General features: G+C 38.4%; 21 protein-coding genes and 3 pseudogenes across 27 annotated transcripts in view; 11 read left to right on the top strand and 13 right to left on the bottom strand.

Moving 5' to 3' along the window:
- Positions 1–429: 429 nt before the first annotated feature.
- On the bottom strand, positions 430–3,206 carry LOC141824563 (protein RTF1 homolog). Its single transcript, XM_074711871.1, has 2 exons — positions 1,104–3,206; positions 430–571 (listed from the first exon to the last, which is right to left on the bottom strand). Exon 1 carries the CDS (start codon positions 3,125–3,127, stop codon positions 1,133–1,135), a length of 1,995 nt encoding a protein of 664 aa, XP_074567972.1. The 5' UTR covers positions 3,128–3,206; the 3' UTR covers positions 430–571; positions 1,104–1,132.
- A 1,404-nt stretch (positions 3,207–4,610) lies between these two features.
- On the bottom strand, positions 4,611–9,409 carry LOC141823706 (THO complex subunit 3). The gene is made up of 10 exons (XM_074710963.1): positions 9,242–9,409; positions 8,833–8,928; positions 8,343–8,472; positions 7,771–7,862; positions 6,583–6,651; positions 5,929–5,986; positions 5,665–5,764; positions 5,247–5,333; positions 4,969–5,047; positions 4,611–4,862 (listed from the first exon to the last, which is right to left on the bottom strand). The coding sequence occupies exons 1-10, from the start codon at positions 9,305–9,307 to the stop codon at positions 4,611–4,613; spliced, it is 1,029 nt and encodes a 342-aa protein (XP_074567064.1). The 5' UTR covers positions 9,308–9,409.
- A 1,439-nt stretch (positions 9,410–10,848) lies between these two features.
- Positions 10,849–15,539, top strand: LOC141824357 (KH domain-containing protein At5g56140-like). The gene is made up of 7 exons (XM_074711628.1): positions 10,849–11,095; positions 11,798–11,883; positions 12,687–12,835; positions 13,488–13,607; positions 13,686–13,802; positions 14,733–14,876; positions 14,960–15,539. The coding sequence occupies exons 1-7, from the start codon at positions 10,986–10,988 to the stop codon at positions 15,107–15,109; spliced, it is 876 nt and encodes a 291-aa protein (XP_074567729.1). The 5' UTR covers positions 10,849–10,985; the 3' UTR covers positions 15,110–15,539.
- Positions 15,540–18,926: 3,387 nt separating this feature from the next.
- On the top strand, positions 18,927–23,374 carry LOC141823988 (putative galacturonosyltransferase 4). Its single transcript, XM_074711204.1, has 9 exons — positions 18,927–19,259; positions 19,406–19,440; positions 19,580–19,633; positions 19,761–19,875; positions 20,041–20,270; positions 20,977–21,248; positions 21,430–21,787; positions 21,880–22,461; positions 22,838–23,374. The coding sequence occupies exons 1-9, from the start codon at positions 19,157–19,159 to the stop codon at positions 23,111–23,113; spliced, it is 2,025 nt and encodes a 674-aa protein (XP_074567305.1). The 5' UTR covers positions 18,927–19,156; the 3' UTR covers positions 23,114–23,374.
- Positions 23,375–24,659: 1,285 nt separating this feature from the next.
- LOC141822678 (glucan endo-1,3-beta-glucosidase 6-like) lies at positions 24,660–27,834 on the bottom strand. The gene is made up of 2 exons (XM_074710011.1): positions 27,491–27,834; positions 24,660–25,767 (listed from the first exon to the last, which is right to left on the bottom strand). The coding sequence occupies exons 1-2, from the start codon at positions 27,832–27,834 to the stop codon at positions 24,660–24,662; spliced, it is 1,452 nt and encodes a 483-aa protein (XP_074566112.1).
- A 1,182-nt stretch (positions 27,835–29,016) lies between these two features.
- Positions 29,017–32,704, top strand: LOC141824808 (uncharacterized). Its single transcript, XM_074712141.1, has 9 exons — positions 29,017–29,188; positions 29,469–29,654; positions 29,850–29,979; positions 30,055–30,135; positions 30,482–30,669; positions 31,221–31,316; positions 31,392–31,485; positions 32,242–32,355; positions 32,455–32,704. Exons 1-9 carry the CDS (start codon positions 29,075–29,077, stop codon positions 32,556–32,558), a joined length of 1,107 nt encoding a protein of 368 aa, XP_074568242.1. The 5' UTR covers positions 29,017–29,074; the 3' UTR covers positions 32,559–32,704.
- Positions 32,705–33,077: 373 nt separating this feature from the next.
- LOC141823704 (early nodulin-like protein 15) lies at positions 33,078–37,341 on the top strand (annotated as a pseudogene).
- Positions 37,342–37,410: 69 nt separating this feature from the next.
- On the top strand, positions 37,411–41,202 carry LOC141824103 (DEAD-box ATP-dependent RNA helicase 7). Its single transcript, XM_074711337.1, has 14 exons — positions 37,411–37,734; positions 37,951–38,085; positions 38,190–38,330; positions 38,411–38,522; positions 38,751–38,821; positions 39,070–39,224; positions 39,314–39,425; positions 39,519–39,620; positions 39,715–39,775; positions 39,856–40,027; positions 40,119–40,215; positions 40,301–40,395; positions 40,589–40,722; positions 40,820–41,202. The coding sequence occupies exons 1-14, from the start codon at positions 37,426–37,428 to the stop codon at positions 41,059–41,061; spliced, it is 1,938 nt and encodes a 645-aa protein (XP_074567438.1). The 5' UTR covers positions 37,411–37,425; the 3' UTR covers positions 41,062–41,202.
- Positions 41,203–42,109: 907 nt separating this feature from the next.
- LOC141824307 (uncharacterized) lies at positions 42,110–47,912 on the top strand. The gene is made up of 16 exons (XM_074711569.1): positions 42,110–42,213; positions 42,301–42,394; positions 42,468–42,642; positions 42,845–42,950; positions 43,069–43,151; positions 43,902–43,934; positions 44,023–44,200; positions 44,287–44,407; positions 44,764–44,844; positions 45,119–45,183; positions 45,568–45,624; positions 45,786–45,857; positions 46,315–46,554; positions 46,847–46,962; positions 47,220–47,309; positions 47,586–47,912. Exons 1-16 carry the CDS (start codon positions 42,130–42,132, stop codon positions 47,740–47,742), a joined length of 1,752 nt encoding a protein of 583 aa, XP_074567670.1. The 5' UTR covers positions 42,110–42,129; the 3' UTR covers positions 47,743–47,912.
- A 277-nt stretch (positions 47,913–48,189) lies between these two features.
- Positions 48,190–54,691, top strand: LOC141824356 (ribosomal RNA small subunit methyltransferase, chloroplastic). 3 transcript variants are annotated; one of them, XR_012601430.1, is made up of 11 exons: positions 48,190–48,423; positions 48,518–48,667; positions 49,309–49,365; positions 50,167–50,262; positions 50,370–50,465; positions 50,868–50,952; positions 51,574–51,626; positions 52,757–52,840; positions 53,892–54,002; positions 54,112–54,286; positions 54,403–54,691. XR_012601430.1 is itself a non-coding variant. In XM_074711627.1 (10 exons), the coding sequence occupies exons 1-10, from the start codon at positions 48,190–48,192 to the stop codon at positions 54,175–54,177; spliced, it is 1,032 nt and encodes a 343-aa protein (XP_074567728.1). In that variant the 3' UTR covers positions 54,178–54,691. The 3 variants fall into 3 exon arrangements, 1 of the variants encoding a protein (XP_074567728.1); XR_012601429.1 differs by having other exon boundaries at positions 54,112–54,326; XM_074711627.1 differs by having other exon boundaries at positions 54,112–54,691.
- A 1,435-nt stretch (positions 54,692–56,126) lies between these two features.
- On the bottom strand, positions 56,127–57,363 carry LOC141823703 (early nodulin-like protein 5). Its single transcript, XM_074710962.1, has 2 exons — positions 57,177–57,363; positions 56,127–56,512 (listed from the first exon to the last, which is right to left on the bottom strand). Exons 1-2 carry the CDS (start codon positions 57,361–57,363, stop codon positions 56,127–56,129), a joined length of 573 nt encoding a protein of 190 aa, XP_074567063.1.
- Positions 57,364–61,369: 4,006 nt separating this feature from the next.
- On the top strand, positions 61,370–63,022 carry LOC141824520 (protein CANDIDATE G-PROTEIN COUPLED RECEPTOR 7-like). The gene has a single exon (XM_074711829.1). It carries the CDS (start codon positions 61,466–61,468, stop codon positions 62,831–62,833), a length of 1,368 nt encoding a protein of 455 aa, XP_074567930.1. The 5' UTR covers positions 61,370–61,465; the 3' UTR covers positions 62,834–63,022.
- Positions 63,023–63,249: 227 nt separating this feature from the next.
- On the bottom strand, positions 63,250–66,008 carry LOC141825503 (protein LEAD-SENSITIVE 1-like). The gene is made up of 2 exons (XM_074712886.1): positions 65,799–66,008; positions 63,250–64,103 (listed from the first exon to the last, which is right to left on the bottom strand). Exons 1-2 carry the CDS (start codon positions 65,890–65,892, stop codon positions 63,448–63,450), a joined length of 750 nt encoding a protein of 249 aa, XP_074568987.1. The 5' UTR covers positions 65,893–66,008; the 3' UTR covers positions 63,250–63,447.
- Positions 66,009–70,393: 4,385 nt separating this feature from the next.
- On the top strand, positions 70,394–72,801 carry LOC141823281 (putative pentatricopeptide repeat-containing protein At1g68930). The gene has a single exon (XM_074710547.1). The coding sequence runs from the start codon at positions 70,394–70,396 to the stop codon at positions 72,623–72,625; it is 2,232 nt and encodes a 743-aa protein (XP_074566648.1). The 3' UTR covers positions 72,626–72,801.
- A 94-nt stretch (positions 72,802–72,895) lies between these two features.
- On the bottom strand, positions 72,896–76,997 carry LOC141823280 (phosphatidylinositol 4-kinase gamma 5-like). The gene is made up of 2 exons (XM_074710546.1): positions 76,763–76,997; positions 72,896–76,093 (listed from the first exon to the last, which is right to left on the bottom strand). Exon 2 carries the CDS (start codon positions 75,826–75,828, stop codon positions 73,882–73,884), a length of 1,947 nt encoding a protein of 648 aa, XP_074566647.1. The 5' UTR covers positions 75,829–76,093; positions 76,763–76,997; the 3' UTR covers positions 72,896–73,881.
- A 997-nt stretch (positions 76,998–77,994) lies between these two features.
- Positions 77,995–84,263, bottom strand: LOC141825154 (uncharacterized). Its single transcript, XM_074712541.1, has 8 exons — positions 83,929–84,263; positions 82,666–82,828; positions 80,813–81,017; positions 80,413–80,477; positions 80,286–80,330; positions 79,026–79,147; positions 78,606–78,711; positions 77,995–78,274 (listed from the first exon to the last, which is right to left on the bottom strand). The coding sequence occupies exons 2-8, from the start codon at positions 82,792–82,794 to the stop codon at positions 78,239–78,241; spliced, it is 708 nt and encodes a 235-aa protein (XP_074568642.1). The 5' UTR covers positions 82,795–82,828; positions 83,929–84,263; the 3' UTR covers positions 77,995–78,238.
- A 2,278-nt stretch (positions 84,264–86,541) lies between these two features.
- On the top strand, positions 86,542–90,099 carry LOC141823349 (RNA-binding protein 1-like). Its single transcript, XM_074710621.1, has 7 exons — positions 86,542–86,710; positions 88,152–88,273; positions 88,351–88,564; positions 88,636–88,697; positions 88,786–88,867; positions 89,586–89,707; positions 89,818–90,099. Exons 1-6 carry the CDS (start codon positions 86,602–86,604, stop codon positions 89,684–89,686), a joined length of 690 nt encoding a protein of 229 aa, XP_074566722.1. The 5' UTR covers positions 86,542–86,601; the 3' UTR covers positions 89,687–89,707; positions 89,818–90,099.
- A 1,150-nt stretch (positions 90,100–91,249) lies between these two features.
- On the bottom strand, positions 91,250–95,742 carry LOC141823347 (protein TILLER ANGLE CONTROL 1-like). 4 transcript variants are annotated; one of them, XM_074710620.1, is made up of 5 exons: positions 93,224–95,742; positions 93,034–93,100; positions 92,359–92,957; positions 92,140–92,260; positions 91,250–91,533 (listed from the first exon to the last, which is right to left on the bottom strand). In XM_074710620.1, exons 1-5 carry the CDS (start codon positions 93,227–93,229, stop codon positions 91,529–91,531), a joined length of 798 nt encoding a protein of 265 aa, XP_074566721.1. In that variant the 5' UTR covers positions 93,230–95,742; the 3' UTR covers positions 91,250–91,528. The 4 variants fall into 4 exon arrangements, with proteins under 4 accessions (XP_074566721.1, XP_074566718.1, XP_074566719.1 ...); XM_074710617.1 differs by lacking the exon at positions 91,250–91,533 and having other exon boundaries at positions 91,545–92,260; positions 93,224–93,912; positions 95,564–95,742; XM_074710618.1 differs by lacking the exon at positions 91,250–91,533 and having other exon boundaries at positions 91,545–92,260; positions 93,224–93,599; positions 95,564–95,581.
- Positions 95,743–96,669: 927 nt separating this feature from the next.
- On the bottom strand, positions 96,670–102,856 carry LOC141823992 (CDPK-related kinase 3-like). 2 transcript variants are annotated; one of them, XM_074711207.1, is made up of 11 exons: positions 102,232–102,856; positions 100,362–100,492; positions 100,051–100,092; positions 99,860–99,968; positions 99,654–99,732; positions 98,803–99,099; positions 98,548–98,657; positions 98,018–98,125; positions 97,803–97,865; positions 97,138–97,305; positions 96,670–97,065 (listed from the first exon to the last, which is right to left on the bottom strand). In XM_074711207.1, the coding sequence occupies exons 1-11, from the start codon at positions 102,790–102,792 to the stop codon at positions 96,928–96,930; spliced, it is 1,806 nt and encodes a 601-aa protein (XP_074567308.1). In that variant the 5' UTR covers positions 102,793–102,856; the 3' UTR covers positions 96,670–96,927. The 2 variants fall into 2 exon arrangements, with proteins under 2 accessions (XP_074567308.1, XP_074567309.1); XM_074711208.1 differs by having other exon boundaries at positions 102,224–102,289.
- Positions 102,857–105,129: 2,273 nt separating this feature from the next.
- Positions 105,130–109,562, bottom strand: LOC141823990 (kinesin-like protein KIN-7J; annotated as a pseudogene).
- A 2,355-nt stretch (positions 109,563–111,917) lies between these two features.
- On the bottom strand, positions 111,918–113,917 carry LOC141823991 (uncharacterized). The gene has a single exon (XM_074711206.1). The coding sequence runs from the start codon at positions 113,793–113,795 to the stop codon at positions 111,918–111,920; it is 1,878 nt and encodes a 625-aa protein (XP_074567307.1). The 5' UTR covers positions 113,796–113,917.
- A 5,385-nt stretch (positions 113,918–119,302) lies between these two features.
- On the bottom strand, positions 119,303–120,378 carry LOC141822685 (protein SHORT INTERNODES-like; annotated as a pseudogene).
- Positions 120,379–122,695: 2,317 nt separating this feature from the next.
- On the bottom strand, positions 122,696–126,017 carry LOC141823244 (uncharacterized). The gene is made up of 2 exons (XM_074710505.1): positions 125,036–126,017; positions 122,696–122,985 (listed from the first exon to the last, which is right to left on the bottom strand). Exons 1-2 carry the CDS (start codon positions 125,951–125,953, stop codon positions 122,914–122,916), a joined length of 990 nt encoding a protein of 329 aa, XP_074566606.1. The 5' UTR covers positions 125,954–126,017; the 3' UTR covers positions 122,696–122,913.
- Positions 126,018–134,728: 8,711 nt separating this feature from the next.
- LOC141823242 (uncharacterized) overlaps positions 134,729–136,605 on the top strand; it is an 11,679-nt gene continuing 9,802 nt past the window's right edge. The window contains 4 exon segments of the mRNA XM_074710504.1: positions 134,729–134,988; positions 135,461–135,640; positions 136,250–136,324; positions 136,326–136,383. Coding sequence (XP_074566605.1) covers positions 134,738–134,988; positions 135,461–135,640; positions 136,250–136,324; positions 136,326–136,383 — 564 coding nt within the window. The 5' untranslated portion in view covers positions 134,729–134,737.

Below are 136,605 nucleotides of genomic sequence, written 5' to 3'. Positions count from 1 at the left end.
GAATTTGTATCAAGAAATCTCATGAGGAACATGTTTTTATCTCTCATGAGGAATATGAATTATAACTGGTCATATCATGTCCTTCCATCAAAAATAGTCCTCTTCACGAGTGATATAATAGCTTGCACACGCATCATTTGACACACACACTTAAGAAAAAGCAAAAATGTAGCATATTATGAAGAAATGGCTCATAGGATTTGCATCAGCAAACATGGAGTTGAAACAACAGCTCAAAGAGTATAAACAACCACATTGTAGATCTTATTGGCATAAGAATTCGGACGTGGAGCTACCACATGATAAATGGCTATAGAAATCATGTACGTTCCGTCGCAAAATTGAAATTGCATAAAAAGAATTACTTGGGTACCAAAAGGTCTATTGGAGGAACTATGCGAAATAGCCTTGCGGATGTCAAATAAAATTGAACTTGCATAAAAAGAATTACTTGGGTACCAAAAGGTCTATAGGAGGAACTATGCGAAATAGCCTTGCGGATGTCAAATTAGTTCCGCTGTGGTAACAGGCCAAAGTTGCATTGGTTCCACACAGCATCCAAGTAAGAAACCTGCAAGAATTGGAAAGCAAACATAAGTCGATATTGACAATTGTATTTTTGAAGTTGACAATGATGGTTTCTGAACTAGAAATTGTTATTTTTAGTTATATTTAAGTTTAAGGTCTCCCCAATCAGTTCATCCATTTGTCACAACTAAATGAGTATCTCCAATGGTCCGGCCAGCATGTTTAATTAGCTCTACAAGCCATACAAGATTGAACTCTTTGGAAAGACTACTACGATGCAAGGATCTTTACGGCTGCATGATTGGAATAATCACTAAAGTAGGGGCATTGCTTTCTATTGCTTAAAACAATCAGGATCGTATGAAATATAAACGGTTGAAGTGTGAAATCTTACTAACCAGTGACAAAACTAGATTAAACAAACAACTAGCAACTGCACTACATGAACTAAATTCTCATTTTCAAAGGTTATCCTTATATAACTAGTAGAACCAAAGATGAGCAATTGATGATTAGAAGCAAAAATTTAAGCACCTTTAATATATTGACGAAATACTTGATATGTATCCACTTACGAAGGAAATTGCTTGAAATAGGTGAAGGTTTACAGCAAGCCCCTTCGACGTTTATAATCACTGACTGTCAAAATCAAAGGATGTCTCCGCCCATCGCTATCGGGTACCTTGTACCCATAAGTGGATTCTATTTTCTGTTTCCTTGCCATAAAGCCCTGATGCACACCCTGAGGACCTCCAAATTTCTGCAGCACAGCTAATGAGATTGGCAGTTCAAAATCATGCAGGGAATTTGAGGCTGTGCCGCGGTCTACAGGTGCGCTTGTATCTACCAGCTTACCAGCACCAGCTGCAGCTTTCAATGCAGCAGCAGTTGCAGCCTCACCAGTCTCCACTGCATTCATTTGTATCGCTTCATTTGCATCTCCGTCCACCCCAGATTTGCTTTGCTTGATATCCACAGTTGTTGAATTGTCATCTCCCTCAGGTTTTGAGATATAATAATTTGTCGATCTTGTCCATCTCCTTGAAAATGGATCATAGCCAGCCTCCCCAGCCTTCAAGGCAGTGTTTACTGGTTTCAAGGCTGAGGCATTCTTGAAGTTCTCAGCCCGGTTTTTTCTGTTCATCTCTGCCAACCTAACAGCCTTTTCATCAATCTTCTTTGTCCGTTGAGACATGTTTTCCAGCTCTTTCAACCTTGCCTTAATCCTCCCCATCTCTGTTGTATCACGACGATTTTGGGCAATTTCCATTTTCTCCCTTAGTCGGTCCTTCTCAGCAGCAATATTGACTGGTCTCAATGAGGCTGACTTCTTCTCTAGCAGCATCTGTTTCACAGTAGCTGCTGAATACACAAAGTTACTGATCTTCTGAATTTCAGCCTTCTTATCGAGCACCTCCTGACGGGTTGGCATCCGACCATTGCCCTTCTCCACCTCCCATTTCCACTCATTGAATTCATCTATCAGTGGTGGAGAATCTGAGACCATAGCCATCTGCCATCTAGCAGCTGAGGAATCACTACCCCATATGCAATTCAACCATTTATAAGTGGTATAATGTTCCAGTTTGTAGTGTTTTTCAGGGTCAGTCGCATCCACATTTCGGACTAAGCATAGCTTGTATTTGGGCTTCCCCGTGCGCGTCTTCCCAATACCAAGACGTACAAAGCATCCTGCAACAAGCTCTTCAAAAAAGGGTTCCATGAACCACTTCACCAGCTTTGACCTCCTGATTGTTATCTCTTTAACATCCTCAAACTTTGGTGCATCCAATCTTGAGGGGGATAGATCATCCAAATCATCGTCCCTTTTATTGTCATCACGGTACCTTTCATTGTCACTGTCAGCTCTGCCTCCACTCTCACCTTCATTGCTATTATCACTGGGAGGGCTTGCAGCTATACCAAGAGTTCTATGTTTAGGGGGAGAAGAATCACGTAGACGAAAGCCACCACTTCCTTCCCCGGTCAAATCCCCCAGCCGGTTGCGGTAACCATCAGGATCTTGTTGTCTCATTCTTTTAGCTCTCAGCTCATTCAAAGCACTCTTTGCTGCAGTTTTGTCATTCCGGGCAGACGAGCGACCGTGAGGTGGAACAGGAGGAGAGCTCTCCTTCCGACTTCTCTCCATCTTTGAAGACGATGCTCTTGCCATCTTTTTTAGCTTGTAATCATCTATCTTTGTACTCCTTTCCGCCAAAATCATCTCCCTGTCCAGTTCAGACATCTTGCCAAGTTCTTCTTTATCTGCGTCATCCTTATAAAGATCACTCCCGACAGAGGGTGCACTATCCGAATCTTCATCACTATGTCTGCCTCCTTCACCGCCGTTCTCATCCCTCCAGCCACTCCTCGTGCCTGACTCCGGTAGGTCAAATCTCTTCTTCACCGGAATCTGGGAGCCCGATGACTTTCGTGTTTTGTACTTCAGATTGTCCAAATCATCATCCTTGGAATCGCTTCCATCAGAATAAGAGTTGTCCCGCCTCCACCTCGATTGTGAACGTGAATTGTTGTTGTGCCTCCGGCCAGACCCCGTCCTCCCTGCCGCCTGCAATAGCAAGTTCTCCAAATCGGCCATTGTGTCCTATCCCCGCTGAAATATATGCCAAAACATCAACACATTAACACCCTTGCTCTCTTGAATGAGATCGACCAAAAAACAAACTACAAAACAACAAGGTTCCGAAAAACTCTAAATTGATTCAACATTCCATCGAACGAACATGACGATCTTGAAAACTTGGATCCAAACGACGATCATCCGAAGAAACCAATTCCCCCATACGAAATCGATGCCCACGCAAAAATCAGAGAGAAACACAAAACGCGATCCTTATGATCATAAAACCACACGACGACACGCATACCGATGAATGAATAAAATAATTAGAGGAATTTTTCATAAATTAAATAATGATAAGAATTTCATCTATTTGGATGTATATGCATAGGAAAAAGAATAAATAAAGATTTTTTTTTTATTCATTCGAATATTATATTCCATTTCTTTTATTTTATTCCTGTTCTTCTATCTCAGAGGCGGGTACTTTGAAAAAATAAATAAAGGATTAATTCGTTCTGAATAGTTATTTTTTTTTAATCAGTGAATAGGAGTATTACTCTAGATCGGAATCATAGGAAAGTACTGCTTGATCATTTCTACCAATTTAAAGTCTCTATTATGATTCATTTTATGCAGAAATATCTTTATTTTTTTTTTTTTGATACCTTACCTTATATTATCTCCATTACTAATCTTTTGTGTACTTTTGTGTTCCTAATTGTCCACTGATTTTTGATTGATCTACGGCATGTTAATAACGGAGAGAACTATTGATTTCAACAGAGGGGGAAAAACATGTAGAGAAGCTAGTTATAGAGACATGAGTTGCATGTAAAAGGGAAAAAAAAACACAAGTAGTGTGTATCTGACTCTTAGTTTAGTGCCAAAGAACCAAAGGAGCATAGTTCCAGGATAATTTTAGTGACTCAAGTTGTAGGAACAAGCAAGGGCACTCAGGGTTTCAATTCTCGGCTGGAATGGTACTGTGTCGGTGTTGTACTGGGCATGCTGACATATGATACCGGAGGCACAATGAGTAAGAAGGCGAGTCACCTGCAGAAGCCTGACCTTCGTAGTCACCCACGGAAACTCTGTCATGGATGCTCATGGGAGCTCCATCACAAAAGCCTAGCCCCCTCTTCATATTGAGGTCTTGAACTTGTTTGTGTGCTGGTTAGCAATATGGAAAGACAAGTTCTGTCCATGCCGGCCAACATGGAACAATTTTTTAAATCATGTGAACAAGTCTACTGGAAGTTAATGTTAACCATTGACCAGTCCCCAAGTGTCAACAATTTGCCCTCAGTTTCCTGTTTTTAAGGTTGAAATGGAACAAAATCCAATTCACCATATTTTTGTACTAATTGCATCAGAGTGGTCATGCTTTCGCTCCTTGTCCAGCAATCCAGTACCATTTTCAAAACATTTATCCAACAGCTTTTTTATTCCTAAATGTGTTGTGCAGCAGGATAAAAGAACATGAGTGAGAAAAATAGAACTAGAACATGCATCGACGAAGGCAAAAAACATTGCCATAATTTCTCTTATTTGGTGCATCAGATGAACAAAAATAATAGCTAATGGGAAGAGGGCAAGGAAGGCATTGAAGAAGAATACCATCGTCGGTCTGATACTTGTTCTTATCATCTCCTGCATAAGCCAGAAGGTTGTATTTTGGGTTCCACTCCACACTATTCATCGGTGCCTTGCAGGGAATTTGATGAACTGACCTCCCAGTTTGGACATTGGACTGAAGAATCCAGAAAGGAAACAATTAACTATGTGCATAACAAATTTTGGATCTAATTGAAATTAATGTATAGTGTAGAAAGATGAGTCTCATGAGAACTACATACGATATCGACAAACAGATCTTCACTCGCAGATGCAATGTATTCTCCTGTATAATTAAAGCTTATAGTTCTGACAGGCCATCTGAAGTAGAATCATAGTTTAAATTTTAAGAAACTCAAAATTACAAAAGATAAATCCAGCCTCACATTCTAGCATTTTTCATTCATTCAGAGATAAATTAATTTACCAAAGATATTAATTGTTAGTTATAATGCAGATGTTCCATAACCAGTGGGTAACTTATGAAATGTTAAGAACATGAAGTTGACTCGATGCTTACTCCAGTTTGGTGAATGTTCGAATGCACAGAATATCTGAGACACCCCAGAGGCTGACAAGTGAATCTGCACTTCCTACAGCAAAGTATCTGCAATTGAGTAGAAGTTTAATGGCTTAGTTCTGCAGTGTAGTTTTAATGATCAGAATGGATTCTACAAAAGCGGGATAAAATTATTATTTAGTTAAATTTAAACCATCTACATGTCAATATCTGAACAAAATGTAGCAAACAATTAATTCTATTGCTAATTTGCTCATAAAGATAGAAGCTCAAGACTCAAATAATCCATGAGTTCGTTCTTTTCATTAGCTCACAAGGTCCTCAGAATATAGGAAATAAGAACCAGAACAGTGACGGTAGCTTTAGTACCAATAAATTTAAGATGAGAATTTATTTGAACAAGAATCAGCTAGATCACCTTCCAATTGGATCAATAGCAATACAATAGCATCCTGCAGTGTGAGCCATAAGGGTGTGAAGCACCTTAAGGGATGGGTATGACAGCACTTCAACGGTACCTACATAAACAAAAAAAAAAAAAAAAAACTCTCAGCTCCTCATGATCATCATACATATTGGCTTCCCTCAGAAGATATCAAGATTGCTTCTCACATCATGTATTCGTCCAAGTAGTGAATCAGCATATTAGCACAATTAAAAGGAATATTTATGTGATTCTAACCATTCCCAGTAGTGAGGAAAAACAGCTCTCCAGTTGTATTCCATGCTATCTCATTTACCTGATGTGCAAATCATATGGCATTAAAGCAAGTGTATTATGACAAAAAAAATTAAGAAAAAAAAGGGCTTTTGAAACACAAAGCAATAGAAGTCATTAAATTTACAAGCAAAGTTAACCAAATACACTAAAAAAGCCTTCTTCATTTATGATTGCATATGAAAACTACAACATAGATTTGAAGTACCTTTTAAAGCAGATAGATGTGTTTAGAGATGAAAGCACTATGATCTCAAAACATTAATGAAACAACTTCCAACTTAATATTAACTAGGCAAAAGCTATAAGATAGACAAACTCATGTGTAAAACTTCCTGAAAAGATACATGATACTATGATGTACAATCTATGATGTAGAACTCAATATTTTGGAACTTATATGGAAAGCACAATATATGGTAGAAATTTATATGAAAAGCACACCTTAAAAGATCATATTTTGGAATTTATTTATCAATATGCCAACTCAATATTTGGTACATTAAGTACTTTGATTGAAACAAGAGAACACAAATCTGGTGTCATACGAGTGTGTGAATGTTCACAAAGAAACTTCAGGAAATCTTTAAAGAATCAGAAATATCTTCAGCATGTGACCTCATAGTTAAATTTGCGTCTATGTATTGGTTTATATTTCCGAACATCCAATATAGTTAATTCATCCTCCTGCAATCAAAGAAAAAACTGAATCAATGATTTGCACTTGTGAATTTAACCAAAAGGCAGCAAGGACTAAAGAACAAAAGCTGATCTTGCTGAACGTTCTCAAATGCAAATTGCAGAAGCTATGTGAAGTTTTGAAAAAAAATGTCATAAACCAGCATAAATTTAAAAATGGAGTTCACAGAAAATAATGTTCATGATAAGTGTCTGCCCCATGGTGAAGCATTGACTGCACTAGAGTCAAGCAGGTAGAACTGAACAGACATGATGAGACAATGCCAACCGTGCACACTGCGATCCCAACAATCAGTATGTGCCGTTTAATTATAGACAAAGTTATCTGTCTATCACTCATTAAATGTATGCATCATCATTCGCTGATAATAGTGATGCAACCACATCAATGATGCCCACCCGAGTTGATGGCCTGCCTCCACATTATTGGCATTGATGAACACATTTTGTTGGAGACACAATTGTTCATCCTATAAATGCGACCAACCCTGGTCCTTCAATTACTCTTGTTCTCACTTCAACTCTATTTTGCATGCAATCAATTTCTCAAGTTCTTTTGTTAGGCATCGCGACCCATTCCCAGCTTACTCATCCTTCTATGCAGGTTGAGTACATACAAGCTTCGTGTAACTGGACTCCTCATCAGTTGCATAAGGAAAAGAAACAGACCCAACTAGTTTAAAACAAATGACTTTTGCATTAGAAAAAAAAAACTGAAATAAGGAAATGAAAGGCAAAATGACCAAAGAGGTAAAAGCAAGGGTCTAAATCCTGGTGTGCTTTTTGATTAAAACAACAAAAAATTTCAGTGCTGATAGCAGCAAGTCACAACTCACAACATGACAAAAAAAGGTAACAACCAATTTATCAAACACAAAACAATTGTACTGCAGTAAACTCTACTTAGGTTGAAGAGATAGGGATATGTGCAGCTTATAATTGTGACACTTTTCTAGCCAATGAGCAAAGAAGTGGAGTAGAAAAAGGAGAAACATGATTTTAAAGTCTAAACGCTTGTTCCTATTATTTCACTTATGTCCAATTTGGCAAACAAAGTTTCAAATATCAACCTACAGAAAAATGCAGAAATAAGCTCTTCTTTTGTACCTTATTTCCAACAGCTATGTGAGTCCCATCAGGTTTGTAAGTAATATTGATGTTTTCTCCACTTAGCTCAACATTTTGAGTGCACTTTCCACCTATAAAACACATTTAACAAATTTAAAGATGTCAAAAGAATCTTCCAACTAGGATAAAGCATAAAGTTTGTGCATCTAATTCACAGAAGTGAGATATTACTGAAAATAGCAACCTCCAAACTGGAAAATTGATAGGCATCATTCCTCTCTTAAAAAAATGAGTTTCATGCCAGAAACATATTATATCGTTAATGATCTATCCTCTAAACAAAATTTGGCATTCCAGTATAACCAAGATTTGTATTCACCAAACAAGAAACATAAGATTTCTACACAATCAGCTATTGCTCATTAATCATGTGCATACCCATAGACACATCTCAATGGCCGAAGCAAACCATATTAACCAAAAAATTATTATACATTAATACAAATGAGAAGTCCTAAGCTTACACTTCTATTTCTTTTTGTCCTGTTTTTTAACATTATTATTAATAGATAATTTAAGAAAGTGAAACTATCAAAGAAAGAGTAATTTACTCCGAGCATCCCAAAAGCGAACAGTCTTGTCCCCTGCTGCAGTTGCTACAACATCAGGATGCTTAGGGTCCCAGCATAGCTGATCTACACTGTCAGCATGACCTTTCAACTCAATGTCTTTGACTTTTCCCTGCACATGCAGTAATGGAATATGAAAATGACAAATCTGTATCCATAAATTTGTTTCTTAGATAAATAGGCATACTTGCATTACATGGCTTCACAAATTCAAACTAATCCCAATGAAAGCTCTGAAACAAAAAGAAAAAAAAAACTATTCAAGTCTGATTGGCAATGCTTCTCCTCTCGGATTGACAAGGTTTCAGATACCAGGGCATAAATCACTCATTTCCCACTATCCAGAATTGACATGCAAAGATAAGAATAAGACAGGTAAAACGTAAATGAGATTTATTAACATATTCCAACAGTTTATCTTCTCAATCGTTTAGTGCAAAGAATAACAAACAGAAGGAGGCAGTAAGATTACATGACCATGAGAATCGATATTCCAAACACGAGCAGTATGATCAACAGACCCGGACGCAAGCTTCGTTCCCAGACAATTCCAGGCCACCGAATGAACCTGGCATCATAACCTCAGTCAGATTAGTCCTCGAACGCTAGAATGAAAATTTTTAGGGTTTGCGAGCGTCCCAGAGAAAAACAAAACAAAATCTCCAATCCATGATCAGCAAACACATGAAATGAAACTTCATACACCATTCTGGCAAACGAAAAGGAGAGAATAAGACTTTTTTTTAGGTCTTTTATCCATCTTAAGCAATAAGTGGTCGAGAAATAGACTGGCAAAACCCTAGATGAAACTCCATAACGAACTGAGTAAAAGGAAAGGAAACAAAAACTAAAAAAAGATTAATGTAATCCCGTGCAGTCACCTTCTTTTTGTGGCCTTGGTACTCCCTGGAGCTTAAATTTTTGAAATTGATGGCTTTCTCCTCCATTGCCGGCTCCAAGATGACCTGACGAGGTCACTGCAACTCGAGAATACAAGCGAGCCAATAGAAAACAAGGGCTTCCCAAACAGGAAGGAGAAAATAAATAGATTTCACATTGGCCCTCCGAGTTTGTTTCGCGTCTCAGATATATATTAGTTAATTATATTTTCCCCCTTCACTGTTACGAAATCATATCATTTTCCTTCTAAAATGGAACGATTTCATAAATACTGGAAGGTACAATGTAATTCATTAAATTACATGGAGAAAAATGAAAAGATTGGATGATTAAAGTGAAGTTCATTTCTGTTTTTTTTTTCTAAAGTTAAAATATGAGGATTAATATTTGTTAATTATACTTTATCCCTTAGTGTTACGAAATCATATCATTTTCCTTCTAAATGGTATGATTTCATAAATGCTGGAAGGTACAATGTAATTCATTAAATTACATGGAGAAAAATGAAAAGATTGGACGATTAAAGTGAAGTTGTTTTCTGTTTTTTTCTAAAAGTTAAAATGTGAGGATTAATATTTGTTTATTTTATGACCCTAAAGTCTTGAAGAATTGTAATAAAGAGAATATTGGAACTGAAATGGAAATAATTTCGGTTTAAAATAAGCTAAAGATAATTTCACTCACTCATGCACTCGATCCTTTACCATCGTTCATAAGGTTTCTTTACCTTTCATTGTTGTAGGGTTGTTCACATACCACTTCATCATTACTCAAAAACCCCTTCACTATTTACTCTCCCCCCTCTCATACACCCACATTGATGAAGGCTTCATCCATTGTTCGTCATCAATCATGAATCCTTCTTTGCCTTTCATCGCTATCCATGAGTTTTTCTTCGTCTTTCTATTGCCATTTGTCCTTGGATGTGAAGCTTCATTGGCCCTAAGTCATAATCAACATGCCTCCTCCGTTCTCTACGATACGAGCTCCTCTTCGCCTCTATTATTGACTATGAAATCTTCTTCACCTTTCATTATCAATTTGCAAGCCTCTCTCTCATTATTTTTGATTTCACTTGTTTTTTTCTTTGACCTTAAAACCTTTGTTGTATTTTATCAATAGTAACAAGCTTGCTTACTTTGTCATCAACTATGAGCCCTCCTTCACATTCAATCATTAGCTAAAATTTATATTGTTGATAAGATGTTTAAGTTAAGTCTAAAATTAACCAACGTAATGACTTTAAATTTGACTATAAATATTATTCATGAATAAATAATAACAATTTATTTAAAGGATTGAAGTGCCCTTTATTTATGCATCAGAGACCAATTAATATATTTATTTTATATATTTTAGAAACAATAATTTATAATAAATAAACGTATCTTAATAATTATTATATTTTATTAATTATTTGTTTTAAAATGGAAATGAGTTGTTTTTTTTTCTCTCCTTTTGTTTTCCTCATTTTCCCAGCCTTCCTCCAGTGGCATGCAGTGAATGGTGTTTTACTGTTTCCAGTTTAGTCCTGCGCCATAAATAAAACCCAACCCCCTCTTTGGCTTCGTCTCCCATTCATCGCCGCCTCCTCTCGCCTTCTTCGTCCGTGCCCAGGCGTTGCGAAATCGAGGCCGCTCTGCTGTTGGGGGATCGAGATCCTTCCACAATCCGCCGCCCGATCGCCGCGTCCTGCAGGAATCCGGAGCCGATCTCTCCGGAACGATGGATTCCGGCAGATACATGGCCTATTCGCCCTCTCCCTCCACCGCCCCTCACTCGCCTCACATCTCTGGCATGCGCACGGCTGGCGGCGCCCTTGGCGAGCAGGAGAAGTAAGATTTTGCTCTTCCCGATACTTTCCGTATCGTTGGAAAGCCAAAAATAAAATCTTTTTTTTTTTTGCCTTTATGGTTCTTCGTTTATTTAGGTTGTTTTCATTTGTCTCTGTTGATTAATACAAGGACCATGCACTGGTAATTTGCTGGGTCTTTAAAACTCTTGTTGGCAATCGATTTTCGAATTTGTTTTATTCAGGAATTGCGTGATGGAGTCAGTAATTTTTAGTATAATATCTTCGTTTTTTTTGCCGGATCTTTTGGACTTTATTTTAAGATCTAGATCTTGCTTCGATTGCGATGAACTGTTTTTTATTTTTTTCAGATAATGATGATTTTATTTATGATGTGCAATTTGTGCAAGCCTTCATTTTGGGAATCCATATTGTATTTTAGAGGTAATCAATAGACGTTTCTAGAAAGAAGATGCTAACTAGCTTAGTTGATAAGGGCCTTGGATGTTGGAAGTTGTAGCAAAGTGTTTGAGTTAGTAGTCTGCCTTGCCAACTTGGGTGGGGGTTTATTCCTAAAACATGTCCTTTTGGAAGATCTGTCACATCTGGATGCAAACATTTATCCCAGGAAACTTGTTTTCTGTATCTTGGGACAGTTTGGAACCTCTTCATTTCAATTTCCTGAGGATGTTGGTTATTTGACAAATATTCTTGTGAAAGTACTGAGACGTGCATTGTTTGTCAGGTATCTAGCGGAATTGTTTGCGGAGCGACAGAAGCTTAACCCATTTGTGCAAGTGCTGCCTCACAGTTACCACTTGCTTAGCCAGGGTGAGTTCTCAAATCTTTTAAGGACATCAGATTTTCTGCTCGAGATTTGCAGTTGTCTGCCATGAAATTGGTAGTGTATGTGAGATATGAGTAGTTAACTATAGGATTGTTGATGTCTACTTGTTAGAAGCATGATTCTGAAATTTAAGATTTTTGTGCCTATTTATTCCATAATGATATTGACAGGAATGAGAAATGCACTATTTTAAATTATTTGAATCACTTTACTAACTTAACTTGAATGTGATGCATTTGATAATTGATTGCCAAACTATTGTCTGGATTGAGTGAATCACTTGATCTTCAATTAATTCAAACATGCCAAATTATGAATTCCTAGTGATAGCAATTGACTTCTGTAGGGGGAGAAAACTGTGCATGTACTCACAAAATGAGAAGTCTGAGCTTTCTTTTCTAATGCCAAATATGTGTTTGGCGGTATTAGTTTAATGAACATCAATCTTCTGAGCACAATGAATCTCAGATCTGCTACTTTTTTTAACCTGTTCAAATGTGGGAGCCGAAAAGTTCTTATTTTGCCAAGCCGAGTACACCAAGATAATGGCTTGCTAGAGGATGGTTATATTACTTTCCATTGGCTCTGTATTTTTGCAGACAATATTACTTTAATTGGTTACCTTGTAGGAGTAGAATAAGCTAATTCAAGTTTTCTTAATATTTCTTGTCTGTTACCATGGTTCTAATTATCCAATCATTAACCCATGACTGTCCATTTACTGCTAACTAATTCAATTAACAAAGCTAACTGGTAGTTCTTGTGCTTGAAATTGAATGTGGAGCAGAAATTTTGCGTGTAACCACACTGTTGGAGAATGCATCTCTTTTAGATCAATCTGGTTTTGAACATGGTAGCCCACTGATCACTGGAGGATTATTTCCAAATGGAGGCGTTGCTGACATGAATAGCTGGGCATCAGCATTTCAATCTGAAGTACGGATACTGACTATTAACATGACTTCCTTTTTATCTAGTATACTGCTCAGTAAATTTTATCCTGCATATTTTTTTACTAGGTGAAACTAACAGATGATTTTCTGTTTAGTGCATTGTTTGTATATGTTTATAATTGACGTAACACTAGATGTGGTGTCTACATCCTTGCAGCATGCTTGATTACTAGCATAGTTGTGTAGATCCATTTTTAGTTCCGACCTTGTCGTCTTGAATGGCTTCCAAGTTTCCACATACTGTCCTGCTTTATAATTTCCTTCTTAGAAGGGGTAAAATTCACATTGTTTTCATGAGATACATGTGCCAGGTAACCTTTATATACAGAACGACTTAATGATCTGGACAATGTCTGCTTGAACGATTGTAATGTTCGTCTTAACTGCATCAACAAATCAGTTAATCATGCAAGTCATAGATGACACAGTTGTTTAAGCATTTTTTGCTTAAACATATAATATAAATAACCTTGGACGCAGGTGTTTGATTTTGAGTATTGTATGCAACAATATTTTTGTTTTAGTTTTCGGTTTCTACTTATTGTGTAGAAAACTTACTGCTGTTCTTGTCTCAGCAAGAATTCTTTTCTGTTGATGTTTGTATTTACCTCTGCTGGGTTTTAATTGTTCTGTAGAGATTGGGAACTTTGCAACCTTCAACTAGGAGTGGTTGGGTTGGGCAACAAGGCAACTCTTCTGGTCTTGTTGTAAAGAAAACAATTAGGGTGGATATTCCTGTGGATCAGTACCCCAATGTGAGCAGCACAATTTAGCTTTTCAATTTTTGTTTCACGAAGGCATTCTCTCTAATATGTTTCCCTTTGATTTTGTAGTATAACTTTGTTGGTCGACTCCTTGGTCCTAGAGGAAACTCTCTTAAGAGGCTTGAGGCTCTCACTGCTTGTCGTGTTCTAATACGGGGGCGAGGCAGTATTAAAGATCCTGCTCGGGTACAAATTCCTTTCAACTATTACTCTTTCTTCTGAAATCCATGCATGGCATTGTAATTACAACTCTTAGAGAAAACCAATAGATGCAGACTATGAGAACAGTATAGTTGCTTTGTTATGTAGGTTAATCAGTTGCATTACCTTTTACATGTAGACAGATGTTAATGCATAACATAAAAACTAATATTTACCAACTAGTGTTCTCTGGTTGAATAAAAAATTACAAAGTAAATAAACACACTTCGGATGTGCTTCTCTCGCATTCAATCTGTATCTTTCAATTAACTCTCTTTTATACACAATATTTTAGTGTGACTTCTCTAGTGCTTCCTAGACAGCAGCTAACCTGTTTTGATTTTGTTGTTGCCTTCTCCTAATGTAAATGTGAGTTTAACCTGCATTTGAAGTGAATACATTTTAACAATAAATCCCTTTTTGTCTGCAACAGGCTAACTGTTTGTTGGGTTGTAGCTTGTTTGTCTTTGGTCGATTCTGTGTCATACTGGTATTAGCGCATTGATAATTAAGTGCAAAAATAGGGTTAAAGGTTTATGGTAATATCTAGACTCTAGAGGTATGAATGTCAATTCACGAAATATCAAAATAATTTAATTACATTTATCATCTACTAGCTGCAGTAGCACCCAGACATTAATATATATTCAAGTGGAAAATGTATTATTGATACAATATTTAATTTATTTGCCCTATTCATGATGCTATTCTTAGATCTCAATTCACTTGAATGTATATTCACACGAACAAGTGCTGTTCATACTTTGTTCTAATTCTTCCTTTTTCTCTACCATCTATTCTGTTTTGTATCATATTCCTGGTTCTCTTTACTTTATGAAAATCAAAATGCATATTTTCATCTCCCATGCATATTTCTGTTTTCATAATAATAGCTGAAATTGGTTTTATTTGTAGGAGGAAATGATGCGAGGGAAACCAGGTTATGAACATCTCAATGAGCCTCTTCACATTCTCGTAGAAGCAGACTTGCCTGTCGAAATTGTGGATACCCGCCTAATGCAAGCCCGTGAAGCCCTCGAGGAGATGCTGAAACCCGTGGTATACTTTCCTCCAGCATCAAAACCAGTCACCATTCTCTTTATAGATTCAATTACTAAAGCTTCCATCATTCATTTGTGCAGGATGAATCAGTCGACTTCCTAAAGAAACAGCAGCTCCGAGAGCTTGCCATACTCAACGGTACCCTCCGTGATGACGGCTCTCACACATCGGGGTCGGTCTCCCCCTTCCATGACAGCCTTGGCATGAAGAGAGCAAAGACAAGAGGTTGAACTTTGAGATGGACATTAGCTCTTCCTGCTGCCAAGGATTGTGTCTTTGGTGGCCATTGCAGCCAAATTATCCATGAAGAATCAAGTCAAAGTTGAAGTAATTAAGCATATGAGCTTGCTGTGGACTACTAAGGAATGCTGTGGCTCTAACTAGGGTTGTCTCAGAGTGTCGTAGTGCCGGAAAAGGGTGGCGGTATTGTTTGGCTATGCCGCCTAGTCAAGTTTGTGCGTGCCCTATTTTAAGTGAAGTTTTGTGTGATTACAGTTTTGATAGTATGTGGGTATGTGAGGTATGTGTAGGGGAATCAAAAGTGCCTTCTTAACATTACTCATTCAGAGTCGGAAGGTTACTCTAGCACTATTTGTTGGACATAGATCTTATGAGTCTCCCTCTGTGAGTGATCTTATGGAGGATACTTCATCAGTAAAATATGGATCTTGAAGTAGTGGATTGCATTGATATTGAGCAGTGGGTGCCTCATCTTGCTATGGTTTGTATGTCATGAATCATTCCCGTATCTCCATTTTTCTCATAGTTGATTATGGATCGATCGTACGAGGCCGATCATATGAGGAGTTTACTTTTTGCTGCAGTTGCAATATGTTATGTATAATTCTCTTGCGGCATGGTAGAGTTGATTATTATGGGGATAGATTTGTTACAGTGGACAAGGATTGAATCTTGATGAAACTAATATAATGTCTTTCCTAGTAATGATTAACTATAATTTTCTGATTTATTTCCTCATAGATGATCGTAAGATCGATCATGTGGTAACGGTTGGAATGGTGAATTTTACTTTTTATGTTACACTATCTCATATTAGTAACATATATCATGGCTATGAGCTTTGAAATGTTATGGTTTCGAATAGAACCCTAGAAATTAATATTGAGGGAGACGAAGGCGAGAGAGATGAAGGCGCTTGTTACGTCGGGTATCGAATCGAATTTGTAAAGTTTTTTTTTTATTTATGTGCACATGGCTGAGTTGGCTACAATGATTATGGTAGCTATGATAGAACAGAATTACAGAAAAAGAATAAAAAAATATTTTTAAAAAAAAAACATCAACACCATTCGCTTCTAATTATCCTGAAAAAATATTGAAGAAAATTTGTTATAATAACCTTTTCATTAAAAATAAAATAAAATCTGATTTATTTTTGCTCTTGTTACTTTCTGATTCAGTGTAACTTATTATTTGTTTTTATAATTTTAAAACAAATCTATGAACTGAATTTATTTAATTGGGCCTGGTCTGGCAGGCTATAATGGGCTTTATTTGGAGGCCCAAAATAGCCCTAATGTACCTTGAACAAACGCCCATGTCTATCTATTCAAGATTTTTTTTTAACAAGGAAAAAAAATAAAGTTACTATCATTCATTTGTTTACATTATTGCTTGATGAAACTATTTTTATTTAAATGGTGTTTGATTTTCTACAAAAATATAAAAAAAAGTATTACAGAATACAAAACGAAAAAAAAAAGAAGGTATGAGAGTGTCGTTTTAAATAGAATAATTAGCTTGTCGGCAAATTAAAACTGTGGGCCCATTTTAGTAGGCAAAATATTTGAACAATTATAACTTGGAGACAAATTCAGGACTGTTTTCTTCAACAGAAAATTGAAACGACGAATTGACAGCGAGGAATAAATCAAATGATGATGAAGAGGAAATTTGTAGTTTTAAAGACATTAATTTGATGATTTAACTTACTTAGAAGTTTGGTGCTTCGCCTAATTAATTCTTAGACTTTCATCGAATCCACCTATTAGATAAATTAGAAGTACAACTTATACACAATTAGAGATCATTTTTTAGATGATCGTGAGCAACTGTAGTTTCTTGATTTACTTCCTCGTAAATGATCGTGGGACCGACCGTATGAGCCCGCTAGGATGATAGATTCCACCTTTTTGCAGAATAAGAGATCAACTTTTAGAATAGAGATGATCGACTTTGTCCTACGAAAATTTTTCATCAGCTATCAAGATAAATTCAAAAAGTGAATCTTGTCGAACAGTTCAATATCATGATGTCGAACAGTTCAATATCATGAATAATTTAAGCATCACAGATATATGAGATATCTTACCTTTGGTAGGAATTAAATTCTCATTGTATATTGTATAGGAATTTGTTTTATGCCCCCGAAGTATAGCTGAGTTGGTTACGACGTAGCAGACTTGTAAAAGATGACAAAGGTTCGAATCCTGGCGAAGCCAGACAATATCCTCCTGCGTCATGATCAATTGCAGTTTCTCGATTTACCTCTTCACAAATGGTTGTGGGACCGATCGTGTGGGACCGCTGAAGTGACGAATTCCACCTTTTTACAGAAGAGGAGTTTGTTTTATCTTTTATTATCGCGCCGTACTCTAAGGCAAGAAGAATTGGCACTTCAGAGATTTTTCAACTTATTTTCTTACTGATTGGCGATTGCCAACCTATTCAATACTAGAATGCACTTGCCATTAATATTAGTATTTATGTTTCTAGGTGAGATTCACAATTCAAATTAAAAGTCATGTGAAGTTAGAAGCTTTTGCACAATTTTCTTAGCAAAGACTTTATAAATTGGACACTCAATTATGTCGTTTTAGGGATGATGTAGTTAGGCGTGAAATTATTGTGCTTGATGATTCTCATTTTATATATTTATCGTGTTTGACGGTCCTACTATTTTATCTTTAATCTCACATGACTATTCATACTTAGTCATTACTTAAATAATAAATAAAATTTGTTACTTTAACGGTTTTACACGATCGATCTCATGATTATCTGTGAAAAAGTAAATCAAAAAATTACAGTTAACCATTATATGAGAAGGTATGATTCAACTCTTATCTATTTCAATAAATCTATCACATAATAACTAACTCAATCATAATCCAAAACATCCTTAGCCATTACAATTATGAACTATTATTAAATTTGGATTTCATTTATTTTAATGAGCTGGCTCATGCCGCTCTTCAACATAATTGGATAGAATTATGATGCCATAGCGGCATTGAGCTTATCACGTGGGAGGATGGACCCCACTACAACTTAATTGGGCCGGGACCCGCTAAAATAATTAAACAAGAGTTTTTTTAAAATAATAATAAAATAAAGTTTCTCAAATAACTCCTGCATGAAAAAATATACTTAATTCCAAAAATAAAATTACATTATTTTAAAAACTTGGTCAATAAGGGCGTTGGCCAGCAAATTTCTAGATAAAGTTTGTAACTATTTTCCCTTTTAAAATTTCTAATTTCTAGATAAATCCAAAATAAATCCTTTCTTTTAAAATTTTATTATAAAAATAAATATAATTAAATGGAATTTTAGTAGAACTTGCTAGATTTAGCATAATTTAATTTGCCTATTTAACAAAACATATTTGATTTAAGTGAAAATAAGATTATGTTTATAAAATTTTAAAAAGTAAAAAAATCGAGATTAGTGAAAATATTTCATAAACACAGACAACTTTCCTTTTGGGTGGTTGAAATGATCAAATGAAATCAATCTCTTTTAATTTTTTATCCATTATTTTAAAAAAATATATATATTTTAAATCTTTGTCGGTGGGATTTTAATTTAATGGTCGGAAAATACAAAATTATAACGCTAAAATTCACAAAATAGGCGGATATATAATGAACGGCTGGGATCTCCGATCCGTAAACGATAAATACACCCCAGTGTTTAGCATAAACTACGACCCTTTCTTCACATTGTCTTTATAGGTTAGGCAGCCTGCTTCAGGAGTGAGCGTGGAATATAAAACTTGAAGGGTATGTTTATCTCGTGATTGCATTTTTCGCTCCGTGACTGCTTCATCACGAAGGAGAGGCCTTCAGTTTCGGTGCGGTTTTCTGGCGATCGACGGAGATTTCGTGGATCTGCTCCAGGGTAACACCTCAAGACGCGGTGGAGACTGGAGTTGACTGTGCTTGGTCTTCTGTTGAGGCGGCGCAGGAAGACTGGTGAGGAGGGCGTAGCTTTTTGCGGGAGGATTTCTGGCGGAGAATGTGCGACAGCCGAAGATGACGAGGAAGAGGAAGCTTGTTCTAGCCTTGCTCTGCGTCACAGTTCTCTCTCCTATTGTTCTCTACACGGATCGGCTCTCCTTGGTCTCGAATCCTAGCTGTGAGTGCCCTGGATTTATGAGATGGGGGAAATATCGAGTTTTTGGGAGGGATATGTGGCTCTGATGAAATATTTCTTAGAAAGTTTCGTCATTTTTATGGTATTGTTGTTCTCATTGTTTCATTACTTATCTTCTCTCTTTACAGCGAATATCGAGGTTGGTGACGAGGGTTCTAATCTGGTAATTTTTGCATCTTTGGAAGAACTTCCCTTGTTCATTCCTATTTTTACTAGATATGCCGGCCTGGAATTCTTCGTCTTTTTGGCTATATTTTTTTCTTTCCCCCTTTTCACTTGAGTAACGCCCGTTGTTTCGGCAGAGATTTGGGACGAGCGAGGCTGAGCCTGGGGAACTACTACATGCACTTTCGCAGGTAGTAACTACTAAACAAATCGCAGCTTAATTTTCTGCAATTCACTCGTTGTGATTGAATATTTTAACGAAAGATTTGTTCTTTCACGTATCTTGATTTTGGTCCTAAAAAAACTGTTTTGCTGCAGGAGTTGACGGATCCTATAAAAGAGCCAATAGGAGTTGTATATTTTGATAATTCAAACAGTTCTAATCAGGTTTCAGCAACTCCGGAAGATGGATTGATTTCACCAAAGGTTGAAGGTAGATCTTCCTTGATACGTGAAAAAATTAAGTGTTTTTCCTTTCAATCAGTGGAATTCTTCTTTTTATGAATATTAATTAGCTGGAGAATCTAAATCCCTGATTTTGTGTTTCTTATCCTCAAGAAAGGTATGTTGATGGTGACTGTTATTTTCCTATCTACAGAAATGCCATCGAGGAAGTCTGAGGAGCACAAGAGCAGAGTTCTGTCAGCCGCTGTTGATGGGGGTTTACCAGAGACAGAGTCTGTGATCAAGAAAGTTACTGATGAGGCAATTGAGAAAGTAGATGCTTTTGGAAAAGTTGACGCTGAGAAACCTGAATCAGTGGAAGACAGCAAGGTGAACAAGAGCAAGGATTCAACTATCATGCCTACCTCCATCTCACAGATAGAGGTACATATCTTTGCTAATTTGTGCATAAAGTTAGGCAAAAGTTGTAATGTTGATTTGTTTAGTCTTGTTCTGTACTAATTTGTAATTGTTTTTTCTGGAACTGATGAGGAACTACTTAGAAGTTCATGCTTCTAGTCTGCATCCTTCGTTGATGACAACCCATGTCCTTTTTTTTCTTTCTATTTTATCATATGGGCTAATAAAATTTGTGTCTGACCACAAATAGTTAGGATAAACACTGTTTTATGACAATGTTAATGATATCATAATTATTTTTTTGTTGTTTTTATTTAATAATAGTTTAAGAGTATGATGTCTGAAAAAATTAGATTGACTTACTCAAGTCGCTTGAGAGAAGAGGATCATACGTCTTGTTGGTGGAATGAGAAAACATTTTGTTGATTAAGTATATTGGAACAAATTAAATAAATCACTTTATCTTTTACAAGTTCACATACTCTAGTTGTGAAATATTATCACACTGACCATATGGTTTCATCTGCCAATCATCACTAAGAAAAGTCGGACTATGTTTGTTAAAAGTGGGATATTGGGATGGGGTTCTGAATTTTTTCACTTGGAAGCCTCCTCCATCTCAAGGCAATTATTTCCTTATTTTTCTCTTTTATTTGCCTCTTGATGTTTTTTGTTATTCTTTTATTATAACCATCTCACTTGCAAACTTGTATTGTTTGGATCCTGTTAGCAAAGGAAATCTGAAAACAATGGTCAGCAGATACCTGACAGGATCGATGTACCAGAACACCAAACGGTTCCTAGTCAACAAAAGAGCATCAGCACACCAATTCCAGATGCTAGGGTCAGGCAACTCAAAGATCAATTGATTCGTGCAAAGGTCTATCTTGGAATTGGGTCAATTCGATCCAATCCTCATTATGTAAGGGAGTTGCGCCTGCGAATAAAGGAAATTCAGCATACACTTGGAGAAGCAACAAAGGATTCACATTTACCAAAGCAGTAAGTGATTGTTTTTTATCAATAACTTCTATATAAAAGGATTTCATTCAATTACTTACCTGTTCCTGTTACTTTTGATATATAAAGCTTTTGCTTGCTTCAACCACAATCTTAACATTTCCTCTTTGTCGACCAATTTAGTGCATATGCTAAACTATTTCCTCTTTGTTGACCAATTTAGTGCATATGATAAACTTAAAGCAATGGAGCTAACTTTGGCAAAGGGCAATCAAATTCTAGATGACTGTTCTTCTATTGTAAAAAAGCTCCGCGCCATGATTCATTCCAGTGAGGAACAGTTGCGAGTTCATAAGAAACAAGCATTGTTTCTTACACAACTTGCTGCTAAAACCATCCCCAAAGGTCTACACTGTCTTCCCCTAAGGCTTTCCAATGAATACTTCTCTTTGAACTCCAGTCAGCAGCAATTTGCAAACCAAGAAAAGCTCGACGATCCTGGTCTCCATCACTATGCTGTATTTTCAGACAACATGTTGGCTACCGCAGTGGTGGTGAACTCCACGATATCAAATGCTAAGGTCAGTGGTTGACTACCTCCACTACTGCCTTTCTATCTAGCCAGTTGGATATTTACATGCTTGCATGAGTTTAATTAAAATCTCTCTTGTAGAACCCTGCAGATCATGTTTTCCACATTGTGACTGACAGACTGAACTACGCAGCAATGAGGATGTGGTTTTTAGCTAACCCACCAGGAAAAGCCACGATTCAAGTCCAGTACATTGAGGAGTTTACATGGCTAAATGAGAGCTATAGTCCGGTACTGAAGCAACTTAGATCTCGGTCCATGATTGACTTTTACTTTAGGACTCATCGTGGATCTGCAAACTCTGATTCAAATCTGAAGTATAGAAATCCAAAGTACCTATCCATCTTGAATCATCTGAGATTTTACCTTCCTGAGATCTTTCCAAAGCTCAGCAAAGTGGTGTTTCTGGATGATGATGTGGTTGTACAGAAGGACCTCACTGGCCTTTGGAAGATCAATATGAATGGGAAGGTCAATGGTGCAATTGAGACTTGTGGCGAAAGCTTTCACCGCTTTGATAGATATCTCAATTTCTCGAACCCACTTATTGCCAAGAACTTCAATCCTCGTGCCTGTGGTTGGGCATACGGAATGAATGTGTTTGATTTGGATGAATGGAGGAAGCAGCAGATCACAGGAGTTTATCACTATTGGCAAAATATGGTTAGATATGATCACATTATCTTTTTAAATTATCGGTTGATTGAGTCATGCACCTCCCCTTTTTTTAGATTTAGTCAATTTATAGTCTTTTTTTTAAAAAAAAAAAGATTATCATTAGCATGAATCCCATTTCATATTAAATCTTCATAAAGACAAAAAAAGAGTTTCAGAGTATAATGATCTTCGAAAAGGTTGATCAACCTTTTGAGCCTTGATGCTAAGTTACTGATGCTGTATTGCATCGAATAATTACTATGCTGCAATGTGGTTGTAGTTGCTTGCTTGCTTGCAAATTCTTGTTTTGACAGGGGAAGTGTCTCGATTAGGTTCACTGTCTACTTCTTCAGTCTCATATGTTATTTTCCTTTTCCCGCAGAATGTAGATAGGCAGCTATGGAAATTGGGAAGTCTTCCTCCTGGTTTGTTAACCTTCTACAACCGCACACTCCCTATCGATCGCTGGTGGCACATTTTGGGCCTCGGCTACAACCCTCAGATCGACCAGAAAGAGATTGAGAAGGCAGCAGTCATCCACTACAACGGAAACATGAAGCCTTGGTTGGATATCGGCATCTCTCAATATCGTCGTTATTGGTCCAAGTACTTAGACTATGATCACCCCATCCTACGGGACTGCAACATCAACCCATAAAGAGTGCCTTTCATGCTTAAATGTGTTGTTCCTTAGCAACATTGGAGTAATCTCTTCAGCTAATTTTGGCCAGTTTTTTCGACAACCTCTAATTCATTTGTAGCTTGTAGTTTCTTATTCTCGTGGGGCACTGATTATCTGCACAAATCAGGTCTACTGTACATGTAGGATTTTTTTCCCCTTTTGTTTTAAGCCTATGGCATTATATTCTTATGTTGTAGCTTTTCCATGGAAAATTATTGCAAAATCTATTGTTTCTTTTCCTGTTTGTCTCTTTTTATTGATGATAAAATGATTACAAATTGTGGTGATTTCTTTACCACCTGATGACTGATGTTGAATTGGGTGTGGAAAATAGATTTAATCAAGTTTCTTCAACAAATAACTTGATTAACTGAAATCCATTGATCTTGTTTTACTAAGAAAAATGGAGCATTAGGAGCTGAGAAAGGATTTCACAATATCGAAATCTAAACTATCTGACTAAACTAATAGTGCCAACAGCTCATCCTAAAAGAGACAGAAATTGGCATGTAGTTTCTGCTGAGTTCTGGGACTTTGTTTTCTTGAGGACAAACAATAAATCTATGAAAAGAATTTGTTACTTTTCTCACAAGTCAAACATTTCTGCAAAATCAGATGAGTTCATCAAAGAGGCGATGAGAGAATTAGACTTCTTCATAAAAATCCAAGTTTAAGTCACATGAACAGCTAGACTGAAAGCCTCAAGGTAGTTGACCCGTCAACAATTGAAGCTTATCTATTTATTTATTTTTTGTATAAATAACTTGTTCTTGCAACTCTACATGATCCACTCAAGTTTAGCAAGTAGGAAATCATGAGGAGGATACATCTTCTTGCTCTTCTTACTTGGTTTATGATGTCGGGGTTCTTCGCGCACTCTACAACCACAACCATGAGAGTGGCACAACCAAAGTATCAGCTACATTCACTCCGTGAGATTCTACTCTCCAACCAACAAACTCGATGCCATTTTTTCAGTAATTTGTACATGCATATAAACTACCACCATGTTTCCTTTTATGCTGATCCACTGAATAGTTATTGATTGACTTACAACCATAGTGTTCTTCCATTAATCTAGCTTGCAGTTGCTGCTGGCTCACTCAAGGCCCTAAACCAACCTGTGGCCATGTTTGCTGTGGAGAAAATTGCTGCAAACAAGTCCATCCAGAAGCAAAGCCATCTCCCTGACAAAAATTCTCAATGTTCAGATACACAATCAAAGATAATATAACTAGAAGGCGACAACCCACTGAAGAATATAGTTTTCTTCTGTTTATTCTATCAAAAAAAAATTGTCAGGTTAGTAATCTCACTTTGAATGTCATGGCAACAGTTGAAGACCCTTTCTTCATCGTCTACTATAATGTATGTCGCAAAGGAATAAAAATGCTTGTTTGTTGTAACACTCATGTGTTAGATTGCCGAGCAATAAAGAACTACATCAATGCTTCAGTGTCTAGATTTGCGAGCAAGGGCTAATTGGATATGACTACATTCATATCTTTCTACACAAAAAGCATTACAAGGAACTCATAACTCTAAGATAAATGACTACCCACAATGCCATGATCCACAAGCCGCAAAAGATTCCACATCCGATACATGAACAGTTACTGTCGTTGATTCCAACAAGAAAGCGGCAGTTACCAACTGTTGGATTGAGAAATGTAATCATTCCAAGGCCATCAAAATCACAGCTTCCGGCATCCTGCTTCTGCATCTGATAGTAGCTGTTGAAGGCATAAGAAATGTTCCCCTTGTCGCCAATTGCATTGCAGGATCCTCCATAGTACAATGTCGTACAATCAGCGACACTGCAGGCAAGCTTCATATGGTTGGTGACTGCACCAGGATCCTGAGTCGGACTCATAATACACCACCTTGGTGGAAGGTATGGAACATTTTTTGCATTCTCAAGCCGACCATCGCCAAGGTTCAAGGGGTACTTAGCCTGACCGTCAAAGGAGTAAATCCCCCAGTGGCGCTCGAAGTTCCCTGGTAAGATGCTCTTTTGTTCTTCGTCAAGAAGGCTGAAGAGATATACATCAACTGGAGGAACCCCTGGCCTCAAAGGTGTCCCTTTGTTGCTCATAATATGAACAATAAGGCCTTGGTTAAAAGCCTCTGCGGCAGTTACAGTTGCGCTCGGTGCTCCCTCTGTCGGCCAACCCACCTCTCCGATCGCAATGGGCATTTGTCCATAGCCAATTCTGTTTAGTGCAGCAACTAAGGTATCATAATTACCATCGAAGGCGTTGTAGTAAACATTCTGACCATCAACAACAGGATGAGAAGAACCCTCGAAAAAAGCATAATCTTGTGGGAAATCTGCACTTTGGCATAAACTCAGAAAGGGATAGATGTTGACGACAAAAGGAGAACCATTCAAGTTAAGAAATGAGACGAGTTGTGTCATTATCTGTGTCAGCTCTGGTCGAAATGTTCCTTGAGAAGGAACTGATGCTGACTGATAAGCATCGGCATTGCAAGGAACTACTAGTTTAACATAGCCAGCAAGATTTACTTTGACTAATGATTGCTGTAAATTGAGCACCGCAGGAAGGACCAACGATTGATATTGTCCTTGGTAGCTAGTAAGGAAAGGCTCATTTCCTACTGCAATGTATCTGAAAGTAGAATAATCTTAGTCCAGAATGACATTGCATGATAATGTCGAGAAAACTTTGTAGCAGCCTATTTCATTTGATGATTAAGCTAACTACAACTCATACGTGCCTAAATAATCAGTAATTTGCAAATGTAAATGGAACAATTTGATGGAAATTCAGAATCAATACAATAATATTGCATAGTGAATTGTGAAAAAAAAAGGCAATTTACCATATATCACGCATTCATGCCCCCTTAAATCACTTAATTTTTACCAAATCACACCCCCAAAACAAAATTATTTATGTTCAGAATCATAATAATAGTTACTAATTGAGCATAGAAATGCATCTTGTTAAACAAGTGCCTAGCTAATCCAACAGTGAGATTAGGGGCTAAAAAAGGAATGGAAAACACATCACAGTTCTCTAGAAGAAAATTATAATAATTGTGATTGTAGTTACAGAACATTATGGAACACTACTTTAACTGAGAAGCAAAGTTGGCTAATCAATACTTTCTACTGCTGTGTACTATTGATATGTAATTAATGTTAAGCTTCAATACATCGTCTTATTTGTAGACTCAGATGATCTTGAGAATAAAGCTATGTATTGTTGCTTATGTGTTCAGCAGATAAAACCAACCATTATCTCATAAGTACAAGCTGATGACATCAAGCAAATAGCATCTATTTTAGAGCTAGTTTAATTTGCATATGAATGGCAGTAGGGTTGTAAAAGAGCCAAGCCAATTGCTTCACAATGGTAAAGTAATTTTGTTTATTTTATTAATCTTAAAACAAATTATTCAACCTTGTTTATTATAATGCTTATCGAGTTCGAGCTTTTACCAAGTTCAACTAGAGGCAAGATATATTGTTCTTATGATTCAGTTAGAACTAACGTTAACCTAGAAAATGAAACATATTATTTTTGACATATTCAACATATTATCAATAATTTGAACTTACACACAATTTTATTACCTATACAATTTGTACAATATTTAAAATAAGAGACATAAAATTAAATAATCACAAATGCACACGTACTGTATATTCGTTATATATTTGAATAAAAAGCAAAAGAAACATTGATAAGTTTGTAAATAAGGTTATTCATGATCAGTTCATGAGCTTTATTATTGAACACTATTGGGTCAAGCTTGCTAATGTTCAAACTTATTTATTTTGCTATCACATAGGCAACACAGTTGATATGTTGTTTTCTTGAACCTAACTAGATGAAATATATAATTATACACATGAATCATGCATATATCTAGTTAAAGAACACAAGGAATAGGTCATGCTAACTCGAAATAAACATTCACTCTCATGTTGCTCAAAGATAAAAGTTGAAGATATGTTTATATATATACATAAACATATGGTGAAGAAGTATCTAAGGTTGATCTATTATGATATACTCGATTAGACACACTCCTATCATTATTTTATACTACAACGACAATCATTGTGATCGATCTCCTACTATCTCCTACTGTATCATCATGAATTTTATCTTATTTTATTATTGGAAACCTTCTTTGTTTCCGTCTTTGTCCGTCAATATTTCATACACTTGTTCACTAAATTTTTTCCCCTGAAAATATTTCAGCCAAGCATAAAAACAAACAACTGGAAGACATGCTAACGAATGCGAAAACAATAAGCTCCATTCAGCAACTATAAAATTAAACATGCTCATCTTCATCCTCGGACTACCAACAACATACCTGATATCAACCCCGCCTTTAACCATGTACCTCGTCACATTCTGACTCACCCACAGGTCGGAGGCAGTGACCGAAGACGCCAAGACGGCCAGTAACTCGTTGGGGATCCCCACCATCACCTCGATGCCGCTCCCCCTCAGCGCCCGGAGGACATCGGGATCGGCATCGAACAGCTTCACCTTCCCGATCCTGTTCTCCTTCATCAGATCCACCACCACAGCCGGAGGAAGCTTATGGGAGGACACCGTCCCCCAGTTGACGCCGACGGCAGAATCCACCCAAAGTAGCCATCTGCGGAGGAGAAATCCCCAAAACAGGATGCTCGCCCAATGGAAAGCTTCCATTTCCGCCAAAGCTCCGATCTTTACCTCGACCGCGTGGATTCACCCAGCATTAGCATGTATTTGGAGCGACGGCTCCGACGAACTCTGGTGAAATCAGGACGTTGAAGAACTCCAAGGAAAAGAAGAGAGCGCAACGAAGTTGATGGGATACAATGATCCACAATAAAAACAAGGAATCTTGCAATTCCAGTGCGACATGGACACGTGTATAGATCATAAGGTCGAGGGCATTTGATAGAATTGGAGGTCATAAATTACATGATACCTTGTAGATAATTCAAATCGACCTTTCACAAAAAGGAGAAGGCTCATTAGTTCAAGTTGAGTCATAGAACGATGGAAAAGTGATCTGGATATATAAATAAATAGATAATTAATTAATTAATCTTGTGAGCTGGTAATTGTGAATAATTCATTGATATTGTTGATGCCTTCATTTTGTGTGACAAATAGAATCTTTAATTTAATTTTACATGCCACTTTTACTTTTCACTTTGAAACTTTTACTGTAGAAAACTTTTAAGTAGCAACTTTTCCTAGAAATCTACGACGGCCAAGTGCCTTCAAACATAACCACGGCAGTGCCAGACTAGGCCCGGCCCAATTCAGCTCCAACTAATCGTATTGGGCCAGGCTCCATTGACAATTTTACTTGCGAGGCCCAATGGTTTTCACGGATCGGATCGTGTCATATCCGAACCCGATATCTGGTTTTTCCTCTTTTTCTTGATCCAATATTAGGTTTGAGTATTCGATTAAAATTGAATTAATCAAAATCGAATCGAATGAATTTTTTTTAAACTAATTGAATCGATCAAATTTTCAAATAAAGATCGAATAAATCAAATCGATAAAATATTTATTAATTCAATTTTTAACTGAATTAGCTGAAATAATTAAATTATTTAAATATTATAAAATTTTATTAATTAATTAAAGATTTATAAATTTATTTATTTAAAAATATAAAAATTTAAAAATTATTTTTATTTTAGTTAATTCAATTTATTTGATTTAATCAAATAAAAATAAATTTTAAAACAGAACTGAATTAATCAATTTAAAAAAAATAATTAAAAGACCGATTTATTAGATTTAATAGATTTTTTTTTTTTTTGCTTACCAGGCTAAATAGATGAATTATAAAACCCTCATGGCCTGAACCTAAAACCCTAACAAGTTCACCGCCGTTCTCCCGTTCTCCGCCGTCTCCCTGCGTCGTGGTGGTCTGGTTGGAGAGATGTCGAAGAAGGTGTCGGCTCTGGATATGCCGGACGTCCCGATGGGGCAGCTCCCGGAGCACCTTAATCTCCAGCGGACTCACGTCTTTTGCAAGTCTGATGCCCCGATCCATGTAAGGCTTCCCCTAGCGTCTTCTTTTATTCCTTGCATTTTGCATTTACATGACGAAATCGTGCCGAGTTTTTCTTGCCTTGTACGTATATTTGAACGCTTAAGAAAACAATAATTGTGTAATCCTCGCAACTGATTCATCCTTTAAGAACAAATCTATCGAATAGATAATGGTTTTCTTGCTTAGGAGACAAAATTGGGATTTTTGTTTCCTGGGACATTTTTTTTGGTGATTTATTATGGCTGTACCGTTGACTTCCTTTTTTTTTTGAGACATGAAGACAGAAGGTATTCAGTACTCTGGTGCGTATGCATCGATGGGAGTGGACAACAGTAGGGGACCAGAAAAATTCTCCAGTAACTTTAAGATTGAAATTATCAGGCTGACTGAGGACGAGATTGAATTTGATATGATTGGCATTGACCCTTCATTGGCAAATGCATTCCGGAGGATTCTCATTGCTGAGGTATAGTGATATCTTGATCCCAATATTGTCGACACTTTCAAATTTATGAAGAAACTATATCCTTTTTTTTTTAAGATTCATTTCACTTTAGACATGCAACCATGTGTTATTTGCTTTCTCGTCTATATTTTTAGGTTGTACTAAAAGTAATGTTCATTCTGAAAGTTTAATGGTTGTTCCCAATTCTTTTTTAAGGTTCCTACTATGGCTATCGAGAAGGTACTCATGGTAAATAACACATCTGTAATAGCAGATGAGGTGCTATCCCACAGACTGGGCCTTATTCCACTTGATGCTGACCCGAGACTATTTGAGTACCAGTCAGGTCTGTAGATTTTTTTTTTAATTTTTCAGTGATATTTAAACTTGCTTAATGCTTTCGGATGCATTATATTTGCAGAAAATGATGTGCCAAATGAACGGAATACTATTGTCTATAAGCTGGAAGTATCATGCAAAAAGGATAGTCCGCGCAATACAGGTAAAGTTGTCTCATATCGTTGATCATATTGTAATTGAAGGATTTTTTTTCTCATATGAGTTTGCATTACATTGCAATAAATGCTCACAATCAAGCATTTTGTGGATACTTGCTGCTGAATCCCTGCTTGCATATTCTCTTTTCACAGATTAAGTTCAGTATGCTTTCATAGTCTGCTGTCAATATTTTTCTTTGGATTTCAATTCTGTTTGTTTCCTTGTCATCTTTCGTTTTGCACTGTGCTCTTATACTTTCACGACTGTTTGTGTCCGGGTGCTTAGGTGCTTTATTTATCTTGATGGTTATATTTAACTTACACCCTACATTCTTTGTCTTCATTTACCAGTTAAGACAGATCAATTGAAATGGCTACCAAATGGCAGTGAGCTTGAAATGGCTACTCTTGACAAATCTGCAAAAGTGAAAAGTTATACCTCATTCAGTTGCAGTCAAGATTCTTTGCCAGAGATATCAAAGAAACCACTAGGAATAAAGCATGATGATATCATTATTGCTAAACTAGGGGCAGGACAGGTACTGTTTCCATTTTGTGGGATGGCAGACAGCCTTCTTGTTTACAGTAAATTTTTACTTCTTTTAAACTCGTTACACCTATTGCCTTGTATTGTAAAAGGAATTACATGAAAATGTGATACTTTTTGACACTCATTATAATATCGTTATTTGATTTTGTGTTCTAAATTTGTCTGATTGCGGAACCAATAATTGCTTCTATCTCTTTTTACATTTGCATTTAATATAAGAGAATTTTTATGAATATGATATTATATGTTTCAAAATTTTATGAATATGATATATTGTATGTTTCAATTCGACAATTGGGTTATATAGTTAAACAAGTTCAATGAATTAATAACGATTAAATTTATGAATGGTAAGGAGAAACAAAAAAGAAAACTCTATTTATGAATGGAGTACTAAATGTTGTGGATATTAGTCTATTGTTTAACATTCATAAATGGTGAACAAATAGTTGGATGAAATGGCAAAGTAGCAAATAAGCAACAATTGCATTGCTTTATATAAATAATGTTTCCTCATTTATAATGACACTTCGCTGCCAGGCAATTGAGCTTGAAGCACATGCTGTCAAAGGCATTGGCAAAGTTCATGCTAAGTGGTCTCCTGTGGCTTCAGCATGGTTTCGGATGCTCCCCAAGGTGAAATTTGAAGTCTGTTGTTTTTAAGTTGCATTGGTGGTAAGGTCATGCTTATTAAGGTATATTTCCTATTAGGTTATACTATTGACAGAAGTAAAAGGCCAAGATGCTGAAAAACTTGTAAAGAAATGCCCTGTCAATGTTTTTGATATCGAAGACCTTGGAAACGGTTAGTAAATTTTTTCCCCTTTTCTTCTACATGTGTCACTCCTGTATGTTGATATGACTGGCATATTAATTCACCTTTGTCTATATGGATTGCTTTTATTGGTTTTAGTTTATCACCTTAAAGGATGCTCAAAAAGATTTTAGTTATTTTCATTTGTTGCTAAGCAATGCTAGAATTGTTGCATATGAAGAAAATATAGAAAAGGCTAAATTCCAGAACATCCATAGGCACCTCAATCTTGAATACTTTAAGAAACTCTTGTTTTTCTCATCTCCTTGGTTTTTTCAGCAGATAATCTTTTGTTGTTATTTTTTAATTTATTGCTGCAGCATTAAATTTAGACTCACTCATTAAAGCCATCTACTAACTAGCCATTTATTTGGTAATCAGCAATCTTCTTAGCAAGTAAGACTAAGGATGGATTGTGCTGGCATCTCTAGTGTAACGTAACACTGTTAAGGCCATTGGCCACCTTCAAATTGTTGTTAACAGTTTTCCAATGACCTTTGCAGTCAGCAAATTTATTGCTAAATCCCAAAATTGGATAACTTTTCTCACTTGAATACTTTATGTTACTTAAGTTGCTTGTGTTGTCTTGTTTTGCTCCCTGTTATTTTCACTTAAAAGGGTGACAGAACCATCTAATTTCTTTTGTTTTAATTATGCCTCTAGTTATTGCTCGGAGAAGAAGGTTTCAGTAGATCGCAATGCATTTCATATCACTCGATTCATGTCGCTTACCGTACTTGTGTGCAGGTGACAAGAAGGCAGTCGTAGCCAACCCTCGTGCTTGCACATTATGCAGAGAATGTATTCGCGGGGCAAAAGAAGAACTGGTGGAACTGAAACGTGTTAGAGATCACTGTATCTGTAAGTCTTTCTCTTAATTCTTCCATGAAAATGCCCTGTTTTCTGACCAACTTTTTATCAGTGTTTTCATCCAACTTATCATGTCTTTGCTTCGGGCAGTTACTATCGAATCTGCTGGAGGTTTGCCACCAGAAGAGTTATTCATTGAAGCTGTCAAAATCTTGGAAGAGAAATGTGACCGGCTGCTTTCTGAACTATCTTAATTTCTCTCTCTCTCTTTTTTTTTTTTTTAAATCTTGTGTCTGATGCGAAATCTAAGAATATGTGAGTAAATTATTTCCTGTGGGCACAGTAAATGTGATATCCAGCTTTGTGGTTAATCTTTGGAGAATTGTTTTTTCCCCATCAATTATTCAGTACCGTCTACGTCGCCCTGCTTCGCGAAGATGGAAAATGACCTCTCTATCTGGATTGATGCTCTCCTCTTCTCTCCGCCCAAGTAAACGCAAGTTACAGATCGAGACCGTACAATTTAGATCTTCATTTTACCCTTTCGAAAAAATAATTTCACATAAATTTAGGGCTTAACATAAAATTCGAAACACGATCTCTACAGCTGGCCATGTTTGCCTGCTCCAATATCAAGTCGCCACGTGGCTACGTAGCTGAAGCGGAAGCCGAAGCGCCCCGTAACGAACTCAACCGCCCACTCCCCTTCCCTCGCCTTTTTAAATTTCGAACCGTCTCTGCGAATTCCGATCTCGCTTCGGACGACGACCGCAATGGCAGATCTCGCTCGCCTCTCCTTCCTCCTCCTACTCTCGATTTCCTCCATTCTCTCAGTGGCCGGCCTCGAGTTCCACGTTGGGGGCCCCCGCGGCTGGGTCGTCCCTGCCGCCGTTGATGAGCCTGAGTACTACAATCGCTGGGCGATGCGAGAGCGCTTCCACGTCGGAGATTCCCTCTGTGAGTTTATTCATTTCTGGTTCCAAGGTGTCCCGATCCATCTCAGAGATTTTGTGATTAGATAGTTTGATGTCTTTTATTGTAGTTCCAAATGCGATGGTTTTCGTAATAGCTTCGATTGTTTGATCCAGAATTTTTAGTTCCAATCTTGGTTTATCATCAATTGGGATACGATTTGAGAGAAAGGGATCTCCTCATTCATTTCAGAGATCCAAATGATCTCTGTAGTTTGATTTTTTAAAATAATCTTGTAGATTTCAAACATGATGTTTCCTGTAATGGCTGAATTATTTGAATCCGGAAACTTTTACTTCCCTCTCCATTAATCACCAATTTGCACAAACTTTGAGCGAAAAGGTGAAGAAAATTCCCGATCCATGTCAGAGATCAAAATGATTCATTGTTTTATCTATTTTTCTGTTCCTTTTCAGATTGCGAGTACGATAAGTTCTGTAGGACAGGATTTTTTTTTTAATCCAGATATTTTTTTCCCATTCCAATTTATCCCATTTGAATACCATTTGATTGGAAAAAGCTTTACAACCCCTGCTTCATCTCAGAGATCCAAACGATTCGATAGCAATCTGTTTTTTTTTCCTTTGTCGTTCTAGTTCTAGATTTCAAAAACAAGAACGCGGTGGTCAACCGGCTGGCTTACGGTCGACCGGGAGGCCTACGGAGAGTGCAAAGCACTGATTCTGTTTGATCTGTTTTTCTTTTCCTTTCCAGATTTCGAGTACGATGAGTTCTGTAGGAACTGATTTTTTTTTTATATCCAGATATTTTTTTTTCCCTTCCCAATTCATTACCAATTTGAATACGCTATTTGATTGGAAAAGGGAAGACACCCCTGCTTCATCCCAGAGATCCAAACGATTCGATAACTCAATCTGTATTTTCTTCTTTATTGTTTTAGATTTCAAATACAAGAACGACTCGGTGGCGGTGGTCGACCGGGAGGCCTACGGCAAGTGCAGCGCGGCAGATCCGCTGGTCTTCTTCGATGATGGAAACACCACCTTCCTCTTCGACCGCTACGGCTTCTTCTACTTCATCAGCGGCACGCAGGGGCACTGCGAGGCCGGGCAGCGCCTCATCGTGCGAGTCATGGTGCACCCGGCAGCCTCCCGCGCTTCCGGCAGCCCGGCGCCCGCGCCGGCCACTAGAGGATCGTCCAGCTCAGGTTCAGGTTCAGATTCGGGTCCAGTTCAGGTCCGGCCAAATCCAGTTCGCCTCTGCCCATTCATGCCGGTTTAGGTATGGTGATGGGAACTCTTCTCACTGCTGCGCTGTTAGTTTAATTAGAAGATGTGGTTGGTAATCCAAATTCTTCATCAAATTATGTCTAAACATGATCCGCTGACATCCCTTCATTAGGTCTACAAAATGGTGTTCTATCAACTTCTAATTTTCTCTTACTTGCTGTTTATTGTAATCCTAAATTTATCTGCTAGTAATGGACTACTTCTGTTAGTATTCGTATTTTAAAAAATTTATGATTTTTATAAACTGTGTAAGTTCTAAGTCAGCTCATTCTGAGTCGTGCTTACTCCTTTGCGGCAATCAATAACCGTCTCGCAATTAAATTATGCAAAACATTAGCAGAAGATAAATAGGATAAATAAAATGCAAGATGCATCATGTGTAGTTGCCGATGCTGCCTAAAGCAGCTTCGATTTGTTCTGATGAAGATGTGTGTTGCAGCGAATTCCGCAGCATTTTGCGCTTGCCGTTGCAAGCAGAACTTGTATAACAGATGATTCCTTTCAACACTGTAATAATGGTGCATCTGATTCACACGAACAAATGGAATAAGCATTCCTACGTCTAGTTGCAGAAATAAATTTAGAATTATACTGATTCCATAGCCATAATACTTCCTGAATATTCCTTTCGTTATTCCTTATTTGGGAATCATTATTTTCAATTAGTACACGTTTTACTCTATCTTTCCTTCCTATATTACAAATAAGAGCCACCGGGCGGCTGGTCAAGTAGTTAGGGTGCTAGAGGTTGTCTTGCCCAGGAAGGAAGGGACATAGTCAGGTCGAACGATACACCCTAGTCAAAGTGGTGATGCTCATTCCATAATTATTGAGATAATTTAAGATTATGTTTGTTGTTCCCCAATTTTTGTTAAGACCTTATAGAGTTTGTATTTTAAAAGAGATACCATATACAAGTTTATAAAAATAATTTTTGATAAAAATATTAAAAAATAATAATAAAATTTGATATAAAAAATAATTTTTGATGTCTTAAATTGTATTTCAAATTTATTATAAGGTGAATAGAAAAAAATTCATATAATATTTTATCTACTTTGTTCAATTTTAGAATAAATTTTAATACATTTTAAAATTAATAACTTAAACCAATTTTAGATTAGTTTGAGCTAATCTTTGAAATTTTCCCCATTTCTTTTAAAGAATTCTATTATTTAGATTTGGTTTCTGTCAGTTAGGATTTTTTTCTAGCATCCGATACTGTGAATTCCAGAGGTCTGTCGCCTCGGAGCTGAGCTTACGCCGCCTTCTCCTCTCTAGAGGGCCTGCCTTTCTCACCGGAGAAACTATCCTTTAATGAAAATTAGTTGTAGAGGGTGAAATTAATAGAATTAAAAAGTTATTAATTTAAAATTTAAATTTTTTTATAAAATTATCAGTTAATTTGAGTAATTAGATTCGGGTTTAAAAGTTCGAAGTCAAAATTAATGATGAAAAACATAAGCGCGTGGAGCATGAAAAATTTATTATTTTAATATTTAATTAAATTATTTAATGTTTTATCGATTTAGGTTATTTAATTTTTGTCAATAAATTCAAACTATTTGATTAGTTTTTAAAAACTTAATTAATTCAGCGTAAATTTAACCGATTCGATTCTATTTGTTTGATTATTAATCGTTTACTCATTCTTAATTAGTTAGTTAGTGTGCCTTTTAGGTGAATACAAATTTAATTAAACTAAATAAATTGAACGAACGGACCAAATTTAAAAACTTGATTTGGTCATTTTAAAATTTTAATTATTTGTTTTTAAAATCCATTAATTTGATTTAGTTTTGATTTTAAAATTTCTTATTCAATTACATCAAATAAATCAAATTAATCAAAATAAAAAAATAATTTATAAATTTCTAAACAAGTACATTTATAAAGTTCTAATTAATTAGTAAAATTTTTATAATATTTAAAAAAATTAATTATTTTAATTAATTTAGTCAAATATTAAATTAACTGATATTGTATCAGTTTGATTGTTCGATTTTATTTAAAAATTCAATTGATTCAATTAATTTAAAAAAATTCAATCCGATTATATTTTAATTAATTTGATTTGATTCAATTCAATTTTAATCAAATAATCAACTTTATACCTATTCACCTGAAGCAAAAAGTGGAGATGCCGACTCCATATTTATTTAGATAAATTTAAAATTAGGTTAGTCGGTTAAAATTTTGTTTTATAAATTTTACATAATTTCTATTTGAAAAGGTATACCATATAAAAATATATAATAATCATCTCTATGAATAGTATGCTAAAGTTTTCATAAATTATCACAGAACATACTTATTACATTGGGCAAGATGTTTTCATAGTGATCAATTATAATTTATTAATTTATCTTCTCATATATTATTGAATAATATAATAAAATATTTAAAAATACTAAAAAAATCAAAATGTAAATAAAAAATATATTATGAAAATTAACTTTAAATGTGTATAAATTTATATTTTAAATTTATATGAAGATAAAAATTGATATATATTTTTTAACAACTGTATCTTTAAAAAGTCTCTATTCAAGTTGATTTTTTGTTTTCATTTTTTTTAAAAAAATTAATCTATAGATTCGTTTCCGAGGGTTTTCTATGACAACCGCTTATTATAAATTCCAGAGGTTGCCGCCGTTTCTGGGGATCTCACGCGCCGCCTCTTTACCCTCTAGAGGCCTTTACATTGGGCAAGAAACTATCTGCCGCTGCCGATATGCCTTCTCTCCTCTCCGACCCTCTTTCTTCCGAGGTGCTCAAGAGCAGAAGGCGAAGGAGCAAAGCTCAAGCAGCATAAAAATGAAGATCAAGAAGGCAAGAAGGGAAAGCCGACGAGGAGGATAAGAGCAGCTCCCCCTTAGAGCAGGAGAACATAGGTAAAATGAAGATCAAGAAGAGCAAGAAGAGGAAAGCCGACGAGGAGGATAAGAGCGACACCATGTCTGATTCCTCAACGGTGGTTCTTGAGAAGAAGAAGAAAAAGCTGGAAGCTAATGGTCTGGCGAAGGGCGAGGAGAAGAGCGGCAGCGATGTGGATGACCCGAATGCCTTGTCCAATTTCAGGATCTCGAAGACCTTGGTAGAGACCTTAAATTCGAGGGGTATCAAGGCCCTGTTTCCCATCCAGGCCATGACTTTCGATCTAATACTCGACGGGTTTGATTTAGTTGGTCGTGCGCGGACTGGTCAGGTTGGTGTTATCTGATTTTTATTCTTTGCATTGCCCGTTTCTAGCTGTTCTAGTTCATTCTCGTAATAGTGCCAACCCATATAGTTTCTGTTACTGCCATCAACCTTTATGTTTCTCTGAGCATATCTGTTATTGAGCTCTCAATTGTTGTTCTTCTTGACATTTGTGGACTGTACTGGTCATGATAGTAATTCTTTTGTTTGTCCATAATTATAGGGCAAAACCCTGGCTTTTGTTTTGCCTATATTGGAGTCATTAATAAACGGAAGGATCAAGGCTTCAAGGAAGACTGGCTATGGAAGACCTCCAAGTGTTTTGGTACTGCTTCCAACTCGAGAGCTTGCAATTCAGGTATTCCAAATTTGAACTTTATTTAATATCCTTATCATGCAACTATTCCATGATTCTTTATCCTATAACTCGATTGGTTTTGATTGTCCTTACAATAAATCCAGGTACACTCAGACTTTGAAGTCTATGGTGGGGCAGTGGGGTTATCTTCATGTTGTGTGTATGGTGGAGCTCCTTTCCGTGCTCAAGAATTGTCCATAAAGAGAGGGGTTGATATTGTCGTTGGAACTCCTGGACGTGTGAAAGTAAGCCTTTTTACTTTTTCATAAATCCTTCTTCTCAGTGAAGTAAGTTTTTTTTTTTTAATTTTCTGTCTTTTTTACAGGATCATCTAGAGAGAGGTACTCTTGACTTGAGAGCTTTAAACTTCCGTGTCCTTGATGAAGCAGACGAAATGTTGAGAATGGGTTTTGTGGAGGATGTTGAACTAATTCTCGGTATGAGTAGTCTTCGTTGTTTTCAACAATTCTCATTCATTTGTATGTGGCAAAAGGATCCCAGAGATGCATTTAATAGTTGTTGTTCTGTGTTAGGCCATACCTAAATATAGTTTAGTCTGGTCCATTTGCAATATATATTGCTTTCATTTCTGAAGTATGCTTCACCTAGTAAATATCATGCTTCACATAATATTTATTGAAGGTTTTCCTTTTCATGTTTTGCAGGTAAAGTTGAGGATGCTAGCAAAGTTCAAACACTTCTTTTCAGTGCTACCTTGCCTGATTGGGTCAAAGAGGTATAGATTCATAATCATGATTTTTTCTGTTTAATTTTGTACAGGGACATAAACCATTTTGCAAATATTGTGGTATTCCTTGCTGCATGTTTGCATTTCTTTAATTGTGAACTATCTGATCAGCTCACTGTCATTGTTAGAAATTAGTGTCTAATTTTCTTGCCTAATGTTAATGTTTATTACTTGGTTGTAAATGCTTCTTTAACGTTCCATATTCTTTGGCTTGATGCCTTTTTCAATGCTCTCAGATTTCAGCCAGATTTCTAAAGGAAGATAAGAAAACAGCTGATCTTGTTTGCAATGAGAAACTGAAGGCTAGTGCCAGTGTTCGACATCTTGCTCTTCCTTGTTTAAAATCAACAAGACAACAAATTCTTCCTGATATTATCCGTTTATATAGCAGGTTGGAAAATTTATGGTTTCACCTTTTTGTTTAATTCGTTTTCTTTGTTATGATCTGGTTCCTAAAGGACATTGTCTATCTATTCACAGGGGCGGGCGAACCATTATTTTCACTGAGACAAAAGAATCTGCATCTGAGCTTGCTGGATTGCTACCTGGGTCAAGAGCATTGCATGGAGATGTAATGCAACAGCAGCGAGAAGTATGCACTTTATGATAGCACATCACTTTTTCGTAACCATATAGTGTCTACATGAAAGTCATCCATTAATATCTGGAATTTGATGTTATGCAGGTCATTCTAACAGGATTTAGGTCAGGCAAGTTTTTGGTTTTGGTTGCAACAAATGTTGCAGCACGCGGCCTCGACATCAATGATGTGCAATTGATTATACAGGTGCTGTTGATTATTTCCTGAGACCACTTACCATTTAGTATATTTGTCTTTGTTAATAGAAATACATTTTTTTTGAAATTACTTACTTTTTCAGTGCGAGCCCCCACGTGATGTTGAAGCTTATATCCATCGGTCTGGGCGAACTGGAAGGGCTGGTAATCTTTTTCAAAGCTTCACCTTGTTGATTGTTAGAGTTCTTTTTTGTGACGAGTGTGCTAAGAAATGTCTCTTTCAGGCAATACTGGTGTTGCAATTCTGCTGTATGAACCGAAATATAAGTTTAGTGTTTCCAGAATTGAAAGAGAGTCTGGTGTAAAATTTGAGTACATATCTGCCCCTCAGCCTGCCGATATTGCTGAATCAGTTGGATCTGAAGCAGCCAATGCCATTTCAAGTGTCTCTGACAGGTAAGCTGCTATTTCTTTCCTTGTTTTTCAATGGTTTTTTGGGTAGGTAATATTAAGCCTCATCTAACTATGAGGTTGCTTTATAATGCAGTGTTATTCCAGTTTTTCGTTCACAAGCAGAGGAACTCTTAAGCTCTTCAGGATTACCGGCTGTAGATTTGCTAGCAAAAGCACTTGCTAAGGCTGCTGTAAGCTACACATCTTGCCTGCCGAAGTGATTGAATCTCTGTGCGATACAATAAACTTCCATTTTAATGTTTGTATCTATTGCAGGGTTTCTTGGATATAAAAAAGAGGTCACTGCTTTCGTCTTTGGAGAACTACGTGACTTTGCATCTTCAGACTGGAAACACTATCTATTCACCATCGTGAGTGTTGAACCTTAGTTTTTGTTTTTCCCCTTTTGAATTCGATGGCCAATAGTTTGATTACTGAAACTAGGGATAGCTCTAGATTGAACGACCTTGAGCCGTTGCATGGCCAACTGTTGAGCTATCATTGCATATGAATTTGTTAGATCTAATGCATTTCTAACCTCCTTGCTATCATGGATTTGGTCAGATTTGTTTTCAGCGTCTTAGGAAGATATTTGCCCGAAGAGAAGGTCCAAAATCTCGAAAGCATCTCTATCACTGCCGATAGTTGCGGTGTAGTGTTTGATGTGCCTGCTGATGATGTCGATGAATTTCTTGAAGGTAAAGGTTCTTGTACCTTGCTGAATGCATCTGGTGATGAAAATAAACGTTAACTTTCTATTGCTTTATTCCCTACATTTTCCTCTTTCTCATGCAGTTCAAGACAAGGCTGGCACTTTCACCATCGAGGTCCTGGAAACATTGCCTCCACTGCAAGATAGGTATCACAAAGGCCCCAACTCTGGGCGAGGAAGGTTCAGTCGCGGAGGTGGTGGCTTCCACGGCGGACGACGTGGTGGTGGATTCTCCAGTGGTAGAGGTGGCGGTAATCGATTCTCCGGCGGTGGTGGAAGAGGTCGGGGTGGTGGAGGCAGGGATGGTTTCTTCCAGAGGAATTGAAAGACACAATTGTGACCCCAATTTTGTAGCTGGGAAGGCGGGAATAATTTTTTCACAGGAATTGAAAGATACGTAGTTGTTTCAACCCCAATTCTGTGGCTGGGACTTCTAATGGCTTTCATACTTCATTTGGATATTCCAAACATGTTGTTTGTCTTGTATTATTATTCATTTATTGTTCTAATTCTGATTTAATTTCTCTACACTTATTATTATTAATTTAGCTACCGCACTTAATAAATTGTGGAGATTGAGCAAAGGATCACTCTGCTCTCTGCCCTTCCTTTCTGCGCTTCCTACTATTCCGTCCATCAATCTCCAGATCTTCCTCCATTGAGCCATCAAAGAGTCGACGCTGTCGCTGACCGGATGGATATGGGGAAGGGCGGCGAAGGAAGCGGAGATGCGGCCAGGCAGAAGAGAACATGGCGGCGAAGTTGGTCCCTCGACGCTGGAGATCCAACCTTTCCATCTGCCGCCTCGGGGTGGTCGTGCGAGGATGAAGGCCGTTGGCATTTGCAGCAGTGATGTTCACTATCTCAAGGTTAGGTTTCCTCGTAGGGTTCTTTATCTCGTCTAGTTCACCCTTTTCTCTTAATCTTCGATACAAATATACTGCTTGCCAGTATGTATCGAGTTCCTCAGAAGTCGGAAAATCGACGTCAAACCTCTGATAACTCACAGATTTGGATATTCGCAGGAGGTGGTAGAAGCATCCGAAGTCGGTGCTAGCGGATCAGCTCAACCTCTAGATGTCGAGAGACTGTTCAGTTTTAGTCGCATTTTGAGATGTTGCATCAAATCTGGTTTGAGCGATGTAACAAATTAAGTCTCCGAAACAAATTTCGAACCTTCACTTGAAACTTCAACTTCGTTTCAATTCGAAGTTCTTAACTAATTAAAAAAAAGTTTTAAAAAATATTTTCGGGTCTTATTTGATCCGGTTGCGGGTTTCTAAACACCTCGTGGTTGCGTGCTGTGTCCCTGCACGAATCGCGTTGTTTATCGTGTCCCGACACTGCTTTGCTAAATACCGGGGGAAAAAACCTTTTTCGCCGCCAAAGCTCCATGGGAGGAAATGGAGCCATCATCGCTTCTTCTGGTCCCCAAGAACAAGAAGCTAAGCTCAGCTACTTCCTCCAATGGCTACAGGTCTGTCCCTTCCCTCTCTCTCCCTCTCTTTCTCTCCTTCTCTAGCTTTAAGTTTGGTGAAGTTGCAATTTTGCAATCGGATGGTAGGCCAACGGAGGAGAGCTGCGAGGCTGTAGTATCCGTTACTGCGGATCAGAGAAGGGCTTCGGCGTATACTCCACCGCTGGCAATAATGGTGATGGTAATGATCTCGAGTTCTCATCTAGGTTTTAAGCGAACTTGTGTAGGGATTCTGATCTGAAACGAATTGGCAGGTATCGTCATGGTCGTTCCGCTTGATTTGGCCATCACGCCGATGAGAGTACTCCAGGATCAGTTCGTCGGCCCTAGATGTAGGGCCTTGTTCGAGGAAGGCGACGTCGATGACCGTTTTCTGGTGATGGTTTTTTTGGTGGTGGAGCGATTGCGTCCGAACTCAGTGTGGAAGCCGTGAGGACTCAATCTATCATTAAAAAAAATTGACTTTTTTAGTTGAAAAAAATCCACCTTTCTGTTATTGATGTTCTTTTCCTATTTGGAAAAACATGATCGTGGTGAATTTCTTCACAAGCACGAGATAAAGTCGCAAAAGTCGCATGTGTTTCCTCAGTGTGCATGTGGCTTTTGTTGCCTGATTCAGGTTCCATTGCAGGTATTTTGACTTGCTTCCGAGCACCTTTGGGAGCACTATATGGTTCTCAGAAGATGAGCTTGCTGAATTGAGAGGGACAACCTTGCACCGAGCCACATTAGTCCAGGTACTTGAATGTTATAGTACCATCTTAAAAGCTAGAACTGCATCTTATTACATCATTAAATTTCTAGAAATTAGAATTTAGATCTGTTGGTTATATAGGACTGTTTCTTTGACTGCAGAGGAAACAATTGCTAGCATTATTTAATGACAAGGTCCGAAGCCTAGTTGAAGAGCTTTTGCATTGTGATGAAGGTTTTGATAGGTGGGTTAGATGGTCTGAATTGGAAAAAAGTTCGACTTTCCTTCAATAGATTTTTGAAGCATGCAATATTTACATAGTACTCAAGACTTGAGATTATACTATAGTACTCAACCAAATACATGCATATATGGTGCATCCTCATAATTATTATAAATGTCCTCAATTTTATTCAGAGTTCAAAGCTCAACTTTGGTAACTATTTGATGCCTCTCTTCTTCCTAAACCTTCTCTGTATGCTACACTATGGCAATAATTTTTAGATGAATCTTGAAAATACATAAATTTTTTTATTATTGCATTGATTTGACTTTGGAGTCTTAAACTTCTATAAATTTCATGGATAAGATGCTCATATGGTCAAATGTAGTTGATAGAATTGTTGTTTCTTCTTGTTAGCCACTTCTTGTTTCCATCTCTTATTCTACTGAATTAAGGATGTTTGTTTCTTCTTGTTAGCCACTTCTTGTTTCCATCTCTTATTCTTCTTTCAGTAAAATATTTGTTATATGAATTTTTTATATCATAATAATGATATCAATTGGCCACTAATAGTTTTGTTTCTAATGAACATGTGTGCTCTCTACTAAAATATCCACACTAAATTGTGGTTTATATTTTAGCCAGATTAACTAGGGATGCCTAAAAGTTGTCAAAATTTTAGTATTTTCTTTTGGCTTTGTTCTTTGATTTCTTTCTGTGATTTGATGTCGCATAGTTCTAATGTTCAGTATCCTTTCAACTTCTTGGCAGAGCTACCGAAGTGCAATTTGAAGATTTCCTTTGGTATGCATTTTAAGATTCTTATATGATGTCACTAATTTTTTTTATACTCAGACTTAAAACATTTTTTTATGTTGTTGCTCAAGTACAGGGCAAATTCCATATTCTGGACTAGGGCTCTGAACATTCCATTTCCTCATTCTTACGTATTTCCTGAGCCAGCCAAGGTGCTAGGCAATAATTCTTCACTTAATAGCAGTGAAGTGGGTACTAATACATCTGAAATTCCTGGTAAAACATCTGTCCATGAACAGAATGGGCAAACTGAGGTGTTAGTTGCTTCTAATCCATTTTATGCTATAGGAAAAGAATGTGCAATTAATATGTAGTTTTTTAAAATTGTATTTCACTACAGGGGGTGCATATGTTAGATGGTGTTAAGGATAATGACAAGGCTGATGAAACTTCAAAAAATAAAGGTGCAGAGACTGTCTGGGTAGAGGGACTTATTCCTGGAATTGACTTTTGTAACCATGGTATGTCAAAATCCCATAGCTATCAACAAATTCTATCAATGTTCAGAAGTCAAGCATAATGATTTCTGTGAATAGATTTTAGGAACACTTTTCCGCATTCACTGTTTACAACATATACTGGAGTTTAGTTTCTTGTTTGTTAACCTTAATTATTTTCCAAATGGCTGCATAGTATAAACTATGAACTGCACAAGACTACCATAACGTTGGGAGAGTTTATTGCTGTGGGCTTTTCACGTTATTTACACACTTGTATTATTATATACTCTTGTTCAATGCTGCAAAATTAGTATGATGGCAACCTTTGCACATTTTTCTGCATAATTGTTTCACGTGCGAATATTATCTCCTTTCAGGTTTGAAGGCAGGTGCAACTTGGGAGGTTGATTCCACTGGAGATGTAACTGGAATTCCTGCCTCAATGTATCTCACACTTGGTAAAGTGTCATTTATATGCTAATATAACTTTTAAAGCTCTGTGAAATTTTTGTCTTAGTAATTTTGTAATATTTAAAGTTAATTTGCTCTCTTTCTCCTTGCTTACTAACTGAGAGTTTTTTTTTTTTCAATTCAGGCATGCAAACCATAATGCATTAGAAAATCTTATATTTCTTTCACAAGTTGCTAATAACTAATAACCAGCCCAGTATTTATCTATTTGACATGCACATTGACATCTGATCATTATTTAATTTTCTGTCTTTGCAAAAGCTGATCAACAGAGCTTTGAAGATGGGAAAGAGATATGCATCAGCTATGGTAACAAAGGCAATGAGGTAAATAGTTTGTGTTAGGCAACAAGGTAATGCTTTATCTGTTTGATGCCATGTTAGATACAACTATTTGAAATTGTCTATACCATGACTACTATTCTCTTAAATCGCTTTCAATTATCTTAGCTAGACTTTTTTTGATCTCCTTTTATATCTTACACCTCAACTTTATCTGTTCCACTTGTTTTTCAACATGTTCATTCATGTGTCTCATGTGCTGTGTATGTTTTAAAACTTTATCTCAAAGAAAATGTTAAAAGTTAAGAATACAGTGGCTTTTGAATCAGATGGAACAATCTTCTGTTCTCACTTTACTGAATCAATTTCTTTCCTTTTATATCAAACTAGTAAATTTATAATTTGGTCAGCATTGTTGTTTACTTGCAGGAACTGTTGTATCTTTATGGATTTGTTCTTGACAACAACCCAGATGACTATCTCATGGTAGAGAAATATTTATTAGTATATTATGCAGCTAAATTTTTTTCCAAGTTACTCATTCTCTTGTCAAACTCCTCCATGCCATTTACTTTATTCATTAATGCTGTTGCATTTTAACATACTTTACCATAGACACATCATTTTTTGCTCGTTTATGCTTTCAGGTCCATTATCCCATGGAAGCATTACATAATGCTCCATTATCAAGTAGCAAAGCAGGGCTTTTAGAAGCTCAGGTATTCAAGATCTGAAATAAATTTCTTAGAATGCAGGTTATGAATAGCTTTCTTATGAATGACATAACTAGGAAAATGCTCTTAGTTTAAACTGCCTTATTCCACTTCATGAGTTACAAATCATGATTACATAATCTCTACCGCTTGTGATTATTCATACTGTATTTTAGAGGAGCCATAGTCTTCATGTTATGCAATCGTTATTGGCTCCTAGCTCGAGTCATGCCAGTTGTTATTAAGATTTTAATAAAATATGTTTTGTTTTTGGGGAAAATAAATGGACGCTCAGTATCTTCATAATATCATTTTCCATCTAAAAGTTGGCAAACCATTGGATTCAATTTGTTCATTTTTTTATTAATCTCTTCACAAGCTATCAAGAAAATGTAGCAAATTTTATTCCCTTGTTGTCTGGTATATCTTCCGTTTTGCTTACGATTTTGTTCTTTCCCTGCAGAAAGCTGAACTTAGATGTCTCCTACCTAAAAGTTTACTTGATCACGGTTTCTTCAGTGAAAAATGTCAAGACAGTACAAAAAGTCTGGCTGGCCAGACCTATAACTATAGTTGGAGCGGAGAGCGTAAAGTTCCTTCATATTTGAGCAAGTTAGTTTTTCCTCAAGAGTTTCTTGTGGCTTTACGGACGATTGCAATGCAAGAGCATGAGCTTAGGCAAGTTACTTCGTTACTAGAAGAGGTAATGATATAATGGCGGAAACTCTTTGGTTTCTTGATGTTGTGCAAATAACTAGGGACAGAAAGAGCTTAGAGGTAGAGGAAAAAATCTTTAGAAAAAGGATAAGGAAAGTATTCCTTAGTCTATCTTCCCTTTTGACCCTTTGAGAGGAAAAGAAAGAGGGCAAGAATCTTAAATTTTAACTTTTAAAAAAATAGATTTGAAAAAATAATAATTTTGGATATATTGATTTGAAAAATAAACCATTTGTTTCTATTACCCTTTGATTTCCTTTCCTCTTTTCTGTTGGCAGCTTGGCACGGCTGGAGAAGAGAGACAACCATCTGATAAAGATGTTGAAGCAGCTGTATGGGAAGTATGTGGGGATTATGGAGCGTTGGAGCTGCTTGTTGAACTTCTCCGCACGAAGTACTCTAAATCTTACTCCACATTTTTTGAGCTTGAATCATGGTTTAAATCATAGTTGTCAAAATTGGGGTTGGAATCGTGATCGTGATAGAATAGTTTAAAAAATTCAACCTTTTTTCTCTCTTGATTTTCTTAGTAGCATACTGTCATCTCATGTTGTAATTAATTTTCTAGTATGAATACAATTACAAGTTGTAAATTCTCAAATTTGGGCCTAAATTTTCTTCTTATATCTGTTCTTCTTCTATGTTTCCAAGAATGACAGAACTTGAGGAGGGATCCGGAACAGAAGACTATGATGATGAAATCCTCGCAAACTCAGTCACAGAGCTTCAAGATTTCGAGAGGTATGCTGACCTTATTTCTAGTGGCGTCACGATTCACCACAAGTATTAATTATCATTCATCAATTTGACTATGAATTACCTCTGGAATTCAAGATTACGCTGCTTTATTTATTTTTTTTTTTGAATAGAGAGTTCTTTCTTTTAGCACTTTGAGCTCTGGTTGATGACACATACTCGCCACTTATACTCCCGCTTGATGGAAGATACAAATTATTGGCTTGTGGATGATATCCTTCCACCAAACTTCACACAACCTTTTCTATTGAGACATTACAGGAGCAAGATGAGCACGACACAGGAGAAATCGATGACGACGATGAGCAGAACACGGCGGTCTTGCGTGGTGTATAGAAAAGGGCAGAAGCATCTCACAAGCCTCTTTCTGAGAGAAGCTGAACAAGCTCTGGAGTTGTGTGCAGCTGAACATTCATAACTCGTAAGAAATGCCGCAATACAATGAGCTACTGACTCAAATAAGATTAAACTCTGCTGTTTTCCCCTTCTCTCTAGATATGTGAACATCGAAATATAGCTGTGATGATCTTCATTGTTGATCGACTAGTGATTTGTTCGACGACACTTAATTGAATCTATGAGTTGTTTATTTGGGATTTTTGTGTGTCAAAAATTGCAAAATTTTGAATCATTTCCTGTTTAAAAATATTTTATAAAATTTTCAAATCGTCTTAGAATATAAATGCTTAAATTACTTAACTGATAGTTAAGAGTGAACGATGTGGCATTTTAAAAAATATCATAAATTGCACGTGCAATGCACGTGCCTTCGTGGTCTACGATTTATTTCACCCCATCCGCCGCCCGACCACTCACATCTGCCGGTCGTGCGACAGAAGAAGAATCCCCGGCGACGACGAATAAGATGCTTGCGATTCGTCCGACGCGCTTTCCTTCGCCCTATTCGGTGTCGTGTTCTCCGCCGCGGAGGACGCTGCCCACCCCCCTCGTCCCCGCACCTCGCCGGCGTCCTCTCCCCTTCGTCGTCGCCGCTGCCGGCCAGCGTGAAGATCGGCGGATCGGTGAAGATGACTACCACTCCACTGTTCGATCACTCAACTCCCGTGGTCGCCACAAACCTAGAAAGTCTCTCGGTCAGGTAGTGGTGTCTTCCGTCAAAAAGGAAGGCGAGAGGGTTGTATTCTTTGATCTTTTAAGGATTGATTCGATTTTTTTTTTGTCTTATTTTTCAGCATTATATGCTGAACTCGAGTATAAATGAGGAGCTTGTTAATGTCGCTGACGTTGGAGAAGGAGATGTGGTGCTCGAGATCGGCCCGGGAACTGGTTCTTTGACCAATGTTCTGATAAATGCCGGAGCAATGGTGGTCGCTGTCGAAAAGGTTGGGAACTCTTCGCTTCTTGTGACTTTAGTAAACTCTATAGATGTTGGCTCTTAGCTTATTGTGGCTTAAAATGCTTTGGTATCAGCATTCAGCGAATATAATTAACCCACACGATTTTCTCATCGTCGTTTCTGTATATAAAGGAGAATTTGATCGTTCATTTTCACATAATCTCATATGTAAATCCTAACTCAATTGAAATGGGATTCAGCTGAGTCTTTCTCTAATCAGCTAAACCTCAATTTTACAATTCATCAGTTATATATATGATTATCACACGTAACCCATGAATTCATTGAGCTTGTAAACAAGCTTCTTTGGAGCATAAGAATGAGCATATTGGCAAGATCATAATAGAGGTTGTTCACAAGCATATAAATGAGCATGTTCTACACAAGTTGTGTACCCGCATCTAAACAAGCTGCTCCTCTCAATTGCAACCCTATTGTATTTGTTGTATGCATGCATATATCTTTGTACATGTATGCTATGCATGCATATTTTGAATTCGAAGTTGTAGTTAGGATGCTTTGTTTGCTTGCTATCATCTTCAACCCCTTTCTTCAATATCTTACAATTTTTAGTGTACTTTGTGGTGTTGATAATCTACCAATACTACCATTACTGTTCTGTTTCAGGATCCACATATGGCCCTTCTCGTTCAAGAAAGGTTTGGTGCTACTGGCCAATTATTGGTAATCTGATTTACTTTACACTTTTTAGAAAACATCACTTGAAAGTTGTTCGTCTTATTTTTCTTTGCATTGTTATTTCTTTGGAGATGTTTATCATTGTATTCCTATAGTGACCCAAACTTTTGTCAAAACTTGAATCAATGTTGCATCTGTTTCTGGATAAATTTTATCATGTGAGATGAATATTTGACTCTGTTGTTTGCTCACCAGATCTGCTAGAAAGTTTCTGTTGGCTTACCTATGCATAGCCTCATAGGTTGGAACCTTTTTAACTTAGATGAACAATTGGAGATATCCTGTTACTCTGAGTCTTTTGAAGTCTTGCCTATGCAAGATGATGAACATTCATGCTTCATGGTTCGCCTAAAAACTGATTTTCTGAATATGTAGTTATTAACACTCTTTGAGACAGGCCATCATTGGAATTCAAGTTTCTAGTTGGTACGATAGATCCTTGTACATGGTTTTCAACTTGGAACTAAAACAGATTCCTAATTAGGAATAGTTCAGTTCAGTTTTCAGTTTCTCATTATGCTTGAAGGTTTTGATTCAATTAATCAAACCGAATGCCTATGAGATGGAAATGGAACCACAAATTACTCTTGATGTAGCTACCAATATTATTTGATAATGACCTAATCAAAATCCTTAATGAGAAACATGATTGCATATTGATCCTCAAAATTCTATAATTGGCTGAATGTCTTGTTGATTAAAAAGTCTATTACAGTTAGTTGATGAATGCAGAGTTCTAAAAGTCAGAGATTAATATATCTTATCAAACTTCTATTGAGAATGTAGGTTCTTCAAGAAGATTTCACAAAATGTCATATATGTTCACATTTAACTTCATTTTTGGAGAAGAATCATATGGAAACAAGACCTGCATCCGCAAAGGTTATGATAGTTAAAACACAATTCTTTGTTTTTTGACAATGTATATCATGAAAATTTCTGATAATCGATTGGAAAGTCATCCTTGGCATTTTCTTTTCTCCTTGCAGGTGGTTTCAAACTTGCCTTTTAATATAAGTACTGAGGTTATAAAGCAGCTTCTTCCAATGGGTGATATCTTTTCTGATGTTGTCCTTTTGCTTCAGGTAAGTTCTGAACCTATTTGCATCACTTAAAAACCTCTTGTAGCTTTTTATTGCCTTAGGAACTCAAACATGTATCCCTTATATAAATTACCAACCTTTTTTGCTCTTCAATGTATTTCTTAGGTTGATGAATGATCTCAAAAATGATAATAATACTGCAAAGGCGTACTATGGATTGTGTTTCATCATATTTCTACTGCCTCTGCTGCCCGTTTTCATAAAAAACTTAGCGATTTTCAACCAATCCATCTTGGATACTGTAGTAAACAATCTCTAACTGCCTGAAGCTAAAGGCAAAACATGTGCAAAATTTTTGATTTACTCTTCAAAAAAGCTTATCTACACCTTTTATCTTAGTACTGTGACTAATATGTTGTTTTGAACTAATTGCATGATTTGTAGGATGAAACTGCATCTCGTCTGGCAGAATGTTCCTTGCGGACACCAGAATATCGGCCTATTAACATTTTTGTGCAGTTCTATTCAGGTATGTTTTCTCCTCTCTTTTTTCTCTGAAGTGGATTCAGAAAGTTGGTGTTTACGAAAGCAGTGCATTTTTATGTTGAGATAATGAAGAGATGCACTTCCTTAGGCATGCAAGCTAGTCAAAAAAAAAAACAAGGAAAGGAAGAAAATCTGAAATAGTGACTGGAACAGATTCTGGTTTTGGGTATTTCTGTCCAGCTAACAGGCTTAAGCGGGGTTCAATTACATCGTAACTGAGATATGGTTAGGCTTTGCTAATAAATTAAGCACCACTCAAGGTTGAGTTCAGATTTAGGTAGACTGTGTGGACTAACAACTCAATGCTTTAGGTTCACTTGGTGATCTACCAGTGCCCTTGGTTAAGGTACCTCTTAATTAAGATTTGGTTGGTATTTGGTAGGAGTGTTAGAATGTAATTCAAATTTGGGCTCAAATTAGAGTAATTTCATGACTCCAGTCTGCATTGCTGTTACTCCAAGGAACTTTTTTGTCAGATTACAATTGAACTTGAAGGGTCTATGACATCCCTAAAAACTTATCTTGCCTTGAATTGTGTTTATATTTTATAATCAATTCATCTCTAGTTAGTTTCTGACAAAAGTGTACTGCCAATTTGGTACAGATCCAGAGTACAAATTCAAAGTTGAAAGAACTAATTTTTTTCCTCAACCTAATGTAAGTTCCTTATCTCAATATCTTACAAGCTTGCTACTAATATCTCTGCGTTTACGATAATTTGATTGGTGTTTCTATAGTAGATTCAACTAGACCTATATTGGAGTCTTTTTTTAGATCATTAAAACACTTAATAATGTCATGCAAAAAATGAATTGCTTAATAAAAAGGGCAACCCAGTGCGCAAAGTTCCCACTAATGTGGAGTTCTAGGAAAGGATTTATTGTACATAATCTTACCTTATATTGCAAGAGACTGTTTCTATGACTCGAACCCGTGACTACCAGATCACATGACTCCCCTTCAATGAATTGCTTAATTCACGAAAAATTAAATTCTAATATTATGTGTAATAAAATGTATAACTAAATATCTTAAGACAATTCTTAATGCACAAATATATAAAATCTAAACATAATAGTCATTCAATGCAATATAATTGAATGGCACCTTTCATTACTATTAGTACTGTTATAATTTATTGCTACATAAAATTTCTTGGAGTATATTACTCCTATTAGTTAGTATGGATTTTGTATATAATTGAATTTAGGTAAATAATATATAACTACAGTTTGGTCAGGTCGGATGAATTGATATTTTAAACTAGATATTCATATTAGACTCAACATCCAAATTCATTACATTTTAATTCTTAGGCTGGATCAGATATCAGAAGCATGTCTTATCATTTATGTTAATATAAAACTATACAAAATAATATAAAAGTTTATTTATATATATTTAGAAATAATTTTACATAAGATTAATTAATCCTTTTAAAAAGTTATGTTATGTGATACAAAAATATTGTTGAAATTATTAAAATAAATTTAAGTTGGTAATCCATATATGTTTGGGTGATCTTATATCATTTTTGAATCATGCATTTGATTGAGTTAGATTGTGTTGTGTTATATATTGAGAGCCTGGTGCACAACTTGAAATCCCTAATGCTTTGAGCTTGCAATGATGATTCTAGTAGGTTTCTTCTAAATGTTTTCATTTACACTAGAAATCAAACTTGATTTTGTTTCTTCTAAATTCTGTAGAAAAATGAATCTGTTATGAGTCTCTTCATGAGCGTCTACAACATATTTCTTACTCCTTTGCTATTTGATGCTTTGCAGGTTGATGCTGCCATTATTAAATTTAGACTAAAGCAAAGTGCAGAATATCCCTTGGTTACTTCACGCAAAAGCTTCTTTTCAATGGTTCGTTTGCGTTCTTCTACCTTTTCAATTTCCTTTCTTTCCAAATCATGTTTCCAAGAACGTATTGTTGAGCTCCAAGATTCCTGATCTTAACTGATGAATTTTGTTTGAGCATTATTATCATAACACATATATATTCTTCTATAATATTAAGAGCTTATTTGATCCAAATCAGCTACCATCAGATCATAGTAGAACTTGGGAAAGAAAAAAAAAAAGCTGAATTGATTTGTGATTCCATGAACAATCTACTTTTTTATTTGTTTCCTCGTTCTGAGGATATGATTTTATTGATGCTGCTTATGCTCCTTTCATCAAAAACTCTGCTAGTTGTTCTCCTTGATAGATTTTTTCCCCCATTATAGTGCATTTGGTTCACGAATTGGAATAGTTATTCTATGGAATGGTATAGACAGAAATAGAATAAGAATAAATGTTCCTTAGTTTGGTTTGTAAAAGAATAGATATGGAATAATTATTCGTATGTTTGATTTATAGAATTTTATAAAGGATAGACAATAAACGGTTTTCACAATGATAAGATATTTTGTGTGACTCACCTTGCCTAATCGGCCTACTCAGCTCAATTGACACGTCGTCCGGTTGGTCTGCCTTCCTGGTCTCTTGTCTCGAACAGGTCGGTCATTCCAATCATCCCATTGAGCTCTCTAGGTCTGGTTGGTCCATTTCGCCCATGAGCTCTTCTACCTTGTTGGGTTTGGTTCATCTGGCTCAATTGCCCTGCTCGATCAACTGAACCATTGAATTGTATGACCCACCTAGCTCCATCTGTTTGACAAATTTGGTGTGGTTCACAATATATATATTTTGGAAGCCTTTTATGGAAGCCTAAATGATTTGAATATTTATTACTTATAAATAATAGGAAATTACAATTCCCATAGAATCAGTATAATCTAACTTTGTTTCTACAATTAAACATAGGAATGCTTATTCCATTTGAATTAACAAAACTAGTATTCCTACAAACCAAATATATTGCCAAAAGGAACATAAAAAGTTTCCTGTGACCTTTCATCTGTTTTCCTAGATAAGTTCTGCTTTCAACGGCAAGCGCAAAATGCTGCGGAATTCACTGCAGTGCATATCTCCATCTGATCAAATTGAGGCTGCTTTAAGCAGCATCGGTCACCCAGTCACGGTATGTAACTACTCATGGTACCTCTTGCGCCTTTTTTTCTCCTATTCATCTTCTGCTAATGTTTTGCATAAACCCTGTTTGCACCGCGCCCTCTTGAATAAAAATGCAGGCCAGACCTGGAGAGTTAACTATGGAAGACTTTGTTAACTTGCACAACTTAATTGCAAAAGTTTAGCTACTTCAACCTTGTTGACTATCGATGGAGGTGCCTCCTGGCATCAAGACGGCCACACCCGATGGTTGCTTGCACCTTCATGACATCAATCCGAAATACGATAAACTAGGTTTAACTTTGTGCCAACCATTGTTTGCCACATGGAAAGAGTAAGCGAATGAGCTGATGCTGCTGCATTTACTCCGTCTCGTAAACATGGATAATGTTTTGCCATTTGTTTCTCAGGGTTTCTGCAAGATCACCATTCCACATGGCGAGTTTTCAGATATAGAAATTAGCAAGGTGAAGTATATGCCGTATCAAATGGGTAGAATAATGGTTTCGTAAACCTCCCCAGTCGATATGGTAAACTCAAGGTCTGATCTTCCAAGTGGAGATTCTTGGAAGCTAATGGCGACGCTGGATCTCAACAATTGTGTTCTTATTTAAAACATGTCTTATGGTAGCACAAAAATGCATTTGAATGACTTGCATTTTAGCTCCTGATCTAATTTGAATTGGCAATTTTGATTTGGTTAAATCGCAGAAATCTCCCTACGTAAAACATAATCTATTAACATGTAAAAGCATGGAAGAATCTCACATTTTGGGAGTGGTAATGGGCGTTCGAGAGTAGGCATTCATGGATATATGGCTCATTTGAGTCGAGCTTGGGTTTTGGGCGCTCACTCATATTATTCGTGGGTTTTGGGCCCCACGATACTTGGCACGTGGCCTTGACCTTTTGGCTAAATACGAAGTTTTTAACCCTACTGAATACTCCTGTTCATTGTCTTCTCGATGGAATCCAGTAACAAATAAGGCAATCTTGCTCTTCTCGACTAGATCATTCTCACGATTAGGTTTTGGAAATATGATTTTTTTTATTGTGGCTCTTCTCTTTTTTAAAAAATTATCAATAGGTGCTGAAAGACCATGGGGAGAGAGAGAGTCGACTATAACAATAGACAGGACGAGAAAAATAGATTTTAAGTGACGGGCTGACATACATATGGTAGGTTATTTGTGATGGGGAAAAATTCCTTATTCAATATAGCATAACTTTCAGCACAAAATGTCATTATGAATAACATCGAAGATATCAGGAATGGAGGAAAGATGGTTCATTTATTTAGTTATTTTTGAATCTCAAATGCAGTGCGTCTACTACACTTGACTCGAAATAGTTAGGATTAATATGGCCTGCTGATGATCATGATGTTTATTCTAACTACTAACTGGCTTATGAATACACGGAGAGAAATCAATAAAACATTTAATGAAATCCTTCCTCTTAATTAGTACGTAATCAACTCTCCTTCATACTCAAGCATCTTCAAGGCTTTTATCACATGCAAAAGAGACGTACGTTATATTAGGGCAAAAGTCTTCCGTGATTTATCTCTTCGAGAATGTGTGAGGCTATATCTTTTTCTCCCTTTTGCCAGAATGTTCAGGCTTTTGTGAACTTACAGTCCCTTGTCTCCGCTATGAAGCTCAGAAGGGCACTGCAGTCGACAAATAGGGAGACAAAGCCGAGGAAAGTAATGCCAGGGAGTGAAAATTGCCTTCTAACTGGTAATCTTATCAAGAACATAACTGGAGAGATTGTGATGGTTGCAGCTCTGAAGCTTCTTGATCAAATTGATCAAAAACTTAAACACTAGCTGATACTGTAACTTGCAGTTCTTTTGGTTCAGGATAGGATAATATAGGATCAAAACTAGCGTGCAACTTTTATAATTTGCTTTTGCAGAAGTACAAGAGCCTAAACAGAATATTTCTTTTACCCAAATGGAAAATAACAGCAAGCAGTCCATTGATTGTCGATAAATTTAGGATTACAATAAACAGCAGGTAAGAGGAAATTGATAGAACAGTACCATTTTCTAGACCTAATGAAGAAATGTCAGCCGGTCATGTTGAACATAATTTGATGAAGAATTTGGATTACCAACTGCATCTATTAATTAAACTAACAGCAAAACAGCGAGCAGAGTTTCGATCAGCATACCTAAACCTTCACGAATCGGCCGAGGTGAATCGGACTTGGCTGGGACTGAGCCTGAGCCTGAGCCTGAGCCTGTGCCTGAGTTGGACGATCCTCCAGTGACCGGCGCTGGCGCCGGGCTGCCGGATGCGCCGGAGGTGGCAGGGTGCACCATGACTCGCACGATGAGGCGCTGCCCGGCCTCGCAGTGCCCCGACGCGCCGCTGATGAAGTAGAAGAAGCCGTAGCGGTCGAAGCGGAAGGTGGTGTTTCCGTTATCGAAGAGGACAAGCGGATCTGCCGCGCTGCACTCGCCGTACGCCTCCCGGTCGACAACCGCCACCGAGTCATTCTTGTATTTGAAATCTAGAACGACAAAGAAGGAAAAAACAGATTTAAGTATCGAATCGTTTGGATCTCTGAGATGAAGCAGACGATGTCTCCCCTTTCCAATCAAATAGTATTCAAATTGGTAATCAATTGGGATAAAACTAAGACATCTGGATCGTATTCGAAATATGGAAAGGAAAAGAAAAACAGATCAAACAATCGAATCATTTGGATCTCTAATATGAATCGAGAGTTTTCTTCACCTTTTCGCTCAAACTTTATGCAAATTGATGATTAATCGTGAGGGAAGTAAAATTTTCCAGATTCAAACAATTCAGTCATTGCAGGAAACGTCGTGGTCAAAATCTATAAAAGTATCTAAAGAAAATCAAACTACAGAGATCATTTGGATATCTGATAATAACTAGAAGATTTCTGGAAATCGGTGATAAGTCGAGATTGGAAATAAAGATTATCAGGATCAAACAATCGAGTTATTGCGAAAACCATCACGTTTGAAATCTAGGAAGGAGACGAAAACACACCAAACTATCAAATCACAAGATCTGAGAGATGAATCGGGAGTTTTCAAATTGAATCCAAGTCGGTGAAAACCCGAGATGCAAGTATAATAAAACACATCAAACTATCGAATCACAAGATCTCTGAGACTTTGGAAATAGAAATCGAATGAACTCACAGAGAGAATCGCCGACGTGGAAGCGCTCTCGCATCGCCCAGCGATTGTAGTACTCAGGATCATCGACGGCGGCAGGTACGACCCAGCCGCGGGGGCCGCCAACGTGGAACTCGAGGCCGGCGACTGAGAGAAGGGAGGAGATCGAGAGGAGGAGGAGGAAGAAGGAGATGCGAGCGAGATCTTCCATGGCGGAATTGGAGTCCTCTTCTTCGTCGTCTCTAGCGTGATCGGAAATTCGCCAAAACGGTTCGAAATTTAAAAAGGCGCGGAAAGGGAAGTGGGCGGTTGAGTTCGTTACGGGGCGCTTCGTCTTCCGCTTCAGCTACGCAGGCACGTGGCGACTTGATATTGGAGCATTGTGGCGTGGAGAAACATGGCCAGCTGTCGAGATCGTGTTTTGAATTTTATGTCGCAGCTCTAAATTTAAAGTCACTTTGACAGAATTCCAAAGATAAAGAGAAGTTAAATCAGAATTAGAACAATAAATGAATATGAATAGAAGAAAACCCAGACTCAGGAACAAGGAAGAGCAAAATGTCGAACACTGGCACTAGACTTCAGTTTCTCATTGCAAACAAGATAAAAGCAAAAATCTGGGAGCATTGGAAAAGGTATCAAGCCGAAAAATATGGAAGGTTAAAGAAGCATTTACAACTAAGTAATAAACATAACACACCAATTTCTAACAGTGACAATGAGCTGATAAGATGGTTCACAATTATAGAAATGCAAACGGGGAGCAAGGAAGGCCACAATATTTGCAAAATGGCTTATATCCCTGTGCAAAATTACACAATACTGAGAAACTCATGATTATGAATCTATACCTCCTTCACCGAATCAAGCAAGGTAGCATTGAAGAGAAGTGTTTTAACTTCGCTAGCATCCTCAACTTTACCTGCAAAACATGAAAGGAAAACCTTCAGTATATATTGACTATGTGGAGCACACTTCAGAAATGAAAGCAACATATATTGCAACTGGACCAGACTAAACTATACATTTAGGGAAGATCTAATACAAAACATCAGCTATAACAAATGTGTATCTATGGGATCCTTTTGCCTGTATAAATGAAAGGGCAAGTAATTGTTGAAAAACAGTGAAGATTACTCATAATGAGAATTAGTTCAACCTCCTGCACAAAACCCATCCTCAACATTCCATCTGCTTCGTCAAGGACACAGAAGTTTAAAACTCTCAAGTCAAGAGTTCCTCTCTCTAGATGATCCGGTAAAAAAGATAAAAAGTTTTAAAAAAAAAACTTACTTTACTGAGCAGAAGGATTTGTAAACTGATGCGGAGCGAAAGAATTACAGTTCAAGTAGGAGTATTGATTTACAATGATAGAAGAGACGCAAATGACAGAGAGCTGGTAAACTTTACATCTAATCGGACTTCATTCGATTACACTCCTCAGTCTGATTTGAAGTGGGGACATGTGATGGTATCCAAATTATTTCCCGAGCACCTCACCTCGGTGATTAAGTATAAGCTTCTATCGAGCATCCTTCTACCAAACACCTTGTCACTGTGTTTGAATATTGACTTCGATTGAGCATCTGACCATTGTACATAGAAATGGACTTCGACTAAGCACCTGACCTCAGTGTTTAGATGTCACTTTCAATCGAGCAATCGACGATAAAGCCCAAATATTGGCTTCTATCAAACAACCAACCCTAGTATTTAGATATCGACTTCTACCGAGTACCTAGCCTCAGTGCTCAAACATTGGTTCCTACTGAGCACTCGGCCTCAAGTGTTCAAATATTAGTTTCTACTGAGCACCCAACCTCAGTGCTCAAATATTAACTTCTATCAAGCACCTGGCCTCAGCGCTTAAATATTGATTCCTACCAAGCATCTGGCCTTAGTGTTCAGACATTGGCTTCTACTGAGCACCCAACTTTAGTGCTTCATATATTAGCTTCAACCAAGCGTCCAACCTCAATGCTCGGATATTAGCTTCAATCGAGCATCCGAACTTAATGTTCAGGTAAGCCGGTAGATGAATACATGGCGTCTTCTGAATGGCGGAACAAGTAGTAGATATCAAAGCTGGTTTCCTAATTCCCTTCTAGGGAATACGTGGCACTTGGTGAATGGAGAAGTTAGTAGTGGATGTAAGAGCTTGTTCCCTAATTCCCTTTTAGAGAATACATGACACTTGTGAATGGAGAAGTTAGTAGTGGTCTAGTAGATGTCAGATTTGATTCCCTGAGCATCCTCCACGGAATACATGACAGTAAATAAATAGAAAAGTCAATAATGGTTGTCAGAGGGTCTATTCATCGGTTTTGATAAGGAAAAGAGAGCAACACCCAATATTTGACATGAAAATCTTTTTTGATATCTATATAAGCGTCAGTAAAATTAAAAGAAAAATATGATTTTCTTCTTACAAGTAGAGGTTACTTTTCTCAATTTTCTTCTTTTTTTTCTTTTTGTTATGCTGAACCTATTCGTCGATGAGTAGCCACGCGATAAAATCAATCAATCATTAACTTGTGTTACTTCTTAGGCTACTTGATCTTGACTATTTGAGAGGTAATCCAACTTTCTAGAGACGAATAGCCTGAGCAAATAAAAAGGACACCATCATAAAACATGTTCCTGTTTGAGATCACCTCCAGATGAGTCATCGAACTCTGGGCTCTGATGCTGACTGAATCACGCAGGACCACGACTTGATGAGAGATGAGAGACGTGGTACTCTTGCCAAGCTGCAAAGAGAAAAAGAGGTGTGAGAACGGAGGCCAGGGATACTATGACTTAGTCATTCCGACACTCAAGTCAACTCTCGACGAAGGATGGAGAAGAAGGAATGTAGCATGTGGGGAATAGGGGATGTGTGTGTGCATGCACGTACCTGTGTCTGCGAGGAGCGGGACCATTATATGGAGTCATCAGAGGAGATGTCCCATCATTGGTAAGGAGAATATCCTATCGTCGTGGTAATTAAGGGTCCTATCACCCATGCTTGGTACGATCCAAGACCATGCCGTGTTAATCATGTTGTATAAAAGGGGTAGGTGAGCTACCATCAAATACTTTATTGTTATACGTGTTCTTCTAGTGGCGGTCCGACAAACTGAGTGATGGAGTGAAGGGAGTAGGACTGTTTGGGATTGTGGACCCGGTACAGGACTGAGCTGACTGAGTAGTCGATCTCGATCTAGGAGATCACAGAGTCAGTGGAGCATAGATCATGAGTAGATCATGGAGTTGGTCGGGCACCGACTCACAGAGTCAACCTGGCCCTGAGTCACTCAGGAGGCAGGTTCAAAGCTCGAAGTTTGAAGTTCGGAACTCGGATGGGCTCCTAATCGGACACTGAGCAAAATAAAACCTTGAGAAGGGTCGGGTGTTGAGTTCTAAGCCGAGTTGGTTATAGAGTCGAGTGTTGAGTTCAAAGCTGGATGCAAATGGGTGTCGAGTCAGCAACGGAGTTAGTCAAGCAAGGAGCTAGTCGGCACCACCTAGCTAGAATGGAGAGCTTGGGGGTGGAACTCGAGTGTGGAAGTTCAGACGTGGAATTAGGGTGTGGGACCGAACTAGTCAATTTTGGAGTCAGGCATTATGTCTGATGTGTTATCTTCAATTGGATCAGATCTTAACTTTCTTCTCCGAGACATACCAACCCAAACATATAGCAAAAAACGGCTTACTTTCACACGTCCTGGAATTCCAACGATAATATCAACCCCTCTCTTTATGGACAATTCTTGAGCACGGAAAGGAGCTCCACCGTACACACAACATGAAGATAACCCCACTGCCCCACCGTAGACTTCAAAGTCCGAGTGTACCTGGATTTATTGTAAGGACAATCAAAACCAATCAAGTTATAGGATACAGAATCATGGAAAGTTGCATAGTAAAGATATTAAATAAAGATCAAATTTGGAATACCTGAATTGCAAGCTCTCGAGTTGGAAGCTGTCGAGGCCTCCGGCGTTGCTCGGCGGCTAGTAAAAATTTTGGAATAAAAAATTAAAAAAACAACAGGTTTGTTATAAAAGATCAAATATCAATTTTATTATTTAAATATACTAAAAAAATTAATACTAAAAATAAAAGGTTTTCACGGACTAAAAATAATAAGGTTAACTTTTTGGAGCTAATTGTAATTATCTTTCAAAAAAAATATGAAGACGACGAAGCTTCTCCTTCTCCTCCATTTCTCTGTTGACCACAAAAGTCCACCACCGCCATTGACGAGCGAAGCGAGAGATAAAGAGGAATCCAGATCGGAGAGGAGAGAGGAGAGAGGAGAGACGAAGAAGATGGCATCCATGGACGGATTCGGAAGACCTCTCCTCGGATTGGCGTTGGCGTTGTCTCTCATGGCCGTCGTCCCTTCCGCGAGCGGTGAGATCCGGGATATGGAAGTCCGATCCGACGGCCGATCCATCATCCCCTTCGACGATTTCGGCTTCACTCGCCGTGGCGGCCTCGAGCTTAACGTCTCCGGCGTCGCCTTCTCCGGTGGCGAAGGAGATGTCGTCCTCTCCCAGCTGGGGTTCTTCCTCTGCACCCGCGACGCCTGGCCCCGTGTCCTGCTCCAGATCCATGACCGAAACATCACCTGCGCCCTCCAGTCCGATCTCGTCCGCGTCGTCTCCTACTTCGACCGCCTCGATCCCCCTCCCAACCCCTCCGGCGTCGACGTTGCTCGATCCACCTCATTCCGCGTCGCCTTCAACCTCACCAACAGTAGCGGCCAGTTCACTCTCCTTTTCGCCAACTGCCTCCCCCATCTCCGCGTCTCCATGTCTGTCCGATCCGCCATGTTCAACCTCCCTGAACCGTCTCGCCGCGCCTACCTCTCTGCCGGCGCCGGCGCGCTCCCAGTCATATACTCCGTCCTTTTCTTCGCCTACGCCTCCTTCGCCGCCGCTTGGGCCGCCATTCTCTTCCGCCGCCAATCCGCCGTCTTCCGCATCCACTACTTCATGCTCGCGGTCGTCGTCCTCAAAGCCTTAAATCTCCTCTGCGAGGCTGAGGACAAATCCTACATCGACCGCACCGGATCCGCCCATGGCTGGGACGTCCTCTTCTACATCTTCAGCTTCCTCAGGGGGATTTCCCTCTTCACCCTCATCGTCCTCATCGGCACCGGCTGGTCTTTCCTCAAACCCTATCTCCAGGACCGCGAGAAGAGGGTTATCATGGCCGTCATCCCCCTCCAGGTCGTGGCCAACATCGCCCAGGTCGCCATCGACGAGTCTGGCCCCTACTCCGGTGACTGGGTCACCTGGAAGCAGGTCTTCCTCCTCGTCGACGTCGTCTGCTGCTGCGCCGTCCTTGTCCCCATCGTCTGGTCCATCAAAAACCTCCGGGAGGCCGCCAGGACCGACGGGAAGGCTGCCGTGAACCTCATGAAGCTCACCCTTTTCCGACATTACTACATCGTCGTCATCTGCTACATCTACTTCACCAGGGTGGGAGTCTACGCTCTCGGCAACCTCATTTCCTACCGCTACCTGTGGAGCAGCGTCGTCGCCGGAGAACTCGCCACGCTAGCCTTCTACGTCTTCACCGGGTACAAGTTCAGGCCAGCGGCGCACAACCCCTACTTGGCCATCGACGACGACGACGAGGAGGCTGCAGCGGAGGCGCTCAAGCTCGACGATGATGCCTTCGAATTGTGATGAAGATTCATTCTTCTTCTCAGATTACTTGCAAACTGAAAAAGAAAAAGGTTGGATTTTGTCTCCATTTTCCAGTTGTTCATATTATAGAAATTCCTGGCAATCATTTAACAGTGGAAAAGTATGATAATCAGAAAAACTGTATGAATTGTCTGTTCACTATTGATTTATCTTGTTCACGTTTCTCAATGACATTGGCACATTTATCTTAATAGAAATTTAGCATTCATTTCTTTGTTCATTGGCGATTGATTCTGGGTAAATACACCATCTCCTTTTTGTATTTCACATATATTTCTAAACATTTTCGATAGGGAATGTCAAGAGATAGCTCCATACATTTAAACGATTCTAATATTATTAGCAAATGATAACATTTTTATCATCTAGTCAAGTAAATTAGATTAAGCAAGGTCTCTTCAAACTTGCACCAATCCAAACAGGCAGATTTCAAACATACAATTTTTCCACACTTTTCACCCAGCAAAGTTTTTCAGTAGAGCATTCAAAAGCAATAGGTCTCTGAAACAAAATAGTTGAATAAACACAAGACTTTTCTAATCCAGTCAATGAGTGTGTTCTAGTTGGGGTTCACAGCAGCAGCCCCTTCCATCTCAGGCGTCTTTAGGCACCTCACCGGTGTGCATTTGTGCAACCAGAGTTTCCACATTGATCGCCTTGGCATCGCGTCGGATTCCAATATCAGATACATAGCGGCCGACGCAATACATGGTGCTAGACACCACCACCAATCCAACAGGAGTTGTCGTCAAGAAACGAAGAGGGGAGGAGGCCACGGCACTCAGGGCAGCTGTCAGAGACGATATTTGCCCGCTCCTTCCTACGCTGAACAATGTTTCCACAAGCAAGCCTGTTTTGCAATATATCGCAAAGTCCTCGCAGTTGTTTTTGAAGATGTTGTACATGCCAAAACCATTGTTGTCATGTAGATATCTTGCTCGGTGGAGGACAACATCAGGAGGATCTGAGTGTGCAAGTGTGCAGGTTCCTCCTCGCGCTTTGGAGAAAAAGAAAGCCGGGGTGACCGCATAACAAAACAGATAGAGATTGCCTCCGGCAAGAAAGCAATCAAGGCAGGACATGATTACTCCGTGGAGTCTGCTCTGATCACCACAACGTTCACACAAATGCCTTCCGGTAGGAGATGGAGAGGAACTGAATGTAATTCGGTCCAAAAAGGTTCCTGTTCCAGTTTCCTGGCCCGCTGCTCTCGTGAAGTGAATGACCATGTCATCTCCGACGAATATCCCTACAAGAGGACAATAAACACAATTGATCGTCATGCATTAACATTGCATTTTTAGTTGGAAAAAGAGAATATGTGATTCATTCTAGAGGCCATGGGTCATCAACAAGCGACAATATTCATGGATCTTAAGCATGGCACGGTACAAACAAAATGCAAATAAACTGCAGAAAAAAGAGCAAGGATACTGGATGAAAATTGTACCAAACTATCATCTTTTCTGAAATAAAAATGCAACATTTGGGACTTGTGACAGATTCAGCAAGGTAGATAGTAGGCAACATTGAATCCCATTGAAAAGGCCCGATCTCTTAGTTCTTGTTGCTTGTAATATATTACTTTCCTAAAATGTTTTATGTTTTCCCCTCAAATCTGAGCCTCAATCTTCACTTAGATAACTACAAATTCTCAATGGTCAATATGTTCATGATATACATATAAGGTTTCAAATAGATTTCTAGGGTAATTGCATTGCAAACATACTATCTAAATAAACTACACGAACATGCTTCAACTTTTGTTTCTCTTTCCTTAGTTCACCAGCACTTTGAGAACAAAAATAGTGAAAAACATGAGCATATAATTGATTTTGCCGCTATTAAAAATTCATGAGCTAGCTAGCTTCACACAGGTTATGCCAGAATTTACTCCCACTTTGAAAGCCATTGGACAATTCAGAAGTTTACAAGGCATAAGCACATTTAGTTCTATTAAGTCGGACTCAAATATTTTAGACCATTGGATAAAACTCATCAAGTTAAAACTGAGAATATTGGTCCCATACCTGGATAAAAGTAGTTGAGTGTTGCATATAGCGCTGACAATCATCAGAAAACAATAAAACATAATGATTATAGAGGTATTTCATAAGATCTATGTGACTTAATTCAAATAGATGTGACTCACTTGTTGCTAGTTCAAGCTTACCATATTTTTTAAGGGAAAGAGGCAAAATTGCATAGTCAGCGTATTTTAAAAAAAAATATGCAACACTGGAATACACAAAATATACTAGTGGAGTATTTACAGGATTGTGCAAGAGAGAAAAAAAATAGCAAGAGTCTAATGATTAGGCTTCAAGCATATTGAGTTGATGAGATAGTTTTCTCACTGGATCAAGTTATGACAAATGGTATAAAACTGGATCTACTTTCTAAACTTGATGATCTGATCTAACACGAAATAACTTATCTATCATAGTAGAAAGGCCATTTGGCCTCACATGATACCCTTTCCCCAAAATTAGACTTGAATTTCGACAAGATAGCAAACCTGAGTGCAAGAAGCTGTGACGCCCTATTATGAAACCACAATTTTAGTAGTGGATCAATTGAGGGATTTTCAAGACCTAGATGAGTTCACTGCCATTAATATAGACCAAAATTCCAGAACCACAAAGTGCAAAAGCAAAAGCAAAGTCATTCAAATGCCTAAATCTACCTCAAGACGTTACTGGACTACAGTCAAAGTACCATAAAACCTTTAACGATGGATCATCTAACCATCTCCGTTCCAAAGATTAAACTTTGCACATTTCAGCAATGGAAAAATAAATAAATTGGTTCAAGACAAACACCAAGCTGAAACTAACTCCAGAAGCACAATGGTATCTGACTCACTGCCCAAAATTAGGTTTTCCTCAGGATGAAACATGAAAACAAGCCAAATAAAGCGAAAAGGGGGGAAGTAGAAGGGAACCGTGATGGGCGTAGAGGTAGGCGGATCGCCATGTGTAGATGTGATCGCCGGGTATCAACTCCTTCCTCTCGATCTTGTTGGACAAAACCCCCATCTATTCTCTCTCTCTCCCTCTCCCTCTCCCTCTCCCTCTCGTCCCTGGTGCGATCGCTGCGGTGGGAGTGGAAAAGGTGAGAGAGATCTCGCGAGGAGATGGAAAGGGATTAAAGCGCTTTCATTATTTTTCATTTCATTTTATTTATCGGCTTTCAAATTTAACGTCGAAGCAACCACAAGGACGCGTGCAATCCGCGTGGCGGAACCTCAATCTGGACCATCAACTTTCGTGTCGGTGTGTGTGGGAAGTTTTGACTTTTGAAATATTAGGAGAAAACATATACAAATTTTCATATTGACTACAATAGTTTGAAAAATAACGATTTGCCCCACTACTTATCATATCATTTTTATCCTTCTCTAAAACTATAGGGATTGTTTGATTCAAATTATGATGTATAACCTTAATTATGTAATTATTAGGTAATTATATAATTAAAATTATAAAGAATAAAATATAACCTATGTTATTTGATTTAATCCTAAATAATATAATAAAAATTTATTTGATAGGAGGTTTTAATATATTATCTTAGTTTAACATTTACTGTATTATTTTCTAGACACTTTTATAATTAAATAAATTTAATATTTAATTTATTTAATAAAATAAATTAAAATTAAAAAGTAAAAATAAAATTTTAATATATATTCAATCAAACAAGTTAAAAAATATAACATGAGTAATAAAATGATTCTATATTTCATTTTATTTATCTTATAGAATTCTCTTGCAAATTTTTATACTCATTCTATTCTAAAAACTAAACCAAAAAAATAATTGTCACTGATATATTATTCATAAAAGATGAAACTGTTGAGATGTAATCAAAAAATTATCTGACTGTTATTAGGGCTCGACTATGCTTTCACCTTTCCCCCGAAATACATGCGCAATGTAATCATCGCTCCACTGCCTCCCCTCTCGCTTTGCCACCGGCCAGCTCCTCTCGGTGGTCGTCGCCTCCGCCTTGTCAATCCCGCCTCAATCCCCATGTCCGACCTCGGTTTGTTCTTACTGCCGCTTAAACCTCTCAGGTCCTCCTCTCAGATAAACCCTCCTTTTTCTCGCGATGCCTGCATTTCCCAATTCCACCTCGCCTCAATTCCGAACGTCGAAATTTCGTGCGAGCTTCGTCCGATGCAAAACAGAAACGAAGAGTTGACTAAGGTTTTGAGCGATTTAAAACACGATAAGTCAGTTAAAATGGATTTAGGGCGGTTTGATATTTGATACATGTACTTAAATGAGAAATATTGAAGGGTATTTTTGAGATAAATTTATTATTAATCTTGAAATTGTGACAAAATCTTATCCTACCAAGATTATCAGATTTTGAGGTTATAATCTATTTTGCTAATGTGACAGTAATACTTTATTATTACTCAGGAATCGATAATTTGAATCAAACAAAGTTATCATTGATAACCTTAGATAGATAATCAAGATTATCAAAGATAACCCTTAATCAAACACTCCCTAAATAGAAAATCAAAATTCCTATTCCAACATTATTGTAATAACTTACAGCACGTATAGTTAAATCAATTCATCACTAATTAAATTTACTTAAATATTGGTTAAAATTATTTTAATTTGATCAAAATGAATCCAAGCTATTTAAATTTGATCAAATAAAGTAATTTTCATGAAAATTATTTAGAACAATCTTGGGTAAAGTTGGTATAATAACCTTGAAGAATAGTATTTTTGAAATATATGATGCCATTTTGATATTTTTTTCAAAGCGGGGTGCAATCAAAACAAAGGATTCTCTTTTAATTTTGAAAAACTAATTAGTCTGGTTAATTATATTTATATTGCCTCTTCTTATAAAATATAAAAGATGGATGGAGGAGTATTTTTTAAATAAGAAGATTCTATCACCAAATTGCTTATTGTCACTTCAGTACCAACTAATCAAAAATATTCTTATCCGGTATTTAGATTCGATTTATGCCGTCCATGGAGAGATAACCAGATAATTAAAGATGGATTTAATTTAATCAAACCATCACCGCCCATTTATTCTATTTTATCTCAATTTTAATATTAAATATTGAGATAATTACTAAATCCAGTATCAATTTGGAATATTTTTATAAATTTCACGACTACTTTCTGTGGCTTTAAAAGGGTACTAATTTGATTAATCGTATCGTAAATAAATTATGTCATTCAGGGAACCTTGACTCGTTGACTGGTCAACGGTCGGCGTCTTGTAAAGATCATGTCCGGATCTAATCTACGTTGCTTACGTCACCTTTCCTTCGTCATCAAATTTCTATTTTTTTCTTTTTGAAAAAAAAAAATAGAAAATTGCAGATATTGCAATATTATTATCAACTAGAATTGTATATATTACAAGATTTTTATACACAATCTGATGAAATATCTATGTGCACTGCTCTTTTGTATAAAAGTGATAGTTGTTTTTATTTCGCCCTGCATAACTGAGTTGGTTACGATGGAACAGACTTGCAGTAAAAGTTCAAATCTTGACAAAGTCGAGCACAATATCTTCACATACTCTCCTCTTTGCCTTACATATGGTCGTGGAGACATCTTAAACCGTCTTGTTCAGAAAAGACAGTTGTTTTTATTTCCACTTGTATTCGTATTCTTTATTTATCTTTGCCCCGTATTCACTTTTTTTATTTTATCTATAGTGTCGGTTAAAAGCATATGCCATCATTATAGCGGATCTTAATTTACTAGATTCTAAATTTATTATTTTTATATTTTTTAATATTCATTTTAATTTAAGATCAATTTTAAAAAGTATATATTTTAAAATTTAGATTATTTTAATTTGATTTATTATTGCTTTTTAAAATATATTTTTTATTTTTAAAAATCTAGTCGATTTTCTTTTGATCTCTTTTGTCAATATTTCTATATTCTTTTTCTCTTTCATCATCGATTGATCTCATATTCCTCTCCTTCATTTCTAGAGATAATATCAAAAGATTTTTTTTCCTCTCGATATCTCATTTTCTTACTCTTTCTTTATTTTACTTGATAAAAAAATATAGATTCTTTATTATTGATTTTATTAGATAAAAATAAAAAATAATTTTTCATTATATTTTTAAATTAATTTTTTTTATAATTATCATGTTTATATTTAATTAATTCTTAAAATTAAATATTTTTAAAAAATAATAAATTTAGAATTAAATTAATATTTAAGATATTAAATTTTATAAAAAAATAAAATTTTTCCAATACATTAATAAATAAATAGCTTATAGATTACTATTGATAATACCTAATATTTTAGTATATGAAAGATTTTTTTAAAAAATTAAAATTAATAAATTTTTAATAATATCTAAAGAATAAATGATTTTATTAATTAAAAAAATTATTATCAAAATTTGAATATAAAATTTTATTAGTAATTTTACTTCTTAAAAAAGTTTAAAAATTAATAATATATTTTTAAAAAATAAATAAATAATTTTTACCTAGAACCTCTAGAAGGGTTGAGACGGCCCTGATCTCCTTTATTTTTCTCAACTCTTTTTATCGCATATATTGGAGCTTATCTGTATTTTCTTTAACTCATCTTTTATCACGTGTTTCTCTCTTTGCTTCCATCAACACAAATCATCATGAACTAGTAATCAGCTATCAATCTAGCATAAACAAAAATAGAACTAATATTTTTTCTCAAAATTTTTATTATTTTTCATTTTCTTTTAGTATGTATTACATAATACATTTCTCATAAAAAAGAGAGATATTATTATTATTATTATTTACAATTGGTACTCCCTCTCCCTCAGTCTTCTCAAACCATCTAAATCTACTCACTCCCAATCCTCCTGATCCTTAAACTCTAAAAACCCTTAATATTCATAAACACGATCTAACACCATCTTTAATCACCGCCGGCGATCACCGGACTCAAGCTTCATAGTTCATCATCCTCTCGCGTTCTCTGTTTATGAAATCCTCCACTTTGCGGTCGACGTCGGCGACCCACCGGCCGCCCTTCCACTGCCCTTCCTCCTCTTCTCCCTCCTCGTAGCTCCTCCTCGTTCGTGGACGGTCGGCCTCCGGTAGCTCCCGGCGATGAGGCTTGGAGTTGGAGAAGCAACTTCCCATGCTTTGCTTACTTGATGCAGAGCAGAGCAGAGCAGGGTGTTGTTGTGGCTTTAGCTTACTCTGTTTTGCTCTGTTTTGGGAGAAGCTTCGTGGTTTGGTATTTATAGGACGTTGCAGAAGCCCAAATTGCTGGAGTTGATGATGAGGTCTGATCAAATTAATATGAACGGTTTGATTCTTGCGAGGGCGGTTGATTCCTTTCTGCTCCATCTGCGTCAGTTCCTGGAAGAACACAGGGCTGTTTCAGAATCTCTTGACCAGGTTTGACTTGATTGTTGATCCTTTCGGCCGGTTCGTCTTTTAGTTCGGGTTGGTTCAATGAGCCGGACTAAATTCATGGTTTATTTGGTTCGGGATAGAATCTCGACATCTTGCGTCTTTCTTCATGAGTTCTTCTTATCTTTCAAACCACTACTCTTCCCTCCTCAAGCTCTGCTCTCAAGCTCGCGACCTCAAGAAGTTGCACTGCTTCATCCTAAAAACCCTCGACCTCGCCGGCGACACCTTCCTTTCTAACAACCTCATCGCCTCCTACTCCAACCGCAGCCTCCTCGCTTACGCCCGCAACTTGTTCGACCAAATTCTCCACCCAAACCCCTTCTCATGGAACGGGCTCCTCTCGGCCTACTCCAAGGCCGGTCACATCCCACAGATGGAGCAAGTGTTTTCCTCAATGCCCTCGAGGGATCTCGTGTCGTGGAATGCCCTTGTATCGGGCTACATCGGCCGGGGTTGCCACGAAAGAGCTTTCGATGCTTATAGGGCATTGTTGCTGGAAGGCCGCGTTGCGCCCAACCGTATCACGTTCTCTAGCTTGCTTATAATCTCGTCAAAGTGCTCAGATTTCAATTTAGGTCGTCAAGTCCATTGCCATATCCTCAAATTCGGATTTGTGTCACATGTGTTTGTGGGAAGTCCGCTTGTTGACATGTACTCAAAGGCTGGTTTTGTGCATGAAGCAAAGAGAGTTTTTGAAGATATTGAGGAGAAAAATGTTGTTTTGTACAACACTATGTTGGCAGGACTACTTAGAAGTGGTATGGTCGAGGATTCGAAGAAATTGTTCGATGAGATGGAAGAAAAGGACTCAATCTCGTGGACGACAATGATCACCGGGCTCACGCAGAATGGATTGGAGCAACAAGCTGTTGATTTATCCAGGGCCATGAGGGCAGAAGGTGTTTGCATGGATCAGTTTACTTTTGGCACCATTTTGACTGCTTGTGGAAGCCTCTCTGCTTTAGAATTGGGCAAACAGACCCATGCCTTCATCATTAGGACTCGCTATGATGAAAATGTATTTGCAGGGAGTGCATTGGTCGACATGTATTCAAAATGTAGGCGTATCGAGTCTGCAGAATTGGTTTTTCAAAGAATGAAGACAAAGAACGTTGTTTCATGGACATCAATGCTTGTGGGTTATGGTCAGAATGGATGCAGTGAAGAGGCTGTCAGAACTTACTGTGAAATGCAGAAACAAGGGATCGAACCAGATGATTTTACGCTTGGAAGCGTGATCAGCTCGTGCGCTAATCTAGCAAGCTTGGAAGAGGGTGCGCAGCTTCATTGCAAGGCAAACGTCTCAGGATTGATTTCATTCATCACTGTTTCTAATGCCATAGTTACACTGTATGGTAAGTGCGGGATCATTGAAGACTCACACAAGTTGTTCAACGAAATGCAGAGCAGAGACTCTGTCTCCTGGACAGCTCTGGTTTCAGGTTACGCACAGTTTGGGAAGGCTAATGAAACAATCGACTTGTTTGAACGCATGTTGAATGAAGGTGTGATGCCTGATGGAATCACATTTATCGGTGTCCTTTCTGCTTGCAGTCGAGCAGGGCTGGTGGAGAAAGGATACAGGTATTACAATTCGATGATACACGACCACCACATTGTGCCAACAACTGATCATTATACATGTATGATAGATCTATTGAGCAGATCAGGAAGGTTAAAGGAGGCTGAAGATTTCATAAACCAGATGCCTTGTCGCCCCGATGCAATCGCATGGGCAACCCTGTTAAGCTCGTGCAGATTCCGCAATGAGTTGGAGATAGGCAAATGGGCAGCTGAGAACTTGTTACAGCTCGAACCGCAGAACCCTGCAAGCTATGTGTTGCTTTCGAGTTTACATGCTGCAAGAGGAAATTGGGATGAGGTAGCACTTTTACGAAGGGGAATGCGAGATAAAAAAGTGAGAAAGGAGCCTGGTTGTAGTTGGATCAAGTACAAGAACAAAGTTCATATCTTTTCCGCCGACGATCAGTCTCACCTGTACTCCGAGAGAATCTATGCTGAGCTAGAGAAGCTCAGCAGCAAGATGATTGCAGAAGGATACAAGCCTGATGTGAGTTCTGTTTTGCGTGATGTGAGTGAATCAGAGAAGATTCATATGCTCAGCCACCACAGTGAGAAGCTTGCCATTGCTTTTGGATTGATATTCATACCGCCTGAACTGCCGATAAGAGTAGTTAAGAACCTCCGAGTCTGCGTGGATTGTCACAATGCAACCAAGTTCATATCCAAAATATCCAACCGAGAAATTCTCGTGAGGGATTCCGTTCGGTTCCATAAGTTCAGTGGAGGAGCTTGTTCATGTGGTGATTTTTGGTGATGAGGTGCGCAGTTAACAACCTCCATGTTTGTGTGGATTGTCACAAGCGCAAGCAAGTTCGTATCAAAATTATCTGGCTGAGAGATTCTCGTCAAGGATCTTGTTCATGTTTCAGAAGTAGATACGATTTCAATGAACACATAAAAGAATCGAATCACATTATGTAAAACAAGTTACTGGATTTCTGTTCATGGCTGAAGAGCATTATTCTTTCGCAAATACTTGAAAGATCATTCTATTATTCTCTTACTATACTTCAAAGATCATCCCTTTCAGTTTCAACATCATGCACCATCACGATTAGGAGAAACAATTCACAAAGCCAACTGCTTACGCAAACTTGTCCAACAATTCAAAGTAAAACTCAATCGCTATCGCAATTAGGCGACAACTTTGCCTGTTTTCTCTGCGAACGCTTTTTTCGTTCACCTTATCTTTTCATCAAATAAGACCAAATGGACATCAGCTTCATCAACCTTATCATCTTGGAGGTCAAAAAAGTTGCAGGGTTTGTGATGAAGCTGTGAGAGTGACCTGCAAACTTCAGGCCCAGGGAACAATTGTGGTCATAAGAGCCAAAACAAGGTGAAAGCTTTGTTTGTTGGGTGGTCCTGCAATGGTACAGACCTATCAGTGTGCTGTGGCACCTACTGGCCCCTGGTTTTGTGCATTCCTACCTGAATGGATTCAATTCATTTTGCCCTTCTCCCTGAATCCTTTGTCAAGCTTTATAGTTTTATAAAGGCTCTATTTACCCAAACGGGGCAGGGAGACGAGGAGAGGAGACAAAACACCCTACTCGCCCTCTTGTCGCATGCCCTCGCATCTTCATCCCATTAATTGTCGCATATCGGTTTTGTTTCCTACGGCAGAAGAAGCAACTGAAGGGTTTTCCTTGAATCTCTCGTGTAGCTCCATGTTTATATGAATAGCAAGTTACACCGTTAATTCCTGCAAAAAGTTGAATGAACACATGAGAAAAATAGAGCAGGAACCAATTGATCAAAGATAGTTTCATATCTAAAAGAATTTACATGAATTTTTCTAGTTTTATTTCAAACAACTACAACCTAGAAATATACAGAGAGCAACACAAGCTCACTTTCTCACCAATTTCTTAGGTGTTATTCCTACTACACGTTTCGATAAGCATTACACCTACACGGAAAGGGCAGCCCAAACAGCAAGAGTGGGAAAACAGAAACAGTATCAAGCACAATCTACCCATTTTTTTCTGCTCTATAATCTCCTACTACTCAAAACTGGCAAGAAGTGCCCAGTCTTTGCTTCTGTTTTTGGCACGAGGACAAGCTTGTGCGACTCTGGAAAGCATTCGGCAACAACTCCTGGAAATGCTCGAGAAATGCCCCCCATTGTTCTTCATCCATGTCGGACAGCTTCACGAAACTGGTACTCGAAGGCAGCTTTTCTTCAGCGCTCCTGCTGTTTCGACATTGAAATGGGCCATTGGAACCAACCCTATTGATTGCCTTCGCATTTTCATTGCATGTTCCAACCCAGTTTCTTTGTGCTTTTTCAGCGAGGCTGATGGATTTCAGTGATGTGGAAAGGTTGGTGGCATATCGGAACATGTCCCGATCTCGCGAGAAGCCGTTGCTTTCTGTTGTTGTGTTCTTTTTATTCTCCTCGTCGCTGTCCTCCTCCTCCTCTATGCTTTCCTCTAACATTGACAGAGGGTTTCTGGAACAACCTCCACCGAGTCCACAGCCGAAGGATGGCATTGGGTTGTACATCATATGCTGATCTTCATCATTGTATTCCATGTGAAACTGGAAAGCATCTTCCTCTTCAAGATCAGAGGTCTGCGAAAATACTTCTCTTTCTCCCACAAACTTCCTGGCTTCCAGGCAGATAAGCTCCAACTCACTAGGATCTTCTTCCATTCCACTAAATTCTCGACTCATCATCTCGCCAATCTCTGATAGGCAAAGCCCGAAAGTTGCTGCTTCCTTGAGGAAAATTGTGCACAAAACCAAAACTCGGAGACAGGCTTCCCGAATCATTGGCAGCTCCTTCCGAAGCATGTCACAATCTTTAATTGGATTAAGATTGGCTATATATTCTAACTCATCCTCAGAAAATGGCACCGATGCCTGTGGCCAATGAATCCACTCAAAATAAGGATCCTCCAAGCCCTCCGGCAAGCAGAGACCATGATCTATGGGAATCAGTTCCATTCTTCCTCCGAATCTACCAACCCCATTCTCAATCTTTCTCACCAGCAAATTTCCAGCATGCCTATCAGTGTTGAAAATCCGTATGTCAAGTATCCCAATTCTGTGTATTGCTGCCACAGAAAAACTAGATGTTCCGTGGTCACTAGCATCAAAATCATGTGGAATGAACTGCTGGAATGAAGCAATCTTGCTTATAACCTGATGCTTCCTGCCACCATTCCAGTTACTGTTATTCATCTCATTGTTAACGTGGAACGCCGAGTGGGTGATCTTTACAAGCGACGTTGGAGGAACATTTGCAAAATTTCCATAGTCCAGAAGGTAAGCAGCAACCTCTCTGAAGCCCGTCTCACCAACTCGTACCGATCTTTTCAGGCCTGGCTGACCAAGGGCTTTTCCAACAAAACCTTTTGGGTTGTTAGGTGCATATGGTTCCTCATCTGTAGGCTTCACAATTGCAATTTTATCACCCTTCTTATTCCTGATGTAGTAGGCACCTCCAAGCCCATTGTGAACAGGTACAGGTTCGATACCATTTTTTATAGCCTTCATAGCATCCTTAACAAGCTGTTTCATCCGAGCACACTGAGTTGAGCAACCCAATATTTCGATCGGCCCACCTAAGTCCCTTTGTTCAAGATCTTTCATGGTCGGAGACAAGCATGGAGTGGAGCAACTTCTGTGCATGGAATTGCGAGTGAGAAGCAAAGGAGAATCACCACGGACAACACTCAGATCATTCTTTAACTCGAGATCACCAAACGTTAGGGAGCTCTCCTCAGTAGGAACATTGAGAGCAATCTGCAGTTTTCTTTTCACAGTGTGTGCATTATCTTGACGGTCTAACTGGAGCACATGCACACATCCAGTCTCAGTCTGGACAAAGATTCGTCTCCTTCCTACCGGTTTCGCCTCACAAGTTTTGCTGCCGCAGAAATCACCGGAAGGGTTCAACACTGCAACTGCCATCTGGGTCCGAACAGGGCTGTCCAAGTTAGGAGCCATGGAAGTGACAAAGGCACGGAGAAAATTCAACAAAGTTGTTGAAGTCAACGTGTACTCTTCTTCCTCTTCTTCGTGCGCACGCCAAACACAGAGGCTGACGCGGTGACGGAGAGGGGAAGATGCAGAGCAACGATCATTAATTGGAGGGAACCCACACGCCTTGCATCAGGAACAGGGAGAACAAAAAAGGCTTGGGGGAAGTTGTGTTATGGAAGCCAAGCGATTCCTTTAACATTCCAAAAGCCATTTGCGAAGAACCAAGAAGCTGCAAGAGAGTAGTAAATCGTTAGAGACGTAAAAAATCTGAACTTATATACAAGTAAATCGCCGTAGAAGGAAACAAGAAAGAAGTAGAAACTTATGATGCACAACAAAAAGGAGATTTTTCCACCGGTAAAAGAAGAGGCAAGCGAATTCCTTGCCCATCAAGTCTCGAATCCATTATTCTTGCGTGGAAGCAACAACAAACATGAGGAAGCCAGCAATACCTCAGGAATAGAAATCCTTTTGAAAACAAAAGGGAAGCCTTTGGAATCCGTCGATGCATATCTCGCAACCGGAAACAAATATACGTCACAGGAATCGAACGTTAAAAGCTAGAAACTAACCAGTACATTCAAAGACACCGAACCACCATCCGACACGGGAAAATTCCCTAATTTCAAGAGAAAAAACAAAATGACCAAAAATGTTTCCAGGAAAAGATGGTTGAATGATGATAGCTTCCGTTCCTGCAAAAAATGGGGGAAACAAACCAAACGACACGCCTTTCGGACATAGATAAAACCGACCAAGGATGCAGAAAATTTTACATACAAAAAAAATCGAATTTTTATACATATAACTTGATATAAGCATGAAGGCGGCACAAATTACCAAGTCAAAATCGAAGCTAACCCTAGAGCCGGATCTATTATAGCAAAAAAAAACTTACAGGGACAGTAGCTGTTTAAGCTCTTCGGATCATACTGCAAGAGATCCAAAGTCCACAGCACGGATGAACACAGACTGCAGCGGAAACAAGCACACCCGACGCCCGCCGTCAGATCTGACCCCGCCGCACGGCCAGGACCAGGAACCGACGGCTTTCAAATCTATCAGCACGGCGAACGGTGGCAGCGAACCCCCAACGCGCGGCCTCGGACCCTCCTCTCCAGGCTTCACCCCGAGCCCAACACCCGCATAAGCTTCTCCATTAAAATAACCAGCTTCTGTTCGCTGTCAAGTCGCCATGGCGGGCGATAAGGGTTAAGGAACAAACCATGGTCGAGTCGAGGTTTTCTCATCGCCCGTCCCCATCAGCCATATCGTCAACCCACTACATCGATACTCAATTACTTACTCTTGTTTTAATTGGTACGTATTACATGTGGGACCGACATAGTTAATTGGTTGATTTGTGGGTGAAACAGCCATAAATATCCGACAATCTGCCCGGAGGTACTCTTATCGCTACCATTATTCTAACTGGATGTGGCTCCGTGGGGCCCCTGCATGGGAGCGGTAGACAAGTGAGGAAACCGCGGCCGGAGCAATGGAAGAGTCTCGAAGAAGGAGGAACCCGACGGATGAAGTGGATGCAAGCTGTCAGATAAGACCGAGACGGTGACGTGGAGGATAACGATTGGACTTTGTGGGCGAACGCTGACGCGACGTGGACTCTGGCAGGATGGGGGGCGTACAATCTGTACAGAATATTGATAACGCTACATACATACGTACCATTATATTCAAAGCATTAAAAATACACAATTATTATTATTTTTATAATAATAATAATATTTCTAGAGATCCACATTATATTAAAATAAATTAATATTTTTTCAGGAAAAAATATATTATATTGATCACTAAGTGGGCACTATATTTGAATTCAATGCCACGTTCTTTTGGTTGATTAATTTAATGTAGTTATAGGTGGCCCTGTAATAAATGGATTATGATCTAATAATCCAGTTATTTTTGAAATTTAATAAAATTATATTTATATATATATATAATCTTTTTATATTTATGCTGAAGGAAATAGAGGGAAAGGATATTGAATAAATGATTTATTTTGCTTTGCAAGAAAATACAATTTTAAAATACTTTCATCTGTTTTACCAAATAGCCAAAGTTAAAACTGACCTTAGTTTTTGAACAAACATCAAGCAAAGACTAGAATAATGTCTGATTGCATTGTCCCCTGTTCCATAGAAACTGCATAAAAACATTTCACAATGCAAGCAACAACACAAAGATTTGTGATCCCATGACAAGGTTGTGCAAGTTTGTTTTCACAGCCCCAAAAACAAAAACAAACAACAAAAACCAAAACATGATGTATTTTTTTCCCTTTTTTTCGTGTGCTAATCGCGATTCTAGTAGCAAATTACTCAGGCCATTGCAGCTTGATGTAGTGTAACTTTTAACCAAATACCTCCTCCTTGCAAATGGGGCATGCCTGATTCAAAAACAAGAGTTTCTTTTAGCATTGATGTGAACATGATGTTGCTAGAACATTTAAAGAAGTTGCAGAATGATGAGTCTACATATTTGTTCTAGCTATCTAGGATTGACTATATATAAATCTATACAAGATTATATTACTATATTGTTCAAAAATAGACAAATAAGTTTTTAAGAACATTGTCTCGAGAGAAGAGTAGAGTAGCTCGACACTCGCCAAGTTAAAAGTACTCCAAACACCCAAAAGTGAAGGAGGTAAAGAGAAAGAGAGAAATAAAACAGTAAAAGAGACTTCGATATGCATAAATCACAGATAAACATTTAACCTTGCTTTCCTTCAACCAGCGTCTGATGCAGTGCGAATGGTAACAATGCTTGCAAGGCAAGGTGATCAATTTCTGGATTTTGTAATTTGATTTGCAAATGACACATCTGCATAAGAAAAAATCAACATCGTAAAAAAAAAAAAAAAAAAGGGGGGGGGGGGGGGGGGGGGGGGGGGGGGGGGGGGGGGGGGGGGGGTAGTAATAGTTAACTAAGACAATCTCTAATCCATCAGACAATCTGTAATCCATCAGTAGTAAAAGATGTCAAACCATTTTGTTCATCATTATAAACAGGACAAATTCTAGATAAGAATCCAATACTCTTTTCACACTTGAATATCAAATCAAAAACTAAACTTATTTCAAACTTTAACAAAGATTGATCAATAACCAACACTAAATGACTAACAAGATACATACTCTTCATTGCCCTTTCTTGAGAAGAATCCATGTCTGTGCTCTAGTTCCTTCAAATAAGAAATAAGCTCATCCGACAAACCTCTGGATTCGATACCTATTTCTTCCCTTAGTGATTGTAATTGCTGAGTATGACAAAAAAGAACTCAGATGAATTAGAAATTAAAATCACAAATATAAAGGAGATGACAGTGTGCCATGTAACTTATGGTAACTCCACAATCCTCATCAACTTGTCAAAATCAATTTAAAACAAGGAGTTCAAAGGAATCTACATCAGATATGTGTGCTGTCATTATAAAAAGGAACTCAGATTCTGGTGGGCGTTGTCTGTCAAATTTCCATTTACATATATCCTGATTAGTTGCTAGCATCTTCCCCTCAACCTATTATCTGTCCCAAAAATTTCTGTTTGCACGTGTTGCTGCACCAACTCTCCACAGGTTTTTGGTAGCTTAAAGTTCACTTCTACTAAAAATTGTTTCTGACCTCGACCAGGAAACCATGGTGTCGGTGTATGGAAATGGAATCAGAATTGCACAGTTCTACATTCTGCCTATATAGCAAAATTCTGACTATATAAGCTCAACTGCATGGTGACATGCAATTTAATAGCTTATTCCAAGTAGTTGAGATGCTTGGATTGTTGTTATCCTTACTACTAAAGCTCAGGACCAAATGATGATTCTAGTTTAAGGTGACATTTCCCAGAGGAATTTATAATACGTTCTACTTCTCACTTAACTTCAAATATTTGATCCACAAATTAGGGTTTGAGAAACCATTTGTGCCACATATGTTATATTTGAATTATGTTCGTCAAATTTTTGCTGGTTTAGGCTCAGATCTATCAGCACTTCTTGGCAACGTCTTTCCAATCCCTCCCTGCCCTCTGAATACCACATTTCTTTGTGCTACTCCCTACACCTATATATACTGGTTTTATCAAGTTACAGTAGCAGCACAAGATTCAGGTTCTAAAATGATCATCAATACGTAACCTTCAAATAAAGATTCTATGATTATTAATTATTAACAAAAGTTTATAATGAAGTTATTCAAATCTGAAGTGATGAAAAACGTAGCTGACATTACGATGACCACACAAAAGGGCTTGAAATTTTTTTAAAGAATCACTTAGGATGAACCAGAGATGAATTTCTATATGCATGAAAAGATCATTGAGGACAAGCAGGTTTGGATGTGTAGGAATTACAAAGCCCTTCATGGACTAGTATGTTCTATACATTTGGCCTAGCATACCTCATAAGACATTGCATCCGTGTCAATGTTGTCGTCTCTTATAACCTGTATATCATGAAACATTTAACCTAGATGTGAGTAGAATACAAGAGACTGTTTCAGTAAGGTTCGATTGCCAAACAACTACCGGATTAGGATTGTCAGTAGATGTAGATCCAGCATCCAAGGTAGACAACCCTGCTGTGTTTTCACCTAAATAGCCACAAGAACCAATTTAACATTCATATGCAAATGAACAAAAAAGAAACAAGAAATCATATTCCAAAAAAGAATATACAAACATTATCAGGCTGTAGAAAAAGATGTATTAGCTTTTCATCTCAAACTTAAAAAAGGATTGTAATAATTTCTCAGTTTCTATTATTTGAATAAAACTACTGCAGTAACTCAGAACAAGCAGCAAGTTGGTTCAGTTGAAAGAGCATTTAAATAAAAGAAAACATCCAAATTCTTGCTACTTTTTCAGAATATTTCTAGAATACACAAATATACAAAGAAGTTAAAATGGATATTGATTTAAGCCTTACCATCCTCCGAATGATTTATTGCACTTTCTGGTGCATCAGCAGAACAATCCTCCAGTAATTGATACTGTTGAGCTAGAGCTTCATCGTATGCTGATACTGAGTGGAGATTACTCCCACCATGGGTGCTTTGGCTGCTTTGGCCAATTTCATGATTTGGTCTATATCTATCACCTGAATTCTCCTGGAGTGACTGATAAAGAATTGCCTGCACAGAGTAGGTGCACAGAGACTAACTGCTAATTTCCTTTGCAAAATTGTTGGAGTGATGTGTATCATTGCTTTATTGAGAGGCCTCCTCACATAATCTTCTAAGGATAATATTTGGAAGATATGATAGAAAAGAACCTAATCCAAATACCATAATTTTTTCACTTCCCTCCCGTCTCCATTGGTACAAAAAGCAGAGGTTTCGTGTTCTAATCCTATCAGTAAAAATCTATGTCTAAAAAACGTATATCAGCAGTTGTCAGTTCATATGCTGGGTTTGTGCCTGCCCATGTATGAGCCAAGCATTAACAATATAAGTTCAAGATAGATGAATCGTTGTTTACCAATTAAATTTGACAAAACATTAATTATGCCAGGGAAAGTTATTGTACAGAAGTTCTATGGAGAATCAATTTTTTTTCAAGAACTAATAATAATTTATCTTCAACATTATATCATGTTTGTCTCAACTATTTGGGTTAGCTACATCGATCCGTTACACCTTCACTTCAATTGATTCAACTACTCCAAGTCTATGGCCACCTTTGAGAACTATGATTATAATCAGGGGGTAAAAAAGTCTGATGTATACAGTCGTTAAGAAGCAGAAAATTGTTTTAGAAAAGTGAAGCTGATAAGCTGATTCTAGCATCAATAAGGTATGCATACCTTTTAACATGTCAGATAAATGAATATAATAGTCACACATGGTAAAGGATATAATAGGGAAGTAGACATCAAGGTTTCCATTGGATGGAATCCTCATGTGTTTGTGTCTAATACATGCAAGCAGTCTTGTATGGCAACCCTTTCGCACTAAGATGGATTTCGATACCATAAAATGAAACTAAGCTTACAAAGTATGAGTAGGCAACACCATGATGTAAGAATAAATGTCAGATATGACATGCTTGCTGTATAGTTTTTTCCTGGCATATTAACTTAGTAAATCAACTAACTAATGATTAACCTCTGTTTTTCATTTTATTTATTATTCTTAAGAACAATCAAGCTATATAAATAAACAGTTATGAAATTTAATTGGATGCCCAATTAGAGGATTATCTAACTGATAGCATGTGGAGTCAATGGTAAAACAGTATTACATTAAAAAAACACTGCATCTATTTGACATTTCTCTGGATCAATTTCCCTCTACATAATGTTAGCATTAAAACTATAAAGCTTATGGTGGCCTTTTAAAATCAGAAAAAGAGGAAAAGAAGAAAGTACATGCATTCCTATTTCACTCTATTGTCTGGAGGATGAAATCTTTCCTTTAATGTCTGTTGAGTCAGTTTATAAATTTAGACGGATTGGTTCAATCAAAAGATAAAAGGAATGAATATTACTCATAAGAAAAATGAAGAAAACATTAGACAAGAAATTGCAATAGAGAATGTAGCCTTCAGATTGCATCAGGTGGTGTGCTTCAAGTTATACAGAAGATAGATAGTAGTCCAAATAGGTCACATAATGGAATCTAGACTCTCCTTGTATGGTTGAAACTGAAAAAACAAATACAAATACTTTTTGGCAAGCTCCAAAGTTCATATGAAACTACATTCATCAGTAGCTAACTTAATGTCATGTGTTCAGTGACCACTCAGAAACAGGAAAAAAGGGAAAACACAAGGACAACTCACCTGAACTGCTATTTCATCAAGATTATAAGTTCCTTCTATTTGATCTTCCAAGATATTTACCACGTGACTGCGTGCATGATTAACAGTTACTTCTTGCTTTTCCTCGATTACAAGTTCTACTGCCGCCATGTTCACAGTTCTAGCTCAAAGGTTCCCCTTTGCTCTGAAGGAACATTAGCTTAAAGAGTATTAATTGCAAAATATACAGAAGAGGATTCACACCTCATTTTTTCAATGAAGTTTCAATTGCAAAATATTGTAGGTCAGAACAAATAATCAGTTAACAATGCTGGGGAAATAGTTGGGCAAGGAGAATTATTGCAGTAGGTGCAGAGGAAAAAATGTCAAGTAAAATATGAGATTCTGCATGTTCCAAAGATTAAAAAGAAAAAGGCTACTAAGGTTCAACTGCTCTCCCCATAAGTCCAATCAGAAGAGTATAAATATTTTATCACAAAGATTGAAAAGAATAAAGGAATATCTGACTTACTCTTCCGATGCAAGAAAACTATCTTATTCAGCTGTGATACATATAGTTTCCATTCAAATGAAAACATGATTTCTCAACTTGTGGTTGCTTTTCCTGTTAGGGAATTTTTTTCCACATCGTGATATTTTACAAACAAACAAAAATATGAACTAACAATTTCGATGGCCACTATCCTATGGCAGCATGGCTGGTAAGCTGTAAAAGACCATACGACATGATAGTTCCTCAAACTCATCCGGGATAACTTCCTCTTCATCACACCACTAATAGGATGTAATAGGATGTTCAAGCCAAACTATTAAGTCGAAAGGCCCAAAATTTCGAGCAAAAGAAATGAGGCAGACACCAAATAAACATAACTGAAAAGGCCCTGCGGAGATTTAGGAGATTGGTCAGATCACTTTGTAGCAAAAATAGTAAAGGAGGTAAAATTTGGTGCGGATCCTACTAAAGGGAATCGCAAATGATTACTGACCAAAAAGTTGTTTTTAAAGTACGATCAAATAAAAACACTCGTGCTCGCAACAAAAGAGTACAGAATATAGTGAACAGTAGAACTGTTACACAACTCCCCACTACTCTAATTTGTCTGTACATCTCAAATTCAAGCATATCAAGGGAAAAGAGGTCGCCAACTCAAAACTCACTGAATAGTGAAAGTATGCCTACTTACACAACTGTGTACGTCTCCTATCTAAGGAAAAGAGATGGCAGGCCAAAAAAAACCCTAGATTTAGAACGAAAAAATGCCGATGAGGAGGCGGAAGGCTCACCTTGATGCGTCCGCTTCTTTCGCTGCCTCTGTCCTCTCCACACAAACACACACACATATATATATGCTTTTTCTTTCCCGTGATTGAGTTAGATTGGTGGGGGCGGCGGAAAGATTCCTGTTTAGGGTTGGAGGCGGGCCCGAAGCATCTGTCGGCCGGGAGTCTCGTCAAGGAGACGGAACAGAGCAGTGCTCGTCCGCTATTGGCGCACTGGCTTCAGATCTCCCCTCGCTGTGACCCAGCGCCGGCCATTTACGTGAAGAAGACGTCAGCTTGCAAGCATCAGCTCCGCGGCTTGGCCTTGGACTTATTCATCCATGCCGCCTGTTGACTCCCGTGCGGTCGTCGCCGCCTCCCCCCATCGGCGACTTCCAAGTTTACGATTCCATTTCCAACTGCCCATTTAATCACATAAATCAGTAAAAGTGATTTTTTTTCCTTCTGAATTTTCAAAATATTTTTATGACGTCACTATTATTATTTTACAACTGAGTTTTTGATAATTTTGCTTCTACGTTTTCATTTATTTGTAATATTTTTTATAACATTCTAAATAAAAGGATAATTTTTATTCATTTTAAAATCCGTAAAAATTTCTTCAAGCTTTTACGGGAAAATATTAAATATAAATGATTGAAACATAAATTTTTAAAAAATACACGTGAAATTAGCATACAAATAAATCAATGTCCCTTTCTATGTCTTTCTCTTTCAAATGTGGACCCAATTTTGTGTTTATCTTGTTTATTTGGAAGGTTTGAGGACAAAGGAGATGCTGAAAGACTTACCAGCAGTAGTCAATTACGAATAATATTCATAAGATTTGATCGGTTGAATGAATCAAATTTACGTTCTCATTTTCGTCACCCATGACTTATTTATAATGGTCTATCGTAGAGATGAATGTAAGATAGAATTGTCTTGAATTCTAGTCCAATTTTTAAAAAAATTATACAGGTGTTTTATATAGTTTGTAATTTGACATCAAGAAAAATCGATGTTGTTATGAGCGTAAGGGAGCAGATCACGGTTGGTCAAGTTCAAGACTAGCCTACCGCACCGATTAGTCAGGTCCACCGAGCTGAATCGATCTGTTCAGACATAAGGCCCGCCAGCCTTAACGTTCCACCCCGGCACCTCGGCTTCGAGCCGAATCAATCCATTCGTACATAAGGCCTACAAGCCTTAACGTTCTACCCCGGCACCTCGGGCCTGAGCTGAATCGATCCATTCTGACATAAGGCCCGCCAGCCTTAACGTTCTACCCCGGCACCTCGGCCCCGAGCCGAATCGATCCATTCGGATATAAGACCTGCCAGCCTTATCTGCTCGCTCCGGCTCTATACGGGCTTCTTCTTTTCCAAAGACCACTCCCCCATCACGCGGTTGTGAATGTTCATCCTGTCACCTCTGTAACTCATCATGGTAAGGCGCGTGCGTGACATGACCCCCCTCTTTAATACAGGTCAGTGATGGGACATATACGCTGATTATACTCTGCGTACCGACACATTCATAACGGTGATGGGACTTCAATCATATCTATGATATGACATAACGTCTTCGATTTATATAAAATGTTAGTCTTGCACTGAGGGAGGTATGCAATCTCACACACTCTCTTTTCACTCTCGATTTCCTCCCCTTCCACAGAAGCTAACTTAAGCATCGGAGTGGTCGCGGGGAGGCAACCCCTGGCCTTCCAACTCACGTTCCTTGTACTTGTAGGACCCAGGAGCTTTCCACCTTCGTCTCTGCTCAAGCTAGCTTAAGTGGGGTGCTGAAGAAGAAGTTGATCACCCAGAAGCGGATCTTAACTGATCACCCAGAAGCGAATCTTAACACGAACAGATGTGTTATTTTATTTTTCTTTTTATTCATTTTATTTTGATGTTTAATCCATCCCTTCTACGTTTCAAAGTCCAATCCATTTGTTCAATCACCTTATCAGAGAAATATGAATTAAAAAACAGATGGAAAGAAGAGTGCAAGAGTGCAAATCTATAGCCCAGGTGACATTGAATCAAATTAACTCGTGTATGAATATAAACTTATGCCTGTCGAATACTGGACCGATCAAGGCCAATCACTTAGTGTTTGTAGTTGAGTGATATCCTCCCAACTTGATGCTTATATCACTTGTACTGGACTTTCTTTCAACTACCATTCTACTTCCCACTCGAGTTGAAAAAGTATTGGGGATGCATACTCGTGATAATCGGAGTCCTACTTGTGCGCGGACAACCCAGCCAACGTCTATGATCTTGTCTCCTTTGCTCATAACTATAGTAGACAAGAAGAAAAATGAAAAATATACAAGTTATTTGGATTTCATTTCTAATTATTTTTTCTTCCAAATACGATAAGTAAAAGGTTTTTCTACATTATAAATTACATGATGTCACCGTGTTATCGGGTCGGATCCAACTTGATGGGTTCACTAGTCATTTGGTTAGTGAGGTCAATGGACGGTTCTGATCCACTCTGGATTTGTCGCATAGAGAATTCCCTGCGCGGTTGCTGCTTAATTGCGTTTACGATTGCAGCGTTTTGTTATGCGGCCATTACCGCGCGTTTAAATAGGATTGGGCCCTAGGGTTGGGTCATTGGGTGCTTAGCTGCGAAGGGGAGTCTTCTCCGAACCAAACACTGGTCTCTTTCGATTCGGCGACGATGGCAGATGCGTACTGGAGGTACGGCGAAGCCCTGCAACAAGCGGCCGTAGCGGCGTCCATGGTCGCTCCTTCCGCGGCGCTGAAGCGCCCGCGCACGGAGTACGCTGGTTTGTCATCCTAGTCGATCTCGCTGTAGAGCTACGCTGTTTCCCCGTGCATGTTTCTTTTGGATTTGTCTCCTTTTATCGTTTCTCAATCCTTCGTGGATCTTCTCGAGATCTGCTAGGGCTTTTAAGTTTTCTTATAGATAAAGTCATGGTTGTCGAAGGGGCGAAGAGATGAGAGTTTTTTTTCTTCTGTTGAGTGTGAGAATAATTATTTTTGGTCGGGGATGGTGGGTTGTTAGGAGAGTAGATCCGAACTTTTGTTTGGCGGGGGCGATGCAGTGAATTTTTTTTGTTTTGGATTATTATCCTGTGTGGGGGACAAGAGATCATTTTTATTGTTATTTTGTGATTACGGAATGATGGGAGAAGAGAAAGGCAAGATTTTTCTTTGAATGAGGGCATGAGGGGTGTGAGTAATAACGTAATTTCACGGTCATGGCTGTAAGAAAGAACAACTTATATGGGCTTGGCTTCCCACTGTCGCATCATTTTAAGGTTTATCTGCATAGACTCAAACAATGGTTTGCTAGCCAAGTTTCAATAATCATTATGAGAAATCTTTTCCCTCCTTTCTGGTAAGGGGGTTTCCCTGTTTCTCACTATAAAATGCTATCAAATGATTTTCTATGTTTTTTTCATGCTATTCCTGAAATTCATATGCTCGTGTCTCATCTAACAATCAGTGAAATTATTAAAATGAATGGATACAGAATTCCTAAAAGTTAGTGATTGCTATTGATAAAGAATAATGGTAGAGAAGAAGCGGAACTTCTAGCCATATGTGATTGTTATGATTCTTTTATGCTGAAATCGGCGCAAGAAGTTAGTAGAAATTATAAAATACATACTAATATTTGAGAGTAATTGGGCCTTTCTCCAATAGATGATTAAAAAGAAAAAAACCCTACTGAGAAGATATAGACAAGGTGAAAGATGATGAATATATTATATACTTAGAATAGTTAAATCTGTGAGAGTGGAGAGTAGAGGCTATAAGGGATTAGAGGGAGATCAACAAAAACAATAGTTAATGCAATAGAAACATTTAATTAATTTTAATATTGTAACTGACATGACCATGTATGGAGATCAGAGAAGGGATAATAATCAACTGTCCCAAATAGCTAGGTCAAACATGACTTGATGATGATGGTGGTGGTGGTTATGAATCTACAGCAAAGTAGATGAGTGGTGATAGATGAACCCTTCATATAGGCCTCCATAGATGGCCCTTTATAGTTTAAAAATTTTTGACCCTGTGTTATCTGAATATTGCTGCTTGATTGATGTGGAGGATCGGCTGTCTTATTCTTTTAATTATTGACAACTCCTTTTGAGTAGTATACCGGCTCTTGGGAATGCACATAGTAGATATAATGTTATATATGTTGCTATCATCATAGAACATTATATCTTACTAATTGAATTCGTTTTACTTAAGATGTTCCTGGTGGTTCTGAAATGCTTGGCTATTACCCTCGTGAAGATGAAAGGGGCACCCATCGTGTAATCAGAGACACCGAATCTATTGGTGCATCATATGACCGTTACTTGCGCAATGGGGTATGGTATTTTGCACCAATGTTTTTGACATTTGCATATGTTCTTTGTTAGACTTTGATTTTGACACTTCCTCATAGGTTTCTGCATACCCTGGTGGTGAAACTGTTAGGGCTGTCAGTGGAGGCATTAGTGGTCATCCTGTTGATGATAGGCGTATGCTAGGTGTTGGGGGATTGGATAGTCGGAGTGTGGGATATGGTGGACGTCCTGAACCATCACTTCCTCCTGATGCCTCCAATACTTTATTTGTGGAGGGTGTCCCTGCAAACTGTACTCGCAGGGAGGTGTCGCGTATCCTTTCAACTTGTTTCCCTTCTGATAATAAGCTATAGTCCATTGCAATTCCTTTACTCCATTTGCAGACATTTTCCGTCCTTTTGTAGGTTTTCGTGAAGTGAGGCTTGTGAACAAGGAATCTAGACATGTAAGTTGCATTTTTCTGAGTTTCTTTTGGTATCATTAATATTGGTAGTTAGTGTGCTCATTTTTTTTTCTGTTCAATTTTCTTGAAGCCTGATGGAGAGCCACTTATACTGTGCTTTGTTGATTTTGCTACTCCAGCCCAAGCTGCAATCGCTTTGGAAGCTTTACAAGGTGATAACACTTTGTTTGATGTGCTTGATATCTGGCTTCATTTACTCAATTTCTTGGTTCTTTCTTACTGCTCTCTGTTGCATGCAGCACAACAATCTTTAATATATTATCAAAATTTATTTCTTACTGTTCTCTTTTCTCTATATTTTGTTGAAATAGGCGTTCATCAATCCGACAACTGGGAGTTAAATTATAATCTAACTTCTTCATGAAAAGAGAGTTGTGATATTGTCATACACAGATTTTTAGAGATCAAGTTGCAATAGTTTCAGTTTTAATTTAGGAGCAGCTTGCAGCATACTTGTTGCTTTGTAGGAGCGTAAGGGCTAATGAAAAATTTACTAACCTCGCGTAAGAACTACTGACAATGGGAAACCTATAATAGATGGCCATATAACACCAATTAGCCAGTTCGAATAAGGGCATGATCTTTGATTTATTGGATTTCAATCACATTCCTTTTCCATCAGAGTTGTGTTATGCCAAAAATTTGTCGTTATCTGTGAATCACGGTCCTATAAAGTGTTATGTTGTGAACTTTCGTAGGTTGATGTTGAGTCGTGTGCGTTACTGCCGCTGTTTTGTCATCGTTATTCTCGTAAAATAACGTTTGTTTTTGAAGTGCGTTATTTGTATTTGCGTTCAACGGAAATCCGCTAATCTTGGGTAAAATCTGGCTCGGTCCACAGTGCGAATTAGTCACGGCTCGATTTTGCAGGTTATAAATTCGATGAAAATGATCGTGATTCAGCCAACTTGAGGCTGCAGTTTGCTCGCTTTCCTGGTCCGAGGCCTGGCGGGCCTCGTGGCAGGCGTTAAACGTGGGATTTACGTTTCCAGGTGACACGGAATCAATGTTTTACCTTCCCCGTAAGCTCGACAAAGCCGTTGTTCAGCTGGCATACAAAAGAATTTAACACGATTATTGCTATACGATCACTTTCTTGTAGGTTCTATCGATTGGGGAGGCTCCTCAACGCTTAACTGTCCCTGTCTGGTTTCTGCCCCTTAGAACTAGCTATAACATGCTTATATGTGAACCTTTGCTATGTATTTTTCTTTTACGAACAGCCAAGTTTGTTTGGTATATGCGCACTTCTAAAGTGATGACTAGGAAGGTCTACGCTGTACAATCCTACCTATCGAATGTCACTTTTTGTCAAGTTCCTATTTAAATTTTAGTACTGGTGACGTGGTATTGTATTGGCTAAGTCAACTCCCTGTTTTATGTTTCTAGTTTTGCCTCTATTACTATTCAATTTGTGATCTTTGCACCTTTTGTGATTTTTATGCTATCTCATGGTATATTCCATTCAAAATTTAATGTTCACAAGCTGTTATTCAAATTGCAAGTCTGGATATTGATTTTTCATGGCTGTTCTTTGCCCTGAGGATTTATATTTAATCTGCATGTTTATCTTCGCAATGATTTTAGTTGTTTGTAGTGCTATACTTAAAGGATCAGACATCCTGGTTTATAGTTTTTGTATTTGTCTGATCAGTTGAGCTTAATTCTGTGCATTTTTTTTTTCTAAGCTGACCTATTTTTTAGTCTGTCTGATGGACTTATAGTTGCCTATTCCTTAATCTTGGTTTGTAGTTTGTTCTATAGTCGTATGATCTTACATTTTGTTGTGTGTAAAGTCGGCTATCTCTATACTGTTTTTTTTCATCTTAAATAATTATTATTATTTTATTTATTAAGATTCATGGTTCTTGTGGTAGATGGTTCAATGAATCCCAGTGACCATTTTGAGTGCTTTTCTAAATGCCATGGTGCAGTTGTTACGTCTTGCTCGCGATTACGTGGTGGTAATAGCAATAATGTTATTAGGTTATCTCTCGCTTTGATTGACATCCTAAAACCAGGTGCAACATATGTCCTAGTCTATTGAATTGGATTTTAGGTTATGGGGTCGCTGGGGCCGTTGGAGTAGTGGATTTCATCTTTTGCAGAAGAATTTTAGATTATGGATTGCAGGCCGGTGAGGCCAATCAAAGATATGTTCAACCTTGTGCCTAGCTAAGGCGGCAGCAGGTGGACCAGATCCACTACACCATGTTTTTGCATCAACGATAGCTGAAATGTTGTTTGTGTTCGACCACAAAATGTCTACCACGCCGTTTTGAAGGCTAAATGATTTGCTATTTGGGAAAGGTGCTATAAGATTGAATCTCTCTACAAGTATGTTCTACGATTATATGGATTTGAATATAGCACTTCTATAACCGTTGGTTGAGGTTTTATTTGAGATGCGACTGTTGGTTGAGATGTTATTTGATGTGCCTCAAAATTTGTTGCATTATTTTACGTGACTAATTTCGTGAAGTAGATCTGCATTCTATCGAATAGACATTATCAAAATACCAAGTCATTGAAACCATGTGTACTGAAACTCAGAAAAATATTTGATTGTTGTGTATTAACCGGTGAATAACTTGATTGTAACAGAGACAGCAACAATAACATTTATGCCTTAATTGACGTCTCAATTATTTGAGATCATTTACGCGAATCAATCTTACAGCTGCAAACAAACTGCTTGTAAATATAACAAACATTTAGACGCTTAACGCTGACACTCGACACTTACACTAGGACACAATAAATCAGGCAATTTTGTTCGCGAGCATCTTTCTTGTGGTGCCAATCAAGCATCATTATTCTGCAACCAAATAAATAAGAGTTAGTATTTATATGATAAATAAAATTTAAATTTATCAATAAATTCATCATTTTGAGATGAGCTATGGCACTGCCAGTTTGTTTGCTGGTGGCGCCGTCAACCAGGTTGAGCACCAACTGCAACTAAGCAGGCCTGTTGGGCTTAGAACGGTCCTAGACAACCAGGCTAACACCCTTTATGCGATGGGGTTGAAGGCAGATTGATCTGTGCTGTCCTTGGTTCAGCTTGGGTAAAAATCAAGCCACCCTCTCCTGTGCTACATCAACTGTCACTGTTGTTTGTGGGTCAAAACTAGGTTGATCCATTTGTGATTTCAGTTTAACGTGATGTTACGTAAACTGATCGTGATTCTTGCCGCTAGTATCTGAGACATTTTTTCTGAGGAAGAACAAGTTTAAATCCTGTGCTGTGACGTCGAGGACTCTGTTGAGTGCAGGGCCCCAACCAGCAACCAATGACTGGCACAGCTTTTGGAGTTCCATCCAAAAGATGGAGAACCATGCTGCATTGTCTCCTCCGAGGACAAGATGCATCTCCTTCACTGACTGTCAATCTAAAGACAAAAAGACAAAGATAAGGATTTACCGATAGATTTTGCTCCCCCAAGCATCAGAGGCTTCCTGCTTTTCTTTATCTGCATGTCTGCAACATTAGTCGTGGCTTCCATCTCCGGGTGGACCTTCTTCTTCAACAATTTTGTAATCAGCTATCCATTCACAACCAAGCCAATAACATTTTGAGAAATCAAAACTCTTAGCAAACAATTATCATCACTCACGAACATTAGAAAGTAGAAACATGTACCTTCTGTAGTTTCCTAGTCGGGTTGTTGGCGTTGCCTTTTGTTGTAGCTGATGGCCACTTAGCTTCTTTCCGGTTCTGCACCTTCTCGTCGTGGATAATCAAATACTGCTTTGATCTAACATTCATCTTCTTGTTTGGATTTTCATCGAGATCATGCACTGTTAAAGCATCAGCGGCAAAAAGATCAGCAAGCGTTACCCTCTGTTCTCGTTTCTCCTTGTCCTCCATCAGCAGCGGCAACTCTTGGATCTTCTCAGCAGTTTCTCTGTCCTGGACCACCATCTCCATTTTCTTTTCCTCTACTTCAACTGGTGATTTGAGATCAAACTCAATAAGAGCCGGAGGCTTGCTTGCCACCAGAGAAGGCGCAGCTCCGTTTTCTTTATCTTTTACCTCTACGTCAGTCTCCACTTTCATTTTGTCTCCCACAAGGATTTCATCTTCCTCGGTACAGTAGGACTGGGAAACAAAGCTGACCTTTCTGCCTAAGGTGCCAATGGCAAGAATGCCATGGAGGACATCATGTAAGAGTAATGCTTCTTCCTCGATCATCCCATCAGAGATTTCCATATTTTCTCTTTCGTCTCCTCCAAAAACATCTGGAAATCAAAACCGTAAAACAAGATCAGAAAGATCATGCATTATAAGATTATGGAAAGGCACAATACCCTACACCTTTCTTTTCAGAAACATGGCTGTACTGGACGCTGGGGTACAACTTGCTATGCATCCAGTTAAAGATCTGCAACAATACAATAGTCACCAGGACATAGTAAAGAGCCAAAGATGAGCAAAAGTTGTAGAATCATCAAAAGCTCGCACATGGAGGTCATAATTTCATATAGAGAGATATTCATACACTAACCTTCATTGGTTTTATCTCCAGGAACTACTAAATGCAGCACTGTGTTGGTAACGTGATAGGGGGCCAAGACACTTGGAGCTCGAGGGCTTTAAAGAATAATATTTAGACATGAAAAAAAAGTAGAGGGCCAGATTATCACATTCCGAAAGCCTCTTCAACTGATGACACTTCTTCTTGTTGTTTTGTCTGATGGACAGACGTCTTTAGTCATAAGGTAATGAATGAGGCAAACAATAGAGGCATAAGAGCTCCAAATTTGGGAGTAAAAATATCTTTGTAGATCCTAAAAAAGTGGTGGTCCTGATGCGTTCACTGGCATCAGCTTGGCATGATTGAGCCACAGAGATTCCTTCAGATGGAAAGGCCATAAGAAGCTCTGCATGAAAAGTCAGTGAACATACTATGTAACTGTGGTCCTTTGAGTTGGATAAGACTAGGGCTTCTAATGTGCAATATGACCCCAGGAAATGAACTCATGGATGTCGGATTGTAGATAGCGGAGGTTCCACAGTCAAATGTATAAATGATACTACAAACTACCTAATGTTTAATGGAAAACAAAGGTACATCTCTTTTGTTGTCCTTGTCCATTGAAACTACTTGCCAGCTTGTTCCAATTTATTGTGATGATTTTGATGCATAAGTTCCAATAATGGGAGGTAGATAAACCATATCCAGATATCAGTTACCTACGGTCAGATTATACTCGGAAGTTATTAACACATAAAAGCATCTGACTTGAACACTATAAAAAAACTTGCATAATTTGGAAAGGCTATATACTTCAGGCTAAGAATATCCTTTGTAACTAACAGCACATGATGGGTGATAATTGTAGCAATAATGAAGTAAAATGAAATTTGGGAGAGATTAAACCAAATATAGCACTCACCAAAGGATTCCAATACTTGGAAAAACAAAAAATTCGTAGGAAGAAATTTGAATCCTTTCCATAAAGAACAACTTATGATAACTTTGGCAGCTGTAGATTGTAGCCACAAGATACGACTTGATATAGCTCTAGGCAATGTAGTGCACACAGTTTTTTCCTCATATGAAGAAAAGTTATCCAGTCTAGGCTAGGCAATGTCAATTCATGTATTGAAATGTAGATGTGAATGTAGATTTGTTATTAAAAAGGCTGTTAGGATCGAGATCTTACCTAGGAGCTGTTAGGAAACATACATAGTGAGATCATAGCATCCTGAGATACCAACTCAATCTAGGTCTTCAGGTTTGGGTTGATCTAAACTAAGTTGGGTCATAGGACCTTAGGATCCTTGTGTCCCAATCTCTATCCAATCTAATGCTCATACATTGGAGAAAGCTTCACAGTTACATAATATCTCCTAAAGGATCTGTATTCCTTTAAGATTAAAATAGCCTGGTTTACTAATCAAGAGTAACCTAGTTAAGCCTTGCTGATCATTTCCTTACTGCTTGCATAAATTGACAAATCTAATCTTATGTGTCTTTTGGTTTGTTCTTTGTCTCTTTTTTTCTTCTAAAAAACATAAACCATCATTTGGTGGGTTAAACGAGAAACTTCTAGTTAACCCTCAAACCCAACCAAAGCAACATCACTCACTCAAGTCCACCAGTTAACCGTAAAAAGGTGAAGAAAGAAACCAGTTTGTGAAAACATGCGGCAACAACAATAAAAAGAAACTACCATTGGGTACTATAAACAATAAGGAAAATGAATCTAAGAGAATAGATTTGTTGATCTTTGACAATAATAGATCAAGAAATTTTTTGTTATTCCTACGGTAGAGCTAGAGCTCATTTTCCCAATGTAAGTGCTACGTGGCTTCTCCAACTCAAACTTTGATCCTCACAACACCTTCATCAACACATCTAAGTAGATACATCTAGATAGTCCACAAATATCAATATTATGTTTCTAAAGAAATTGCAACATGGAAACTCTACAATCAAATCTCGCTATAGTCAATCATCCATTAGGTCCGTGCAAATTATTACAAATATCAATCAATTGCAAGTGCTAAAAAGACTGGTGAGGGAAAAGGTTTCTTGAAGACTTAACAAAGCAATAACCCTAGCAGAAATCCTTCCGTTAGTCTTACCTGCATGTCTGATAGGTTACATCAGAGAAAACTTTAGTGGATCAGAAAGCAAGAAACCCAAATCATGAAGAACTACGAGACATACAAGTAGGATCAACCTACAACTATTGCAATCATGATAAACAACTCGATTCATTTTATACACTAAGCAACATGAAATTATTTTTATGAAACGGCAAGAGCTAAGCTCTCGCTGAACAGGTTGTTGGAAAACAAAAGTACGAAGATGATTGAGCAAACGGGTAGGAAGTACTCATGTGGTCCAGAGCGCTTGGCCGCCATGGAGCCTAGAGCTTAGAGCGACAGATCTGGGAAGACAAGGCTCCGAGTTGCACTTGGCCTGCGATTCCGCCACCATCGCAGCGTCAAGGCGGCGGGGAGTCGCCGCCGACGGCGAAGGGGGCGGAGCTTGGCGATCCCGTGAGCGGAGAGGTATGGCCATCATCTATGATCCGATGATTACTATGGTGGGGTTAAAGCGTATAAGCACCCAACGGGAAAACGCACTCGTTTGTTTGCTTCGAAAAATTCAAATTTTATTTTTTATTTTTAAAGAATAACATTTAAAAATAAATAAACTAAATACTTAAAATTAATTTCTTAAACATATTTAAAATTTAAATTTATTAGAGGTGAATTGTGTAATAAAATTTGCCTTTCAAAATGTTTATGTATAGAAATTAAAAAATTTTATTTCTCAGAAATAGGGGTGAGCAACAATTCGGTTAAACCGAATAAACCGACCGAACCGACCGAATTAAAAATTTCGGTTCGGTTATTTCGGAAATTCGGTTATTTTTTCTATAAAAATCGGTTAATTCGGTTCGGTTTCGATTTTAAAGTTTCTTATTCGGTTAAACCGAATAAACCGAATTATTCAAATTTTAAAAAATAATTTATAAATTTTAAATAACTAAATTTATAAATCCTTAATTAATTAATAAAATTTTTATAATATTTAAAAAATTTGGTTAATTCGGTTAAAAATCGAATTAACCGATAAAATATCGGTTCGATTTATTCGATTTTTATTGAAAAATTCAGTCGGTTCGGTTGATTTGAAAAAAATCAATTTATTCGGTTCGATTTTAACCGAATGCTCAGCCCTGCTCAGAAACTTGTTCTTATCTTTTCATCCTTAACGTAAAAATAATTTAGCATGCACATTCATCATGCAATTATTCTGTTAGATAAAGTGCCATTGTTAATGATTGAAAATGAAATGATATAAGAAAATTTAAGAGTCCACAAATAAATTTTATAACAATTTTAAAACTGCAAAAACGTATTTTTGAAAAAAAAAAAGAAAGAAAGAAGATTTTGATGAGCAACAAAGATGATCCGAGACATTACAAGTTTGATGTTTAGTAGGTGACTTATTTACAAATGAAATAACAATAGTATTCAACTCTTTAAGTCAACAAACGTTGAATACGTGAACTATCCATAAATCAACCAAAATACAAATCAACAAAAAAAAAAACAGGCCAAATACTTTCTTGTGTGTTCTCTAACGGAAACTAGCATCAACAGATAAACACACAAAAAAAATGGCGGCATGCTTTAGATTTAATGGATGAGCACCAGAAAGCGAGTACAAGAATGGTCACAAGCAATCTAGCGATGTCTCGTGTTGGAGCTGCGTATCGTGACACCGTGCAAGTATCTCGTGTATCCGAAAATATTGAGCTTGCTGTCTTCCGGTCGGATCCAGTCTTTCAGCATGGAATAAGCAGCAGGAGGCAGGTTCAGTTCCTACAAGATACAGCTATATTACACTCTAGCATGGGTTTAAGATTCAATGGTTAGGGATAAAGTTGTTACTACCCGACCCAATTCCTCGATAGAGATGACTCGATTCCCCTCTAGTTCAAAGAACTCGAAAGCTGTACTTGCTATCTGTTCCCAGCCGTCCAAAGCCTCGAGATGATACGGGCTGATTGCAGCAGCACAAAATTCCTCAAAATCCATCCTAGTGTACGCCAGGGGCTCCAACTAGATTCGAAAACTTATGCAGCAGTTAGAATGCCTTGTAGGTTCAGTTAAAACAGATTCCGCAACCAATAACCAGAAAACTGAATGATAGATCAGCTTAACAATGAATCTTACAATAAGGAACTCACTGCCATGCCAACTACACTCAGTTGGGTTTCTCAGTAGAAATATTAATAGATCGTTCAGGCTCGGAGTGACATGAATGACTAAGACACGTCTATCTATCGACTTTTGAAACAATTTTCAATAATCTAGATACAAAAATCTTATCTAACTCATACAGAATTACAAGAAAAATTTCTAACTAATGATCTCACCAATCCTTGTAAACTTATGATAATGAAAGCCTTTGAAAACTAACAAGGATAAATGCTGCTTGAACTCATAACAAAATAAGTTCGATACATAAATAAATGAACATAAGTTTACCAGAAAAGAGTGTTGTTACATCAAAAAGTTTAGGCCAATTTTATGAAATAGCAAAGTTATAGATGTACCGCATTTAGAATATCAGGAACTCTGGATTCTGACATTGCTTCAGTGGCATTTTGAAATAATGCCTGCACAAAATGCAAATGAATCAAAGAAAAAAAAATTGAGAATGGTGTTATATTGTATTATCATAAATGCATATAAAGAAAAACTAAGCTATTAGTTCTTTCCATCATGCACTATTATATTACAGTACTTGATAAATAAACTGATTACTGACCATTCGAAAGTTGTTAAGAGAAATGTAACCATCTCTAGTTGGTTCTAAAAGCATAAACTGCAACCTCATATAATAAAGCTCATCCTCTGTCAGAGCTTTAGATAGTGCCTGCAGAAGCATAACAAGTGCACAAACTATTAAAAAAACTGAGAATGACTCTGTTACTTAATGTTCGACATTTATCAAAATCATCAATTGACAAAAAGCTCTCAAGGTTGTAAGGAATGTATCTAGCTAGGCATAACTTCACAGATATTTCAATCAATTGTGAATTGATTTTGCCATACTATAACTATAAAGGACCAATATACCATTGTTGAAATTATCATTTGAAGAGGATCTTGATGGTTGTAGGTTCCTTCACATATTTTCACAATGTGTCTACCTGGTCCTAGCTTACATTTCACAGTCATTTTGATGATCAGTTAAATAACTCTCTACACTATAAAAATTAATTATTCCTTTCTTTTTTGATGCATTAGTTACAAGTAATTGAGAAACAAACAATACTAGTCTTAGTACCGTGTTACCTTTAAGGCAGACCGTCTAAGAGGTGTTGCACGAAGGTAAGACTTCACTAATCTATAAATAAGCACATCCAGAGGAATTTGTCGTTTTGCATCTCGCAACCAAGGGTGCGCTGTTACCAAAAAACAAAGGTTAATTAAAATCAAATATAGAAAAACACCTAATTAAACAACAATATAAAAAACTATATGTGAAGAGAAGGCACTGATTCCTTGTCACTTGAAATAAATCATGATTAACAGGAACTAGCAACTTACTCAAAGCTTGTGCAGCTGTCATTCTTTTTCTATAATCCTTATTTAAAAGCCTTCTCACAAAATCTTTGGCTTCTGGAGAAATATCCGGCCACGGTGAATCAACAAAGTTGGGATCAGCCCTCAACACAGAACGAAAAATTCCTGATTCAGTTCGTGACCAGAAAGGTCTACTACTACACAACAAAATATACGTTATAACCCCAATACTCCAGATATCAGCCTCTGTGCTGTATGATCTATGTAGGACTTCAGGGGCAACATAGTAAGCACTTCCAACAATATCATTCAGCCTTTCATCTGTGTGTAATCATTAACAAATAGAAGTTTGAATGACAACTTTAATGTGATGATATATATATATACAGTCATACTAGTAATAAGATGCATAATCTAAATTCTAAAAGAGAATCTGGACCCATGATCATAATAATCAGAAAACTGTTTCTCCTCAGAAAGAACTCATTTTGACTTGGCTGTGAGGTGACTAATAACACAGGATTCATCTCATAAGTCACAAAAAAGCACAAAGTGTCCAACCTTTATTTCTTCTTAATCCATGACAAATTTAATCCCTTATACTTGACAATATCAGATTGCAAATTTAAGTATAAGTTAAATTTGACTACATAGAAATAGAAACCAACAACCATATATAGGTTAACATAAATGGCATTTATTAAACAGGCAAAAAAGCCTATAGCATTGACAACGGATTACTCCATAATCAAGTTAATATACCAAAACCCCATGATTATAAGTCAGTCATCTGTCTTCATATCAGGAATTATCAAAATGCAATAAACAACAACATTTAAGCATCATAGTTTTACATAGTAGATTGCAGTGCTCACCTAGTTTAATAAAATCTGAAAGACCGAAATCAATAAGCTTCATGTCAGCATGTTCATCATTAGCGGCAAAAAGAAAATTCTGTGGTAAAGTAACAGAAAAACAAATATAAGCAGGACTGCAAGAGTGAGCTACCTGATAAAATGACAGAAAAGAGGAATTCTAAAAGAATATATGTTTCTATCACAAAGCAGTTTATGATGTAGACCTCTGGCTTTAGATCACGATGCACAACACCTTGAAGATGACAAAAGGCAACTACACTCAGAATTTGAACGACAATAGCCTTTGCATCCCCCTCCATGTATCTTCCGCCTCTTGAGAACAAAAGAAATAAAGGGAATAAAAGCAATATAAAATTAAAAGAAAAATCAAACAATTAATGGCAACAAAGAGTACCTGGACAAAATTCTATCCAACAATTCTCCACCTTTGCATAATCTGAAAAGCGAAAACATGAAGAGCCAATAAGGTTACCAACACAATAAAAGCATTAAAATACATAGAAAAGCCCCGCCATTGTTTATTATGGAAATTATTCAAACTACGAATACTTGCATGATATAATCTGCAAAATAGCAAATAATCTACGGTAACAAGTGTCAAATGAATCCACCCCTTTATTGAATAAAGTAGCATAAATAATCAAAAACTAATTTGTTACAAAATCTTCACAACAATGAATATTAGATTAAGACATAGTAACATACTCCATCACTATGTAGACATTAAGTGTGTCCTCACATGCCTCATAAAACTTGACAAGATTTTTATGGCCAGACAAAGCTTTCAGTATCTTAACCTCCCTACGAACATCTTCAATTGATATTGGTGTTGTCATCTGCATAGAAGATCCAAAAATATCAGTAAAGCCAACCACATGCCCATTTTAAAATACAATAGAGTTCTGGCAATTGTTTTTGTGATAAAGCAACTGTCAGCTATAGACCTGGAATTGCAAATGGTGATGTTAGAAAATCCGATGATTGCAAAGCAAAGAAATAAGTGATGAAGGAGATTTATGCTTCTAGCCAGAAAAGAAAAAAAACATAAATTCCCACTTCTTTCAGTATCAACCTTATTTCCATTCCTTAGAAGAAGCCAACAAAAAATAGATTAAACATGACAGCACATGCCTTACCTCCCTCCATATCCGTGGAGCTGAATCTAGGGGGTCGCTGAGGTGGCAGATCCACCATGTTTGTTTTTTTTCTTAATGTGTTTTTTTTAAATCTCATTCCCACCACATTAACATCATGAGATTGGGAATCCGCAAGTGGGTTGGGACTGGCTAGACCTTGGCAAGGGTGGGGCAAATTGCTATCAAGTGTTAGATCATCTAGGTGTTTATATTATGATAATGTGTGAATGTGAAGTTATGATATTGGTAACATATATTAGACCAAGTCCTTCAATTTATTGAGAAGATGATTTGAAATTTTATAAGGCATATATCCTTTCATTCATAGAATAGATAATATTAGCTAAGAGTCATTAAAAATTATAAAGAACTTCAATACTCTAGTTTAGCAAGGGGCATTGTCTTATGGTAACCTCAACAACAGCATGAAGCGATCCATGGTGCATACCCCCAAAAATTGGGGCAAAGGCCTGTTTTGGTTGTATAGTTCATAATGTAGCAAAAAAAAAATTTCACCATTAAGAGCCGTTATAAATCATAAAGAACTTCAATACTCTAGATTAACAAGAAACATTGTCTTATGGTAACCTCAACAGCATGAAAAGATCTATGGTCCATACCCCAAATAATTGGGACAAAGGCCTCTTTTGGTTGTATAATTCATAATATGGCAAAATATATATTTTCAAAACAATTTAGAAAAACAAAAATAATGAGTAGCTTGTCTGAAATCTCACATCTTTTTACCATTTTAGTGTAGACCAATTCAGTAATACCATTTATCAGGTGTATATTTCACAGCTTGGATTTAAACTCTTATGTTCCATTCACAATGTCTGGAAAAGCTCATGCAGACAATACAAAATAGTTGCCATATAATAATAATTATAAACTAGAAGTTCAAGTAACCAATCAGAAATGCAAGAGTAAAATAAGTAATGTTATGGGCTTAACTTTTTGGAGAACTGTTTGGGTAAATCAAGTGACGAGGGAGTTCACTTATCTAGTGCTTAAATCGTCTGAACATATAGTGGATAGTGCCACAACAAATAAAGTTCTAGCAGTTATTAGCCACTAGCCATCACCTTAATAATGTTAAAACATTATCTTGTGTCATCATCAGCTCATAATGTTAACCGGTGCAATACAACGGTCTGTGCCAGTGCCAAGCTCTCTCCAAACCACCACCACAAGCCCAAAAGAAAGGACAAAGAGAGAAAAACAAAATATAAAAAGTCTAACATAGAATTAATAGTCACAAAGTCAGATAAACACAAGCACCAAATCACAGATGGAGATGACAAAGACATTGGATCTTCTAATTCAGAGTCTAGTATTTGGCACAGATATTGGAGAATAACCAAATAATTTCACAAGGTTGAAAAGAGAAAAATATTTGAGAGGGGAAAAAAAATCACGTTTTGGACATACCACCGCACCTTAGCTTTGGAGATAATCTTCACAGCAACAAGTTGACCCTTGATCGACCCTTTCTTGGCGGTAGCCGAGCAGGTATGCCCAAAATGGCCCCTTCCGACCTCGTTCCCCAGCTCATACTTCGCACCGAAGTTTTTGCTATACCCAAAGCTCTTATCCAACGGCCTCTCCCCCTCCCCAGCTCCGTCCTCAGGGATAGGCCCGTCCTTGGGCTTCGGGGGCCCTTGCCGCGTCGCGAGAGCGGCCTTTATGTGCTTCGCCGGGGACGGCGGTGGGAAAAGCCTCCCGAAGAATCGCCGTGGGGTGGACCTGGCGGGCGAAGGGGAGACCTCGTCGGGGAGGGGGCTGGCGAAGCCCTGGGGGTAAGGGCTGGGCCAGGCGGCACCGGCGCCAGAGTATTGTACGGGAGTGGCACCGGAGCCAGAGTATTGTACGGGAGTGGCAGCGCCGCTCCGGCTTTTCCGGATGGGCGTAGCCGGGACGATTTCTCCGGCGCCGTTGGCCGAGGTCCGGGCGCCGCCGTCCTCGGCGACGGAGACGCTCTTGCCATAGCACTGTCCCATGGTCCTCGCACACTGCTTCCCCTGCCTTGATTTCTTCTCTGTTGTCTGAATTCGAGGGTTTCGATCGCGGGCGAAGGCAGTCAATCAAGCGGCAGTCGACAGAGACGGGAGGAGGAAAAGCAAACGCTGAGGAAACTTTTACTTTCGCCCTTGTACTTTTCATAGTTTTTTAAAGTACCTCTTTCTTTCTTCAATCGCCAAATTACCCTTGCAGAGCTTTTTTTTTTGTTTAGCTTTGTGAGCCCACGTGAAATATTTATAAATAAAAAATTATAAATTATTTATAAATATTCTTCATCAATAACATATACGAATAAAGCTGTAAATCATATTTTAAATTTTTTATAAAACTTTTAAATAAATAAATTTATAATACAAATTGACTAACTAGCTAACTAAATAAATTAAAAAATCAAATATATAAAAACTTTAAATAATCAAATAAATTTAAATTTTGATAATATTTAAATAAAGTAAATTCAAACCAAACAAAATTTAAAAAAAAAAACAAGCTTAAACAACAAGGGAGTCCAATTTTAACTTATCAAACTTAAGTTTTTACCAATTTAATTAGAGATAAAGTTACTCATCAACGCTGACAATCCAAGTTCATTATATAATTTGTTATTGTTTATATTTTTTAATTTTATATTTTATAAATATAACTGATCATTGAGGTTCTTGCATTCAGAGTGGAATATTCGGCGAAACTATAAGGGCTGAAATAAAATTTTCCCCGGCTGTTGCGATGAACTATGTAATTTTTTATTTTTTTAGGGGCCCATTCATAAACTACCGAGTCAGAAAAGAAGGATCCGACTCGGTCTCGTTTCTTCTCCGGTCGGGTCGCCGGTGCAATCCGCTATCGTTTCAAAGACAGCGGCGCCGCTACACAATAAGCACTGCCGATCGCTGTGACACGTTTCGAAATACTAATGGGCAGTTCTAGTGCTCACTGTATCAACGGGCCCAGCTGATGGAGAAGCCTCGTGTTTGGGGATGCAGAATTCGCTCCGCGAACACGGCGTGTCGCGCGACCTCTCGTTTTCTAATTTACAATTTGAGTAGGGCCCCGGAAAATGTTCCAGTCAGGTGCTTATGTTTTCAAAATATTTCAATTAGATCCTTTTCATTGTTCCAGAGCAAATAAATGTTTCTTAATTAAGGTATTTAAGCAGGGCCTAACAGTGAACCAATAATTGGATTTGTAGTGTCCAAGTAAGGCTAACCCTTGGCTTGTGGCGGCCAAGCCGCTAACCGCAGCCTTGCGGAGGCTAGCTTAGTCATAAGTTCTAGCCTAGAAGTGGCCGTTGCAAGCTCATGGTTAGGCCTAACCTCCGTAAGGTTTATTAGTTCACTCAAGTCAAACTACTTATCGCGTGAGGCTATTAGGTTTAGGTATACGAAAATGAAGTAGGGATAGAAGTTGAGACTGTTAGAATTTACAAAGAAAATTGGAAGAAAATTCCATATACAAATGGATTTGGAATTTAAAAGTAAACGAGAAAAACATATCTCCATCTCGTGAAAATCATGCTTTCCCTTTGTTGGTCATTAAAAGTAAGAGCATTAATGATTGGAAAAAACAAAAAAAAAAGACCAATAATTAAGAGGCAAATCATTTAATTTCATAATTAGACAACTAATTTTTTTAATTCACTTTAGAAATAATTGATTTTAGCTGTCATGTTGTTTGATAAAGCGACTGGGCCTATTGAAATATTTTAATACTATATAAATAAAGATCTAGTTTAACTTAATTATATTTTTTCAAAATATTCTTTCTAATTTTTTAAAATCAAAACAAAATTAAATAAGCATTTTTCTTTCTAAATTTAAATTAATTCAATCATATAAAGGTGGGGGGACCTTCCCATTTAAATAATAATAATTAATTAATTTAGGGAAAACAATAAATAGGTAAGCGATAGAGGGCAATTTGGTCAAGTAAAATAAAAGGGCATAATTTAGACATTTTCAAATAGAGAAGTCCAATTTGAATATTTACCCACGTCGATAGTTTATCGGTTAATTGCTTAACGAAATTATGAGAAAAAAATTCTGTTTTTTTTTCTTTAAGGAAAAAGGAGAATCAAAATTTTTTGGACTATAGCAACAATAAAGATCTTAAAGTTCAGAGATTTGTTTTTCTATTTTTTTTATCTTAAATGGAAAATAATGTTTCAAAGTAAGAAGAGTACAGGAAGGGACAAAATGAGAGATATTTCTTTTTAAAAAATGCTATAGAATTGAACGTGTCAAAGTATGAAAAGTATTAAGGATGAAAAATCAACACTATGTAAATATTTTATCATCTACATAAATTTTGATCACCAATCAAATATAAATTATTTCATAAAACAAAAGAATAGATTGGATCTACAGCATTAAAGAACAACTAATCATGGAAGTGTGTGATCCTCGTTGACCAAATCCAAAAGCACAGTTGTCACGGGCAAAAAGTCAAAGTCAGAAAAGGCAAAGCATGCTTCCAATTCGTTCCTTGTGAACAGACTAAATGCTTCTTTTTAATTATGCACAAACTGTTCATGGCAGTCAATTGTTGATCATGCAAGAGATGATGACTTCTTGTTCTTCATCCAGATGAAGTGTCTGTGATTAGTTTGCTGCGGCAGGAAGCTGAGTCCAAACATCTCCTTGAGGGCCTGCCCCTGCTCCTCGAGACCAATCAGCTTAGCGACGAGCGAAGCGCTCTCCCTGGCGTGCTCCGTCTCAGTTTCGGTCCAGACGAGATGGGCAAGCTGCAACCTCCTCTGTTTCGAGTCGAGATTGATCCCCCACTTGTTATAGGACACGATCCTTTCCTGCAGAGTCAGCCTCTTTCGCATTTGCTTGGACAGCATTTCTCTTTCGCGGCGGAGATGCTTCAGGCTGTGGAATGGCACTCGCATTATCGTACATATCTAGTTCGTACGACGAAAGGTAAGGAACAAGAGGAAGCAATGTAGCACCTCGAAGAAGAAGTAGGGATGTGGCTGTTCTCGGTTGCTGTTGTTGTGGCACAATGAACATGAGAAGATGTGTTTCGCAGAAAGGATAGCCTTCTGTGTTCCACTTCCATGTAGATGGAGTCGGCCGGATCGCCTTTGAAGAGAAGGCAAAAATAGGTCCTGTGGAGCAAGGAAACATTGCATGTGTGCCAAAGCTCGATTATCTCTCGTTGCTTCCTCTCGAAGTCGAATGACCATCTCGAAGGAGATTCAACGGGATACAGCACCGAGTCGATTCCTACATCCTTCACAATTTTCTCGACTTCAGAATCTTCGACTTGTTTATGTTGGTTCTCCTACAATAAGAAAAGAATGGTTTTTCAACTATGATTTTGCATGATGTAGAAAGCAAGCATCTTCAGTTCTAAGGGCGATTTCTCACCTGGCTATCAAGTAGTTTCTTTTGATGCCAACTCTGAACCATCCCTGGAGAACAGCTACTGATGTGTGCATCGTTGTCTTCACGGACGATCAAAATATCCCCAGTTTGGACCGCAGCACTTGGAAGTTCGCCGGATTTGTGAGGTTCTTCATGTGTGCATGCCTCCGTTTTTGCATGACAACCCAACTCAGTGGTGCTAATTGAAACAACAACAGGGCAGGGCATCAAGCTGTGTCTCATGATGCTGTCAGATGGAAAAGGTGAAACAATCATTGGCTTTGTCTCGCTATTACTGCTTCGAGTTTGTGCCAACTCCCTAGAGGCCATCACACTGGGCGTTTTGGGCAACGAAGATGAACCATCAACAAATGGTTTTATGATATGATCACCAACTGCATTTGTTATGATCTTTGTTGGTTGTTCCATTCTTGGTATCAAATCCATGCTGACTCCTCCCTGAGACGGTAGATTGTCATCTTGATCACTTCCTCAGTTTTGCTCGTGCTCAAAGCATGTATCTCGATACACTGAACTTCCTTGCAGTGATCTGCTATATTTTCTTGCAAAGATTCATAGCTTTCGCCCCTTCGCTGCTGTAAGATCAGTCCGCTGATTGCAGAACTAATAACCGAGTGTCTAGATGAGATATCTTGATCTTTATCCAGTTTACCACAGAGCTCTAGATGATATTCATCTCCATACTTGATTTCTTGTGGCATGCAAAGTCTTCTCGATTCGATATCTGGACTTCGACATGCAATGTCTGATGCAACATAAAATCTTCTAGATTCAGCAATATCTCGACATTGATATGCAATCTCTGATGTTCCGGAAAATCTTCTAGAATAAAAATCTGGGCTTTGAAAAGCGACGCCTGACGTTCCAGAAATTGAGCACACATCTTCGTGATTATTGCGGACAGAGAACTGACTCAATTCATCCTACACAAATGTAAACAAACATCAACAAGGAAGAACCATCAGCTATAGGACACACTTGGTGAACATGTTCAGGATTTGTACCCATTGTCTTGAAGATCGTTCATCGTCGCCTAAGGCTGCAGACAAATCATCGAGGCGAGACTGAGCGAGATCTCTTTGCTGCATCAGCTCCTTAATTTCTCTTTCCATCTGAATGAGGATTTCAGAAAGCAACATTATCAAAATATAGTGAGAACCTCCAGCGAAGTGTAGTAGAAAAATTCACTGACCTTCTGGATCTGTGAATCTTTGTCCCTCAGAGCTTCGAAATGGGAAGGGCAGGAGGTCGATCCTGGATTACTTAGCTCGCTCTCTAATCTGGCGACTTCTCTCTGTAGATGCTTGATCAACGCCTTGTCAGACATCACCACATTCACCTGTGCGTTTGTAACTACTTGTTTCGCACGGTTTGCAAAGAAGAGGGTGTTCCGGGACTGCTCGACATGACTACGAGCAGGGCTCATTGTGCAGATGATAGCAGTTCTTGCATTGCCTCCCAAGGACGATTGCAATATCCGTGTCAGTTTTGAATCTCGATACGGGATATGTCCATTTCTTCCCTCACTGCAGCAACGTAAGATGATTAGATCATTCATAAATAGTTATACCCTAAAAAAACTAAAATCCTTGAGAACATGTAAACGAGCACAACAACCTTAACTTTCGGATAACTGTTCCAAGGGTAAGCAAGCTTCGATTGATATGGCAACCTTCTTTTAGTCTAGCTCCCGCGGATAAGGATTGAGATGCACGTTCGCTACCTGCAAGGTCCACGAAATTCTGTTCGGAGAAAACATACTCAGACATGATGATATAATAACAATGATGATAATAGAAAAGATATACAAAAAACATACCACGGTTGCAGCTAGGCTGCTGTTTCTACTTACAAACTCTCTAGTCGAGCTTTCGATCGTCTGGCACAAAATATAAACAGCATCAGAATAATACGATGACCTTATGCGATCGATGATATGCGGAAACATGAACTTCATATGACTCGAGGAACAAACCAATCTAAGGATCTGATGAGATCTGGAGCTTGTTTCATTCAGGGAGGTTTCCCCTATCTGTCTCTGTGCTGCATTATGACATGAAATGGTAAAGATATAGAGTTCGATAATTAACTATGTGTAATTAGGAATGATGCAGAGTGCTACACCTTCACAAATGGAAAGAAGCTCCTTGAGGTGGCTTTCGTCCCTCAAAGTTTCTTCAGTAAGTCTCTCCACTATGGTTACTCTCTGTGAACGAGAAGTGATAAGATTAGAAAAATACATATATAGGTTACTGAATAATTACCGAGAGAAATCATGTACCTCTGGATCATCGAGAAGCCTAAGTGGAGAAGCATCTGCACTGAGGAGATCCCTGACTGCTTCATTATATATCTCCATAGCTGAGAATTTCAGAAGGAATTCTCTCTCCTCGTGCTGTGAAACAAAGTACTTCAATCTTACGAAGTCAAGAACAAAGATAACTAGTGCAGTGCAAGAGAGTAGATCTTGGTACCTTTTTTATGTAATCATAGATATCGGCGACACTATGCTCGGTTATACCGATCATTGTATGTGTCTTGCCACTGCTAGTTTGTCCATAGGCAAATATAGTTGCTGAAATTAGATATACAACCAAGACGCATGAATAGATTGAAGAAACACAAAGGAAAAAAAAGTTTTCTCCCATTTTGAAGTAACAAAAAGAGTGGCATACCATTAATTCCTCTGACAACAGAAAGAGCAACTTCCTTGGCTCCTTCCTCGTAGACATCTTTGGTGCTGCATTTGAACCCAAATACTCTGTCTATTGATATAGCAAAAGGAAAAAAGAAATTAGAGAAGATCTGGTTGTACGAGAAATATCGCATCTGAGTTATAATCGACTCTATCAGTGCCAAAACCATCAATATCAACCTTCTTGCTGGATAGAGATGTTTAACATGAGTAATCTGCGTCTTTTTTCTTTTTTTTCCCCAATTTTAGTCCATGAAACAGTTTGAGTAATGAATAGCACTGACAGACAAAAGAATTGTGTGCAATTGCGAATCGTAAACCACATTGACTACAACTACATGGGCAAGAACATGAGTTCCGCCAAAGGAAGAACTCAAGAAACTAAAAGATGTGATTTTTAAGAACACTTACCAAAAGTATACACTGTGGGACACGCAGATCGATCCGGGAGGTTGTTGTTCTTCAAGGCGACGGTGGTGTTGTCGATGCACTCCCAATCTGCGGGGTCATTGCGCTCAATCTCCTTGGCATTGAGCGGCCTCACCCTGACGGAGACCAGTATCCTCTCCTCCTTCGCTCCTCCTCCTCCGCCGCCGCCCTCCTCCGTCTTCACCAACTCCCCCGCCGCCTGCTCCTCGCCGGCGACGCTCCCCATCCCTCCCCGCTCTTCCAAATCCCAATGTCCTTCGACCAAATAATGCGCCACACAATGGCCAAATAAAACAAACAGAGAGAAGGGGATTTTTATGGAGGGAAAACCGAGAGGAATCGGTAGAGGACAAGAAGGAAGAAGAATTTGCAGGGAGCCCCACACCTCGGATGTTTCCTTTCGGCCGTCCCCTCAAAAAAATCCAATTTTTTTTCCTCCGCTGCAAAATTGAATCTTTTTTAGGAAGGCGATATCGGGCGGTGGCCGCCGCTTCGCTTCCTTCGTGAAGGATTCAACTGCTTCTCACAGTAGCGTGGGTGGTCGCTGGAGCTTGGACTCTTCTCCGTGGATGGGATGGTCCCGCCATGGGCTTCCTGCGTCTTCGCCGCGAAGCTTCTGCTCCACCAGTCACATGGGAAGATGGATTCTAATCGAGGGAGAATAAAAAAAAAATATTGTGGAGAGAAGGTAGATCACGTACAAGAGCAGAGCTGTCCAAGCTCGTCGTCCTTGCGACGGAATATGTTGACTCTCCAACCGCTCAGAGTTGATGGAACGACGAAGGCGAGCATTCCAACTAAGAATGGGGAAATATTATTAGAAAACAGAAGAACAAATTCGTTTGGATGTGTTATGCTCAATTCACAAGAGATTAAAACTAGCTCACTAACTCATTGTAGTTTATGATAATAATGTGTGTGATTGGTGATGAATTTACTATGGAGGACGAAGAGATGAGCTCGATCAAAATGACGGTGGCTTCTAAAAATGCTAGTTCATCAATCACTTTCTTTTGAAAGGTTACTATCAATTTGTTCATCAATCACTTTCATTTTAATTAGCTCCCTGTCCTTAAAGGCACCAAACAAACATTCCATGTGGCTTTTGTTTAATGGATTGTTTAGTAATGTGTTTAAGTAATTCATGAATCCCAATTTTTAGCATTTTTCAGCCATTCTTCTTTATTTATTTATTTAAAAGAAACGAAAAGACAAAATTAAAATGGGATTTGAAACAAATGCTGAGGGATGGGAAGTCATGTCTGTTCCGGCTAAAAACCGACGACAGTCAACCCACGGGTCAACAATATGCCACCTCAACCGTCAAGGGCCCCACGGGGAAGAAGACCTGCAAAATTACTGAAGAACGAACGGGTTAGCTGGCGCCGGGAAGTCCCGACAGGCCACTCCGACGCTCAAGTTAGGTTTCAGGTGGAAAATAGTGAGAACGAAGAAGACAGTAGTGAGTATGCGAAAAAATGCCCCCCCTCTTTCATACCTGTGAGAGGACTTATATACCTGTGAAGAGAACCCTCCACCTGTCAGCGTGGCAGACTTTGAGGGTATCCGGGGGGACAACTTCTGATACTATCTGACATCTGTGCCAGGAGGATGGCATCTGAGGGACAAGGGCAAGCTGTCTGTAACCGTCTTCCGACGTGGCGATACCCCTGGCTTTTGTCGTTTAGCCGGAAAAGGGGAGATGATTGCCACGGGTAAGAAAGATGCCAAAGACATGAGCGTAACCTGTTCCCTGCATATCAGTTTACACGCTTCTTTGTCTGTAGTGCGAGTTAAACTTGAGCCAGGATTGTTTATCGAAGTGGGAAATCATCTGGGACCGACAGCAATCGGGTTTACCCAGGACCAAGTGTGGGAAGGGGGCATTGCCCGGGCGAACCAGACATCGCGGGTGAATGGCCGGGTGAACAGGGGTCCGGGGATGTGATTCCCGGGAGATGGCTCGGCAGTGTAGTCAATATTTGGACCGAGGTGTAGATGGTGCTGGCCGGGTGAACCGGGGTCTGGGGATGTGATTCCCGGGAGATGGCTCGGCAGTGTAGTCAATATTTGGGCCGAGGTGTAGATGGTGCTGGCCGGGTGAACCGGGGTCTGGGGATGTGATTCCCGGGAGATGGCTCGGCAGTGTAGTCAACATTTGGGCCGAGGTGTAGATGGTGCTGGCCGGGTGAACCGGGGTCCGAGGATGTGATTCCCGGGAGATGGCTCGGCAGACTTCTCGTATTCCCCTAACCGAGGGTACCCACCTCGAGACCACGGGGCCCACAGTTGGCCACGTTAGTCACTTGGTTGACCTTTGGGGGGCCGCCTATGACTGGGCCAGACTTCCTTGACCGTGGGCCCCTGAATCGGCCAGGATGGGCATTCTATTGACCGACTGCGCCACGTCAGGCCTTGCAAGACTTACCACATCAATGTCCTTATTTAACTGTCACTTTCCATGAAGCCTTTTTTTTTTCTAAAAAAATTAATTATTTTAAAGGTAAAAATTGTTTACTAATAAATTGAATTTTGGGGAGGAATATAATTAATTTTAAAATAAAACCAATAGGAAAGGCCGCATAGTTTGCTACGGTGTGCACGGCGGGAGCGGCGCGCCGCAGAGCTCCGGGTTCCCCCTAAACCCTTCCGCCGCCACCGGAGCTCGGTGGTTGGGGATCTCGCCGATGAGCTCGTTTTGCGACACGTCGAACACCTCCAGCTTCTCCAGGTCCAGGACGCCCTCCGGTATCCGCCCGGCGAGCCCGTCGCCTGCCATCCCCACCTCCCTCAGCGACGCCATCCTCGCCATCGACGCTGGAATTCCCCCTCCCAGTCCTGGGTTGTTCGAAAGCACCAGCTTCTCCACCGCGTCCATGGCTGGGAGCTCCCCGACGTCGGGATCCAGCCCCTCGGTGAAGCGGTTCCCTGACAGATCCACCGTCCGGTAGTGCCCTAGCGGATCTCGCGTCCCCTTCGCCAACACCGGACGGAGCCGCCCGCCAATCGCGTTCCCGTGAAGGTCCAGATCCATTAGAGTCGTCAGGTTCTTGAACTCCTCCGGGATCCGCCCCCGTAGGGCGTTGCGGGAGAGATTGAGGAAGGAGAGAGAGGTCATGTTCCCGATCCACCGTGGGATCTCCCCGCACACTCTGTTACTGGAGAGGTCGAGGATCGAGATCGAGGTGGAGGATGAAAGCCACTCGGGCAACGGCCCGGAGATCCCCGTACCGGCGAGGCTTATCTCGAAGAGCCCCATGTCGCCGATCCATCTCGGTGGATTTCCCAGCGGGTTGAAGGAGAGATCGAGGTCCTGAAGGTTGCGCAGCCGGGAGAGCTCCCGGGGGATTGGGCCGTGGAGGCGGTTCCGCGACAGATCTAGGGTTAGCAATCTCCCCAGACCGCCGAGGCTTGATGGGATGCGGCCAGTGATCCGGTTGTTGGCAAGGAAGACGTGCGTGAGGAAGGAGAGGCTTCCCATGGCTGCGGGCAGCTCGCCGGCGAGTTGGTTGTTCTCCAGGATCAGTCGTTCGATGCTAGGGAGATCTCCGATCGAGTCCGGGATTCTCCCGGTGAGGCGGTTCTCCGATATCCTGCAGAATTGGAGGGAGAGCATCCCGCCGATGGTGGACGGGATTGCGCCGGTGAGGCGGTTGTGATTGAGATAGAGAACAGAAAGGGTTTTCAGTTGGCCGATAGAGCTCGGAATGCTGCCGGAGATCTGGTTCTCGGAGAGATCGAGAAAAGTGAGCTTGCGCAGCGAACCGATTTGGATAGGGATCGAGCCAGTGAGGTTGTTGCCATGGAGGTCAAGCGCGCGCAACTCGGTTGACCGTCCGATGGACGCCGGAATGCTGCCGGTGAGGCGGTTATAAGCGAGGGAGAGCACGGAAAGAACAGGGGAAGCGAAGGCGGGGATCGGGCCTGAGAGTTTGTTGGAGCTGAGGCAAACCCGTCGGAGGCGAGTGAGGTTCGCGAAGCCGGAGGGAATACCGCCGGAGAGGTCGTTGGAGTCAAGAAGGAGAACCTCGAGGCGGGAGAGCCGGGCGAGGGAGGTCGGGATGCGGCCAGCGAGCTGCTTGAGGTTGCTGAGGTCGAGCAGACGGAGGGCGGACAGTGCGCCGAGGGACGGCGACAGCGTCCCGAAGAGGGAGGCAAAATCCGGCGCGGAGGAGGAGAATCCGGGAAGAGAAAGGTTGACGACGCGGCCGGTGGAGGCGTCGCAGGCGACGCCGGCCCAGGCGGAGCAGCAGTCGGCGGAGGCGGCGTCCCAGGTGAGGAGGAGGCCGGAGGGGTCACCGGCGATGCCGGCCCTGAAGCCGCGGAGGGCCGCGAGGTCAGCAGGGTGGCAGCCCGTCGCCCATTGCAGCCACTGGGCGAGGCAGAGGAGGAGGAGGAGGCGACACCGGTAGTAGAAGAGTAACTGCATGCTGTGCCACCTGGTTAAGTAAATTCTACTTCTCTGCATTGCTGCAAAACTCTGATTCTAAAATCGAACTGGATCTATTCAACCAGTTAAATCGAAAATAATTGAAACTTAATTGGATTCAACTGAATGATGATGGAACTCAAGTATCATCCAACTGATTGATGAAGAACAATGAAAAGAGCTAGTTGGCTCCTTTTAATTGATGATTACAGAATTAATTAGTTGTTTAGTCCATCGTCTGATGGCTTTCCAGTTCAAACTGGCTCCTTTAAGCTTGTTGGGGATCATGTTACTGCTTAAAAGCTTACATTTTTCTAAGGCAAACTGGCAAAGTGCGGCAAGGGAGAAATGTTATTATAAAGGTCCAACTGAGAAAGATTTTATATCATTACATAACGTTCATCTTTATGAATTTTTAAAAATAAATATACTTAGAACATAATATAACCAGCATATTAGTTTCACTTTCATATATAGCTTCTTTACTTGCAACGGAATAATAACTCAAGAAATCATACCTTTGAAGTGGAATTTACATGTAAGTGGAATTAACATATCAATGGCAACCGAAGAAGTCTTCTCTTTGTGAATATTATTATTGCCTTGATGGATAAATGTTGCATACCTTAATAATATTCTTACCAGTGCATCCTCAGGCAACTTATTTAATTCGTATTTCTCGATGCTGAATTCTCTTCCATATTTAAAAGTATACCTTGTTAATTTTATATTATCATTAAATATTTCATTTAATGAAATGGATCTTGAAATCTATATGTTTTACATACCTGAGTTTGATGAAGAAGCCATTGTAATGTAATTATTTTGTATATATTGATTTCTCTCTTCTTTTCTTTCTTTGCGAAGACACCCAATATCTTTCATGATGGATCATTATGATATCTTCAATTTATAGGCAGAGAGAGGACCAATATACATATATTATTTCCGTGCATCCATCATGCATCGGTTATAATAATTATTATTATTTACATCTGTTACTAATAATAATTATTATAATATATATATAGATGAGTTTTACTTAATTAGTAACTTTCCATGGCATAAAGTTACATTTAGTTTTACGTTATTTTATTTTAAATTTTAAGACCAATTATTAATTAGATAATAATAATTAATTATCTACATATCCAACAATGATGACTTTGCTTCCTAGTGCACCACAATGAAGGAGATTCAACTTAAGTTCCTCCCATTTGTATATCACTTACATAAATGTCATCCAAGATGAGTAAGTAACTATCTCGACCAAGATGCTCATTGATAAGTGGCCAACAATCAATGTTCGTACATGGCTCCCTGGTCAAAATCATTGCTATTTCTTTGGTGATCATGTTGCTATTGAAATCGCGCGCTAAAAGATGAAGCATTCAACCATATTTGATATTGGAAATATTGGTGCACCCAAGGGTGTTGATCTTGAGAACCAGGATTGTCTTCTCAAAGTGTTCATCACCTCGTATGACAATATTTATTGAATTGTTGCTGTTGAAGGAGCTTTATGATTTGGTTTTCGTTTTCAATTCTCTTCCTATATATAACCTCCTCACTCAGAATAGCAACGTATCATGGTTTGGATCCATGGAATCCATCATCCTCCACCTAGAGGCCATAAAAGCAGTACCCCTCTTGACTAGGTACGTAATTCAACAAGCAAGTCATCTCTGTGAACTCTACTAGGATGGTCTGGCGGCTGCTCGTTGATTGGATGATGTTGTTGATGTTGACTAAAGGATGAAAGAAGTTGCTCATCTTCTTCTTCTTCTTTTCTGCTTCATCTTCTTCGCTTGGCTCCCACTAGTCCAGGATTCTCTTGAGTAGGCTGGCGACGTCTCACATCCTTCAACGCACTCTGCCACATCAGGCTGCTTGAGCGCGCAATAACTACCATCCATGAGGAAGGAATTGAATTTCTCTAGCTATTTAGCTAATTAGCTAGCTGCTTTGGGTGTATATATATATATATTATATATATGCACACTGCTGACTCTCTAGCTAGCTATTTTTGAATTTCTCTTCTTCTTAATTTGCAATGATCTGTATATAAAGGTCCCAAGCTAGGAACGTAGCGTAAAGCTTTACGTGTTTTCTCAATTGTTCTTTAATTGATGCTGGCTAACATATCAATTAATGCATGCACAGCATATATATACCTGTACTTATTCATATATATATATATATGCGTTACTTGCTGAAGATTTTTGACCTTTTACAAAGTTAGTAGTGTCATGGATGCCTATTTAGCAAGCAACAATATCTTATTATTAATTAATTTTTCACACAACTTTAGTTCTTGCATTGCTTGCTCAGGAGTAATGCTTGATATATACTTAGCTTGGTCTAACTAGTTAATCATAAGGCCGTGAAGTGGAAGGTGGTACATGTTGTAATTTTTATACAACTTTAATAGTTGCATCCTGATTCCTCCAACAATGTATGAAATGCTTAATGATTTGTCGGAAATTGTTTTTCTTGTCTGCAAGAATAAAATTGTGTGAAAATTAAATAATTAGACATTGTTGCTTGTTTGGAAGGCATCCATGAGGTACACACAACTTTGTAAACAGATCCAAGTCTTGTGCAAGTAACGCATATACGCAGACTCGCCGTGAATTAATTGATATGTTGGCCAGCATCAATATAACATAATTAAAGAACATTAATGAGAGAACACGTAAAGCTTTACGCTACCTTTGGACCTTTACTAGCTTGAATGCATAAAAGAAGAGAAACTCGCTAGAGAGTCAGCACTGCGCATCCACCCAGAAGCAGCAAGCAAGATGTCTATGGCAACGGCAGTGCAAATGAGGCACATAGCGATGAAGATCCTGCCGGCTGCCTGAGATGGTGACACAAGGGAATGAAGGCATTCCGCATCTCAAATCATTTGGAGATGATTCCGGACAGCCTTTGGACCATCAATTCCTTTCTTTCTCATGGATGGTAGTTATTCCGCGCTCAAGCAATTGAAGGATGTGGGTGTAGCTGTTGAGGATGTCGACAGCCTACTCAAGAGGATCGTGGAAGCCAAGCGAAGAAGATGACGAAGCAGAAAAGAAGAAGATGAGCAATTTTTCCATGAGGAAGGAATTGATGGCCCAAAGGCTGTCTCGAATCATCTCCAAGTAATTTGAGATGCGGAATGCCTTCATTCCCTTGTGCCACTATCTCAGGCAGCCGGCAGGATCTTCATCGCTATGTGCCTCATTTGCACTGCCGTTGCCAATATATCCAGCTAGCTAACTGCTTTGGAGTTTGGGTGGATGCACAACGCTAAATCTTTAGTTATTTTTGAATTCCTCTTCTTCTTCTTTGTGTATATATGTATGTGCTATGCATTCAAGTAAAGGTCCCAAGGTAGCGTAAAGTTTAATTTGCGTGTTCTTGATCTCATTATTCTTTAATTGATACTGGCTAACATATATATCAATTCATTCACGGCAAGTTCTTGCATTGCTTGCTCAGGAATAAGGCCGTGAAGTGATAATTTTTACAGAACTTCAAACTTTGCCATGTTCCATTTTAGTTACATGCTTTCTTTATCTTGTTCCTCCAACAATTTATGGAATGCTTGATTTGCCATTACCAATGGAGAGTAGATATATTGCTCTAAATTAAACCAAATTTTTGAGTGGAAGTAGTGAAACTAAAATCCAATTTCAATTGATTCGATCAACTAAGAAAAGGATCACTAAATTCAATTTTGTCCAAATTGATATTATACTCCAAGAAGAAGAGTACAAGCTCTTATACCAGCATATATAGTTTATGAAGGCATCTATAGCTCCCGGAACATGATTGAAGTGAATAAGGGTCGAATCTCGATAAAATCGAGGCAATGCCCTCTCTGTAATGGCCAACTACAACTTTCCAATTTACCTCTTCATAGATAATTATAAGACCGATCGTGTGAGACCGTTGGGGTGATAAATTCTATCTTTTACTGAAATGAATGCACCTATCACCCTAAACAAACTAGTTCAAATACACAGACATTAATTTGCATAAAATTAAGCTAAGGGAAAATTTAGATGTGCAAATATAAGCTAATTGAATTGGGACAACTTTTTTTTAAAAAAAAACAAAGTATAGCTACTAAATAATTTTAAATTAGTATAGTTCCTAAATTTAGGGTTATAATTTACATACATATATTTATCTAGTTATTTTCTTATGTTAATTATCTCATTTAATACAATATTTTAATCATTTCACTTAACTTTAGTGGCTTATAAACATGTTGGATTGCAATCTAATCATATTGTTAAAACCACATTAAGATGAACTGATTTGTAAAATTAAACCAACACAATTTTAACCCTAAACATTTAAATCAATCACAAAACTCTCTATTGAGAAAAATAATGGATTTTCAATGCATTGACAACGACATTAAGTGAAAAATCAAGGTGTAATATGTCAAAATTTAATGAAGAATAAATAAACATATATACACACTGCATAATATATTAATATTAACCAGTATAGGAGAGAATCATTATATTATATTTTATGAGTGTCACGTTAATTTTAAAGCTTTACTATTGTGTGTATATCGTGATCTATTAAACCATTGCAAATATCCAAAAGTGAACGAATTCCCCTAGCTCTACTAAATCAATGCATAAAAGAATAACAATAAAAAGAGAGAATAACAAATTAAATAGACGATAAATTAAGGATCTTTAATTTCACCTAGACTTTGTTAATTGGTTCATTCCTAGCATGCTTTACTCCTTGGTGCTTTATGTCGATCACAAACTCCATCAAATCTCACTTGAAATGTTAATAGTCAACAAATCTCACACCTTTCATTTTTAATCACTCCATACAATTCTCAAGAAAATATGGTTACATCTAAAATAACTTTACTAAACAATCATAAAAGTGAATTGGAAGAATGCTTTCATCTCACCCATAATAAAGTTTATATTATGCATTATTTGAGAAAAAAATAAAGGATCGAGTGTATCAATACCTAAATAATTGAAAAAGCTTTTTCATCTTGAACAACTTTAATTTTCTTCTATTTTCTTACAACTGTAACATGGCCATCAGAAATCAATGAGGATATTGACCTATAATTGTTTTCTCTTTGTTTAGTAATATATATTTTACAATGTGTAGATTTATTCTTCAAAAATATAATTCTAAACAATTACATTATTTGTGTTATATATATATAGTCTATTCAAATACTGTATATATGTGGACAGTAACACACAGTAACCCTAGAGAGTACAACATGAATAAATTATATGATAGCTAACAAGAGCGTATATATAGTTCATACCAATCAATTCACTGTTAGCCGTTCTTTCTTCTTCTTCTCTTCTCCTCTGTACCTCTTTCCTCCATTTTTTAAAAGCATTTCAGACTTTCAGAGCTTGAGCTGCCATGGCAGCATTCATCCATGCCCTAATATCACCACACTCTTTGCATTATATTGATTCACGAGAGAGAGAGAGAGAGAGAATTTGTTAAAAGTACTTGTACGAAGGAGTGGTCGATCGCCAATCTCCATGCATAGTTGCTAGGTTTACTGTGTCAAATCTAGCCGATCCCTCAAAAAAACGCCATTTTTGTGGAATGATTAAGCGAACTGTTCGTGCTAGAAGTGTTTTGATTGATTGATCAGGAAGGTCTTTGTTGTTGGGGGAAGAACGGCAACGAAGTGTCGGCGACGAGGGCGGTGACGGGAGTCGGGTATGTGTGGAGCAGCTCCGGGGTGGAGGTGGCGGCGGGGGTGGCAGAGTAAGTGGATGCCTCGCGGGCCAGTTGGGAAGAGGGGAGGTCGCTGGCGGCGCCGTGGTCGTAGAGGATGCCTTTGAAGAGGTGGCCGGCGATGCGGACGGTGGTTTGGTATGCGTACTCTCCGTCGGCGTCGTCGACGGCGCCGACTCGGACGCAGCGGAAAATGGCCTCGGTGTTCAACTTCGGCGGGAAGATCTCGGAGTCGAGGGTTGCTCCTGCAGTTGGAATATAAAAAAAAAAATCCAATTTTTGTATGGTTTAGTCGATCGATTATCGAAATGTTAAGTAAAAGAGAAATTTTGATTGTGTTTGTGATTTTTTTTAAGGGAATAATTAGTTGAGTTTGGGTGATCGGAGTGGGAAGTTCGTCGTAATACCAAATGTTGTGGTGACGGCGGTTGTGGCAGCGGTGGAGGGGACGATTTCGCGGGTTCGCTTGGAGGTTTTGCCGCCGGCGGCTTGATGCTGCTGGCGCTCGCGGCGCCTGGCGGCGGGGACCCACGTGCTCTTGATGTGAGTGGAGCACTTGAAGCCGCGGTTCATGCAGCAGATGCGGCAACGGAGGTGGGCGCAGTCCTTCTTCGCCTTGTTGCCGCAATCCTGACAGCTCTGTTCCCCGCCGCCGTCGATGGCGGCCGAGCCCGCGAGCGGCAGCTCGTGGGGGAAGCCCGAGTACTGCTGCTGCTGCTGCCTGCCACGTAAGCTCGAAACCGCGAGTGTAAGCACTACCTTCCATGTCGTCGCTCCGGCTACTGCCGCCGCGGTCTCCTCCGTAGAGGAAGAAAGCCTCCGTCGACGAGGGCTGCTGTTGACCCCCGCCTCTTCCGAAAGGGAATCCAGCCGCCATGATCTCTTCCTCCGCTTCTCCCACTCCAGATCAGCCTACTAGCTAACACATCAATTGCTAGGCCAGCTTTTCTTCTCTAATCCCCACCGTCGATCACTTCCTCTCTCTCTCTCTCTCTCTCTCTCTCTCTCTCTCGATGCTGTTTTTTTTTTTTTTGTGTCTGAAATGGAAAGCAGCGGCGGCTGCTTCTTCTCTCTCTTTCCAGGAGCTTCGATTTCGAGAGAGTACTAGAGTACAGCAGTTTGGAAGAAAATGAAAGAGGAGGATCAACTGCGCAAGGAGACGGCTTTGTTGCTGCTGCGGCGGCGGCCGCCTCGAGTGGCCATTCAGTCAGCGCTCTGCTGCGCCTTTCTTTCCCTCTCTTTCCACAATCCCCATGCGCCTCTTCTGCTTCCTCTTCTCTTTCTCCCTCTCACTCTCGGCTACCGTGTTGTGTGGGAAGGGAAGCGCACTAATGAATTAATTACCTCGCCGTAATTGTAAATGTAATTGAGCAGTGGATTTCGACGTGAGACGGTAAGGTCAAGTCGCTCTGCTACAGGAAAACGATGGGGCATGGCCATCGCCAGGTCTCCATCATCTTAGAATTTTGGAGGATCGACCAACAATCGAAATAGAAAAATCAAATTTCTTGATACAAAATTCTGTAACTTAGGAATAGTGCATGCAACATTCAACTCGATCACTGTGTTGACGTTGATGAAGAGAAGATGCAACAATGAAGGAGAAGGTGATGGTATCATGCTTATATGGGCATTTTAGGGTTGGTGAGATATGGAGGTGCCCTTTGGAAGAGGAGCATTATGTTTTTAGAGGGTGGTGTGGGGTTAGCTCGCTGTCTCCATCGTGCAATTAAATAGCTGCAAGTTAAGTTGGGGATGGTGTGAGGGACAGATATGGTTAGTGGGGAAGTGATTCAAACAGAACCCTAATTGAAGTATATGGATAGACATCAGACCCTTCACTGATTGGGTCATGAAGATGAGAGCTGTAGTTGTACTTCATTTTTTTTATTTTTAAATGAAATCATTTTTTATAGACGAATCGACAAATAATATAATGTTAACGTAGCCGATTTGAATGGCCATATGGGGATAATACACTGTCAACTAGAGAAATAACAAAAGTTGCAACACAGCAATTGAGCTGAACGGATAATGGAGGCAATAATGCTGAGCTGAGCTGATATGATCGCACAAAGAGATCTAAACCATCACTGCCTTCAGCATGATCTTATCGTTGCTGATTTGAGAAGAAAACCATTGACATAGGGGGAAAGTTATGGAACAATCGGTCAGATATACTCTGGATTGTACTGCATCTTGCATCTGGATTGTTTGAAATTCTCCTTCGTTGCGATGGGTTGAAATGGATGAGCATAAAGTAGATTTGGTGGATGTCGCTGACATATAAAACTAGTGCAATGTCTACCGTTGACCCATCGCGCGCATTGCAAATATACTCTTGATGCACACTAGATCTACTGATAAATTTGGAACGTGCGACAATGGGAATCTTAATCTAGCCAGGAAAATTGACGTGTTGACATATAATAATATAAATAAATTTAGTGTGTTTCTCTAGCATTAAATAGGTGGATAGGCGGAGGCACCGAGAGAGTAGACGAGAGAGAAGGCTCAAATATTAGGACGACGAACCCACAATGAGAATTGTAAGCAGAGGAGTGACTGTTGGAATGCATCCATCTTTAATATAAAATGCTGAAAGGTATTCAAATTCATCGATTCTCTAATATCAAATGCATCTGTTCTAATTCGTCAGAGACATTTATTTCCTCATACTATCACTTTTGAATTGCATACTGAATGTACTTGTATTTAGCTATATGCAACGAATCCACAATATCAAATGTATGAGTTCTTCAACATCTGAAGCACCACTTCATGGAGCTCTCCATTATAGGAGAGCCATGCACCTAAGTCTTGTTCATGTCATGTATGCACATGCAATGTCTACCAATAGCACAACACTATCAAATGTTATGCTCATGATATCGTTTAATATTTCACTGTTATTTATTCTAATGAATACCACAATCAGCAATATCTAAAAAAAAAAAAGGAGAAGATTCAGAAACGACAAAAAAGATTAAGACACAATAATCAAAAGCAACAGATTGAACCCGAGTAACTAACTTTAGGTTTCCACATGCACTTTTTCGCAATCACACTGCCCCCAATTGGCTAATCTAGGGTGGGTTAGGTAGCATCAATGGTTTATGTTGGAAAATTTTAGTTGATTTCCGTATAATTGTTTACTAATAAAATTATCTGTTAATTCTACTGTAATTCCATAATTGATAATCCCACAACAGGCAAAGCAGAGTGCTTATATAATAATCCATTGCAGTCATTCAAACAGCTTAATATTGAAAATATTGTTTAGGAAGCAAATAGAAACTCTCTTGGGAAGCACAAGTAAAACAAAGCACAACATACCATATTCCCAACTTTATTTAGCTAGTAGATATGTTGGGACAACACAGCAAGCGGAGATTAAGAACTTGGAAGTCCTTCATTCATCATCAGTTTGCCTGTGGTGGTGGTGGTGATGATGCTTCTTTTCCCCACCATAGCGGTCACCACCCTGGCCATTTTTTTCAATTAGTCCAACAAAGGGAAGAAATTGTTCGAGGGCAAATACTGACGAGTAGCTTCTTATAAGAGCAAATTTTAAATAGAGCAGAGATAAGCTAGAGATGATACAATGTATTCCATGAGTCTGAAATCAAAAGTTTAACTGTTGCAATGGTGTTAAATGTGTAATATAAAATAGATTTTATCTTAAGCTATTAATGAGCGTGCTATATGATCTACAATTACAAATGGGCGAGACAAGTTTTTTGCTTATGGTCTATTTACCTAGATGAAGGATGCAGAAGATAAATGAGGCAAAGGAGAAGCGGAAAGGGGGAAAGAAAGGAAGTTGGATAAAAGGGTAAAAGGTTCTTTGCTTGAACTATTGATGTACTTGAAATATTTTTCCATTTCTATCTCCTAAACCCTTTCTTAAACTATTAATTCAGATTGGTCAATTTTTTCACAACTACTGAATCCATGGGTCATTTCTCTTAGCAATGGAATACCATCATAAGTCATCTCTTTCATTCTATAATAAGTGGCTAATTAATTGTAAACAGTTAAGTATTTTCTTTGTCTTCTATACCTAAATATCAATCTCAAATTTTCACATTTATTACATACCAACCTATAATTTGGTGTGTCTCATTACCCAACATTTCAAACCTTAAACCAAAGCATGAAGAATGGAATGCATTGCAAATTTTTCCAGTTACAATAATGATTCTTGACTAGCAAGCAAGTCCATTGTCAATCTCCTGAATGGTCCAAGGTATCTAGAAATCCACCTACCATCTTTTGCTTATCTATTCATCTTAGCTGATATAGAAAAACAAATCCCACATACCAGATGAGGCCTCGAATGTTCCTAAATTACTTTCTCTCAGTTAAAGGTTAGAGTTTCAAAGGTCATGATTAAAGTTTACTTTGGAAACTCATTGATTAATACACTCAGTTACACAAGTTGTTGCAGATTTATCCTGGACATGGATAGTGAGTCAATCGTAAAGTGGTTAAGAACACAAAGACTAGACATGTTGGCATGTTATAATGTAAACCCATTGAGAAGAAAATTGGCAGGTTTATTGCTGATTTAAAGATGATTTACATGTATAGGAAATTCAATACCCTCTAACTACCCTAACACTAGTTACATGTTAATCATTATCACATGTGACTTTTAATGTGTCAAGGATACTTAATAAGGTGCAGTTCTTCTCTAACATCCACAACAAGTCCCTAAGAACTACATTGCAGGCATTTACAAGGTAAAGATGTATCATGAAAAAATCATTCTTCAACTCTTATTATTTTCCACTATTGACTTGATGAACTAATAAATAGCTTCTATGGTTGACCAACCACACAAATCCTCATATTTGAATCTACAAGTTAGTTGCAGGAATTTTTAAGGCTTGCAATTTTCATATTGCAAATCAATACCCAATGTCAGTCAATAAGGCAATTTCTAATAAGTACTTTATTTCTATATTGGTATTACAAAGCTTTTCCTTTATTCACTATAGATTTATGTTAATGTAAAATACAATATTAAACAAATTAGCAATTACTCCTAAAAACTTTATCATGGTACATGATTTAAATCTTTATCTAATTTCATCTGTAAAGCAAGTAACTTCTTGTGAAAAGCCTTTTTTTATACTTGGTTGGGCAAATTTATGAATTCCATTTTTATTTTTATCTTTGAAGCTATTTTGTTGCTCATGTCCATTAATTTGTTCGAACAATAAACTCCACCTTAATCTTTCTATTGCCAGAGGCAGTGGTGGAACTATCTGCTGAAATTCTAACATGTATTAACATCTAATTGCACGAGTAAAATCCTTCTAAAGACAACGTTATAGGAGGATTAACCATAGCAAATTCTTTGAAAGCAATCTGATTTTTTGTTAAATTCTAATACATTGATTGATAGGCCAATAAAAATGGAGCCAATGCCAGTGTAAAAGTCGAGGAGTGACATGATTATTGAAGAAAAAGCAATTATGTAGGCAATACAAATTGTGTTGAAAAGGTTATCTGATAGCAGGACTTACATAGCTAGGGCGTCCATATCCTTCGCCTTGATCAGGGTCATAACCAGGATTTCCATAGCTAGGGCGGCCATACTCTTCACCTTGATCATATCTGCTTGGCCTATTATACCTCCCAGTCTCCTCCTCTCCGCCATAGCTCGGCCTTTCATAACTTGGCTTCGAGCCATAGCTATCTTCGCTCTGGTATGACTGCCCACCACCCTGGTACTTGCTTCCAGTTCCATATCCATACCCTTGCTCAGCCCCCTCTTCGCCGTAGGGCTTGGGCTGATCATACCCATACCCGTACTCATCACGTTTGGGTCTCCCACCACTATAACCAGATCCGTACTCAGATGCATCGTCTCGCTTGGGTCTTCCACCACCGTAACCAGATCCATACTCGGATTCTTCATCTCGCTTGGGCTTTCCACCACCGTAACCAGATCCATACTCAGATTCTTCATCTCGCTTGGGTCGTCCACCTCCATAACCAAATCCGTACCCAGATTGTTCTTCACGATTGGGCTTTCCACCTCCGTAACCAGATCCGTACTCCTGATTGCCACCATAGTCATAACCAGGCCTGGGTTCGGGGCGACGGCCTCCGAAGCCACCGTAACCGCCTGATCCACCTTCCACGACCTCCTGCTGGGGCTGGAAGCCATAGGCCGGCTGCGGCTTGGTCTTGGAGTAACCGTAATCTGGCTCCCCGTAGCCTCCGCCTCCGCCTCCGCCTCCGTAAGCCGAGGAGACAGATCCGGAGGAGTACTGCGGCCTGTCGTAGTCTACGCCGGAGGAGGAGATGGAGTAGCAGGTCTCCTCCGACGGCGGAAGCGGGCGGCCATAGGTTAGCGCAAGGTCGTAGCCTCCGCCGTAGGGCGTGGGATCGTACTCGTCGAAGTCGTCCGCGGCTTCGTCTCGTCCTCTCCAAGACATCGTTCGTCTTCTTCTCCTCTGAGGCGTTTGAGATCAGACCTAGATCTGAGAATGAAGCAGAGGGAGACGGATGGTTGACCTCGTTTATATGGTTCCACTTCCCTCTCGAACGCACGTCTGAGTGGGCTGCTGCCACGTAATGAACTGGGCCCCAATTAAGGCCGTGCCCCGGTCCGTTTTCCTTGTATACGCATGGTTTTTCAACTGATCCGAATTTGGGTATTTTGTTGGATCTCAAAAAATTGTAGAACACAGGTTTTTCCACAATGAAATTTGGGTATTTTGTTGGAACTATGTGGTTAGAGAGACAATGTTGATTACGAGATTAAGTAACTCTAAGCATTTTCTATTCATTTATAAAAAATAAGACTAAAAATATTAATTGCTAATAGAGTAAGATTTAAGATAAAAAAATAAGATATATGTAGAGCTAATGAACTTAAATTTGATATGATAAAATTTTATTTATATTTATTTAATATATATATATATAATATCAATTAAATAAATAATTGTAAATTAAAATACATAAATTTGGCATTCAGTCAATCTTATTAATATTAATGAACAGAAATTATAAATAATTTAATAATATTCATAAATAAATTTATGAATAAAATTTATAAACTATATTTATTAATAAATCTATTATTAAATTTATAAATAATTTAAATATTATCAAAATAAATAAAATAAAATTTATAATATCAAACTCGCTAATCAATTATTAATAACTTCAAATTAAAAATTTAATAATATTTAAATTTAATTAAATTCAAATTCATAAAAAAGAAATTAAGTTAATCTTATTAAATAAATTCAAACAATGTAAAATTTGGAAGCTGTGGTCCTGTGGAATTCCTACTGTCCACGTGACTCATTCGAATGTCGGGTTGACGCGAACGATGGCACGAGCCAAATCGTGTGGACGTCGATCGGATTGAGGGATCAACTCCGCCCTCCCACCGCATGGTTCCGCCTTCTTCTTCCGTATCCCACCGCGGCGAAAGCCACCACTCCCTTCCCATCCCCTTCTCCGATCTCCTTGTCCATGGTGTGCTTGAGCTCCACGGCTAGCTGCTTCGCCGGGCGCTTCAAGCGCCGCCACCTCTCCCCCATTCTGTCCTCCACTTCCTTGTGTTGGTATTTTTCCTAATGTTGAGAAATCTCAACGCATGTATCGTCTATCCAATTCTTAAGAAACAACAAGAACAAAATTCGGAAGCGTACCGGAATCCATCGCTAGCAGCCGAGGATGATCTTCCAAAAGGTGCAGAGTTCCTTAGGTTTCCGTAGTTTCTTCTGACGATGGGGATTCAGAAAAATAATTCTGTCGCTCTGCCTTTTGGGGACCATAACCCCTTATAAAGATTGACATATTTCTAATTTGGCCCCTCATCAAATTAGAATTACAAAATGGTATCCACATTTATAATTCATAACAAATATGCCCTTAAGTCAAATTCCAAATAAAATTTAGATCACAAATTTTGACTTAATAATTTTGATGACCATATATATTCATTAATTATATAATTGTCCCATTAGATGCTAACAATCTCCCACTGGACATATATATAATTAAAATGAATGATATATCCTTAGTGTGCACAATATTGTCATCAAATCCGAGGACATTCCTAACAATCTCGTCCATTAGTCATATTAACATAGGATCAAAGCGGTCTTCGTTGTATCAATCACAACTAAACCTATCAATGGTCACATACATCAACATAACTAAATGACATAGATCAATCATGAATTAGTGGCATGAAAATTACATGCAAGGTGATCTGTTCATGTCAATTTTCAACTGGTCCAACTTTAACTTTAGTGAGATCAAACTTTAACTCAATTGTACAAAGTGTAATGAACTGAATGATGCTTTATTACTGATCAGAATAACAAATACATGAGTATCTATAAAACAAACTGAAAGACAATCAAAATTACAAACTCCCACTCAACCTAGAGATCATCCATCTCTAAAACTCCCATACGAGCAGTATGCTCAAGAAAGACATTAGGTGGCAAACCCTTTGTCAGGGGGTCAGCTACCATGGAGTTTGTACCCAAGTGTTCTATAGAAATCTGTCCACTTTGTACCCTTTCCTTCACAACTAGGAACTTGATGTCGATATGCTTTGACTTCGTTGAGCTCCTATTGTTGTTAGAATATAATACAGCTGATTTGTTGTCACAAAATAATTTAAGGGGTCTTTCAATCCCTTCCAGAATACGCAGCTCCGTGACAAGACTCTTCAGCCATATTGCATGATTTGATGCCTCATAACATGCTACAAATTCTGCTGCCATGGTGGAGGAAGCTGTGAGTCCCTGTTTGGAACTCCTCCAAGAAATGGCTCCACCAGCCAACATGAAGACATAGCCCGAAGTGGATCTCAAACTATCTTGGCATCCTCCAAAATCAGAGTCAGAATACCCAATGATCTCAAGACTATCTGACCTCTGATACGTGAGCATGTAACCTCTAGTTCTCTTCAGATATCTCATAACCCTTTTAGCTGCTTTCCAGTGATCCATACCTGGGTTGCTTAAATATCTGCCTAATACGCCAACTATGTACGCAATATCCGGACGCGTACAAACCTGAGCATACATAAGACTTCCAACTGCCGAAGCATATGGAATCTTTTGCATTTCCTGAATTTCAAGATTTCCTTTAGGGCATTGTTTGAGACTAAATTTGTCTCCCTTAGCGACCGGGGTGCTTCCTGGTTTACAATCTTGCATGTCATATCTTTTAAGTACTTTATCGATATAGCCCATTTGTGACAATCTAAGAATACCTCGAGAACGATCCCGATGTATCTGAATTCCTAATACAAATGAGGCCTCACCAAGATCTTTCATCTCGAAATTTCTTGACAAAAAATTCTTGGTTTGGTGCAATAAGCCTATATCATTTGTGGCAAGCAAAATGTCATCCACATATAAAACCAAATATATGTGTTTACTCCCACTGAATTTGTGATACACACAATCATCAATTAAATTCGCTCCAAAACCAAATGAGAGAATTACCTCATGAAATTTATGGTACCACTGACGAGACGCTTGCTTAAGCCCATAGATGGATTTCTTTAATTTGCAAACCATATTCTTTGGATCTCCTGACACAAAGTTTTCTGGTTGCACCATATAGATTGTTTCATCAATGTCTCCATTGAGAAACGCCGTCTTTACATCCATCTGATGTAGCTCCATATCAAAATGTGCAACAAGTGCCATGATTGTCCTAAAAGAGTCTTTGGTTGAAACCGGAGAAAAAGTCTCTTTATAGTCAATCCCATATTTTTGAGTAAAGCCTTTTGCCACAAGACGAGCTTTATACTTTTCCACATTACCTCTTGAATCCCTTTTGGTTTTAAAAATCCATTTACAACCAATAGGTTTCATACCTTCTGGTAATGGGACAAGTTCCCAAACTTTATTGTCTTGCATAGACTTATACTCTTCATTCATTGCATCAATCCACTTTTCTGAAATGGAACTATCCATGGCTTGACGAAAATTGATGGGATCATCTTCCGTCATACCAGGATCATCCTCATGTTCCTGAAGAAATACATAGTCATCCGACATAGTGCTTCTTCTTTCTCTTGTAGATCGCCGCAATGACACTTGTTCCTCAATAGCTTCTTCTTGAGGTTGTTGAGTTTGCACCTCTGGAAGATTAACATTGTCTTGATTTTCTGGAATTATTCCGATATTTTCAATGACCGGACGAGAATCCTGATCATTGTCCAAAGAAATCGGAATAGGAATCAACTCCTCGTTAACCGAAGTAGAAGTTGATTCTTCCTCAAAGACAAAATCTTTTATTTGATTCTTCCCCCCAAACTCAATATCCTCAAAAAATACAGCTGTACCCGTCTCGAAAATCGACTTTAAGTTGGGATCATAAAATTTATAGCCCCTTGATCGCTCAGAATAGCCAATAAAATAGCTGCTAACTGTTTTGGGGTCCAATTTATCCGTATGAGGCTTATAAGGCCTTGCTTCAGCTGGACATCCCCAAACATGGAAATGCTTTAGGCTGGGTTTTCGCCCTAACCAAAGCTCATAAGGTGTTTTAGCAGCTGCTTTTGTTGGTACTCTATTGAGAATGTATGCTGCAGTTTTTAATGCCTCACCCCAGAGTGACTTTGGTAAGGAAGAATGGCTAACCATACTCCTTACCATATCCTGTAGAGTGCGATTTCGTCTTTCCGCTACACCATTCATGCTTGGAGAGCCCGGCATGGTGTATTGTGGAACGATACCACACTCCTCTAGGTATTTGGCAAAAGGCCCTGGACGTTGTTCACCTGAACCGTCATACCGACCGTAGTATTCACCACCACGATCAGACTTTACTTTCTTTATCTTTCTGTTAAGTTGATTTTCAACTTCAGCCTTAAATGACTTGAACACGTCCAATGTTTGAGCCTTTTCTTGAATAAGAAAAATGTATGCATATCTAGAGAAATCGTCTATGAATGATACGAAATAGCGTTGACCATTCCAAGAAGGAATTGGAAATGGCCCACATACATCCGTATGTATCAACTCAAGGACTTCCGTAGCTCTATATGCATTCAATTTTCTATCTTTGGTTTGTTTTCCTTTAATGCATTCAACACAGACATTAAAGTCCGTGAAATCAATGGAATTCAGGATCCCATCTGACACAAGACGTTCAACTCTATTTCTAGAGATGTGACCTAGACGTTTGTGCCATAATGCACCCGAAGTATTATCATTTAGTTTTCGTTTAGTACCTCTTGATTCAATGTTTAGGGTTTCATTATATGAAGCATTTGTATCAAGTAAATATAGATTGTCATATTGCATTAATGAACCGGTTCCAACAATTGAATTACCAATAGATAACTGAAACTGATTGTTTCCAAATGAACAAGAGTAACCAGATTTGTCCAAATAACAAACAGAAATTAAATTCCGTCTAAAAGACGGTACCACAAAAGTATCTATTAAATCCAAATAGTGACCAGTACTGAGTAACAATCTAAAGTGCCCTATTGCTTCAACTTCTACCGATTTTCCATCGCCCACAAAAATGCGTCTTTCAGCATCACTTGGCTTTCGGTAGTTCAGGCAACCCTCCATTGAAATACTGATGTTAGTAGTAGCACCGGAGTCTAACCACCAAGTATTTCTAGGTACTGAAGCTAAATTTACTTCAGAACAAACCAAATTAAGAAACATACCCTTTTTCTCGCGCCATGCACGATATTTGGTACATTCCTTCTTTATGTGTCCAGCCTTATTGCAAAAGAAACAATCTCCTTTGTTTTGTTTCTTTGCATTTGGACCTGCAGCATCCACATTCTTCCTTTTCTTGCCCTTATCCTTAGAGGTGCTTGCTAGATGAGCACTTTCAGTCTTTTCTTGCTTCAATCTCTCTTCCTCTTGAACACAATGAGAGATCAGTTCATTCAAATTCCACGTTTCCTTTTGACAGTTAAAACTGACCTTAAAGTGGTTGAATTGAACTGGAAGAGAAATCAGAATGAGATGCACAAGTAACTCCTCATGCAAATCAAGCTTTAATGCTTTAAGTTTTGAAGCAAGATTGGACATCTCCATGATGTACTCCCTTATGTTACCATTGCCCTTATACTTCATTGAAATCAAGCTCTTAAGAATAGTGCTTGTTTCAGCCTTATCGCTTTTGGCAAAGCGCTTTTCAAGTTCTGCAAGGTAATCTTTAGCATTGGTGGTGTCCTTAGACACTGCACCCCTGAACACCTCCGGAATTGCACGCTTAATGATCATTAGACTCATGCGGTTAGAGCGTTCCCATTTCTCAAATTTAGCTTTCTCTTCAAGAGAGCTAGCTACCGTAGGAGTAGGGGGTTGCTCCGTCCGTATCGCAAGGTCCATGTCCATGCATCCGAGAACTATCTGAATGTTCTCCTTCCAGTCCTTAAAGTTGGAACCATTAAGGACCGGTATTGAATTTAAGTTGGCAGAGATATTTGCAACATTAACTGAAAAGAGAACAGAAAATAAACTGTAAATAACATGCACACTACTTTAATTTTCAATCTAGTTCAAAATAATTAGCAAACCCATCCAAGATATCTAGTGCACCATTAATTTCAAGTCTTTGGACAGTAAAATTAACTGCTAGTAATATTCTTGTTGTAATAATCAAACACTAACAATAAAGCACGACAAATAACAAACCCCTCTTTGGATTGATTTGCTATTCTCATGTGAAATCCTTATAATTGTTACGTGTTTATTATCACAGGTAATTTATGTACTCCGGTCAACCATTGACCTTCCTTTGGGCCGATCAAATGATCACATGGAAATACACAATTACAAACATTCAAAATTCAAAATTAAATAAACCAAATTAGAGAGGTCACTTTGGCAACATCATAATTCAACTTATTTAATTTGAATAAAGAACTAAATGCTAATTAAAGAACAAGATTAAAAAATGAAAGTTAATCTTTAAATGAACTCACGACCTTTTAATTAACTGTAAAATTAATTAACTGATGGTCATGTAATTAACTGTAAAATTTAATTAACTCACGACCATATAAAATAATTAGATTAACTGTAATTATTTAATCTAAATAATTAATTGGATTGCCCACGTTACTGTTCATTTAATGGACATGTTGCCAAAACCGATGCAACATTTCACGGCCATGTAAAATAATTAGACTAACTGTAATTATTTAATCTAAATTATTAATTGGATTCCCCACGTACTGTTCATTTAATGGACACGTTGCAAAAATCGATGCAACGTTTCATGCTAGTGGGGTTTTTTTTTTTAATTAACTTAATAAAAAAAAACAACCACGTTTCGGTGGTTTTTTTTTTTTTACGTGCACGGAACAGGCCGTTTCTCCCCACCCTCACGTTTCTCTGTTTCTCCCACGACGCCGATTTTTTCAAAACCCACGACGCCGAGCAATCCGCACAACGCGGTCGTCGACGCCAACCTTGCCGGCGTTTCTCTCCTAAATCCCATGCCCTAAACTCATCTGCCGCCAGCATCAGTCTCACCGGCACCATCCTACGCCAGCCTCTCCGGCGACATGGAACGACTGTGGCTCGCTGGTAGCGGCAGCGCACAGTGCGCTGTTCTCACGTCGTCGACCAAAACAGCGCTGTTCTTGCGCTGGAACGACGGCGTTCCAAATTGCAGAAATCTAGGGATTTATGGCGAGAAATTGATCGGGGAAGAAAATAAAAACAGAGAACCGAGTACTAATTTTTCATTCTGTAACAAAATTGGTAAGGAAAAATGCAAAACAAAAAAATATTCGGCCAAGAATCAAAATCAATGATTTCATGATTTCTTAAGAATTTGGAATAACCTGGCTCTGATACCAATTGTTGGTATTTTTCCTAATGTTGAGAAATCTCAACGCATTTATCTGCTATCCAATTCTTAAGAAACAACAAGAACAAAGATTCGGAAGCGTACCGGAATCCATCGCTAGCAGCCGAGGATGATCTTCCAAAAGGTGCAGAGTTCCTTAGGTTTCCGTAGTTTTTCTGACGATGGGGATTCAGAAAAATAAATTTGTCGCTCTGCCTTTTGGGGACCATAACCCCTTATAAAGATTGACATAATTCTAATTTGGCCCCTCATCAAATTAGAATTACAAAATGGTATCCACATTTATAATTCATAACAAATATGCCCTTAAGTCAAATTCCAAATAAAATTTAGATCACAAATTTTGACTTAATTTATTTGATGACCATATATATTCATTTAATTATATAATTGTCCCATTAGATTCTAACACCTGTAGCCAAATTAGTAATAGTAGCTTTTGGTGGAGGCTGATTGAAGCTCGTCCCCGAGGTGGTCGCTCTTGGTTTGAAGTGGAATGAGAGTTCGTTGAGTTCTGTCTAGGTTGAACGTAGCTCATCTGAGGTGAACCGGGGCCAGTTAAGTTCGTCAGAGGTGAATGGTTGCCTTTGTTGAAATTTAGCTTTCCTCAAAGTGGTCGGAGCCTCGAAGATTGTTTAAGGCGGCTAAGGTGTTGCGTGGTGGATTACGGGTTGAGGTGTCTAGCTTAGCTTCATCTCGAAGGCTCATGGATTCTTTTTGTCTCTCTCAGTAGAAGTTGCTAAAGTTGCCAAGGCATTGCAAAAGCTGCAGGAAGCTTTCACTGGGCTCTGCCAAAGGATGGAATGTTTTGGCAAGGCTCTGGAAAAGCTATCGAGCCTTTTGTAGGCCCTGGAGGTGAGTGTTCTGCTAGGGTTTTATGCCACATCGTGACGGCTAGTTAGCACCGGTTTATCCTGCTGATTAAGCGGTGACGACATTGTAGCTACATGTGAGGATCATCTAATGGCCATTCAGGAGGTGGTTAATATTATCTGCAGCACTGCCATTGGCCGAGTCTGAGATACTAGAATTTCTATGTTTGTGCATTTACTTATTTTCTCAGTACTTGGAAGCGATGCTTATTTGAGTCGGTTTATAATTTTTGAAAGATCTAGTGCTGACTATAGAACCAACAAAGTTAGTCCTAAAAAGATCCTATAAGAACTAATAGTCTTGTATATTAAATTTATAGCCTTTAAACTTCAAGTCCTGTTCGTTTACTTCATTATTGCTAATTTGCAGTATCTCGTTTTGCTTAGATTTGTTGAATTCCTTTGTTTGCTTATTACTTTTCAATATCACTGCCGCATTCATATATTATCGTATTTGTTCCCCATCTCTTCAGGTGCTTGGACTCTATCCTTCATGCCGAACATAAAGCTATGCTTGAGGAGATGAGGGCTTGTTACTCGCGTGCTGCTTCACAAGACAAGCATTCATATGAGGGCTCTTGCTCTTCAATCAAAGCGGATGATGTATCTAGAAAGAAAAATGCTCCTCCTGAGTTTAATGGTCATAAGGGAGCAAATGGCTCCAGAAATGACGAAGTTGACAAATGGTTATATCTTAGCGACAGCTTGGACTTATGGAAACTATTTGGACAGTCTGGTGTAGTCTCTTTTCGTGAGTCAAGGCTAGTTTTCTTTCTTCTTTTTGAGTCAAGTTCAGTTACATTTTTTTGTCTTACTTCTACAGCATACAATGTGATTGAAATACTGACGTTCTCAGATTCTGGAAAGTTCTTTATTTTAAAAAATTTTGGAAGAAGTTTGAAGTACATATTGGGAGGAGCAATGTGAATATCATATAAGAGGTTATAGTGCATATTCTCAATCACCCATGGCTGTTGTTTGATTAATATACATCCCTGTTTGATTGCTTATTGGTTGCACACACGACAGTTTCAACGATGCATGCTCTAGTAGAATTCCTTATAACTTACGTTTGTATTGCTTAAATACCTGTATCTAGAGTTTCAAAGAACCACACTTTACTTTCAGTACTTTCTGAGGCAGCCACAGGAACTTTTCAAAACTCTATATGCTCATAGCTGTTTAGGTTGATCTTCTTCTCCTAAATACTTTACAATATGTTATGAAATGCAGAGCTACTGTTGCAAAAAAATTTGAGTGCTCTTTTATGAAACTTCTTCGAGATGCTCAATTTGAAGAATTATCAATAGAAGATTTACTATTGACTGATGCATTAAACACGGACTATCTCTTGAGGCTTCCAATATTTGTTGACTGGAAGAAAACATTTGATTCAAATGCTATAATATTCAGGTGAGGTTCCTAATCCTATTCTTGGCCATTATAAAATTTGTCTTTACTCTTCTTTAGCAGTACATCTAAATGGCCTACAGATTACTAATGATATGACCACATATAGAATTCAATGGAAAATGGAAGGACAAAAGCTATTTATTAGACAAAAAATAAATGCTCCAGTTAGATGACGATGTGAAACTATGAAAAATATGCACATTAAACAAGAAAGACCAAAGAAGATTTAGTTAGCAACAATAAAATAAGATAAAATTTATTTAAATATAGATGATGGTATGGTAGGGGAGAGAGTCCAATGGCGTAGAAGGATCAATATAGCTGACTTTATCTAGTGGGATAAAGCTTGGTTGTTGTTGTTGTATATTATTTATATCCTAACAAGCAACTATTTTAGTGTATTGATCAGACTAAATTAATTGTACTTTTTAATAGGTATCAGATTGATATCTTTTCCATCGGGATTAGTTGTAAAAATACACTGAAGTTTTAGTTGGATTAGTTGACTAGCCAAAATAGTAGAGCCAAACTTATGATGCTTTATGAGTGACATGGTGTCTTTTGAATTAGTTCCATCTTTCCATTATCATTGTGCTTCACTCTCTTTAGGCGTGGATATGCAACTGAGAGGCAGCAGGGATTACTTATAGTTGAAAAACTAGATTATTTGCAATCAAAGCTCTTGGATTCCATTTTATAGTCTATCAAAACCAATGAAGCAAATTGGAAGATGGATTAATGAGGTTAGTTAATTTTTGATTCTCTATTAGTTATCTGTTGTTCTAGTTTATTATTGATTTGACTAGGCATAATGACTCTTTGATGTTTGTTTGACTTTGACATTAATGCTTGCAATTCATTGAAGGACTGCTCAATCTTATATATATATATATATATATATATATATATATATATATATATATATATATATATTTTCAATTTTCTTTTCATAGAACTTGTTCTCC

This window comes from Curcuma longa, chromosome 3 (genome assembly GCF_044706935.1).
Source record: "Curcuma longa cultivar G26 ecotype Majalengka, Jawa Barat chromosome 3, ITB_CL_G26_1.1, whole genome shotgun sequence".
Classification (NCBI taxonomy): Eukaryota; Viridiplantae; Streptophyta; class Magnoliopsida; order Zingiberales; family Zingiberaceae; genus Curcuma; species Curcuma longa.
The sequence above is the reverse complement of the archived record's forward strand: the minus strand, read 5'-3'. Positions and strand labels throughout refer to the sequence as shown.

Coding starts and splice junctions, on each gene's coding strand:
- LOC141824563 (XM_074711871.1), bottom strand. CDS start 3,127: ATGGCCGATTTGGAGAACTTGCTATTGCAGGCGGCAGGGAGGACGGGG.
- LOC141823706 (XM_074710963.1), bottom strand. CDS start 9,307: ATGGAGGAGAAAGCCATCAATTTCAAAAATTTAAGCTCCAGGGAGTAC. Junction 8,929..9,241: donor ACCAAGGCCACAAAAAGAAG/GTGACTGCACGG, acceptor TTATGATGCCAG/GTTCATTCGGTGGCCTGGAA. Junction 8,473..8,832: donor ATATCGATTCTCATGGTCAT/GTAATCTTACTG, acceptor CTGCATGTGCAG/GGAAAAGTCAAAGACATTGA.
- LOC141824357 (XM_074711628.1), top strand. CDS start 10,986: ATGGATTCCGGCAGATACATGGCCTATTCGCCCTCTCCCTCCACCGCC. Junction 11,096..11,797: donor GCCCTTGGCGAGCAGGAGAA/GTAAGATTTTGC, acceptor ATTGTTTGTCAG/GTATCTAGCGGAATTGTTTG. Junction 14,877..14,959: donor AGGAGATGCTGAAACCCGTG/GTATACTTTCCT, acceptor TCATTTGTGCAG/GATGAATCAGTCGACTTCCT.
- LOC141823988 (XM_074711204.1), top strand. CDS start 19,157: ATGACGAGGAAGAGGAAGCTTGTTCTAGCCTTGCTCTGCGTCACAGTT. Junction 19,876..20,040: donor GATTTCACCAAAGGTTGAAG/GTAGATCTTCCT, acceptor TCCTATCTACAG/AAATGCCATCGAGGAAGTCT. Junction 20,271..20,976: donor CCTCCATCTCACAGATAGAG/GTACATATCTTT, acceptor GGATCCTGTTAG/CAAAGGAAATCTGAAAACAA.
- LOC141822678 (XM_074710011.1), bottom strand. CDS start 27,834: ATGGAAGCTTTCCATTGGGCGAGCATCCTGTTTTGGGGATTTCTCCTC. Junction 25,768..27,490: donor AAAGGCGGGGTTGATATCAG/GTATGTTGTTGG, acceptor TTCTACTTTCAG/ATACATTGCAGTAGGAAATG.
- LOC141824808 (XM_074712141.1), top strand. CDS start 29,075: ATGTCGAAGAAGGTGTCGGCTCTGGATATGCCGGACGTCCCGATGGGG. Junction 30,136..30,481: donor GGATAGTCCGCGCAATACAG/GTAAAGTTGTCT, acceptor TTCATTTACCAG/TTAAGACAGATCAATTGAAA. Junction 30,670..31,220: donor CTAAACTAGGGGCAGGACAG/GTACTGTTTCCA, acceptor CTTCGCTGCCAG/GCAATTGAGCTTGAAGCACA.
- LOC141824103 (XM_074711337.1), top strand. CDS start 37,426: ATGAAGATCAAGAAGAGCAAGAAGAGGAAAGCCGACGAGGAGGATAAG. Junction 40,216..40,300: donor AAGCACTTGCTAAGGCTGCT/GTAAGCTACACA, acceptor TATCTATTGCAG/GGTTTCTTGGATATAAAAAA. Junction 40,723..40,819: donor TGTCGATGAATTTCTTGAAG/GTAAAGGTTCTT, acceptor TTTCTCATGCAG/TTCAAGACAAGGCTGGCACT.
- LOC141824307 (XM_074711569.1), top strand. CDS start 42,130: ATGGGAGGAAATGGAGCCATCATCGCTTCTTCTGGTCCCCAAGAACAA. Junction 42,643..42,844: donor CCGAACTCAGTGTGGAAGCC/GTGAGGACTCAA, acceptor GTTCCATTGCAG/GTATTTTGACTTGCTTCCGA. Junction 44,845..45,118: donor CTCAATGTATCTCACACTTG/GTAAAGTGTCAT, acceptor TCTTTGCAAAAG/CTGATCAACAGAGCTTTGAA.
- LOC141824356 (XM_074711627.1), top strand. CDS start 48,190: ATGCTTGCGATTCGTCCGACGCGCTTTCCTTCGCCCTATTCGGTGTCG. Junction 50,953..51,573: donor TTTTGTGCAGTTCTATTCAG/GTATGTTTTCTC, acceptor AATTTGGTACAG/ATCCAGAGTACAAATTCAAA. Junction 51,627..52,756: donor ATTTTTTTCCTCAACCTAAT/GTAAGTTCCTTA, acceptor GATGCTTTGCAG/GTTGATGCTGCCATTATTAA.
- LOC141823703 (XM_074710962.1), bottom strand. CDS start 57,363: ATGGAAGATCTCGCTCGCATCTCCTTCTTCCTCCTCCTCCTCTCGATC. Junction 56,513..57,176: donor CCACGTCGGCGATTCTCTCT/GTGAGTTCATTC, acceptor TTGTCGTTCTAG/ATTTCAAATACAAGAATGAC.
- LOC141824520 (XM_074711829.1), top strand. CDS start 61,466: ATGGCATCCATGGACGGATTCGGAAGACCTCTCCTCGGATTGGCGTTG.
- LOC141825503 (XM_074712886.1), bottom strand. CDS start 65,892: ATGGGGGTTTTGTCCAACAAGATCGAGAGGAAGGAGTTGATACCCGGC. Junction 64,104..65,798: donor CTACCTCTACGCCCATCACG/GTTCCCTTCTAC, acceptor GTCCTCTTGTAG/GGATATTCGTCGGAGATGAC.
- LOC141823281 (XM_074710547.1), top strand. CDS start 70,394: ATGAGTTCTTCTTATCTTTCAAACCACTACTCTTCCCTCCTCAAGCTC.
- LOC141823280 (XM_074710546.1), bottom strand. CDS start 75,828: ATGGCTCCTAACTTGGACAGCCCTGTTCGGACCCAGATGGCAGTTGCA.
- LOC141825154 (XM_074712541.1), bottom strand. CDS start 82,794: ATGGCGGCAGTAGAACTTGTAATCGAGGAAAAGCAAGAAGTAACTGTT. Junction 80,331..80,412: donor CTACTGACAATCCTAATCCG/GTAGTTGTTTGG, acceptor CATGATATACAG/GTTATAAGAGACGACAACAT. Junction 78,712..79,025: donor TCAAGAAAGGGCAATGAAGA/GTATGTATCTTG, acceptor TTTCTTATGCAG/ATGTGTCATTTGCAAATCAA.
- LOC141823349 (XM_074710621.1), top strand. CDS start 86,602: ATGGCAGATGCGTACTGGAGGTACGGCGAAGCCCTGCAACAAGCGGCC. Junction 88,274..88,350: donor ACCGTTACTTGCGCAATGGG/GTATGGTATTTT, acceptor ACTTCCTCATAG/GTTTCTGCATACCCTGGTGG. Junction 88,868..89,585: donor CGCTTTGGAAGCTTTACAAG/GTGATAACACTT, acceptor TCGATTTTGCAG/GTTATAAATTCGATGAAAAT.
- LOC141823347 (XM_074710617.1), bottom strand. Junction 92,958..93,033: donor CCATGTTTCTGAAAAGAAAG/GTGTAGGGTATT, acceptor TTTGATTTCCAG/ATGTTTTTGGAGGAGACGAA. Junction 92,261..92,358: donor CGACTAGGAAACTACAGAAG/GTACATGTTTCT, acceptor GTGAATGGATAG/CTGATTACAAAATTGTTGAA.
- LOC141823992 (XM_074711207.1), bottom strand. CDS start 102,792: ATGGGACAGTGCTATGGCAAGAGCGTCTCCGTCGCCGAGGACGGCGGC. Junction 97,306..97,802: donor TTCCTGATATTCTAAATGCG/GTACATCTATAA, acceptor TTTCGAATCTAG/TTGGAGCCCCTGGCGTACAC. Junction 97,066..97,137: donor CTATCGAGGAATTGGGTCGG/GTAGTAACAACT, acceptor TGTATCTTGTAG/GAACTGAACCTGCCTCCTGC.
- LOC141823991 (XM_074711206.1), bottom strand. CDS start 113,795: ATGCAGAGAAGTAGAATTTACTTAACCAGGTGGCACAGCATGCAGTTA.
- LOC141823244 (XM_074710505.1), bottom strand. CDS start 125,953: ATGTCTTGGAGAGGACGAGACGAAGCCGCGGACGACTTCGACGAGTAC. Junction 122,986..125,035: donor GATATGGACGCCCTAGCTAT/GTAAGTCCTGCT, acceptor AAAAATGGCCAG/GGTGGTGACCGCTATGGTGG.